Source organism: Liolophura sinensis, chromosome 1 (genome assembly GCF_032854445.1).
Source record: "Liolophura sinensis isolate JHLJ2023 chromosome 1, CUHK_Ljap_v2, whole genome shotgun sequence".
In the NCBI taxonomy this organism is placed as follows: Eukaryota; Metazoa; Mollusca; class Polyplacophora; order Chitonida; family Chitonidae; genus Liolophura; species Liolophura sinensis.
The window spans coordinates 51,399,881-51,544,059 of record NC_088295.1 but is presented as its reverse complement, the minus strand read 5'-3'; the positions used below and the strand labels follow the sequence as shown (position 1 = coordinate 51,544,059).

Below are 144,179 nucleotides of genomic sequence, written 5' to 3'. Positions count from 1 at the left end.
TGGAATGTTGGTCTATATGGATTGAGATTCGAATTGCCTAGTCTAAAATTTATAATTTCATATCAGAAATATCTAGGCTATCTATTTTTTGCATGCTAAACCGGCATTTGACAGAACTTCGCCATGGTTTTCTCACTCTGAAACTTTGTTCTTCACTTCCAATAATACAAGGGCCTCCGTGGCTCAGTCGGTTAGCGCGCTAGCGCGGCGTAATGACCCAGAAGTCTCTCACCAATGCGGTCGCGGTGAGTTCAAGTCCAGCTCATGCTGGCTTCCTCTCCAGCCGTACGTGGGAAGGTCTGCAAACAACCTGCGGATGGTCGTGGGATTCCCCCGGGCTCTGCCCGGTTTCCTCCCACCACAATGCTGGCCGCCGTCGTATAAGTGAAATATTCACTTATATTTCACTTGAGTAAGGCGTAAAACACCAATAAATAAAAAAATCAATCCAATAATACATGTACAACACTGTGCAACGATGAATTGTGATTAAGGCTTTTACTTTTAGCAAACTCAGGTGATCATGACCTCCCAAGCCCCGGTGGTGGAGGCTAGTAGAGACTGGAGTACTGGCACATGCGGCTGTTTCGACGATTGCTCCGGATGTAAGTTGGCAACATTGACAGGCCTCCTTATCTTTTCCCCCTTGAATTATTCTATTTTTCTAAAGTACATTTTGCAGCGTTGAATCAACCGTTATGATAGGTTGCATTACGCAAACAAAAGCTTTCTATTGTTTAACTCTGAAATGCAAAGATTAAAGTCTTAAATTCTAAGACTTCTAGAATAAACCGTACGTTTTACACGCATAGGCCTATTTGATTAGGAGGAATATCTACTAAAAAGAACATGTCGACTGGGATCTCTTGGTCGGAGTCTCTTGAATGAGATAAAGAGGGTAGTTTCCATTCTGGGAACCCTTTTCTTTTATCGAGCCGTTAAAAATGTCCCACTGTATCATGTAACCTGTCAAAATGCTTAGTCACCTTTACTAAAGTATGCCAGGCGTCGCAGAATGTTTAAACAAAAAGATTTAAAGATGAAGGAAATTGAGCGTTTGTGAAAAGTTCCTAAAGAAAAGTGGTGATAATTGTACACAGTGAGACCGGTTAATGATAAATAAATGGAAACAAAAGTTTGTTTTTTTTTACCGCTAGTGAAAAATGGGCTTGACCTCGAAACTCCCCTATTGTAAGCATACAGCTGTAAATGTTTTTTTATTTTTAGAAATAATATTTTGATATAATATCAACATCTTACTTTGTGTCTTTGATTCTCACATTGCTTAAAAATCTATTTCATGATTGGCATGGTTATAGCAAAGCCTTACTTAGACTGATACACTTCAGCGTTTTTTATGTTTTCTATGTTTTAGGTATTGCCGCGATGTTTTGTCCCTTGTTTTATCAGTGCCATCTCTCGTCCCGATCAGCCGAGTCCTGCTTTACCCCCATCATCCCCGGCGGAATGATCGCTCTGCGCACCAAGTTACGAGTCAAAAACAACATCCGGGTAGGACTCCATCGATAAATTGCTCAGATGTAGTTTAATTTAGATCCTCCTTGGAACGTGATGTCTTATTTGTGAAGAGATCTCCGTGGCAGTTGGTTAGCGCGCTAGCGCAGCGTAATAACCCTGGAGCCTCTCGCCAATGCGGTCGCTGCGACTTCAAGTCCAGCTCGAGTTTCCTTTCCGGCCCTAATTGGGAAGGTCTGCGAACGACTTGCGGATGGTCGTGGGTTTCCCCCGGGCTATGCCCGGTTTCTTCCCGCCATAATGCTGGCCGCCGTCGTATAAGTGAAATATTCTTGAGTACGGAGTAAAACACCAATCAAATAAGTGAATAAAGTCTTATTTATGAACTGAAGCTTTCGTTAGCTCAGTCGCCCACAGAGTTGTTTTCTCTACACTGGCATGACTGCCAATTGGCCAGTGATGTCGCAGGCTCCAATACACTGCTCCCACTGGTTCGACTATGGCTTTGTCAGAGGTTTGTCGGATACCTGCCGAAGGTCGGTGGATCACTTCGGCCATACTACGGTTCCCATCATCTATAAACCTGACAACCACTCTACACTCCTGACTGCAACAGTGACAGTTCTGATCAAGCGATGTGCCGCAGTTAAGTTGAAGCGATGTGCCACGGGTTTGACTGAGGGATATGCCCTGGGTCATTTTAAGCGGTGCGCCACAGGTCTGGTTATTGTCATCACAATCTTAGATGCTGAGGGATACTATTTCAGCTTAACATTTTGATCAGGGGACGTTAGGTCAACGCAACAGGTTGAGTGTGTGGTTGAACTAAAAACACATACACAGTCTTAGATAAGAATATTTTAAAATATTTAAAATTGAATATAATCATAAAATATGATAAGGGAAATGCATTGGAACGAAGGATAGCGATAGAACTTATATGGTAGCAAATCTTGGAAAAATATTCTCAAAGAATGTATGGTATATGGGGATCCCAATGGAGACGTTAAGTTATGCTGAACGAATGAGCTGATGCGTACGAGGGGCCTCCATGGCTCGGTTGGTTAGCGCGCTAGCGCAGCGTAATGACCCAGGAGCCTCTCACCAATGCGGTCGCTGTGAGTTCAAGTCCAGCTTATGCTGGCTTCCTCTCCGGCCGTAAGTGTTGAGGTCTGCAAGCAACCTGCGGATGGTCGTGGGTTCCGCCGAGCTCTTCACGGTTTCCTTCCAACATTAATGCTGGCCGCCGTCGTATAAGTGAAATATTCTTGAGTACGGCGTAAAATACCAATCAAATAAATAAAGCTGATGCGTACGTGCGTTTTTCTTCTACAGGGCTCTATTTGCGATGACTGCATAATGCTAACGTTCTGTTCACCCTGTACTTTGTGTCAAATGGGAAGAGAACTGAACAAACTACAGGTCTGAGTCCAATAATCTGTTAAGTATGAGAACCAGGCCACGCCACGCCACGCCATGCCATGCCATGCCGCGTGAGGTGACTGTCACATCGGAGACGGTAGCGGCGCCGTCCTTCTGGATGTCCGGATTGAAGAGGAGGAAGAAGCTGGGAAACAAGAGACTCATGTGATCCATGTGAACGTTTCCAACACTCCCCCGGCAAAAGCAGCTGCCTTGAACAATGTTACCACCCGTGGACTTCCGCGAATGTACCTTATATTCAACCTCGCCTGGTATATAGCCTTGCTTTAATACCGAAGTTCAGGCGTTAATTCAAACGTTAATTCAAACGTGGGTATATTAGTATATCCCTGTTTGGTATTTATGGAAATTTATATAGTTTGTGACGCTGATATTTTAGGACATTCTCACAACAGCGACTTTTACAATACCGTGCAGTTTAATATTCTCCAGAGCCGAGGGTATTGACTTGAGAATGACACTAGATTGCGACATTAACGATATCTTATGCCATCAGAAGGTCTTAGGAATACTTGGTTTGATAAAATTTTGCCTGAAACTTTGATTATAATTATGTGCTTTTAGAAGAATTGTAAAGTAGGTTTATCTTCTTAAAAAGTAATTAAAAAAAAGTTATAAATTACGATTGATGTGCATGCGAAAAAAAAATTTTTACATGAAAATTATGAAAAAAAATAATTATTAGGCCTATATTTCTTTACAGTAGACATGCAGACGCACGTAAATCGTAATTTATCTTATAGGACTGTTTGCTATTGTGTTTATCAACGTCTTAAATATATTGACAGTGCCTTCAAAACGCTGATCGTTTCTGTTTTGTACATGTTTTAATTCCGTTTAAATCCTCCTCGTTGGGCCTTTGGTTGAGTATAACAGAACACCAGGCCTATATAGGAAGGTTTGGTGTAAAGGCGACTACCTAGAGCTCTACATATCTACAGTTCCATGTCATTTAAAAGATAATTTTGTGTGTTTGTGTTGGTGGGGGGGTGGGGTTGCCGTCTGACCGTGGAGTGGGTGCCATCTGACCGCTGATAGTTTCAACTGCTTGACTGCCTTGCTGGAAATGCTGTAGTTAGATATTTAAAGGTATCTTAAACATGTAAAGATGTCGTATAACGACAAAATGTAATGTGTATTTCGAACTTCAACTGATTTTGTTTATTTTAGCTTCTTTTTAAGGGCCTCTAATAGTTAATATTTTTTCTTGTCACAGCCATTTTTTTGGTTCTAGCTTGTTCTCGCCACGCACGACAAGGCCGAAACATGGCCAAAGTGACGTTTAATCCGAATCATTCATTCAGTTCGGACAATGGGGACGTATGAGTATCTAGATCAACATGCTTTTGTGAACAGCTGCAATAAAAGCGCTATACTTTGAGAGGTCTCTATTCGTATTGGGCTTGGATGTCCTGACTAAAACATCAGCCTTTCCTCTTACAAGTTATACCGACATGAATTATAACTAATTGTTTCTTATATATGGTAAATGTTGTTTAAAAAAGAACTGAAAATGAAGTTAAGCTCATCACAAAGCTGAAAACTATACGTGAAATACTTTCATTTAATATTGCGGGTTTTATAAACCATACAGCTGATGTCTTAATCATTTAATGCCGGAATAGCTCTGCCGGAACCACAAGTAAATGATCCTCTGTTTTAATTTTCTTAAACTTTCACCTGTATATGAATATAAAGGAAAAAGGGTAATCAAGGTAACTTGTCACTGACAGTTTGGTTTATACCAAGACTGCTGCAGAGAAAAACCAGAGCAGCGGCGACATAGTTCTGATAGTTGGCAAATGGTCACACGTAACAGGTGAAATGTGGCGTCGTGTCTTTTTACCTCCATCAGGGTCCACTTTACTATTCGAAATTTGGATTGCATTTAATTCAGGGGAAGAATAAGACAGTTTTCGATAGCCCCTCTCATAATATTACTTCATTTTTATACGGTCTTGATTTCCTTTAAGGTAGTTTTGGAAATGGGTCTTGGAATCCTGGACCTGGAATGCCCTTATTTCAAGATTCACGAGCGGACGTGTTGGACGTTGTCGACAGTTTAATCTTTATAAAAATTAGCACATACCTTGCGGAGAGTTTTCTGAAGTTCGACTTGTTCGATTCAAATTAAGTTTAAACGGCTGGGTTACCGGTTAAAGATGCTGACTTTGGCATACCTACCCTTGGCATGACTTAGGCAATCGTTACAAATATAAGGATGGGTCTAAGCTGTTCGTGGTAAAGTGAAATGGTCTGCATGGATGCAGATTGCATCAAAGCTGGGCGATGCTATATAGCAGTGTCCGTGCTAGGCTTGGGCGATTTTTATTCCAGAAACGTAATCTAAGGTAGGGTTTCATGTCAAAATATTTACGACCTTGCTTTCACACCTTCAGGGCAATGGGAAACCTAACATACCCTAAAACAGGCCCGTTCAAGCGTTGTACGCGCTCTTATTTTGGGTTTTCTCTCTCTAATATGGAGCGGTTTCCAACACTGTGTCATTGTAAAGCACAGTAGTAGTACACAAGCACCACAGCATAACGTCAGAGAATATGGTGTTTGTACACCGCGTGGAACCGACTGGTAAACGATTCGTAAGCGGGGAATTCTTTTCCTTTTCCAAGCTATGGTCTTCTCACTGCTCTGGGGTTATTTTGAAATCTACATGGTACAACTGGGCCTGCCCTGGTACGTGTAACAAGATATATAGGCAAACGACTAATCCTACAATTACATCCAAATATTACGGCTTAAAACACCAGTCCGATAAATAAACGCAATGCCATCAGATCGGTTTGCTCGACACACCTTAGCGCATTCATGTATATTAACAGATGATGTATGCAGAATTTGGAGATTGTATGGAAAATCAAATAGCGAGAACGGTGGCTTCGTCTAATCGATTACTGAAATTGATGCACCTTATAAAAAAAAAAAAAAGTTATTTCTTCCATACACTTTTTCCGTTCACGGAATCTTCAACGTTACAGTTAATATTTTCTTTATTTGAATGATTAACGCCATGCTCGAGCATTTTTCCTTTGCACCGTGGCGGGGAGAGTTTTACCTTGGTAGAGAACTCATGCCCGGGGTAATCTTTTTCTTGCATACCTATAACTTGCCTCCCACCATAATGCTGGCCGCCGCCGTATAAGTGAAATATTCTTGAGTACGGCGTAAAACACCAGTCAAATAAATACATATAACTTGTATATAAATATACACACTATATCCCGCGAGCGTGAACCGCCGCTAATTATCAAGGCACCACGCACAGAGAGCGGGGAAATTTACAAATTCCCTGTGCAAGGTTGGGGATAAACGTGTAACTGGTGTGTCCTGTTGATTGGAAAACAAGCGACTTAATCGTTGCAGTTTTGGGATGATTTACGAGAAATGCAGGTTTTTTACCCTTCTACTTCAGATAGAACATCTTGTACACATTTGATGATGGAACTATGTCGGCAATACATCAAATCCCCACGTGACCTAATCTGGATTCAGGGGAACTTCACAAACAAGTCAACTGATTAGCCACAATGTGTCACTAATATCAGAAGATCAAACGTTCCTTACACAAACCTACCTGTAATCAGGACAATGGCAACCCTAAAGTTTTCCACCATGTTCTTTGAACAACCACTTTTTGGCAGATAAATGGATCCATTCCGCCATATATAAGGAAATTAATTCTTTGGATTCTTTGTACTGGATGATAACGTGATCTCTAACATTAGCATGGCGCAATGGCCTCGGGTGATGGATGACCCTAACATCAGCTAGCTATACATCACCGCGGTTACACAGCTCACCGCGACATGACTCACCTTGTCACCTTACAATGAAATCATAGATGCAGGCAAAAACTGCATGGATCCCCGAAATCTCTTCCATTTTTACATCATTGACGTGATTGTTTATTCATTGTCTTGACAACACAGCATCTTAAGTAATTCTAGACTAGTGACATTTCATAAATAAGTGGTAACGTCCCTGCTTTTTTAAACGTAATTCTGTTAAGCCATAGTACTAAGGGGCGTTAGCCAAGAAATCGGCTGTGGATTTTTAATATTGGGTAAGGTCTAGTTCACAGCCGAGAAGCTATCCATAGAAAAATATGTGTATGGGAACATTGCCCAGCGGAACGGAAATACAAGAAATTGTATTACATATAATTAAGACGTACAGCATAGAGAGTAAAACCAGGGCATTTTTGCCAGTTCACCTCAGTTACGTTTTCATTCTAACTGTTCATGTAAATGCATGAATATTAGCAAATTATATGTCCGCTAGCACCATGGATGATGACACTATACGTGTCCTCGGCAAAAGTCAAGTGACTTACATTCACCGACGGCTTCGTGGTCTTCTAGACAATTTTTTATCTTATTCCGTTGCGTATGTGAGTGGTAATTCTATAATATCTCGCTTTCTGAGCCCTACTCACAGAGGTGACCACGTCTTCGTTAAACATGTGCAACTATTTTTGCTCGCAGCGCATCCGCACATGTGGCTGACGTTAAGGTGGTGAAAAAATAAACCTTCGCAGTCACAGCGTGAATTTCTTGAATTTTAAAAATAACTGGCACTTTACACTTCTACTTCACTCAACAATTAGCTTTCAAAACAACATCGTTGTCCACCTTTGCGTGCCGAGCTGTTCTATAGATTGGAATACTGGAATAACATTGTGATATATTTTCACATGATGTCAGATTCTCAATAGACCTCAGCATGATTGACGTACCAATTTAGGTCAGTCAGGTAGACGGCATTACGCGGTGAGCAGCTCAAAGCCGAACTTATTTATGAATTCGACTGAGATTTTCTGAGGAAAGATTGAATAAAGGTCAGTGCCAATTGTTGCAAAAGGTGCATAAATGTCTTAGCTTGCGCACAGGCCATGTACTAATTAGATTTGGATATTACGTATTGCGTATACAGCGAGTTTTGCCAATGGGGTAGTTGAATACAGATACAATGTCATAATCGCGTGCACACGTCGTCCGGGCGAAGGATGGCAGGAGTCTCCGCGTATCAGTAAATCTAAGCCATTCCTAGACCGTAATTTTGAGTTATAAGGGACGTGTAATTTGCTGCTATGTAAGCATTTACATCAGCAGTTAGAACAAAATATTAAACCTGTAAACTGACAAGAGGCGGATGTCGCCGGTTATGTGTGACCATTTGCCAACTATCACACAGTCGTCGCTGCGCTGGCTTTACTCCCTATGCTGTGATATTTTATACTTTGTTGCCCGCAGAATGAACGCCAAACTGAAAAGACCACATGGAGATTTTCACGCGGTATGAGATATGCACGGGTATGCGATTGTGATTTTGTGATCCACTTGAATATAGCGGATAAATTTCAACAGAGCTTTGGTACAGCATATTCTTTAATATCTAAATTAAGATTCTAAATTTACACACATTGTCAATTAGTTAATAAAAGAAAACCAATCGTTTGATGCAAATCGTTAAATGAAGTGTACCCAAAATAATTGTTTCAATACGCTTGACATTTATACTTATAAAACAGTTATTTCAGGAGGAGTAATTTATTTCATTAAGAGTTGCATCATGCAATGCACTGAATGATATGAGTTTATATCCATGTTGTCATATGCTATGTAAGTTATAAAATCGAAAAAGGGTTTTCTAATCATACTGAAGTATTATTTCTGTATTAAACAATGTAGAGAGGGGAAAATTACTGTATCACATAACTGTCCTATAATCCCGCTACATATTACATATAGCGTAAGTCAGTGATGGACGACTACGCGTGCTAGCAAACCTGATGCACGTATGATTTCGGCAGAGCGATTACAAATTACCTATTAGCAGACGCCCTAACAATTATATGCTCTAATTCATGGGAGCATTTACACTTTGGCCCATATCTTCACACCCGCATGAGGAGAAGGGGAGACGGCTGTGGGACCGACTCTCCACCCTGCCACACCAGATCCTTTCAGACTGCTGTCAAACAAGCATTCTACAAGCACTGGTATAGAGGAATTAATTTTTTTACTGACTGCTTAGAACACTTATTAGTCAAGCCAATGGTACAAATGTATACGGTTTGCACATCAGTTTTCTGGGGCATACAAGGTTAGAACATATAATATGACACACAGTAGAATTATCTGAGGTAAGATTACAAAGATGGGTACGTACTCCATTCATTCCTCCTTATTTAAAAACTTACATTGAATGTATAACTACATGTATAACAGATATGTGGTTTGATACCTTTAAATGATGAGCGATGGACATCAACTCAGGGACAAGTCTGGTGATGAGCGATGGACATCATCTCAGTTTACGATTCTGGTGATGAGCAATGTACATTAAATGAGTTTACATTTCTGGTGATGATCGAGTGAGTAAGTGCGTGCTTGGGGTTTAACGTCGTACTTAACAATTTTTCAGTCATATGACGACCACTGGCTATGATCGATGTACATCATCTGAGTGACAAGTCTGGTGATAGCGATGGACATCAACTGAGTGACAAGTCTGGTGATAGCGATGGACATCAACTGAGTGACAAGTCTGGTGATAGCGATGGACATCATCTGGGCGACAAGTCTGGTGATGAGCGATGGACATCAACTGAGTGACAAGTCTGGTGATAGCGATGGACATCAACTGAGTGACAAGTCTGGTGATGAGCGATATACATCAACTGAGTGACAAGTCTGGTGATGAGCGATGGACATCAACTGAGTGACAAGTCTGGTGATAGCGATGGACATCAACTGAGTGACAAGTCTGGTGATGAGCGATGGACATCAACTGAGTGACAAGTCTGGTGATAGCGATGGACATCAACTGAGTGACACGTCTGATGATGAGCGATATACATCATCTGGGCGACAAGTCTGGTGATGAGCGATATACATCAACTGAGTGACAAGTCTGGTGATGAGCGATGAACATCATCTGAGCGACAAGTCTGGTGATGAGCGATGGACATCATCTGGGCGACAAGTCTGGTGATGAGCGATGGACATCATCTGAGTGACAAGTCTGGTGATGAGCGATGGACATCAACTGAGTGACAAGTCTGGTGATGAGCGATGGACATCATCTGGGCGACAAGTCTGGTGATGACCGATATACATCAACTGAGTGACAAGTCTGGTGATGAGCGATGGACATCATCTGGGCGACAAGTCTGGTGATGAGCGATGGACATCATCTGAGTGACAAGTCTGGTGATGAGCGATGGACATCAACTGAGTGACAAGTCTGGTGATGAGCGATGGACATCATCTGGGCGACAAGTCTGGTGATGAGCGATATACATCAACTGAGTGACAAGTCTGGTGATGAACGATAGACATCAACTGAGTGACAAGTCTGGTGATGAGCGATATACATCATCTGGGCGACAAGTCTGGTGATGAGCGATGGACATCAACTGAGTGACAAGTCTGGTGATGAGCGATGAACATCATCTGAGCGACAAGTCTGGTGATGAGCGATATACATCAACTGAGTGACAAGTCTGGTGATGAACGATAGACATCAACTGAGTGACAAGTCTGGTGATGAGCGATATACATCATCTGGGCGACAAGTCTGGTGATGAGCGATGGACATCAACTGAGTGACAAGTCTGGTGATGAGCGATGGGCATCATCTGAGCGACAAGTCTGGTGATGAGCGATGGACATCAACTGAGTGACAAGTCTGGTGATGAGCGATGGACATCAACTGAGTGACGTCTGGTGATGAGCGATATACATCATCTGGGCGACAAGTCTGGTGATGAACGATGGACATCAACTGAGTGACAAGTCTGGTGATGAGCGATATACATCATCTGGGCAACAATTCTGGTGATGAGCGATATACATCAACTGAGTGACAAGTATGGTGATGAGCGATGGGCATCAACTGAGTGACAAGTCTGGTGATGAGCGATATACATCATCTGGGCGACAAGTCTGGTGATGAACGATGGACATCAACTGAGTGACAAGTCTGGTGATGAGCGATGGGCATCATCTAAGCGACAAGTCTGGTGATGAGCGATGGACATCAACTGAGTGACGTCTGGTGATGAGCGATATACATCATCTGGGCGACAAGTCTGGTGATGAGCGATGGACATCAACTGAGTGACAAGTCTGGTGATGAGCGCTATATATCATCTGGGCAACAATTCTGGTGATGAACGATGGACATCAACTGAGTGACAAGTCTGGTGATGAGCGATATACATCATCTGGGCGACAAGTCTGGTGATGAGCGATGGACATCAACTGAGTGACAAGTCTGGTGATGAGCGATATACATCATCTGGGCAACAATTCTGGTGATGAACGATGGACATCAACTGAATAACAGATCTAGTGATGAGCGATGGACATCATCTGGGCGACAAGTCTGGTGATGAGCGATGGACATCAACAGAGTGACAAGTCTGGCGATGAAAGAATTTTTCTTATTTGTTCTAATCATGAAGGAGGCCATCGTGGCTCAGTTGGTTCGCGCAGTGTAATGACCCAGAAGCCTCTCACCAATGCCGTCGGTATGAGTTCAAGTCCAGCTCATGCTGGCTTCCTCTCCGGCCCTACGTGGGAAGGTCTTCCAGCAACCCGTGGGTTTCCCCCGGGCTCTGCCCGGTTTCCTCCCACCATCAGGCTGGCCGCCGTCGTATAAGTGAAATATTCTTGAGTACGGCGTAAAACACAAATCAAATAAATAAGTAAATAAATCTAATAGAGAAAGAATAAAATTGAGCCAAAGAGAGTCACAGGGTCTAATTCGGCACCCGATCCCAAGAAATTTGCGAGAACTGTACGTGTCGGGTGAAATGATAATAGACTGTGACTTGGATAGGACAGGGTAGAGCAGGCAAACAATGAGGTGAGACGCAGTGTCACAAGCCAGATAGAATCCCCACTAAGGTGGAGATAATATGTACCAGACAGTTATACCAGTGTGATGAAAGGCAGAGAGGAGGTGAACTCGGTTCATGGTAGACGCAAATTTCTCAATAACGGTTACTGGCGTTCCAAGTCTGACTCCATAATCGCAAGACTCATTTCCAAAACAAGTTAAATCATAACCAGTTCACGGATGAATATGTAAGAAATAATATATGAATAGCAAATAAACCTGGTAACATGTAAGAAATACACAGATATTATTTATAAGAAATACAATTCAATGTGAATTCAACTTCACCGTGAAACGTCCCATGAAGGTTAATCTTCTTATAATTCTTCTAATGTCATTAGTAAAACTAGTAAAAATTGTTTTTGACGTTAATGTAACCCTAGCTGTTTTAGTGAACTTTGATACAATTAATGATAAAATTAAATCTTTGTGAGGCATCGTTGTATGGAGAGTGGAGAAATCCCAGGCGAATACGTGTTTGTATGATATGCGCTGCTGAGCGTCCAGTTCTTCTGTGAGACATTTTGAGTTGTTAGAATCATCCGTTATAAGGATCCTGTTTTTTTTTAGTAATGGTACAAGACTATTTATTCTGAAATGACTTTCCTTCTTGTAAAGCTCTCGTCAATAGGTTGGTAGGTTGACGTCTTGAATGGGCAATAACCTGAACTTTATATGAGGACTCCCTTCGCATTTCAGGAATCCAGTTGTGTTATATCAGTGTGGTGAGAACATATATAGTTATGTTTCTTACTCTCAGAAAACCTTTGTGTGCGTACAATTTTGAAAGCAGGTATTTTCATCCCTTTATTTGTTGAGGTCATTTTCAACAGCTAACATTGTGTCAAGATATCATTGAGCTCATTTTTCGCCGCTGGTGTGGGGTCAAGTTGTCACTGAGCTCATTTTCGCCGCTGATGTGGGGCCAAGCCGTTACTGAGCTCATTTTTCGCCGCTGGTGTGGGGTCAAGTTGTCACTGAGCTCATTTTTCCCCGTTGATGTGGGGTCAAGTTGTCACTGAGCTCATTTTCGCCGCTGGTATAGTGTCAAGCGATCATTGAGCTCATTTTTCACCGCTGCATAGGATCAAGCTGTCACCTAGGTCATGTTACTGAGAAGGGTTTGTCTGTGCTCAATAGAAGATTAATGACAGACAGTAGATCAACTGGTTATTTCAATATTTCCGTTATTTATTTATTTATTTATAATAATTATTCCATATTGTACTCAAGCTATTTTCACTTTTACCAAAATGTCAGACTTTTTGGGTGGGTGAAGCTTGGATACCACATTAGAAGCAAGCGCACCTAACCAACTCCGATCAAGAGATAGTACAATTTTACCCACGCATGTACTCCAGTATAGCGAAAAGCGTCTTCCCATTTATCTGCATTCAGCGCCTAAGGAAATTAGTTTCCGAGACGTCCTTCATCTATTTATATAATGATAGAAAAATTATTTTTATGTTTAGTTGACGAATACACAACACTGTAAGTAGCATCAACAAACATCACATAAGATTCTCATGTCCACTATGCCTGGCCTCCTTCAAATAACGTGTCCCTTTTGTCCAAATACGTTTTGGCGGACCAAATACGTCGAAGCTTTCCACACATCGGAATGATGGATGTTAGGTATATTTGGCATGTGGGTACAGTTCGGGGAAGAAAAGCCGAAGATGGCGGATACAACTCAGACCGAAACCGGTGCGGTGTCTAACGGTGAATTAAGCATTAGGGTGCACTATCACATGCTGATAAAGCTGAGCGTTCGGCAGTTGTTCAAGACGTCGATCACCTGACCTCTGAGTAAGTCTGGGTCTTTTTCTGTGTCTTTATCTGTATACAATTGGTGCCTATGCGGCTCATATATATATATATATATATATAATATATATATATATATATATATATATATATATATCGTGTTAATCGTGAATATATATATATATATATATATATATATATATATATATATATATATATATATATATATATATATATATATATATATTCACGATTAAGCTCTTCAGATCTTGAAAGCCTAGGAAGCTCTATTGATGTAATATACACGTGTGGTTAATCGTGAATATATATATATATATATATATATATATATATATATATATATATATATATATATATATATATATATATATATATATATATATATATATATTCACGATTAACCACACGTGTATATTACATCAATAGAGCTTCCTAGGCTTTCAAGATCTGAAGATCTGAAAATCTAATGTTCTTGGTGGACGATTAAAAATGTTCTCAGCACCCACAATTTACTGAGTGATTTCCGGAAGTCGTCAAGTCAGCAGCAAAAAAACTACTACAGTGCAATTCATGAAACAGTGACTGAAACATTTCGGCCTACACGTTGTATTAGTGCCCCAATTGATTGGGACCGTTAATAGATGCTAGCTGTTTCCCCCCTTGATCGCTTACTCGTCATATATAAATCCAGTGTTCAAACATTGCTCAATATACCTGCTCGGTCCATGCACAAGGTAAAGAAAAGACGGTCATTTTGAGTCATTCGGATTATCGAACCCACTCGTGCGGCAAGTTACGGTCTGTATACCCGGCTGGGCACAGCAGGTATGTTGACACACGGGATTTATCACGAGGAAAAATCCAGGCCCCGGGATCACGAAGCAATCTTAGACTTTGCTCAAAATTTCAAATCACTTTTAAATTGTTATTTCTTACGTAACAAGGTCAAAATGTAAATTCTGGGGAAGCTGTTGTAAAACAAATTTCAGCTTAAATAACGGAATGGAACATCCCAAGTTTAATGATTGAAATTTTGACTTCAGATTTAGTTTAAAATTGCTTTGTGGTCCGAGGATCTAGGAAGAACCAGCATCAGCAGCGGTTCAAAATAGCAAGTCGTTATATAGAAAGAACAGTAGAAATATGTAGTCAAACCCCTGTTCACATGACACATTTACAAGATGTAAACACTCAATGGTCAGCCCTAATTGTTATCAGTAGTCATTTTGTTTCCTTCACCTTAGGTGTATAAATAATGTTAAATATACAACTTAAGAATTCGGGTTTGGAAGGGGCTAATTTTTCATTCATAGCTGATTCATATACAAATGTGCCTTCTCAGCTTTCTACATCTTTATTCTATCATTTGTCCACACCAGAAAAATCTTACTTTGATACCTATATATATATATATATAATTCAAATCTAGTCTGACAGGCTTCCGCCAGCCATTTAACTACTCGGGACAAGAACACACTGGGTGGATCTTTGAAAACAGAATATTTCATAAACATCATACATTACATTTACATAAGTCAGTTCGTGTTTCTCGGGGGATCAGAGCTAATCAGAAATCACTGTGCTCGTGTAATGATATCCCCGGGCCATTGTCATCGCTACAGCTTTCTTATTTGATGTTACAATTAGAGCACGATTACTGCGAAATGACAAATACATTCGGCAGAATAATTAACGTGCAACTGAATCGTCTTGTTAGGCTATGTTATGATCTATAGTCTCATTGTCGAAAGAATTTGTCTGAAACATCTAGACATCTAGCCAAAAGAAAATATCAGTAAATACAACTATACGGAGTTCAAATCATGTGAAAGAGTATACCGGTGCACATGTCTTTATAATCCCATTTAAGGCGATAGCCTATATGGTCCAAGCTCAGCTTACCGTGAGATAATTACTGAACTGTACGGTCTATACGTCGGCTTTGAATTTCACATACGTAAGTATGTGATTCCGATCGCAGCCCTACGGTGGCCCATATAAGGCATTTTCCTTTTTTCTTTACTTTTGTAACTTTTTCTTAGGTTTCCACTTGGGTGAAAAGGTTTTCTCCTGGGTGGAAACGGTTCTCATCTGGGTGAAACCGTTTTGACCTGGGTGGAAACAGTTTTCACCTGTGAAAACGTTTTCAGCCAGATGGAAACCTTTTCAGCCAGGTGGAAACTTACGTGATGCAAGAAACCTCGTTCTCGTTTCCGTGGGCAGAATGATGATGAACTACAACATGTAAGAACTTCAGCATGACGGAGAAAGGTGTGGATGAGACAAGTCACATGGAATTCCACACGACCTCTCTATAGAGTGTCACGAAATTTTATCTGTTGTCAAAATGATTTCATCTTCCATTTTCCGCCATTTTTGGACCACAACGAGGGATTTTGGCATCACGTGAGTTTCCACCTGGATGAGACGGTTTCACCAAGGTGAAAACGGTTTCCACCTGGGAGAAAACCTTCTCACCTGGGTGAAAAAAAGGAAAATATCGTATATAGGCCACCTCACAGACCTCAGTGATAATTAACTGGGTCCGCTTGCACAGAGTAATTGTAAGACGATTGTCAATTTTAGAAGTTATAATCGCGATCGAAGACCAATTTGACTCGTGCATAAAGGCGGCCTGTGTAAATGGACAATGTACCGGTCATTAACTTTTCTTGCCTTCATTTTCAAAAGAGTTTTACATCATAATGATTCAGCAGGTAACAATAATAACATGTGAAAACATGCTCGGAACATCTTTTTAAAACATTTACATTGCACATCTTTGCATATATAAACAGTGATTTGTCTCCCTGATCTCTTCCCAAGTCTGTACTTGCCGTTTTGACTGGCGTTAGAGATCCTTACTGATGCCTAGCTCATCATTTTGATTAAGGACTAAATATTTCGGATGAGACACTGATGGGAATCCACTTTGACTGATGCATATTTACTCATTTACTTGCACTAATCTGCGAAAATTTCTGATTATTTATTATCCTGATCTTAGTAGATAATACATTGTCTTCGATCGGTTCGCGAAACTGACCTGACGCTTACTCCTCGGTAGGCCTTTTCCTAGACAGACGAAGAAGTCAACCCAATGTGATATCAACCCAATACGCAATGACCAAACATAAAACATACGGAGAAAAGCTAAGCATGTATGTGGACTTTGTTGAACTGAAGAGACTAAATTATGTTCAGGTGTATAGCCTTTTCAATTATAGCCTTACGGCAATTATAAGGTTTTTACATATGAAAACTGATGCATATATCATTATGTTGGCTGAACTCGAGCTGCTTGAGGCTAGCTGACTTCTGTGACTATATGTAACAGCGTATTTAGAACTCATCGATTACACTGCCCCCGGGTGCGTGATGAATGCTTTGATCTAACCAGTTCACATCCCAAATGTATCACCAAACGGCCAATATACAGAGTAGATGAATTCGCCAACCAATGGAGGACGGATGGCGTCATTTCCGGGGATGGCACTGGGTGTGTATATTAGTCCTGTACTCTGGAACAACGGCGGTGGCGAAGACGGCGTGTATGTGTGTGTGTCTGACCCGGATTTATCAAGCTACCTATTGAAAACCGGAAAGTGGTTGAGCATTGACGCTTTTTAAAGGTAAGCGCACGCAATTATAGTTTGTATTTGTAGTTACTTTCAGGGCTGTTATTTTAACATTGTGACACCTGTTCTTTAAAGTCCCCAGATACAATGAGCGGTACTGGCATAAAGAATGGTATTTTGATATGTGGAGTTTATTTTTTGTTTTCATTTGTATCTCACACATCTTGCATGGAAAAGGGTATTAAAGAATCTGTTCCATCGCCTTCCTGACAAAGAATCATTTGTGTTTCACACATCCTGAAATACCTTTCTATAACAAACCAAGACAATAATAATCTGAGATTGGCTTGAGTTTCTTTTCTAGTTGAAATCTTCATTCATGAAATAAGTTAAACTGTTGAAATTACAAACATCATAGGTGATATATCAAAATATATCTATTTGTGTATATTGAACAGAATATGCTGCAATATGGACGTAAATGTTCCTCTGATTATTCGCTATGAAATGGAATAGAGTTCTGAAGGATTATTACATTATAATACAAAATCCCACCCCCCACCCCACCCCCACCCCCCCACCCCCCCCCCCCCCCCCCACCCCACCCATCGGTTTACTTGTGTATACATCGGAAGTAGCATTCAGTTTTATTGGACGAGTAAAGCGAGACTATAACCTTACGGCAAATGTACGGCAATCTACACCATGACATTTGTTATCAGAGTCTCGTTTCCTCATCGAATATTGCAAACTGCTCATAATCTACACCCTTCATTAACAGTGTTAGCACAGTTCACGCTTCAGGGATGATACTGTTAGCGTCGTTGACTTCTCGACAGTCTCTAATATGTGATGGTATAAATATTTGATCATATCAAATGTACACATGAAGTCATGTTGATTGTATGAAGACATGTGCTTTTTTCCTTTGCCATGTTAATTCCTGGTGAATCGAGGAATATGTCTGATTGGTGCACTCTGTACAAATGCTCATTATGTCCGCATGTCATACAAAGAGCGTTTTGCATTGTTATGCACTAATAGAAAAAGACCATATCACGTGAAAATGTCAACTGATCGTATACCTACTTAACACCTGTTCATGCATGCATATATATAAGCAAATGCCAACTTGTAATTACCAGAACGTATCTTACATACAAGCTAACGTTAAGTGGGAAGGACTACGGTTTCCGCCACCGACTTTCATAGCCTGACCGCTGTCTTATAAGGCAAAGATTCTTTGCTGTGATATGATGCCCATAAATAAATAGATAAACACTTCTTGACCACTACGATTAACTTGCATATAATGAAGTAAAAAGTACACACGATAAAATTTCTCTCTATATATACACATTATCTACTTGTAGTTAAGACTTCCACAAAGAAAAGTGCTGTAAATACATTATACAGGCAAATGGATTTTTTACCAGAAAAACAAATACAAGTAGGCTATGTGCAAACGGCATATAGAAGATCTTTTCTCTATGTGCTTGCAATTACGAAATATGTGGATGGCTGTCACTACATGTACTAAATGTCTTTTCGCTCAATATCATGTAAGGTTTTATTATATCTGACCCGTACCTGTAAGTTTTGGCCCAGTCTCTTGTAAGGTTTATACATTTCACTGATACCTTTTAGTTTTGGTTCAATCTTTTGTAAGGTTTTATAGTTTTGAGAGGTACCTGTCATTTTCGCTCAATCTAATTTAAGCTTTTGTATATTTGTGTAGAACGTAAGATTTCGTGCATTTGTTCAGTGCCATGGAAGGTTTTGTACATCTGTGTGGTATATGTCTGTTCTCTCAGTCTCAAGTTTCGGTAATTAGTTGACTCTATATTTGTGTGGTATCTTTCCGTTTTCTCAGTCTTGTCTAAGTCTCTGTATATTTGTTCAGTCCCATGTAGAGAGTTGACTATATTTGTGTGGTATCTGTCCGTTCTGACTGTCTCATCTAAGTTTCTGTATATGTGTTCAGTCCCATGTAGAGAGTTGACTATGTTTGTGTGGTATCTGTCCGTTCTCTCAGTCTCATCTAAGTTTCTGTATATTTGTTTAGTCCCATGTAGAGAGCTGACTATATTTGTGTGGCATCTGTCCGTTTTCTCTGTCTCATCTAAGTTTCTGTATATTTGTTTAGTCCCATGTAGAGTATTGACTATATTTTTGTGATATCTGTCCGTTCTCCCAGTCTCATCTAAGTTTCTGTATATTTGTTCAGTCCCATGTAGAGTGTTAACTATATTTGTGTGGTATCTGTCCGTTCTGACTGTCTCATCTAAGTTTCCGTATATTTATTCAGTCCCATGTATAGTCTTGACTATATTTGTGTGGTATCTGTCCGTTCTCTCAGTCTCATCTAACTCTCTGTATATTTGTTCAGTCCCATGTAGAGTGTTAACTATATTTGTGTGGTATCTGACCGTTCTGACTGTCTCATCTAAGTTTCTGTATATTTATTCAGTCCCATGTAGAGAGTTGACTATATTTGTGTGGTATCTGTCCGTTCTCTCAGTCTCATCTAAGTTTCTGTATATTTGTTTAGTCCCATGTAGAGAGCTGACTATATTTGTGTGGCATCTGTCCGTTTTCTCTGTCTCATCTAAGTTTCCGTATATGTGTTCAGTCTCATGTAGAGAGCTGACTATATTTGTGTGGTATCTGTCCGTTCTGACCGTCTCATCTAAGTTTCTGTATATTTATTCAGTTCCATGTAGAGAGTTGACTATATTTGTGTGGTATCTGTCCGTTCTGACCGTCTCATCTAAGTTTCTGTATATTTATTCAGTCCCATGTAGAGAGTTGACTATATTTGTGTGGTATCTGTCCGTTCTGACCGTCTCATCTAAGTTTCTGTATATTTTATTCAGTCCCATGTAGAGTGTTAACTATATTTGTGTGGTATCTGTCCGTTCTGACTGTCTCATCTAAGTTTCTGTATATTTATTCAGTCCCATGTAGAGAGTTGACTATATTTGTGTGGTATCTGTCCGTTCTGACTGTCTCATCTAAGTTTCCGTATATGTGTTCAGTCTCATGTAGAGAGCTGACTATATTTGTGTGGTATCTGTCCGTTCTGACTGTCTCATCTAAGTTTCTGTATATTTATTCAGTCCCATGTAGAGAGTTGACTATATTTGTGTGGTATCTGTCCGTTCTGACCGTCTCATCTAAGTTTCTGTATATTTATTCAGTCCCATGTAGAGTGTTGACTATATTTGTGTGGTATCTGTCCGTTCTCTCAGTCTCATCTAAGTTTCCGTATATGTGTTCAGTCTCATAATGGCCACATGTGACATAAAACATCGGTCCATTGCAGTTGTGGTGAATCATGCAGCATGCTCTTTTTGAAAATGCGAGTTCATGTGACTACCATTTCGTGTTGCTGAGCACCAAGACATATGGGGGATTTGTTGGTGATTAGAAAAAACTCGCTGACAATAGTTGAGAGATAAGCAATTCTCATGCCACGCCTTACAAATGTTGAACGAGAATGTGCAATTGGCATGCTGCAGGCAGAACAGTCTACTGTGGCTGTCATGAGATACAGTAGACGGACAATTCACGACCTAAGGACATGTTTGCATCAAACGGGTACGACATCTGATCGCCATAGGTAAGGACGGCCACGTGTGATGACACATGCTGAGGACAATCAATTCATTTGCGTAACCGTTTATACGAACGCAGCGTCAACCAGTAACGTCACTGTTTAGTGGTCGAGTAACTATCCACACCATACAAAACCGCTTGCATCTCCGTCCCCAACGTTCTTATGTTGGACCGAGTTTGACACAGGTACACCGTATAATGAATGAATAGAGCAGGGGTTGTTTAGCGACGAATTACGGAAGAGAGCGAGCTTGACATAGGACTAGTGCTCGGAACGTCATACCCAGTGCTGTGTACAGAAAGTTGGTCAATTTCGCCCATGAGCTCGTGCCGTTCATGACTGCCCACGGACCTGGTCTCTTCCAACATAATAATGAACCAAAAACAGCTGTTTTGACACGAAATTTCCTGCAAAATGCGGGTGTTGAGGTCATGGAGTGGCCATCGAGATCACCTGACCTCGATCTCATCGAACATGTAAGATGTGCTATTGAAAGAAGGCTTCGTGCCTTGAGACGCCAACCCCAGAATGTCCAAGAGCTGGGAGACATGTTCTTACAGCAATGGCGCGGGGTGCCTAATGAGACAACGTTGCCTTGCCGTTACGAATGAGAGGTTGGCAAACGCGGTAGTGATTCAGCTTCAGTACAGATTGCTTATCCCTGTGCAACTGTTGACTGTGGAGGGTGCACCAAGCACACCTTAATGCCTAATTCTCTTTTAGTACACGCTCTTTACGTCTATAAACCAGATTTGTCCTGTAGCAATATGTTTGGAACCTAACCTAACACATGGGAAGTTTCTTTTGTTGTTCAGTATACATGATGTTGTATTGCGGTGATGTGTGTGCGATCGTTTCCCAAATACAATAGTGTTTGAAAGCAAATTGCTCACAATACAAATGTACAACCAATCTCCAAATCTCTCGTTCTGTTATTACACGTATTTGACATGGGCCGTGCACACATTCATCTTATATCGTAATCAGTACTCTTAACTAACGGTTAAACACTCTACCTCACGATTTAATCACATGAATAGGGGTGTGTCTAAACTGGTATTTTATGCTGTAATCTTTTTATATTATACAATGTCGTTTTGCGGACATCCCCAGGAATTGCACATGACCCATGCTCAATCGCTCGCATGAATGCGTTTTTACATACTTAAAAGTGAGCGGCTATTGTTTTCAGTCAGATTAAATCAGCTGACAATAAATGGTCATTTTATGAGGAAATCATCATACAGATCTTACAATGTGTATGAGCTAGAATCCCACGCGCCAGTGAACTGGGATGACGTCATTTTGCGATGGACAGGGGGCTGTTTCTCAAAGGGGTCGTAACGTTATGCAGGTGGTAAATACCAAGGCAGCATATGCCGTCAGTATACGACGTCATGGTTAATAGGACGGCGTAACATGACGACCTCTTTGAGAAACATCGCTCTTAATGTTACGCCGTCCTAAGACCATGAAGTCGCATACTGACGGCACATGCTGCCTTTGATATACCACCTGCATAATGTTACGACCCCTTTGAGAAGCAGCCCCCAGACGCTGATATTTTCTTCCCCTCGGCCTAATTTCCTTCAGACGAATCACAGCTGTTATTCTTGAAAACGTACAAACACTATATCGCTAGGGTTAATCAAATAGGTTATCAATGATGTATAGTGCCCCGAGCATCTCGGCTTGGGACCGGACAATATAGGGCTTCTCTATCCTAACTATAGCTCTATATAGTCTCCTCATCAACTATAGCTTTTCCCTCAGGCTATAGGTCAACCAGTTCCATCGTCAAAGGCCTTTTAAATGCTTGGGGCTTATTTCATCTCCTAATAGTAGCTCAAAACGGTAAGAGACGGATATTATAGTAGTACACTGTGCGAGCTGACCAACAAATTTTGACTGGGTTTCCGTTGGTTTTAGATCCTTTTTCATAAACATAAAACCCGCACCCACTTAAATCAGTTTTAATATAAGCGATTAGTTGACTATTTTCTATAATGGAAGTGAAGCACGTGATGCTGTGGGCAGTGCAACGACAAAACACCAATGTCAGCATACGCTGTCTCGTGCGAATAATCGTGACTTAGTCGTAGATTGTTGCCCGTGGTAATGAATTAAGTGATTTTTTGTAGACCCTATTCAACATGGTTGATTTTTAAACTGAAAAAGGAGAACATCAGCCTTGTGTAAACTGTTACATTGTATAGTTGGTAGAGAGTCCTCTTTTGGTGGTGGTGGTGGGGGGGGGAGGATCCAGGATCTATCTAAGACTTCAAAGGAGGCTTCCTTGCTTGGCGTTCAGTTTTAAGAGGATAGCGCATTGACTAGTTGACCCGTATCAGTATGATGACTCGGATGTGCCGGTTTACTTGCCTTCAGTAAGTCCTCTCAGTTAAGCAGTACTGGATAAATCAGCGGTGGAAATCGTCCTGCAACAGGGAGACACATCACATGCACTCTAAGGACTCCTTCGTCTTCATATGACTGAAAAATTATTAAGTACGACGCTAAACCCTAAGCACTCACTCACCAAATAGAAGGACCTCATGTTTTCCACTGAACACGTTTGAATCATCAAGACTGAGTGGCTCTCAGAATCTTCATGGAGTGAATATCTTTCAGAATGGTCCAACTACGACGGTTTCAGTTTCAGACTGTGGGCAATCAGTCTTTCGTGGAGACAAAACAAACTGTGATCCCTCAATCTGACGATCTTCTTAGTATGTTAGACTCATAATGTTTCATAGTTTCACAGCCGACAGTCCAAATCTGTTAGACAAACATGTATACTGGTTGATGTGTGTGCGCATTACTACATGCAACAGGTCCATTCACGTGTAATCACATGGTCCCCCATTGAAATAAAGACATTAACAAATTTACTTTTGTAGACTTAAACAGGAACCCGTTTTATGTTTACCAATACCTGTATTGTGATCAATAATTCAGTTTTTCTATTACTCAATTTTGTATCTGCACGAATTTTGTCTTCAGCTCACTGTGAAGAAGCATGCAGCTAGGATTGGCCCTGCCTGTGCTGGCAGTTTTCCTTCAGCCTCCACTCCGTTTGGGCCTCACAGAGGTTTTGTGGTAAACATTTATCCGACAGCTTAAGTCTAGTATGTGGTGGGCGGGGTTTCTTCTGGCAGGAAGACAAAAGAACAGGTGAGCATCAAGCGTATGATATTAATATCTGAGCGCAAAGTATTAGCATCTGAGCGTATGGTATTAGTATCAGAGCGCATGATATTAGCATCTGCGTGTATGGTATTAGTATCAGAGTGCATTGTATTAGTATCTGAGTGCATGGTATTGGAATCTGAGCGCATGGTATCAGTATCAGAGCGTGCGATATTAGGATCTGAGTGCATGGTATTAGTATCAGAGTGCAGGGTATTAGTATCTGAGTGCATGGTATTGGGATCTGAGCGCATGGTGTCAGTATCAGAGAGTATGATATTAGTAACTGAGTGTATGGTATTAGTATCTGAGTGCATGGTATTAGTATCTGAGTGCATGGTATTGGTATCTGAGCGCATGGTATCAGTATCTAAGTGCATGGTATTAGTATCTGAGCGCATGGTATTAGTATCTGCGTGTATGGTGTTAGTATCTGAGTGCATGGTATTAGTATCTGAACGTATGGTATTAGTAACTGAGTGCATGGTATTAGTATCTGAGTACATGGTATTAGTATCTGAGCGTGTGGTATCAGTATCTAACCGTATGGTATTAGAACAGGTGAACATCAGGCGTATGGTATTAGTATCTGAGCGTATGGTATTAGTATCTGAGTGTGTGGTATTAGTTTCTGAGTGCATGGTATTGGTATCTGAGCGTGTGATATCAGTATCTAACCGTATGATATTAGAACAGGTGAGCATCAGGCGTATGGTATTAGTATCTGAGTGTGTGGTATTAGTTTCTGAGTGCATGGTATTGGTATCTGAGTGTGGTATATATTTATTTATTTATTTATTTATTTATTTATTTATTTGATTGGTGTTTTACACCGTACTCAGAATATTCCACTTGTGCGACGACGGCCAGCATTATGGTAGGAGGAAACTGGGCAGAGCCCGGGGGAACCCAGGAGCATCCGCAGGTTGCTGGAATACCTTCCTACGTACGGCCGGAGAGGAAGCCAGCATGAGCTGGACTTGACAGCGACCGCATTGGTGAGAAACTCCTGGGTCATTACGCTGCGCTGGCGCTCTATCCAAAGGTCACGGAGGCCCCGAGCACATGGTATTATCACCTGGGCGTATGGTGTAAGTGCCTGAGCGTATGGTATTAACATCTGGTCGTGTGGTGTAAGTGTGTGAGCGTATGGTATTAACATCTGGTCGTGTGGTGTAAGTGTGTGAGCGTATGGTATTAACATCTGGTCGTGTGGTGTAAGTGTGTGAGCGTGTGGTATTAACATCTGGTCGTATGGTATTAACATCTGAGCGTATAGTATTAGAACCTGCATCGGTGTGTGGTATTAACATCTGGGCATGTGGTGTACGTACCTGGGCATATGGTATAAGCACCAGACTATATGGTTTTAACAAATGAGCATATTGCAGAATGCTGCTTTCATACCTCGTCGGTATAAATGTCACTGTTCAGGCTGTGGGACTCGCCTGACCTTTCACTCAGAAAAGTAATGATGATCGCAGATGAACATGCCAAAATGTAGCCCAGACATTTGGCCCCAGTGGCATGTTATTAGAACAGGGGTGGTAACAACGGTACTGGTAATGCGAAAAACCGGTCTATTTATTTATTTATTTTGGATCGCCGTACTCAAGAGTGTTTGACTTACACGGCCAGTATTATGGCCGGAGAACACCCTGAACCATGCGCAAGTTGCTCTCAGACCTTGCCACGTACGCCAGGAGAGCACCATGTGCTAGACTTGAACTCACAGCGACCGCATTGGTGAGAGGCTTATGAGTTATTCTGCTAGCCACGGCGCCACGGAGGCACTACCCGAGTGCATGTAATTAATATCCGATCGTATGGTATTTAACACCTTAGCGTATGGCATAAGTACCCGAGCATATGGTATAAGTACTCGAGCGTATGATGTATGTAGCTGAGTGTATGGTATTAACACCTGAGCGCATGGCATAAGTACCTGAGCATATAGTATAAGTACTCGAGCGTATGATGTATGTAGTTGAGTGTATTAACACCTTAGCGTATGGCATAAGTTCCGAGCATATGGTATAAGTACTCACGCGTATGATGTATGTAGTTGAGTGTATTAACACCTTTGCGTATGGCATAAGTACCCGAGCATATGGTATAAGCACTCGCGCGTATGATGTATGTAGCTGAGTGTATGGTATTAACACCTTAACGCATGCCATAAGTACCCTATCGTGTGATGTTAACACCTTAGCGCATGGCATAAGTACCCTATCGTGTGATGTTAACACCTTAGCGTATGGTATATGTACCCTATCGTGTGATGTTAACATCTGAGCGTATGGTATAAGTAGCCTATCATGTGATGTTAACACCTGAGCGTATGGTATAAGTACCCAATCGTGTGATGTTAACACCTGAGCGTAAGCATGGCATAAGAACAAGAGCGTATAATATGAGTTTAAGTACCTGGGCCTACGGTATCAGTTGCGGTGGTAATTTTGTAACTCTGTGCGCCGTGTGGTATTTGAACCTAATGTGAAAGGGAAATAAATCAGTTCGAACAGCATGATGTGAAACATACCTTACTGGTTTAACTTTTTTACTGTAGCATACAACTTTATTTTAAACTTTCAGTTAACTTTATTGTAGGTGTGCCTGTAGTAGCAAAGAGACCTGCAACAGAATTTCTTTCCGGGAACGAGCGCCATTTTCAAAACCGAGGTATTATACAAGAGTGCTGTGAGAACCCATGTACACTGATGGATCTGGAAAACTACTGTGCTACTGACAACAAAGCGGATCTAGCGTCTACGGCCGAAATTGAACGGCTGGTAAGTATCTCCACGTGCAGTAGTCCAGATTTTTTATCGTTTTTTAGCGTTTTGGGATCACTAGACATAAAGTTTAAAAAGCATGCCGGTACCTCTTTATTTTTGTCATTTTGGAAATATCGCATCTCAAAGAAAGCAAAAAGACGCATGTGAAGAAAATCGAAAGCGCCGCCGTATTACATGAGCCTGGTATTTCTTTAACCCGAAAACGCAGCTGTTTAGTGGCGGATATGTAGTCCTACCTAAACATGGACGGCAACACAACCATGGCAACCTCACGAAAAGTAAAAGCTTTTCCTACTTCAGGTAGGGAAGAATTTCGAAAATGAGGGATTTTGCATATCCCCTTGGCAAATCTGAATTCAAGCAATAGACCTGTTTGCGGTGAAAGGAATTAAATGCTACGTTTTTTGTTTTTCTTATTGACAGACTTAATTATGACTAAATGTTAGGTCACGGGTGGTTGAATCTGATAACGACTGTGTTGGTACCCAAGGCCTTGATAAAAAAAAATACTGTAGGACAATACTCCACCAATCACACTCGGCCGTAACACCAAAAATAAACAAGACGATGCCAATGTTTCAGAGAACTCCGCGGCAGCTTCATGTTTTATTAAGATGCGCCCAATATGAAGCTTATCTTACGCCCGTGTGGACACCTGACTGGGTTGTAGATGTTCCCAATGTTCAAACGCCTCTGCGGATGATCTGCGGAATGAACAAACGCCTCTGCGGAAGATCTGGGACTAATATAACAGATAATATAACATCTGTTATATTAGTCCCAGTTAATGCGATGTATCAGCGCGAGCTACCTCGTTTCTCCACAAGTGCAACGTCTTTGTTGACGAATCGTGGCGTCTATATCAGACCAAGTCTAGGCTTTTTGATTCAACACAGAGGCTCTACAAGGCTCTACGCATCTTTCGTGAACCGGTGGATGGTGTTGTCACCGAGTTGTTGCTTCGTCTGTTGCTATTCCTGGTGTACGACAGTGAGATGGGAGAAGGTCTATAGTCTGTTTCCATCCCTCTTCCGAAACTTTGTTAAAGGCGCCTTCACGCGATGTGATTTGTCGTGTTGACTCGTTGAATTCGACAATTGCAATGAAAATACGACAAGTCTATTTCATAAATTTTGTTGAATGCAACAATCGCATGAAATGGCTGTTCTAAGTATCCTATATCCTATTCTAAGCCAGTCAAATATTCATTTGCCGTTTAATATTACTCGTTGTCTTTTCGTTTAATATTTTTGTATATCACAGGAACGAGGAGTGTTATGGGCAGTTGATATTATTAATAGTCCATGGTATTGTTTGGCTGTGAAAGACCGTCAACTATTAATTGTACTATCTACCATGTACCTAGAGTCGTTTTAAATATGAAAATTTTTCCATCTATTATAGCCGATTTCTTTTGTAGCCAGTCGCCTATATTCATCTATCTTGCTACCAAAATTACATTTAGTTGGCGACACGTCTCACACAAGCTCTTACACTCTGCTATGTTGGACGTGCATATTATTGTAAAGAAAATGCAGTTAGAATACTTTTTTCTAATGCATGATGTTAAACTCCATAAGCTTGGTTTCGACTCCAAGAACTCATTGCCTCGGCTAACGTCATGATTATTCGAAAGCAAGTGGCATGCTGGACAAAAGAGCGTGGAGGGTAATTTGTTTTACAATGACTGCACCAACAAGCGGTTAGAACAAACGCCACGCAATAACACACCCTATACTAAGGTCTCCTCGAATAGACTACATTGTTTTTATTACAGAATTTCTTAACATCCAAGTCTAAAACCATACTGCCGTGAGATCATAACTACAAGAAATAAAATAAAATTCATTTAATAAGGTTGTATTATATTAAAACGTGTAAAGAATTCAAATATGGCAGTGTTACAAACAGGGTTTACAGTAAAGTCGATAGCAGTTTAGATAACTCGTGTCGCCCCCCCCCAAAAAAAAAACATGTTGAACTCCCCAATGTCCAGCATGCCGCTGTTTTTTTAATAATTATGTCGCCACCTAAGGCAGTGAGTTCTTGCAGAGGAAGCCAGACTTATGCAGTTTAACATTATTAATTAAAAAAGGTGTACTAATTTCATTTTCTTTCCAAGAGTATGAACTTGTAACATATCCATGTGTAGAGCGCGTTTTGTTGCGTGTCACTAACTAAAGGCAAGTTTTACAGACATTTGACTATAGGCAACTGGCTAAAAGAAACAGACTTTAGTACTACGTATCCTGCAAAGTACCGAGGGCCTCTAATCAAGAATCAAGTCATGATTCACATACTGGCTTGAATAGGGTTCCTGTCTGTGCTAGTCTCACCATATACACAAGTAGTTGTCACAACTTTAATAAACTGTTTAAAGGAGAACCCCAACGTCTTTATTTTCATACTAAATGCTCCCTAGACTCAATATTTTTGCTATGTAAGAATGTAAACTGCATTTAAAAAATATTTTTTGGACTAGTTCCACTTGAAAAAAAAACAACCCATTAAAGTGGGACCGTCTGCCTATCTTGTGGGCCGCGGAGCCATGGTCCTGCGTGTACATCTCTTAATCAGCACCCTGAAAATCATATACATGTAAGTAAAACAGTTTTACAACAAATATTTTGGAAGATACCGGAGTTGTATTAGATCATAGCGTATTTCATAGCATTTACATCATAGCGACTGGGCGATACGATGGCCGATTTTCGCTCGCATACCGTCCGGTTTGTTTGTCACGAATTGGACGTCCATGCAATTATGCTAATGGAGAATTTAGCCTGATTTAACAGTCCGCAGATTATATTGTTATAGTCAAGTGGAGGGATAGTCCTACCGGCTGCGACAAGAGAATCCATGCAGTCGGGCCAACTAATTGTGAGTTGCAGCGACGAGAACAACCTGTTGCTCAACACCCTTTAAATTAACAATCAAGTTAATCTTTTATGTTTTATATAAGTATCACCGGCAAAAATAAATAAAGCTTGAATTAAAATGAATGGAAACAGCGATTGGTAACACATGGAAATGCCAATTAAAATTTTGTCTGAGTTCCGTTATGGGGTTCAAGGTACGGAATGTTGTCGGGGTATCACGCGTGCACCCCGGCCTGCAGGAGAGGTGTGAACTGAGCTGGAGGACCGCCCTGTAGCCACGTGGCCTTTGTAGGACAACGGCTAGCGGCTCCCAACAGTTCGTGTCACAGCTTGTAGTTTCAAGAAGTCGGTAACTAAAAAAACTGCATTCCGGGGGTGACAATCTGGACTTTTTCGGGGGGGGGGGGGGGGGGGAAGGCTGGTCAATCGACCTTTTATTTTAGTAGGCATGGCTGAATTAGCAAGTCTCATACGACTACCATCGAAACCTCCGTAATCAACGATGTTTTTGATGAGGTTTTTGATCACATTTTCTCAGTCTGTGGCATTTTTATGCTATGTATGTAACTTTTCAGTACGCTGCGTTGTTTTACTGCGGTCGCAAAGCCACACTTGAGCATGGAATAAGTCCGGAATTAATTGTTAAAGTACAGCTATTGTCTCCTGTGACCTGTGTCGTACTCCTAGAGAAGCCACACGTGCCTACAGGGAATGTACCGCCGCGACGTCACAAGGTCAACGGATACTCCAGCGTAGATGAGTAGATTTTATGATATTTGACCACCAGATTCTACCGTTTTTATTCCGTTTTCGACGTTTTAAGCGATCGGAATCTATTTAATAAACATAAGTTAGTCTGTCTGCATTTTGGAAGGTCCAGCGCTGGGGTTCTACCTTATATAAAACTAGTAAGGTTTACCGACATAAGAAATGACAACCAAAATTTCTAACGACATTCTCACAAGGAACGACATTGAAAGATACTGAAAAATGATATCCCATTAAAAGCTATTTGAAAATTCAATGCAGCCTATACAATTTCTGTGAGTTTATGTTTCGTTCATGTTTTATTTATATACGTTGCTGTTGTTTCGTTGTAGCTAATGAACAAACCGCTGTCAAGTGGTGAGCCGAATTCTGACACCGCCACACAACCTGTGGCAGGGGATCATGTCACTAGCAATCCGCAGCTTCTTAGCCGTTTGCAGGATCTCAGAGCGAGGCTTCTTGGGAGCGAGGCTAGCCGAAGTAGACTCGTATCTCACCGACCGTTCTTCTTCGTTCGACCAATCAGTCGTCGCCCAACGAGGACAAATCTTCGCGCAAACAACTCCGATAGGCTCAACCGCGAGGATTTCTTTGAAAGCGAGGTCGGACCAGAATAACCCAGTATGGAAGGGCAAATTCAGATCGGTACATCATAACAGCATTGAATAATTAATACTGACACCATCAAAGCAAATAGCATTTCTGGCTGTCCTTTTCATTTTTACCAGCAGCACACCATCTCTACCGGCGTTTGGCTGATTTACTGCTACCTTTAGCCCAGCCACGCAGTCAGCTTTCCGGACATGTGGCAGTTCACATTACACCTAAAGATTGAAATGGTCCTATTTTGTGTGACGGATGTCTATGAATAATGAAAAACCAAATTTCTTTCGGGAACAAGGGTCTCGCCAGTAAGATGATCATCTGAGCGCTCCCCGATTGGTCGGCTCACAGGTCTCACCTATCAATGCTGCGTCCCACCTGGTGCTAATCTTTATTTCTGCGCCCAATGATTCCACTGTTAAAACAAATCCCAAGTCCCTGCAGACGCTACCCGTTCATTTGCTTCATGGATTCTGGTGAAATAAATCAGTTCAACGGAAGCCAGGACGTTATTTTTCCGTCTTGCCATACGTGGATTTATTTTGAAAGTAAAGAGTTTTGATAGCATCGTAAGTTGTTCATTTATCACTTTAACCTCATGCGTTGGATTTTATTTATTTATGTGATTGATGTTTTACGCCGTATTTCACTTATACGACGGTGGCCAGCTTTATGGTAGGAGGAGACCGGGCAGAGCGTGGGGGAAACCCCGACCATCCGCAGGTTGCTGCAGGATCTTCCAACGTATCATGTGTTTGAATATATTGTTTCTGCGTGCAAGAAATTAAAACTAAAAGTACAAGTAGTACATGGGGAATATAAATGAAACTTGAAGTGCCGTATTCGACAAGCCTAGTCTTAACCTACCAAGAACGCCTCCGTGGCTCAGATGGTTAGCGCGCTAGCGCAGTATAATGACCCAGGAGTCTCACCAATGCGGTCGTTGTGAGTTCAAGTCCAGCTCATGCTGGCTTCCTCTCCGGTCGTACGTGGGAAGGTCTCAGCAACCTGCGGATGGTCGTGGGTTTCCCCCTGGTTCTGCCCGGTTTCCACCCACCATAATGCTGACCGCCGTCGTATAAGTGAAATATTCTTGAGTACGGCGTAAAAACACAAATCAATCAAATCCAAGTGCGGTGATGTTTTGCCTTTATTTGTTCACTTTTTTGATTGCTACGTCAGGTATAAGGATTTTTTCACTTGTACAACGGAGATCAGTTTTATGGGTGGGGAAACCAGAGTGCCTGGGGTAAACCACTGACCATTGGCTAATTACTGACGAAATTTCACACGTGACATACAGATATGCACACCATATTGGTGAAAGGTAAATGATTTTCAACGAACGATAAATTGCGTAACAGTCATACGAGCGTAGCAGACCAAGCAGTGAGAGAAGGGAAATCTACAAATTCCTTGTTCAAATCAGGAAACGTGCACCTCGTGTTTCCTAGCGCCTTTAACCATAAGATCACGGCCCGATCCTCTCCTTTTTTTCATCCTTTAAGCTTATTCACTTACGTACATATGCCCAAACAACCCTCTTCATGACTAAGTGTAACTTGGAAATCTCCAAAGAAAACTCCTCAACATTGTTGACTGTCAAATAATAAAAAATTTTAAGGTTTATGTTGATTGTATTCGTCATTTTTTACGATTTTTTTTATAAGCTAGTAACTGTTCTCTAAATGTGGTTTAGACCATATAAATATAGATACACGGGTGCAGCCACTTTCAACTGAAGCAGACAAACTTGTCATGCGGCCGACTCGATTTGTCTTCTTTTGTCCACGCGGTTGGAGGTCTGCTTCCAGAAGCTGTACTCAAATCAAGCTTAAAGAGGTGGACAATTTTTCCGGAACTTTCTTCCAATTTCAGAGGTTGCAGATCGAGTTGGCGTAAGTAGATGGACTCTAAGCTCTCTAGACAGTGCCTACAAGTAATATTGTAGTCCGCTGTCAACGTTTACTGTCACGTCAACTAACACAGCTCACTGTCTAACTAGTCTTCCCACAGACAAAGCAGTGATGTAAAGCCGGAAGTATGTCCTCATTGGCTAACGGACCACGGATTTAATAAAAAGGTTCACAAGACTACAGGAATCAGCGTGAATTTTACGACCGAAAATCCAATACATGACCTCTACAATTTCTGTCTCGCAAGATACATTAAGACATTGGGTTCAGAAGTTATATTGACAAGACAGATAAAGTGGAGAACGCAAAAATTACGTTAGACGAAAGAGTTTGAAAAGGTAGGTATGTATACGATCTTAAATATATTTTTCAATTTTTTTTTGAATGAGAAAAAATATTGAAAAGAATTTTTGTATGGTGGGTGTTTGAGACCACCTCCACCTTCGCTGGATTTAAAGGAAACCACAGACTCTGGTAAATCTAATCTGGATCTATATTTGTGCAAAGACCAAAACGGTTTCCTCTCTCGCAGACTTTACGACAAGAGGGATAGTTTCAATTTTGACACTGTAAATTATCCTTACTTTGTAGAAGCTGGTTAGATCAAGCGTGTTGTGCGACGATTTCAATCAACGACACAAGTTATTACTTCAAAAAATAGAGTGTCAAAGTTATTCCATCAAACGGCTTCACTCTAAGTTTCTTAAGTTTTACAATGAGTACAGTTTTCTTGTAAGTAAATATGGACATAGAGTTCAGACTTCTGGCGCTCTGTTTCATGATTGTTTCTTTGTGTTGACTTGGCGCTTAACCTGTGGTTGTCTGTCCTGTAAGAGCACACGTATGGTTATTTGTCCTGTAACAGCACACGTGTGGTTATCTGCCCTGTAACTGAGCACATGTGCTTATCTCACCTGTCAGTATACGTGTGGTTATCTCAACAGTGACAGTACACAGTGGTTATATGTCCTGTAACAACACAGGTGTGGTTATATGTCCTGTAACAATACACGTGTGGTTATATGTCCTGTAACAGTACACGTGTGGGTATCTGTCCTGTAACAGTAAAGGTGTGGTAATCTGTCCTGTGATTTAACCTGTGACAGTTAACCACCCTGTGATAATACACATGTGGTTAACTATCGTGTGACGGTCCACGTGTGGTTAAATGTCTTGTGGCAATACAAGTGTTGTTAACTATTCCGTGACAGTACTCGAGTAGTTAACTGTACTGTGACAGTACAAGTGTCATTAACTGTACTGTTAAAAGACGCTTGTGGTTAACTGTCTTGGGACAGCACAACTATGGTTAACTGATCAATTACAGTACACGCGAGCTTATCTGTCCTGCAAGATTGCATGCACAGAATTGGTAAAAGCTATCAGCGCGCATTAACGCCTTTAAGCCCTCATTCTGCAGCGCTCTTTAATTTGTGTAACTGAGAATCCTACCATAACGACCCTAAGGACGAAATGCCCAGCATACTCAGATCCTCATCAATTTGTGTAACGGTTTTATTCTCTGTGTATTATTATCGCCGTAAAATGACGATGACGTAGAGCAGTACTGTGAGATAACAACGAGCTGTGACATACTGGCTGTCTATGTGACCCCACAAAATTTTTCATTCCCCCATCGATCAGTAGATATAATTTATTACACCATCTCGTCAACTATTATAGGTGACAACTGTTTCACATCAGGCAATAGTGACAGGAATACTCTTAAGTCGTTCATCACACCAGTCATTTTCAATACAATAGTAAATACAATGCATGACGTAAATCTGTTTTTTTTTTTCAAATAATCTGGCCCATTGTACAGATAATGGTCTGTTTCAAATGGGTTTGTTATGATTTCAGCCAAAATTTAAAAGCTCACTATATATTCACACATGTAGCTTAAGACCCAAGAAGTTTAAACTGTGACAGGTTTGTATTAGTAGAACACTTATTAGGTATTCCCATTTTAACTCAAATTTTTAGCCCAAAAACAAGCATTTAAACCAAATTTCGAAATCTGGCTAAATGAAGTGAAAATTGTATTTGTAGAATTGGTACCAGGTCGAAGTTTCATGAGGTACACATAGCTCAGTAGCCCCTTAACTACCATGATAACGTATGTTATAAGAACAATACGGATATGGGATTAATGAAACCGGGGCCTGTTCAGTCATTATAAATACTTGGGGAGTTGGCGGAGTGTTGGTGTTTCTGTAGCTCCTTCACAAAAAAAGTCTCCTCTTTCCTGAAGAGACATGTCAGTCTTCTATGGTTAAAGATTCGTTGTCATATTTGGATCTGTACATGTATGTGCCGTAGAAACTCCGCGATTTCCCGGCCTTCCCCATAGTGGCAACTTCCATTTCTCCCGTTATACGTGTTCTGGATAAAAGAAATGAGGAGAAGATAATTTCCGAGCACAACAGAACGTATAGAAGGTTTTCATTACAGCTGTACAAAAATGATCGAAGGTTACTCTGGATTGTTCTTAGAATGTATCTGTATGCACAGTAAGCTACCTCAAAGCATAGACATCCATTGCCACTGGCTGAAATCTTCAGAGCCCGCAAGAATTCTGCATGTATGCTCTTCGAGTATCAAGTAAAGAACCAACATTTTCAGAGTGTTTCCTTGACAACCACGTGAGCATTGCTGAAGAGTGTGGGGATGAACATACCTGCCGAAGTTTTTCCCCGTCCTCTATTGTCTCAGGCAGCTTTTTGTTCAGAGTCTCTGGCAGCACGAGCGACAGGAGACCAGCGACGACCGCGGAAACCCCAAAAATCAGCAGAGGTAGAGCCTTCCCGATGTCACCGCCGACAAAGTCACTCTGCAGAACCAAATACTAAGCTTTACTTACTATAATGTCGTGTCTAATACAGGATTGGATGAATGTGTACGTGTCACTAAATACCGCGCTATCTTACCATATATTGTTATATCAACATATCAAGAGAGTATTTATATGTATTTATTATGTACTTGTTTGGTGTTTTTACTGCCCACTTAGGTGTCTTTCTCTTATACGGGGACACTTATGTTTATGTGCAGAGGAAACCAGTAAAAGCCCGCGGAAACCACTGCACTTCAAATGGCGCCTGAGAAACTTCCTGATTTAGAGATCAGCTAAATCTGCGCCATCAATGGTCAAGAACTGTAATGGATTCCCGCAACAACACAGTCGCTTGGGGCTTGGTCTTCAATGTGAAACGCTCATGAATAGCGGGATCTTATGGTTAAGAATATATAATGTAACTGATAGAAAAGTACTTGTGTTTACTACATCCCTGGTGCAGGGTAAGTGAAATATTCTGCTGTGAGCGGATCTAATGGTTTAGAATATATATTTGATAGAAATGATAGTTCTTGTGTTCACCATATCGGAGATGTAGGGCGAGATCATACCGCCGGCCCGGGCAAACATGGAAGCTGCCCCTAGGGCACTATTCCTAACGACGGTGGGGAACAGCTCAGATGAATAGACATAGACAATGGCGAAGGCAGCTGCCGCCCCAAGCTTCCCTACCATTGCCAAGATCACAGTGACCCACTGGAGATCTGCAAAATAAGCATATCCAATTATCCACCATCCATTTATTGATAGTAGGACATTCTTTGAAACAACGTGAATCTGACTCACAGAAGGGGCATACATAGATCTTTGGGAACCAGGGTGAGGTCTAGGAGCTGTACAAACATGGCACGGATGTAAAATCACCGCTGTATTTATATGAACATTTGCAATAAAAGCGTCATACCTTTTTCTGCTCCAAAGCATGATATTTTGTATAATACTTGCACAGATATGGACCTTTCAACGTATTAAACATAAAAGTGTTGTGGACTACATATTGGATTTGAGGCGACAGCTATTACACACGTGTCTTTCCGAGCAGTTGCAACAGTAATGTTGTATCTTGGTGGTGTCTAGGATGCAACATTATTGTACCTTGCTGGTATCTGGTATACAACAGTAATGTACCTTGGTGATATCTTGTACACAACAGTAATGTTGTATCTTGGAGGCGTCTGGAATGCAACATTATTGTACCTTGCTGGTATCTGGTATGCAACAGTAATGTTGTGCCTTTGTGATATCTTGTATACAACAGTAATGTTATATCTTGGTGAGGTCTGGGATGCAACATTATTGTACCTTGCTGGTATCTGGTATACAACAGTAATGTTGTACCTTGGTGATATCTTGTATACAACAGTAATGTTGTAACTTGGTGTTATCAGGGTTGTAACAGTAACATTGTCTTTCGTTCATATCTGGGAAGCAACAGTGATGTTGTTGGTATTTGGGATACAACAGTATCTTATATCTTGGTGGTATCCGGGGTGCAAAAGTAAATTAAAACTGTTGACTACTTCTGCTTCCAGGTAATTATCTTCCATTACAGTTATATATATATAATTTTAACAGATTGTGATGTTCATTTTATGAACGAAACTGGTCTTTGAGATAAAACTTAATCCGATCGGTTATTTATTTATTTATTTATTAGACTGGTGTTTTACGCCGTACCCAAGAATATTTCACTTATACCACGGCGGCCAGCATTATGGCGGGAGGAAACCGGGCAGAGCGCGGGGGAAACCCACGACCATCCGCAGGTGTCAGACCTTTAATCCGATCAGAACAGGTATAGACGGTCAAGAAGTATTAATAGTAGTAGAAATTGTCATAAGATGGATGTCTGGCTTCCTCAAAATGTTGTTTCAGTATGAACATGACAAAGATGGCGGCATTGTGACTATCCCGATTCCAGTAGGCACTGTTTTGAAACATGATAGAAATAATGCTGAAAGCGATTTAAAACAAAATCAGTCTACTTTTTTTTCATTTCCCGGATGGCACCAATTCATACCCTTTCAGATTAACATAAAAACTTATCATACATATTACAAAGAAATCATATACTATAGATGTAACTATATAAATAACATCTCAATAATTATTAACATTTACCAAATTCCAATTGTAAAAATACAAAACGGCAAGCAAAGGCCACTAACCTTGGTTGGCATAGAGGCTGGGGAATATTGTACACACACAGGCAATGCCACCTGACAGCATGGAAGCACAGTAAAGAGATTTTCGACCGATTCTGTCTAATAGTAACAAGCATAGAGTATACGCTGGAAACTCCACCAGGCCGACGAGGAAGAAGTTGAGGTAGATGTCACCGGCTAGATTGCCGCTGTTTAAGGATAGGCCATAGTAGACCATGCTGATTACCAGCCTACAAACACAAAGTTTACCAACAAACCTTTTAATTTGGATGCATACTTACTTAAAAACCTAAGTGTTAGTGTTCTCAATTTAGCCAAACTTAACTACTGAAATCATGAATGCTATGGTGCAGCAAAAGACAAGAGTTTCTTCTGCGATGAACCGAGAACTTAGCTCTATTTATCTTATATACAGCAGTCTCTTCCCGTGTTCAATAAACATTTCGCACAAGGGTTCACTTATGAATAACAGTGCAAAATCAGTGACAAAAATGTTTGTACAGTTTGACGGCTTTTTGACTTTTTGTTCATTTTGACAGACACATGTGCTTATGCTAAACTGAATCCTTGCGATGCATACAAAAACTGTGCCAGTGTATCAAGTTTATTAATCCGTCTATATTTTCTGAAAATGTGTCGTGCCATGTAAAGCCCGCAATTTATTATGTTAATGACGCTAATTAAGTCTTGAGCAGCTATGCACTTACCAGTTGACGAAGAGGATGGCCGACCTTGTGAGAAGTGTTGGCGAATGCAGGATGGCGGAGTAGGTCGCCGTCGACTCACCACCCACCTCTTTCTCTCTCTCATCAAACAGTTTTTCCGGAAGCTTGGCCTTGTTGACATGCGCAGCGTGCCTCAGGATTTCCTCTGCTTCGTCTAGTCTCTTGTTAGCGATCAACCAGCGGGGAGATTCCGGTATTATCCTGGTTCAAATCAAAATCTCATAGAAAAATGTAGCCAGACACAAAATCAAATCTCCACATGAATACATTCATTTCTTTCACAAAATAGGTTATGAAGAAAACGCGCTAAAAAGATAAATTTAAATCCAAGACCTGTGACCAAACTAACTGTTTAGACAGACATTCACACGAACTACCGACAACGATGACATGTTGGACGTAAAGATAATCCCAATGCTAATCTAATTTAATCATTAAACATTAAACAAACAGGCGGTTCCTAGACATAATCCCCAATGATGAAAAGAAGACATTGCTATTGTAAACATGCACCCCAGATCAAACAATCCTGTGTTGTAGTGTCATGATCAAAATAGTTTCTGACTGCACTAGAAGACTTGGAAATTTAGATTGGACAACTGTTAAAGGAGAAGAAAATTTAAACAATGACGCTATAGGCTAAAAAGAGCACATTTTTTTCTATCTGTATAATTTTGCGATCTTTCATCGTCATACACGTAAAGTCTAAAAACGGCAAAACTGGCATAAATCGCTGAGTTCATCGTGTCCTTCATCTTTACTACCCTGTGATTTATGCTGAGATGTGTTGCCTCTCAGCCAATGAGAGTGGTTAAAACTGCCGGCTTGTTCGTGTAAACTCGGAACCTACGTTCAACATTCCGGTTTCCCGATCGTCAAGCGGAAAACGAACTGTACTCTTCGCTACCTTCAGGGAAGAAGAGTTCTACCGGAAATGTACGAACTGCACTTCGGTGGTTTCCGACGGCAATTCTCCTCCTAACACAGAAGACTTCAGGACTTGTTCTTAGGCAAAATGGAGTCGCCCACAGCAGATTTTGGTGCTGACTTTATTTATAACTTATCAACTTGACGTACATATTAGAAATATTGACATATTGTTTTTATGTCATGCACCTGCGAGGAAATGCATACTCTTTTCAGTGGTATTTAATTGATATTTCAATTTTCTTCTCCTTTAAACTGAAATCAATAGATACTATGGTTATTTAACAGTGGTATAATAGCATCATACTGACCAAGTTACTGTGGATGTTATATCGCTACCACCATGTATATCACAAGAATAAAAAAAATATTGCTGACATAGATATAAGCTTTCTGTATTTCATGTAAGCTGTTTATTCTGTGGTAAGGTAAGAGAACAGCGGTCAAATCATCTTCGACCTATAACTTGTATGTCATGAGGAGTGCCTATTGAATTCTATACCCAGCCATATGTTTACAGGAACTCACCACCAATATACGAGGAAGAGCGCTGATGGCAGAGAGACGGCGATCTGCAGGTACCGCCAGTTCCGGATAAGGAAGGCGATGCCTGCCAGAAGCACGATGCCCAATGCGAAGAAATATTCAATGACAATCCCTGCCCAAACCCGCTTAGACGGCCCGACCAGTTCAACACCTACAGATAAGAAATAAATGGTAGTTTTCGCTTTTGCATTGGAACTGATGCAAGGAATCATACGCGTTTTTCTGCGTGATTTTGTTTTAATGTTACACCCAGATGGAAATTCGTGGCATCAATCTATATTCAGCCTTTAAATATAAGGATACAAAAATATAGTTCCAATGTTAAATATAACAATTTGTAGCAACTTAAAACAATAAAATTTTCTATAAACTTATGACTTAAGATAGAACTTGCACTTGCAAACCTACCCTACCATGTTTATTTTAAAAATAAATAAAATGAAATGAAGAAATTCGTTTACAGTAGATATGGATTTTACAAAATACACCTACAATAAATTGGCGGGGGTGGGGGGGGGGGGGGGTGGGGGGTGGGGCGAATGGCCACATGCGTATGTAAGATCCACCTTAGACTGATTTTTTTTTCATTTATAAAATTTTTCATTTAACGTTGCAACACACAGCCATGCATACACCACCCTGGCTATATACTTACCTAAGACAAAGGCATTTGTGAACACCGCTGAGTTTGAGGCACCGTTTAACATCCTCAGCATGATAAACGTGTAGTATTCGGGGGCCCAGGCCGCAGCTAAACCCGTAACTAGCTGCAGCAGGATACCCGTGAAAAATATCTTCTTCCGGCCAAATCTGAGAAGAAGAAATGGCTATAACGGTAACGTCATCGACGGTGTGGTGCGTGAGTGGCTGTCATGGTTATAGGGCCGATATGCCGTCACCTCTCGTCAACATTTATACAAGGAACAGAATTTTGTATATATGGAGTATCACAGTAATACCGTTATGTCCATGCAAGACCTTGTAATAAAATTCACATCCACGAAGGCATTCATTAAATTTTTATTTCACAGCTGGGTTGATTTGTATAGCGATTTTTTACGTAAGCAACGTTTTCCTGTATTTTTATAAAACTTTTCCTATTCGAAAAAAGATAATGCTGACATAGATTTAAGCTTTTTGTAATTCAGATAATATTTACAAAGCATTCTATACTGAGGCGATTTCCAAGGAGTGTGTCGTCTATTTATTGGGCTATCATAATCGTTTCCTTATGACGTTGTCTCCTTGTCCTGGGTGATATATGACACCTGAATCAATACACAATCGATGTCCAGCAATGCAGCATAATCAAACATACGCAAATACCACGATTCTATTAGCCGACGAAAATACATACATATCAGATAATATCCCAAAGAGGAGAGAACCGATGAGCACCCCTGCCATGTAGATCATCTGTGCGTGAGACTTTAGATCCTTCAGCTCACAGACCAGGTCCATCTGAAGTCAACAATAAAAGTTAACCTCTATTTTTTGTCAATACACTATGTAAATCAAACACTGGAGTGTGGCGAATAGGATAGCCGAGATTCATTGTGTGGATCACATCATGTGTATTTTTCTTTTACATTATCTGACAAGCGAGAGAACTATTCACTTGCCACAATGAATAATGGTGGTATAAGAGCTCAGTCGTAAGCGTGGAAGAAATGAGTCATCTTCACGATCGCAGCCGTAAGGTTGGAAGAACTGAGTCATTTTTATAATCGTAGCCGTAAGCTTGGAAGAATGGTGCAAGATAACTAACACTTTTTCGACGACCATTTCGATATTTTGATACAGAAAAGCACGATAAACATAAAATAACTATTTCCACCTTAATGATTTGGTGAAGGGCCTCTCATTTACCTTTTGCCGATTTTTTAAAAATTCATTATACTGAACGGCAATTTTTGTACCATGAAACTACGGATATGTATGCTATACCATTGTTCGTAATATCGATAGAACTTGGAGCAACTGTTAAAAATAACGTCTGCAGTTAAGCATAAAATCAACAGGGTGCCTCCGTGGCTCAGTTGGTTAGGGCGCTTGCGCAGCATAATGGCCCAGGAGCCTCTCACCAATGCGGTCGCTGTGAATTCATATCCAGCTCATGCTGGCTTTCTCTCCAGCCGTACGTGGGAAAGTCTGCCAACAACCTGCGGATGGTCGTGGGTTTCTCCGGGGCTCTGTCCGGTTTCCTCCGACCACAATGCTGGCCGCTGTCGATTAAGTGAAACATTCTTGAGTACGGCGTAATACACTAATCAAATAAATAAATAAATAAAATTAACAGTATATATGTGTTGAAGAAGGTAAGGTAAGTGTATTTTGTCACACCAAGTGTCCACTTACGGTATGCACTGTGTAGAAGGTTTGTCAGTATGCGTGGCATGGCTGCTGTCTTACGGTACACACTGTGTGGAGGGTGTGTCAGATATACATGTCACGGTTGCTGTCTTACGGTATCCAATGTGTGGAGGGTTTGTCAGGTATACCTGCCACGGCTGCTGTCTTACGTTATACAATGTGTGGAGGGTTTGTCAGGCATACCTGTCACGGCTGCTGTCTTACGGTATACAATGTGTGGAGAGTGTGTCAGGTATACTTGCCACGGCTGCTGTCTTACGGTATACAATGTGTGGAGGGTTTGTCAGGTATACCTGCCACGGCTGCTGTCTTACGGTATACAATGTGTGGAGGTTTTGTCAGGCATACCTGCCACGGCTGCTGTGTTACGGTATACAATGTGTGGAGGGTTTGTTAGGTATACCTGCCACGGTGGCTGTCTTACGGTATACAATGTGTGGAGGGTTTGTCAGGTATACCTGCCACGGCTGCTGTCTTACGGTATACAATGTGTGGAGGTTTTGTCAGGCATACCTGCCACGGCTGCTGTGTTACGGTATACAATGTGTGGAGGGTTTGTTAGGTATACCTGCCACGGCTGCTGTCTTACGGTATACACTGTGTGGAGGTTTTGTCAGGTATACCTGCCACGGTGGCTGTGTTACGGTATAAAAACGGCATACATGTTGAGATAATGAGGAAAATAATGAAATAATGTGATAGCAGCGTGTCGATCTTAATGCGGGGCATAAAAGAGTTAATGATGTTAATTTTTCAATAGGATTTCTCCGTCCACCTGATCACTTTTATCTCTTGGAGTTTCAAGACTAGGTAGGTGATACTATTTTGTCTTTTGGTTCTGTTCAGCTATCCTAAAGAACCACTTATACGATGGCGGTCAACATGTAGCTGGTGAAGGAATCCGGAGTGCTGATCTCCGAGCAAACACCATGTAAAACTACATATTATATTAAAATAAATGTGTCAAAATTTTCAAAAACAAAGTCCACTGCATGATCAGGTTTTAAATTGTGCTCTAGCTCTTTGTGTTTTAGTGAGGTTTCAGCTATGCTCGATTTCATGAAAACCTTCAAGTGTTCCATCGATTCACATAAAACATAAAACATAAAATTATGTATGACTTCTGAGGGCTACAATGCCCTAAGTCACCGGCGTGTCATGCTCACTTGGATACAATGCCCTAAGTCCCCGGTGTGCCATGCTCATTTGGCTACAATGTCCTAAGTCCCCGGTGTGCCATGCTCACTTGGATACAATGCCCTAAGTCTCCGGTGTGCCACGCTCACTTGGATACAATGTCCCAAGTCCCCGGTGTGCCATGCTCACTTGGATACAATGCCCTAAGTCCCCGATGTGCCACGCTCACTTGGCTACAATGCCTTAAGTCCCCCGTGTGCCACGCTCACTTGGATACAATGCCCTAAGTCCCGGTGTGCCATGCTCACTTGGATACAATGCCCTAAGTCCCCGATGTGCCACGCTCACTTGGATACAATGCCCCAAGTCCCCGTGTGCCATGCTCACTTGGCTACAATGTCCTAAGTCCCCGATGTGCCATGCTCACTTGGATACAATGTCCTAAGTCCTGATGTGCTATGCTCACTTGGATACAATGCTCTAAGTCCCGGTGTGCCATGCTCACTTGGATACAATGTCCTAAGTCCCCGATGTACCATGGCTCACTTGGATACAATGTCCTAAGTCCCCGATGTGCCATGCTCACTTGGATACAATGCCCCAAGTCCCCGGTGTGCCATGCTCACTTGGATACAATGCCCTAAGTCACCGGTGTGCCATGCTTACTTGGAACTTGCTATCTGCTTACTTCAGTTAGACAACACAAACAAGTCATGTTCTAGAGCCATTACCGTGGAGTGAAAAGTAAGCAAACTGAGATTTTACCGTAACCATGTACAATGTGGTCAAAGGTTACTAGAACTTCAGTATATCTCAGTGCACTCAAACCGATCTGAACGGTGACGATGTGCCAGCCATTCAGAGCGCTGCATCCATGCCTCATGTTTGCGTGCCCATAGCCCATGCTATGGGCACGCATGACCTTCCACCCAGGGAAGTAATGATGATTGCAGGTTAAACAAAGATTGGGAATTATGCTTATAGATATGGTTTTAATCAGTTAAGTGTGCATATATACGTACATCACAAAGTTAAAAGTGGTCGTGTAACTTCATTGTATTTATTTATTTATTTGATTGGTGTTTTACTCCGTACTCAAGAATGTTCACTTATACGACGGCGGTCAGCATTATGGTGGGTGAAAACCGGTCAGAGCCCGGGGGAAACCCACGACCATCCGCAGGTTACTGGCAGACCTTCCCACGTACGGCCAACTTCATTGTAATAAATACTAAGAACTTGAGGATATTACCTTGGTAACGATTGTGGATTCGAATATAGCCTTATCATAAGTCCATTTGTCGCACGTGACCGTTCTGTTGGCGGGGTGGTAATCCGGATCGCTGAACACCTGTGTGACGTTGGCCACATACATGTGACAGGGTTTGTAAACAGCACCCGACCCGGGCTCGGCCGACGGTATCGTGTCGTTGATGAGAAGAGCATGATCAACATTTTGAATGGCGTATGTGTCATTCGGCCAATCAGGTAAAAAGCATCTGAAATAAAGCACCATCAATATGGGAAAGAAAAGTACAAGACTTTGTAGCTATATATTATGTTATGTGTACATAGAAAAGTTAAAACAAGCAATAATATTAAGTGTCTGTATGAAGCCTGACAAGGCTCTGCAATGACCGATTCAGTATCGGCAAGAGGACATGACCGATTCGGTGTGAGTATGAAGCCTGAGAAGGCTAAATCATGGCCGATGGGTGTCAGTATGAAGCCAGGATAGGTTATACTATGACCGATTTGGTGTCAGTTTGAAGCCTAACAAGGGTACACTATGACCCACATCGGTATCGGTATGAAGCCTGGCAAGGCTATACTGCCAGGTCAAGTATCAGCATAAAGCTAGGTACATGTAACTCGACCAATTCAGTACTTGGCCAACACATCTGTGAACTGGACTGGAAAGGCCTTCTTTTCATCGATGTAGATGTCAAATCGCGTGAGCTGCTCTGCGTGGGTTTGGATACTATGAAATGCCCCGGCCTTGTAAGTGGCCTCTCTATTGAACCTGTAAGCCTCGCTGTTCATCGTGGCTAAGATGTTCATCACATTGACTGACATTCTAAATGGGGCACAGCACACGCTGCCTCATGCCCTTAACAACCTCGACGGCCGCCTTAAAACCGCCCTTCGCGAGATAACATTCTACCCGAACTGGGTGAATATCCCCTCCGGAGTGGGCTTCTTGCTTGATAGCAAACATGTTGAAGTGCCGACGAGCTACTACAATGTCTGTATGCTGGACAAGGACATATTCCGCCCGCATGGGGTTTCTCTGAAAATGAATGAAGCAACGGGCCGCCTAGTCCTTACCCTCCCTAGAAATACCACCATGTCGCTCGCGTGGCTTGCCCCAATCTTAGGGTTCCGGGACGGGAAGAAGGATATCTGGGAGACTGTGGAGGGTGACAATCTACCTAACTTGGTCTCACACAAAGAAGTCTTCGTGCATTTGGATGAACTGAGCACCTCAGAAAACGTGAGAATAACCTCAGAGTTCCATTCTACTTCAGGGCATCGCCGTGACTGGTGAAGAGATTAACTGCGGGAAGACGGTTTCATTTCCCAACCCACAGTACAAAACCTTGCGCGCCGACTATATAACGCACTTGACCGTGGCGCTTTTAGACAAAGACGGCAAGTATATAAATGTAGGGTACCTCAGTACTACCCTAGAAATACAATGAGTATGGTGGACGCAGCCGGTCCCAGGTCTGCGTGTCTGTCTTTAAGCGACTTGGCTGATGTGTCGAAGTTCGAACTTCAAGGCCAGGAAGGTAAAATCTACGCCTTCGAGTTTCAAAGTGGTAAGTATATCCGCAAAAAGATTTCGGGGCAAGCAGAACCTGCCACGTTTGCTTCCCTTGAAGATGTCTCATCCTCTGTAGAGCAAGAGCGCAGGTCGCCTTCTGAGGTGATTGAAGAACAAAAACTCTCTTTAATTCGCTTTGAAGACCGCTTTGTTCTTGCCAGAGCTCGCGACCCCGATTGGTTTGTAGATGTGAAGGTGACCCCGATGACGGTCCAGACCACCGGGGCCCGGGTGAAAAAGTTTTCAACTCCGGAACCTCTTTCGTGTCGTTCGTACCAACCAGCGACTGCCATATAGCTTTGGGTGGAGCAGGTTACTTCACACTATCTGCGGCGCCGGGTGTAGAGGCCGTGCGTCTTGGCGCGCAAACCATATCTATGGCCATGCTACGAATAAACCCTGGATCTATACTTATCTTCAACATCATACTTGGCGCGGCCTCTCAGCGCCGTTCCTCCTTGATTACCGGGGTGAAACTAAAGTGGCCTGCAGAGCACGATGGAAAGGAGCTCAGGCTTATGATCAAATTACAGGCCCAGGGCGACTCAGTCATCCGGAGCTCTCTCGAGGATATACGGGTCTTTGCAGGGGGCGATGTCAATCTCAGTGACATCTATTTAGAGTCCGGTATAAGACTTCGCAGCTTTCGTGTTAGTATTCCCGATGACGATTTAGAGTTTACCGACGTTGTTGATTCGTAGGACGGACAATATGGGACGACTGTACCCAGCGATCACGGATGAAGACCCGACAATTACTGATGACCACCCCTTGGCCCCGACCGCGCCGACGATTATGGTTGAAAACCCCCCGGAGGATGTGGTGCACGCCCATTGCCTGCAGTATATCAGCGAAGTACAGAGGCAGCTTGAATCTGAGCGAGATCTCCGCCGGGCCTTGTACAAAAAGTACCGGTGCGGTGTCTTAGCCGCCGAGGCCCTTGATTTGGCTATGCCTACGGCCGGTTTGGGACTAGGGGTTGCAGGTGTGGGACTACTCACAACAATAATTGCAGCCCCTGCTGTCTTGGCCATGGAAGCTGCGGCCCTAGCTTGCGGTGTGTTAAATGCCGCCGGAAAATTCGTTAGCCGCCGGCTTCACGCAAAGGCCAAGAAACATAACGATATACGGCTGTTGGCTGAGGCTAAACTTAACAGCATCCGTGCGCAGGTATCTACGGCTTTATCTGATGGTGTAATTTCAGACGTAGAGTTCAAGCAAATCGTTCAGGAGCTAAAGAACTACTCTGATCTGAAGCAGGAGATACGCGCTAAGTCTCGTAAGGCATTCAACGCCGTAGAGATTGATGAAAGCACGAAAAAACAGCTTATAGATCGCGGCCGAAAACTAGCTCGGCAAGAGCTGAAAAACCTCCTTCCGAATGATGTTCTGGGGAGGGCTCCCTAGGGAGGGTGCGTTAATATGCTTATATCTTTCACGAAATAAGGCTGGGGGCCTCTATTTTTGTTCTGGGGAGGGCACCAAGGGGGGGGGGGGGGTCCAGAACCTATAGTGTGTATACTAGAACTTCTGGACCTCGCCGGAAATGGGGGCTGGGAGCCTCTATTTGCCAAGGGGAGGGTGCGCCAGAACCCCTATTCCCTATACTACTCTATAACATGATCAATTCAGTGTCAGGTCAGGATAGGCCAAACCGTCACTCATTCAATTCAGTTATGCGCATTCCGTTACCAATTCAGTATGAAGCCGGACAAAGCTGTACCGTGACGAGCAGAGTGAAAAGCCGGAATAGGCTATTCCGTGACCTAATCAGGGCCAATGTATACATGCTCTTTGATTATAATGTTTATGTGATATAAGACGTGTATTGACTTAAATCTTGTGGAAATGGTAATAGAAAACCAAAAAAAAAAGCCGGCCAAAACTCTTCAGGGTCAGTATAAGGTACGTCGACACATCTGAAAAACTTTGTCACTCACACACCTATTGTTCTATATTTACGCGGCTAACATCGAACATAACGTGCTGGTTATACTGAGAATGTATCCACGTCTGTGATGCATGATGTACACTGGTTAGCCAGTTACAATGTTCAGTGGGGTGCTGTGCTTGACACAGTCGACCCTTCAAAATGCTGGTCTGTGAATCAACGCAGGAATCAATCGTCATTGTTTGATTGTTGATTGTCGATTGTTGCATGCAGTTAATAAAACGCACACCTCCAGACGAAACCTATTGGTATTAACTATTTTCGGCTAATGAGTTATTGCACGTCAGTCTACTTCGCAGTGGACCTCAATCATACAATCTCTAATGTAATGACAGCAGATGTACAAGAAACAAAACCCAACTATGAGGCACTTCGAGAGGGCAAAAATCCGCCACGGTCAAATGAACAAATTCCCTCCCAAAAACAAAGGGAGAATACTCTGCATTTGTGTTTATTTATTTATTTGTCTGGTGTTTTACGCTGTACTCAAGATTACTTTACTAACACGACGGCGGTCAGCATTATGGGGTGGGGGGGGGGGGGGAGGGAAGCGGACAGAACCCAGGAGAAACCCATGAACATCCACTGGTTGCTAGCAGACCATCCCACGTACAGCTGGAGAGAAAGCTGCATTTGTTTCTTATCTCGTTATGTTGAGGAATCCTTTAAAACACTGTCGAGCTGTGCGCAGAGTTCCATCAGTTCGTTGAATCATTTCTTTACGACATGTGGGCAAGGGTGAGGAATGGTTTAAGGAATTGTTGGACCCAGATCCGGAGCACCACGAGCATAAAGTAAGTTGGTTCTTGTGCCAAGGTCAGCAGGTGCACGTCAAATCAAGTTTCATCAAAATCAACTTTTTTGTGTAATGTTGATGATCTGAATACTGATCTGCTCGAAAATCTAACAGATTTGTGTTTGTGCTAACGCCAAAGCTGTGCACAAAATTACATCAATAACCCGTGCTTAACTTTTCCATTGCTGACATGTTTGCATCGGCCTTCGCGCAAGCCTTATACCGAACACTTTGGCAAAACCTTGCAATCGGGAGCAAATGGCACCAACTGTGCATAAGCAGGCGTAGACCGGGAACAACTGCCACTAACTATGCACAAGCAGGCGTAGGTCGGATGCAACTGCCACCAACTGTGCACAAGCAGGCGTAGACCGGGTGCAACTGCCACCAACTGTGCACACAGGCGTAGACCGGGAGCAACTGCCACTAACTATGCACAAACAGGCGTAGGTCGGATGCAACTGCCACCAACTGTGCACAAGCAGGCGTAGACGGGGAGCAACTGCCACCAACTGTGCATAAGCAGGCGTAGACCGGGAACAACTGCCACTAACTATGCACAAGCAGGCGTAGGTCGTATGCAGCTGCCACTAACCATCTAGGCGTAGACCGGGAGCAACTTCCACCAACTGTGCACAAGCAGGCGTAGATCGACCGCTGAACCGGCAATTGTCAGTGATTGCAAACCCGTGTAGATAGATGCATTACTCTCACTTGCTTCCAGTTGCCAAAAGCTCCAGTTGTTACCAGTCGCAAGGTCGATCTGCTCTCCGTCTCTAAGGTACTGACAGACAATCAGATAGACATGCAGAGAGACAAACGCCAGTAAAACCTTAAATTTTTAAGCCCGAGGTAATAATAATTCGTGATTTTAATGGATCATTCATTATTATTATCAGCTCCAAAAACCGGCTCATCTACAGATAATTCTACCGTGATTTCAATGGATCATGGTAGATTTATCTGTATATGAGCCGGTTATTGGAGCTGATCTACCATGTTTACCTGTGACGAGGAGAGGCAAGTATGAACACACTAGACACCAGATGTACAGCACAGGTGATAGCAGGTAGACACAGCAAGAAGTATATCCTTTTTTGGTAGGTACCGAACTGACCAACAATGACGAGAATATCATCAAACATGGCGAGTTACTGTCAGCTTACTTCTCGTATTTCCTCCGCCCGAATGTAGGTAAACTACATTTCTCTCCACCATAAATAAAGAATCTAATGCACGACCTAAAAAATTCACGTCATATGAGAAAGCAAACAAATCGGCGTGGTGTTTACCCGAGCTAAAGACGGGGAGAAATGATCGTGCTGTACTGACAATCTTCAGCGTAGAGGACAACATCAGAGCGCACACATTCACACGAATCCGTAGCCACACTAGATAAATATGTCCTTAACTGTACAAAGTAAACATTTTCTAGTACAATTTTGTTTCTATCTGGGGAGCATTTATTTTTAATTCAATTTTACTTGGGTGTACCGGTATTTCGATCTTGTACTTCATTTTTTCACCTCTGTTTCAGCGCCGTCTCAAGAAAAAACAGCGAGGACCTCCACCCAACCTCTCATCTTCCATACAGATCAACTGTTACTTGTTACACTTTAATATGCAACCTAATCCAGTAACAAGGTTATCTCAAAAATATACAGCTTACACAGAAGGACTGATCAAGTTGAAATACCAATGGAATAAATAAATGCATAAATTAAGGGGAAAAATCCAATGATTGACTTTCGTATAATGATGGTTTTAAATCGGATCTCAGGAGATCCATTATTAATAAACATCGTATGCTGTTGGTTTTTGCAGTTTCAATGTAGTATATATACAAAATCAAGTCGGAGTCAATGACTTCAGCCCGTCAACGGTGCTAGAGAAGAACGTAAATATATATAGTTGCGGTGAACAAACTGGACGCCGTGTGTAACAGATAACATTAAAGGGAAGTAACTGCACACGAAACGCTACATACAAATGCTGTATAGTTCAGATCTGTATATACACTGTACTCATCTCGTTCTTGTTTATAGCATTAGTTGAGCCCTCTTTGGCTGAGGCGGTTAGCTGGATAGCGGGGCGCAAATGATCGAAAAGCCTCTCACCATTGAGGTCGTTGTGAATTCGTCCAGCTCATGCTGGCTTTTTCTCTCGCCGTACGTGGGGAATTCTAAGAGAAACCTGCGGATGGTCGTCGGTTTCTCCTAGTTTCCTCCCATCTGCAAGTCGTATAAGTGAAATATTCTTGAGTATGGTGTAAAATACCGATCAGATTAACAAATAAAATTATAGCATTAGTTAACCTGGGCCGAAAATGAACAACTTCAGATGAAATTTAAAAAAACTACATGGGCGATACATTAATGGGCAGAGCCCCAAAACCATGGTTGATTTATAAATTCAAATAAGTATACGAATGCTGAGAATGTTTTAACTTAATTGAAGCGTGTATGCCTTCTCTCCCCTTTATTATTGCATAACTATGCTAAAGAAGTACAGCTGGCCCCGGGATCACGAAGTGATTTTAGGAAAAGTCAAAATTTCAGTCATTGCATTTGGTATGTTCCTTTCCGTTATTTTAGATGACATTTGTTTTACAATAACTTACCCGAAATTTACGTTGTCAAGCAAGATTTTGACAATGTTATGTAAGAATTAAAAAATTTAAAGTGATATCAAATTTTGACATCGGTCTAAAATCATTTCGTGATCCCGGGGCAGATAAACTCGTCCAATAACAGTGAGGTGGTGAAATTGTTTTTTTTTTCTTGTGTTCTGCTTTTTTTTTTTTTTTTTTTTTTTTGCTGTACGCTCTTCATGATTCCTGCAAAAAAGTGAAAGTCTGATTCCAGGACTCACCTGTGTAGTGGAGTTGCAAGTAAAAATACCGAGTCTACCATGTGAAAGGCACACAGGATGGAAGGAAGGCATAACAAAACATATATCCGTTTCTGGTAAGTGGAGAAGTCACCAATAAGCTGAAGGATATTCTCAAACTTCATTGTAAATTCCAAAGCACGTAATACAGCCCAAATAATTGTCTAAACCTCCTGTGTAAGCTAGTAATAGCGCCTATACCTAACTTGTCCTGCATAGATATCACACAACAGTGTTTTGTTAGAACATCTCTCTTAGAAATTGATGAAATTTCGCACTCTCCAGTCTTGTCGACGAAGTATGTGTCCCAGCAAATTGAGCTCGTGCTCTATCAGTTGCTAACCCTGATGCCAGTATTCCTATCACCGTCTTGTGATTGTTTTCTGGAGAACTCCGTGTAATTAATCACGGTGGAGAACAGAGAGTTGTATGTGTTCGTATAAATATGCACCACACGGTCATACTCAAAGTACACCTGTTGATAAGAATGTTAGTTATTACAGTGTATGGGTGTCACGAGATTGATATATGTACCTGATCATCTGATAGCCTTATCCTGCATGGTGAAAGCTGATAGCCTGTATGGTTGTTAGGCCCTCGGTGTAAAAGAATAGATACTGATCACACTTCAGTTAGACTTTAAGATATAGGCCTATTATACATATCAGTGTACAGAGATTGGGTTAAACCTGTATATCTTTGGAAGACCGCTCTTTTACAGTTGTTTTGGCATCCGTCTTCATCCTTAATTGTAGTTGGTAGAGCGTCCGCTTCGGAAGCGGTAGATCTAGGATCAATCCTGGGTCGAGTCACACCTAAAGACTTTAAAAGAGGAAACTTCCTCGCTTGGCGTTCAGCATGAAGGCGATGGGGCAACGACTGGTTGACCGGTATTAGTATAATGGCTCGGGCGGGGCGGCTTACTTGCCTTCGGTAAGTCGTCTCAGTGAAGCAGCACTAGATAAAAGAGCAGTGGAAATCCGTCCTGCGACAAGGAGGCACATTACATACACCAGAAAGATTCTTTCTTTGTCGTATTACTGAAAAATTGTTGAGTACGAAGTTAAACCCTAAGCACTCACTCACTCATTCTTAACTGTAATCGATATGCTAATTTTTGTGTCACGTTGTGGTACTACATATAAAGCAGCAAAAGAATGAGCTTATACTTTCTCTTGTTATTACGACAGCACAATCTAAGTTAAGTCGGCAACAAAACACAACAGCACTAGCGCAGGCCTCTTCTGTTTACTCATCTGGCCAATATCCGAAGAACCAAAAATCAGTCGCTTAAAGTCGCGAAATATGCATGGAAATAAGCTGCTGGAATATATCAACACAGTTTGCATCTTCACCTTATTCCATTTAAACTGCGGGGATTAAACGGTGTGCTAAAAGCTACAACTCATTCACTGTGACGAACAATCATTTCACAACTAAGTACTGAGGTAAAAAAAAAAAAATGCACTTGTTCGCGGTTATTGGTGATCTAATGCAACAGTACATCACTCTACCGCTCCTCCTGCCGTTTTGGTTTGGCTTACTTCTGATACGCTAACAGAAATTTCCCAGTTATTTCGTTGGTAACTTATGTCGAGAAGGGTATACTTTGGATAAGAATTGATATTGAGGATATCATTCGTGGCTCGAGTTTCGATGCTGCATAAGAGCAGGGCTGATCGACTATATAATGGATGACAGAGACATCAGTGGAGTTGCAGAATAATTAATGTAGGTTTTCTTCGCCAAGGTTATAATGAATATCGGAATATCGGAATATGACCATCGGAAATTCGAACCGCTCGTGCACTTCTGGGTTGAATTGCACTTGGAATAGAATGGGCTGGATCAATGAGGTTGTATGCGTGAGATGAGTTTGGATGAGCAGATGAGGCTGAAATGCAAGTACTCTTGATGGTAGCAGATAACTGTGGTCAAGTGGTCACTTTGATGAGCCCAGCCTCTGTCTGATACACTCTCTGTATGATGAACCTTGCGTTACAGAAGCGTAACTTGGTGGCATCGAAACCGGAATAGGGTGGGGTGGAGGGGTGCAGAGGCCCTGGGCACCACAGTTTTCAACTTTTGGGGTCCCAGATAAGCTTAGGTAGTCGCTCATACTGTCTGCCTCTCCCGCCAAGGTCAGTCAGCAAGCTTCTGCTTTGTTCGTAAGTTTCCCCTCGGCTCTACCAGGTTTCCTCCTACCATATTTTGAAATATTCTTGAATGAGGCGTAAAACACCATTAAAATAAATAAATACACCTATCGACAAAGGCAGGGATATTGCCATATCCCCGCTGGCCAAGGGCTATATAGCATAGACGACACTGGTCGTCTTCTCCAATGTCTATTTCTTGGTGATAACAAGACGTCCATGACGCATACATGACCATTTACGCCACTGTAAGTGAAAAATTCTTGAATATAGTTATATTAAGAAGCAAATAAATAAATAAATAAATCAGCTCAAACGAATATGCAGCATTACAGCTATGGAAACCTGCAATCGTGCTGGTACCAGGTCGCCACATCCAGAGATAAAAGTTTACAGGATTGCAACTCTACAAATTTTTGCCAAAGTACAAATCTGTCAAATGATTTACCACTCATGTCCAACGTAACATGTTAGAAAACTTTTATTCAATATGAAATGAAAATAATAAAGAAAATCAACAAAATACTATTCTTTGATAAAGTGACGCGTGAAGCAACGTGCTTATGTCGTGTACACCTCACAAAATACATGTAGGCATAGGTTATCTATTGTTGAAGGAATCTGAGAAAGCAAAATTCAACAAGGCAAAAACATTAATAAATAACTGAGAGATTTTTTTTACAAAAGAGTGTACAATATGTTTCTTCTGAGTTGTCACATGGCATTTCTCTATGTTCAAAAGATGTACAAAACTGAAGACAATAAATTGCATCTTATGATATGTTTTGAAAAATGGATACAAAGTAAACAAGACACAAATGCCCCTTTACTATACCTATGAAGTTAAGAGAAATCTGAGGTGACTTTCTAGGCATATCACAGTTCAAAATATTACTTGTTGTACTACACGATAAGCACTCTTATCAAATACTGTCACTGGCTTAGCCCTGGTTTTAGAAGAACGTGTATTTAAGACAAAGAGCCAGGAGGTCAATTCCACACAGCCACTCCTAGCCAAAGCCAAGGTTTTAAACGCTTGTCACAATGCTTTGTAAATTTTGGTGCTGGACGAAATCTGGACAGCATTCATGAGGTGGTCAAAATTTAAATTTCTAAAGCCCAGGAAAGCTTATAAAATCATGTACCAAATTCAGAAGTGGCACTGTGGAATCTAACCCTTGACAGACCTTGATCAAATCCTACACAAATCACATCTAATGGAATTGTGTATACCAAGTTTCAAATTAGTCATTCCAATAGTATCAATTTTGTAAACCAGTGGTTTTGTATGATCATTTAAAAACAGCAAGCAGGTCTGAATATTTCACGTCCAATTGAAATGCCCCTTGCTAACCACTCCTAATGCATGATAGGTTAGACTGAACATGAACCCCACAAGCACTTGATGAATATAATGTACCTTATTTAGTGTTAGAACTTGTGATATGATGACCTTAAATTTTGATCAAAGTGATGATTCTTGTCACAGATATATCAGTGTAAAGCACAACCGTCAAAAAAAGAGAAAAAAAAGAGAGGAATTCCAACAGCAAAATTAATGCTGAAGGTCCTGGAATGTATCATATAGAAATTTCAGTGAAAGGTCACTCTGAACACACTGTTGGTGTCAACTCCCACTTTTGTGAGGGAATGAGAAAACAGTTTCTGCCAGTCATAATAACAAAAATAGCAGGAACTGTTTACTTAAACAATAGAGTACCTTATTGATCAGCAATATAAACACTGATAGGTGGGACTGTCTATAATAACCAAGCAAATTCACAATTGTACTGAGATAACATGGCTCTGCAAAACTACATGGTATTGGGTACATTTTGTAAATTAACAATTATTTTGTATTACTGTGTAAGCATCCGAAATGAAAAGATACATACAACCAATTAACATGATAAATACATTCCAAATAGAAAAGTTTAACCATTCAAATAAATTTGCCAGAGATGGACGGCATACACATACTAAAACACTCCACATATAGAGCTAGAAATTAGTGAAGGCTAGCCAGGGAGGCAGGAATAGGTAAAACTAGATGGATTTCATTTGGATTCAGAGCGAAAACGCTTTTTGATATCATTTATACATAATATATACAATCAGATCTGGCACACATTATAAACACATGTTCTACATGCCAAGCAATACTGAGCAGTGTGTGTATAAGACTTGCACCTCTACACATCATGGATCTCACAGATGACACCACCACATAAGACATTCTCCTGAAATACCAGGCAGTCCACACATGGTACGAGGAACAATACACTCATATATACAGGTAATACATAGGTGTACATCAAGAGTCCTAGTGATTATGTGGCTATCAATACTGATTTGAAGTTGTGAAGACTAATTGCTAGGTTAATGGCAGCTCTATTCAAGCACAGGTTCTGAGCCAGAGGGCCATTTCTCATTGGTCCTCACTGGACAGTGACATCCCCCCTTACTTCATGTGACTACTGAACCACCCCTTGCTTCTCTGCTGCTCACATTAAGTAAGGTATATCAGAGAAAAACACTGCACATATAGATGCTCCCTAGGAACTTAGCTACCAGGTAAACCATGAGGGTTGTGTGGACGGAACATCTGCTGTCCACAGCTCACTCACACACACAAGGACTAACTGCTATGAGCTGGACTATGGCGGGGGCTCTAGGGGCTCAAACTTGGACTGGTGGGAGTCTATCCTATGTAAAAGTTGGGAAGCCACTGGGCAGAAATCTGCCTTCCACATGTCATGCACAATACAGCGCACCTCCTCCTCCATCTCATCATTCACAGACACGTCCATGGCTGCCTCCTCATCTGTAAACAATCAGCAGACATTCTCAAATTACTGCTACAGTGCAATACTCTACAAACTGAATAAAACTCTTTTATTAATGAATGTTTGGTGATTGTGGGCTTTCCCCCAGCTCTGCCTGGTGTCCCACAAACATAATGCTAGCTGCCAAAGTATGACTGAAATGTTCTTTAGTACGGTGTAAACACCAATCAAATAGATACATAAATAAATCAAGTGCGCTTGCTACTGTTTTATGTATCTTTACTCTATGTTGCCATGCACATTATGCCAGGTGCATCATGTCCACCAGCTACAACTTAGTGTATCTTCACTCTGTTGGCATGTATATTATGCCAGGTGCATGAAGTACACTTGCTACGGCTTAGTGTATCTTCACTCTGTTGGAATGTATATTATGCCAGGTGCATCATGTCTGCTTGCTACGGCTTAGTGTATCTTCACTCTGTTGGCATGTATATTATGCCAGGTGCATGAAGTACACTTGTTACGGCTTAGTGTATCTTCACTCTGTTGGCATGTATATTATGCCAGGTGCATGAAGTACACTTGCTACGGCTTAGTGTATCTTCCCACTGTTGGCACATATATTATATCAGGTGCATGAAGTACACTTGCTACGGCTTAGTGTATCTTCACTCTGTTGGCATGTATATTATGCCAGGTGCATGACGTACACTTGCTATGCATGGTTGTGTGTACATTAACTCAATGTTGCCAAGCAGATTATGCCATGTGCATCAAGAGCACTTACTATGACCTTGTGTACATCAGCCTTCACTCTATGTTGCCACGCACATTATCCAGGTGGAAATACCAGGAGCAAAAGGGATAGGGCACACTATACAGGTGAATATACCTACCTAACATTTCCACCAACAGTTCAGACAGCTCCTGAGCTTGAGGGTCACCAAAACAGGCATTGGCACTGTTGATCTTACCACTGTAGTTCCACAGCACCTGACATACCATACTGGCCAGCTGCCAGTCTGTCTTCCCAAAGTCTCGTAGCACCTCCAACAACCTGCCAAAACCGGTTTATGGAAAACGATGACAAACAACTCCATGGAACAAGGCAGCATTTGTATGTGGATTTATTATTTAATTATTTGATTGGTGTTTTATGCTGTACTCAAGAATATTTCACTTATACAACGGCGGCCAGCATTATGGTGGGAGGAAGCCAGGCAGAGCCCGGCGGAAACCCACGACCATCCGCAGGTTGCTGGCTGACCTTCCCACGTACAGCTGGAGAGGAAGCCAGCATGAGCTGGACTTGAACTCAGAGCAACCGCATTCGTGAGAGGCTCCTGGGTCATTACGCTGCGCTAGCGCGCTAACCAACTGAGCCACGAAGGCCCCAGATTTGTAGGTGGAAATTACCCTATGACAACCATGCAACTGAGTCAGGATTAATCATACTACGTGTCATATCATAGTTCGAAATGGTTCAAAAGGGAGTAAATATATGTCTTAGAGGAAAAAACTACATTTCCATGCACCAATATTTGCTAGGGTGCTAATTGCAGCCTGGTTACATTCCACTTGGATTTGTCAAACTGGGCAACAAGCTAACAAGGTTTAACCTAATCACATCTTTGAAGATATGTAGTGTGAAAGAAAAAGTAGTTCCGTCAAACACTTATGCTGACATTTATCAACAAAATGTTTCCTGAACAAAATGAGAATACAGGGCATACAGGAGCCAACTATAAAACCTTAACGATGACAATGACACCGGACTTCCCTCTGTCTTACAATAGCAAAAATTACTTTGTACTGGTAAGCTCAAAAATAATTCCAATTTAAGACACTACCATTCGTGAGATGGTGAAAATGAACACTATTGGTGAAGAAATATGTCGTGAGAAAAAAATATGAGATGATGTGGTTTATTATGAAAGGAAATTAATTATTTTACAAATACAGTGATATAACTCTGTATAACTCTACGTACTTGTTCACACCCCCCTCTCTCTTCAACACAGGCCTCTTCTCTTCGTCAGCCATCATGTTAATAAGAACACCACAGGCCACATAGACCACTTCCCTACTGCCAGAATCCAACAGGGTGATCATCACTTCACAGACTGAAAGCAAAGGCTTAAACTCACACCCAGCCCACAATGATTTAACAACATTCGCCAGAAAGTCACATATAATTATCAAATCTACTGGCCAGAGAAGATAAATGTTTTGTTGTAAAGTTTATTTTCGTTTATATTCTTTAAATCAAATTGGTAAAAATCTGGTAAAACAATACAGATAATTTGATTCTTTCATCACGTAAATCCTGTCAGGTCTACAGGAGTGTTTACATCAGGTAATTTCACCTATAGCTGGGCACATGTATAAACACAGGCACTTTAAGAAACATGCTAAAGGTATTAAAATGGAACCTGTGATGGCAACATTCAAGATTTCCTGGTAAGAAATTAATGAAACTTCACCAAAAACTCTTAACTGACCCTAGAAGATGAATCAGTCCCAATCAAGAAAATTGAAGTCACTTGAAAAATGCTTAACTTAAGGTGAAACACAATACCATGTACATGTCAACTTTATGTTCCACTTACTTTTTTTCTTGTATAGATAATCCCTAACAGTTTTTTGCCTGGTCAGATTACCAAACACTCTAGCACACTCAATCATTGCCTCCATGTTCTGTGTTAACACCAGCTTCATGATGTGGAACAAAGCTGAAACAAAGCATGGACAATCAAAAAGGGATCAATGTGATTTCATGCAGAGAGGTCTTTGCAAAAAAACTGGTAATAAAAACTTCACCATGACAGAATGACCAACAGCGGATAATTATTCACAGTCACATGTCCATTACATTCACCCAAAAGATACATTTCGTTAATCCTATCACTGGGCTATTATTTCCGCACCAGAGTTTACCATGCTCTCATATTTCAATTTGGAAATCCACTAGATCATTACTTTAGTGCATAACTTGGTACAAACAGAACAATGATTGGGTCTCCTTCAGCCCTTCACACCGCTGATAACGAGCTTGTGATCAAGATGCCAGCTCAGTCATATTTGCTTTAAGCACTTTTCACACTCCTACTGGGTTTTCGGAATAGAAGCAAGCATACCTACCATCCTGAAACTGAGCATCAGTAATATTAGAGTGACAGGTTTCCCAGTAGGAGCGTTTCACCTGGATTAAATCCTCAACTTTTAAGAAATGTTCTGGGATGTTTGACCAAAAAAAATGTGGTCTGTGGTAAAGATAGTATGGAGTCTTGGCTATTGATCAGTCAGTTGCAAAAGGTTAGGCAAGATCAGTTGCTGTCATTGCAGGTGTGAGTCAGGCAATTCTGAAAATGTTGTGTTTGAGACTGAACTGACACATGTATGAACTAATGAGGAAGAATGACATAATACAACTCCCACAATTTACAAAAAAGGCACACACAAGTGTAGAAATTTAGTGTATCGAGTTCAAAATAATTCATAATCCCTTCTTACACTTCAAACTAGCAATTTGTTCCATTTTGTAAGGACAAGTATCGGCTCACACATTTCTAACAACTGTTTCTTCTCAAGAGAAAATCTGCATGAACACTCTCTATGATACAATTGTGAGTGACTGTGAACTTACATTCTGCTACTAGGATTGGCTTGGCCATAATGGCACTGGTTTTCACTGGGTAAAATGACAAATTGTTGATGGTGGCCATTATGTTCAGCACCAATTCTTCACTGCTTGACTCATCCTTGTTGTCTAAAATGGACAAATCATTGGCATATTTTGTACAACGATTCAACAACAAACTGTTCACAATCAAGTATCTCATGACCTCACTTGAACAAGGTAACCTTTTCACCAGTTTCACTTTTTTCCAAGGTCAGGAGTATTTAATTTGTACAAAGTTGTGAAAGATGACATGTATACTTTGAAGCACAGATCAGAAGACATTTACCTACATGCACTACATGTATGTAACCACATGTATTTCCAGTTCATGTTTATGTTACATTCAGAGCCGTTTATGTGGAAGTTAAGCTGAGAACCTGGCTGCTGATCTCAGAACTACTTGACAGTATCTCCTTTGGAGACTATTTTCTCCATCTCATTCATCTGTCAAACAAAGCAAGCTTCAAGTCAAACTCACCTAGTACATTGAGGAGTAGATGGAGACAAGGCTGACTGGAGGCGATGAACGGGCCAATGTCCTCACTGATGGATAAATTTGCAATCACTCTCACAACCTTTATTAGCACATCCTCGTACTTGCTCACCTCTCTTATCTCTTTGGCGTCTTCTCCCTCATTACTTTTCTCGGTGGTCTGGGGTATAACCTGCACCAACCATTAAAGTTAGAATATTGTCCCATGTGTATGTGTGTAAACAGGTTGTGTTGTTCTCATTACAACTGGCTTTACATTATTCGTTTCTTAATAACATTGTGTCATGACTGTCTGCGGTATTAACACTTTGAACACAACAACAGAGGCGACGGTTTCAAAGCACAAAAACAGCACCTGGCTAAAACAAATTTCAATCGAAATCAGGATTCTCAAGCTTTCTAAAAAGTATCATACTTATATTTTAAAGAGATTTCACCACATAACATGAAGAACAAAAGGTCAATACTGCACAAATGGCTGGTGTGAATCGAGGCTGGTGTATATCCAATAAAACACTTGGCAATCAGATCCCGTGGCCTAAGCTGTGACGTCGCTTTTACCCATTCACTCCATGAAGTGACATTGAGGGGCCTCCACGGCTCAGTTGGTTAGCGCGCTAGCGCAGCGTAATGACCCAGGAGTCTTTCACCAATGCAGTCGCTGTAAGTTCAAGTCCAGCTCATGCTGGCTTCCTCTCCGGCTGTACGTGGGAAGGTCAGCCTGCAACCTGTGGATGGTCGTGGGTTTCCCCCTGGCTCTGCCCGGTTTCCACCCACCATAATGCTGGCCGCCTTCATATAAGTGAAATATTCTTGAGTACGGCATAAAACACCAATCAAAAAAATAAATAAATAAATAAATGAAGTGACATAAAATAACCCAGAACTACTGCATATTCAATGACTATATCACAAATTCTGTCAGAAAGTAGCATATCATCTCATCCCAAACCACATTCATCTCCCCAGTAGACCCTAGGGCTACTTAGACATGCTGTTCAATTTATACAAATACATTTTTTTGTCGCTGATTTCACCATTTAGTCATCAGTTTCTAAATGACAAATATCAGAGCCAGTGAAAAATTCTTTAGGAATGCCGAAGGTTGACGGCGATGAGAAGACAGCATCTCACCGAACAATGCTTAAACTTATTGAAATCTTATGATATAATTTTTTCTCTCAGGTTACGAGAATTGAAGAATTTAAATGTTGCTCCTTTATGTTTCTTGCGTACGAATGATGATTTTTTTCTTCTGTTTTTTCTTTTATAAAATACAGCAAAATTATTGAAACACCATGTTCAAGATGAGGTGCTTTCGCGCACGTCCGTGATAACTAGGTCAGCACTGCTCTCATGTTAGATGCCACCACCACAAAACTGAAGCCACAAAGTTTAGCGACAGTCGAATGCCTAGATCAGCCTCAGTGGTACTTTTCAGTGGTAGATTTATTTCCATTTGTTTCAGAATTGAGCGTGAACCTGGTTGTCGAACAATCCTATTGAAATTCTGTAAACATTTAATAGGGGTGAAATCACCAGCACAATACCTTCGGGGGCTACGACCTGAAACAGGAATACCCGGCCATGCATCTGCAGGCCACTTAAACTGTTTATGGTATAGCAGGCTTACTGTATCAACAGTTCAGGCTCTGGAAGAAATATCCTTCCAGCACATCCAATTTCTGCGAAAGCTATTTATCACTTGGACCTTTATCGCCAAAGTCCACAACTTTTATCTGCCTTAGGCTACTGCTTAGACTATATAACACAGAAAATAACTTCGACATTAGAGAGCTAGAGTAAACGTGACATCACCTTGCTGTCGATAATAGAGGCGCGCTGAAGCTGTGTTAAGACAAAGTTTCACTAAACTTTTACTGTGTTGGAAAAAAATCTAAATGAATATTTAATGCTGGTTTTTAATACTTTGAATGGTAGTCTTTCAGTGGACATAAACATTAGCCAGGTGCTGTCTTTCACTTTAAAAGTACAAATTACTGCCGGACATACTATAGCATAAGCAGACTGCTTACCAGAATCTGGGATCAAATTCCTTTTAACAGAGGTCATGAAACAAACACTCTCATGCACAAAATCTCGTGTTTTAGGCATTGACACGAAAGCCTGGGTACCACGAAAACATGCAACGGGGAAGTATGTACAGCTGTATTTGTTGTATTTGTTGAATCCAGCTCTGACTTCTTCATCCTATAAGAATTAGTACTGGATATGTCCAAAGTATACATCATGCGTGAAGCTACTTAAGTGTCTTCCTTCTCTTTCGATCCGGCTGATTGTGTTGTTTGAAACTTGTTATTTACAATGTTTCAAGAAATTATCAATATAGCAACCTGAGAGGGAAAGCTGTATTTTTGTGGAATAAGAGTTACATGTTTACACCTTGTGTTGTGTCAGACGAAAGCAAACACAGAGCTGAAGGAGGAAGAACCAGAGCCAGGAATGTGATAATAATCTGTTTACCTTAATCCCCTTCTCCAGATATGTTTTGAATACTGACAGCAAAGTGTCCAGGGACTTCGGCTCCTGGAAAAGTTCACTCCTGGCAAACTCATTTTTCGCTGTTAGATTGCCCAATACAAAACAGACTCGGACAATAAGATCCTGTAGAAAACAAATCAACAAGAATGTAAAATTATACTTATATTACTGAGAAATACACAGCATGGTCAACCGTGTAAAGGGTTCGGGATATCTGGAGGAAATTAATCCATGAAAACTAATGACAAACCTTGGAATTCATTAAATGTGTAAAATGTATGCACAGATCAGGTTGGTTTTCTAATTTGACATCATGTGACACAAAGTTGAACCTGCTCAAAAATTCTGATCAAAATACCCAACATCTGTAACATCAGATTCGAAAAAAAAGAAAAAAAAAATTTAAAATTTAACCGGAATGACGAATACTGTGTGTACATGCACTACATGTATGTCAAATAGATTTAGAGAAATTCTATTCACAAGGTACGCACAGAAATGCACACAGATACACCGTAGGCTTGAATAAAGATGCCCAATTACATTCAAAAGGCAGCATAAAAGATAAAGCCATGTTCTTCACACTGATGAAATCTTGATAACGGTCAATAGTTAGTTATGATTAGTTTAGTGAGCAAATAATAGTATAAACTACTGATGAATTCAATTTACTTTCAAAGATTGCAGAAGATTACACTATACACAACCTGACAAGCAAACACACACCAAGCGACAGTGGTGGGTGTGTCAGCGTGCTTACGTCAGGAGAAATCATGGTGCCCCAAGAGAACCGTATATGCAAGTGGGCATAACATATTACCATGTGATCTACTTGAATACAATTATGTTTAACAACTAGTTAAATAATGAAACAAGAGAATGAATATCGCTTAGGAATAAGAAATAACTACGTACAGAATCCTTAATACCAACCTCTTTGTGTAAATGTTTATTGAGTAAATGTAGGAATGATTTAAAACAGCCACGCTGTTCTGAGAGTGCGTTGCAGCAGTCTGTATGGAGAGTCAGCTTGCTGAAATTACAACAGAAAACATTCTGACCAAACCCAGTACATGTAAACTGCATTTAATCCTTGGGAATAAGAAAACAATCGAAAGACGATTAAGTGGTTTAACCCTCAATCGCATAATAAAGATATATTAAGACTGTTTTCAAGAGCTAATGAACCAGATACATGGACATGAATGAATCCTGACCTAAGAAATCAGGTAAATCGTCATCTTTAATGGTCACAAAATTTTCCAGTACTGCAAACCCACCAGTGAATATGATTTTTCACTAAAATTGTCAAAGCAGTTTCCAGATTTATTTAATTCCCGGTTGGTGCCATGCTTAAGAATACTCCAGTCATCAGGGTGTTCAAAAATGGCAAGAAAGAGGATGCAGAAAGCTGTCTACTGCTGTCCTTTTACATGTAGCTGCCTACTTTGAATACTCTGACCAATTAAATCAATACTAATCATGACATAATTGCTTTCAATTAGGCCGCATAACTTTGAGCTTCTCTCATTCTAAATGAAAACCCAAAATTACATGATGGCTTTCAGATTTAGAAGATGAGTAAACGGGGAAGAGCCCAGGGGTAACCACAGGCAAGCTTACATGCACAGGCTTAAAGACTGTTGTCATACCAACTGGAGCTGGATTTGAACCTGTGACTTAATTAGTCAAGAGAGAGTAGAAGAATTGAGAGCATTGTAGTTTGCAGATACTGCTCTCAACAAAAAATAGGACTTTTCCTATGAGAAAATCTGTGAAATATTAAATCAAAATGCCATAACATTAAAGTGTTCTCGAAGACTGGCCACCTTCTATGGGCTTCCTACTCCAGAGGAAACAAACATAGACACACATACCTGAAACCGTGCTGAAGCCTGTTTTACGCACCAGTTGTGAATATATATATGATAACGACAACAACAACCTTCTACCAAAGTTGGCAGAAGGTCAAAGACTGTACGCTTTCACAAAATGGGGTACAGGACTGCTGCACAATTATGCTGATGTTTGAGAGAGTGAAGAAATGTTACCTGAATGTTCTGGAGCTGTTCAGCATGATATCACTGTCCTGGGCATAGAACTCCATCACCTTACACAGGCCTTCTACAACTCCACCGGACAGAAACTTCTCCCGGCTAGAGCTTACATCAGCAAGGTTTCTTAAGGCTGCAGTCAGCTGTTAGATTCACAAACAAATCCCTTAATTGTGTCCATACCCCAAATACAAATGATTACAACTGGTACATGATTTAAATACGGAAACACCTCATTTGTACAGCTGTCTGCAGTGATATTCTTTGGTTCATGCAAAATTCATGAAATAACTTTTTCACCATGAGAGTAGGGTTTGTAAACTGGTGAATAATTTACAACACTCTCCAAAATAACTAAGACCATAAAAAGTGTAAGGTCAGATATTGCTAAGATTATTTTAGTGCAAATTTGTGAACTAGAAGACAGTGATGCAAAAGAATATCATAGACTAACATACCTGAACTAATATATTTCCAAACTGCTCACTGGCCTTGTTGTTTTCCGTATTCTGCAATATATACATACATATACATATTCTGGGATATACTGAAGAAAGGAGACATTTACCAGAGAACCAATACAAAATATGCAAAGCAAAAACCAACACTTTTATCAAAGCAGATCTAATGGCCGCATGACTGATAACTGATACATTCTACATTTCTTGTTCTACCCCTCAGCCTACATGGATCCTGACATTGTTATCTTTAGGGCCATGGAATAATTCCCAAAACTGACTCTTGTTTAAAGACTATTCTCAATAATGCTAGAAGAGTTATGTCCCTTATTTTAAACTCACGGATCTGTTGCCGGCAGTGAGCAGGCGTGACAAAGCCTCTACTCCTCCTTTCTTTACCAACAGTTTGGCCAAGCTCATGTTACCGCTAAGAAACTTCAATGAGCCAACACAATAGACAAGAGCTTCAGCTGAGGAAGTATGATCCAGACTTTCTATTGTCTCTACTAAATGATCTGAAACGTAAAGCACATTAAGGTTAGGCTAGAACTACAGAGATCCGCTTGATTCTCTGCCTTGTAACAGGGCATGCAATAACCAACATGGTGTGCATATATATCGGGTGGGCATAAAAAAATGGGCCGTACTTTGACAATCATTATCTCTGAAACCCTCTTACGTCAGCTTCTAAAAATTTACACAGCTATTATGTCCTAAGTATACAGACCAAATTTCAATTTCCTCCTTTAAGATTTCTGTTCATTGGACCAAAATCAAAATAGTCAATAACGCATGTTCTGGACCTTTCAAAATGATGTTCTACCTTGTTTTATTTGAAAAGGTGTCTACCGCAGAGAAAACCATATTGATTCAGCAAAATTGTGTCTATCTGGTAGAAGGGTTTCTCTGACACTAGAGCCAGACAATTTTTTCCAGACAACACTTGATTGACGTGTTTCAGACATGTGCAGCGCACACTCTACTCATGACACCTGATAGGTGATGCAATGTGGGTCACCGGAAAGTGCGTTTTTGATTTTCAATGTGAATGTTTTCATTTTAACCCTGTGTACAGACTACTCAAGCTATGACCTTGAAAATTGGTCAGTATATTAGCAAAATCATGCCATTTGAATGTCTTAAGTTGAAAGGGTTTGAACAAAGGATAATAGAGCAATGCAGCATCAAAGTAGGGCCCGTTTTTTTAATGCCCACCCGATATATGAACATCAACTATGGGAAAGTTTGACAGTAACTTGTCAAAGGTCATTGGTTTTTCCCAAGTACTCTGGTATCCCCCATTTATAAAACTGAGTGCCAACATACACGAGAATAATTCTTGGGTATGGTGTTTAGCTACAATCAAATTAATAACTAAATAGATAAAATGTGAGATAACCATAGACATCATTTTAACACAAACTGATCAATTCACTGCACTTACCTAACACATTCCCTTCCATGAACTCCTGATCATTCTTTTCATTTCGACTGACTTTGAACACCAATTTGCACACATTTGTTAAATTATTGCCACTGACTTTCAACTGTAGAAAAGAAACGACAAAAGTGTTACTCACTTAAAATGAAGAAGTACATGTAAGGAAATAAGTAAAAGCTGTGACTGAGACAGGTAAAAGATTTCTCTCTCATTTCTTTCATCCACCCCACTCCTCTAAACCTGTTTTTGATAATCATAGAGCAATATCATACAGGTATTTAGTGATATCATACATCACAAAGTTAGCTGGAAGAATGGAGTATAAAACTTGTGCACAAATTTCCAGAAGGTAGCTTTGGCAGCACCTTGACACCACAGCATAGCTAAAATACTGTCAATGCGGCGTTCAAACAGCTGTACAGTTTCACAACAGCTGCGTCTTAAAAGTAAGGTGAAATGATGAAAACAGAGTCTGAATTCCTTTTCTAAACTGTACAAAAAATTACGGAGTACTAAATTTGCTATTGTACATTTCTTCAGATAATTTGGATACAAAAATTTTCTGTCCTTCCCACTTTTGCCAGATTTGTATTTTGTATTGAGGACTCTTTCAGTTATAGGGGTTACACAGTGTTATTCATCGTTAATTCTTCTAAACCTTGGAAGTAGCCCTCTTCGAAAGGATTGCCTTCCTATCATTTTCATGTTTCTACTCAGTCCAATTTGGACTGGAGTAACTTTATCTCTACTCTTTCATTCCCAACTGTAAACACTCTTTTAATCGGCTGACTGATGACCATGCATTTAGATTATCTAAACCTGTCAGGAAATTCAATAAAAACAGCTTAATCAGCCCCACCATTCTGGAGGTTTTCACTAATGTTAACTGTAGCCGCTGGGTAACCTTTGACACCAATACTGCCAAAAAACAGCTTAATCAGCTTCACCATTCTGGAGGTTTTCACTAATGTTAACTGTAGCCGCTGGGAAACCTTTGACACCAATACTGCCAAAAAACAGCTTAATCAGCTTCACCATTCTGGAGGTTTTCACTAATGTTAACTGTGGCCGCTGGGTAACCTTTGACACCAATACTGCCAAAAAACAGCTTAATCAGCCCCACCATTCTGGAGGTTTTCACTAATGTTAACTGTAGCCGCTGGGTAACCTTTGACACCAATACTGCCAATGGTTGGTTTCTTGAAAGTTTAGTGGAGGAAGTATCATTTGTCCCATTGTGACACGTGGCCAAGAGCGCTGAAAAGTGCATAAAGTAAATTCTACAACTGGGCTTTTTTTCTGATCACAAAGTCAATTCCATGAAAGAGCAAAGAAAACTATAACTATTTTATAACATTAAAATTTAAGCAGGAAACCAAACTCCTGTGACTGGTGTAGAAACCATAGTCTGGTGCTTTGACATGGATGGGGAGATCACATTTGATACTCACAGCTAAGATAATCTTGGCCAGCTGTAATAGAACTTTAGGCTCCTCGGCATCAAGAAGCTTAAACACTGTTTTCAATATGTGTGACCTCTTCTTGCAGTTCCTTCCCAACAAATTCTCACGGTGAAGAATAATATAAAGGCTGTCTGCTAGTTCGCTGATTCTCTCTGTGTCCTTTTCTGGTGAATTAAACAAAATACATGAGAGATGTGATGAAAACAACTGAAACAGTTGAACCCTTTCAGAGAATATCTTTGAATTTGACCCGTGGCCTCCATGGCTGAATTGGTTAGTGCGCTAGCGCAACGTAATGACCCAGGGGTCTCTCACCAATGCGGTCGCTGTGAGTTCAAGTCCAGCTCATGCTGGCTTCCTCTCCGGCCATAGGTGGGAAGGTCTGTCAGCAACCTGTGGATGGTCGTGGGTTTCCCCCGTGCTCTGCCCTGTTTCCACCCACTATAATGCTGGCCGAAATATTCTTGAGTATAGCGTAAAACACCAATCAAATAAATAAATAAATCTTTGAATTTGGATATACATTTTTTTTCATGATAAGAGTTTAGAAGAAAATATTCATAGTGGAATATTCAGGTTTATTTTTCATAAGCTTCCACTAAAGATGAGGTACACCAATTCATCAAATTTGATAAAATGCACAAGGGACACAGAAACACAAAAACTCCAAAGATGTTCGCTTCGCCTTGTGAATTCTCAATTTTAACCAAGCCGTATATGCATGTAACATAGGGTACTGACTTGATATTGTAAATTACCGTTTTCTATACAGCATATACGATAGCCTAATACAAATTTAAGATGAAATGTTTCTGTTTCCACTCCTCTTCCAATATAACCCAAAGTTCTACTACTTGTTGTTGTTTCTTTCAAATTAAAAATGTGCAGCGTAAATGCTTCCTGTTTATGGAATTCCTCAACTTGGCACTCACTTTTACTCAGGCACAGCATTTCCTCTACCAAAGGACCAATGTGTTGTGTGTAAAAGAATTTCTCCTCTGGGGTTTCCGCGGCATCTACAAAATTCAACAAAATCTGTTAGGTCACAAACAGTTGATGGTTGGTTTCTCTAGCACAATATTTATCACAAGAATAAATGATGCAACAAGGCTTTTTTCTGCCAGGTATCTGACAAAACATTGGCCAAAGGTGTACAATTTCACCTAAGTTTACCACACAGACATTGGGTTTACTTACTGAAGGCACATGCAATAGACCAATAAAACACCATACAAGTTTGCCTGTATCATCAGCACTTTCTACACCTTGTGCTAATCAATGTATTTCTTGGATCTTATGTCTTTGAATGAAAAAGCAAAATTGTACAATGTGGATCAAACTTAGTCTGTAATTCTAGTTCTGGCATTAAACTAGGTGTACCACATCGCACAACATCTCGGCAAAGACAATTCCCTCCATTATGCCAACTGCTAACAGCAAACTTGGTGTGTGCATGATTATACTTATAACACTGTATCGTGGCTGTTACCTCTTCTAGCTGCCCTATCAAGGTAGGCTTTGGCAGTCCAAACGGAGAACAGATGCAGCCATTGTAGAGTCAACAATGGTAGTCAACTGTCAATAGTGCATGATTTTGTGACAAAACGACTTCACATCCACTGATGACAGAACTACATGCATTATTGTTGTCCTTTATATTTGGGGTGATAAGTATGGGGGGAGGGGGTCACCTATCGTGACAGTTAAGCAGTGGGTGCCTGAGAAAATGAAAATCAATATTTTGTAGGCTTATCACAAAACTGAACTTGTTTCACTGTTTTCTTTTTATACCTGATTCATGATAAATGCACTTTTAAAACCAGTATGTAATTAAGTACTACTGGCCTAGCTACTGGACATGCTCCTTGACACAGAGTTGTTGTCTGGATTTAAGAAAGAACTAAGTGGTCAGATGTAAGTGGTGTTTCATGAATAGTAAGGATCTTTCATTACACATGTTCTTGATATACAATATGGTATGTAGGAGAACAGGGATCAAACGGTGACTCACAAATACACAAACTGTTTGCCTATACCCAACTAAACACCACGCTGTAATTTCTACTAACCTCCTGGACTTCTCTTGCTTCCTCCACTGCCAGCTCGACTCTCTCCATCTTTACTTGCACTGTGGATAATGCAGAGAAAGTCAGTTTTGAAAACTGACAAGGCAAAACATCTGCCAATCTATTCATTTTTTTCAGGTACACCTCATAGTGCCCAAGTACAATTAGTAAAAATCAGAAAAGATACATTTCTATGCAGTGTCTCTTCTTTTGTGTACGGATCAATAGCTTGAGAACAGTGAACAGCTTAAGAACTTCACTCAACTTAGAACTTTAACAGACAAGGTGAAATACAACTTGTCATTTTACATTCCAAAAGTTTCATAAAGTTGCTTAATAGCATTCCAGTATCATAACAATGTTGTCAGGTTTGTGGGTGGAAAAAACATAAAGCAGACTCTAAGGTACATTTAAGTCACTCCATATAAATATGTAACAAAGTAAAATATAAAGCTGCAGCTATGAAGTCAAGACAAATGCACTGTATGTAACTTTTATGAACAGCTTGTCACAGTTTGCCTCAAGATTAAAATGGATCTATAAACTCAAGAAGAAAAACAAACTTGTAAGATATTTTACCTTGTTGGGGGACTACGGACAGCGGCTGCACTAGCCAGCCTGGGGGGACATTCCTTTCCATCTCCTACACCTCTTTCCTCCACAGACACATTTTCTGTCCTCTCTTTGGGGCCACTGTGCACGCGTCTAGGTCGGTCTGTACTGTTCGTCTCCTTTATCGTACACTCTGTGAGAGAAAAATAAGAAAATATTGCTGCTACATCTTATACAAACAAGGAAATTGGCAAATTACCTGTGACAAAAAAAAGACTCATGACATTAATTTAAATCATGGACACCTGGATTCACATACATAACAGTATTTCTGCTTACGTAACATTTTGCCCCTCCAGGTGCAAATTTACTTGTCCCACCGAAGTTTTGCAAGTTCCTGGTTATTTACTGTTCTGTATATATGTGCAGAACACACCCCGAGAGGTTAATTAACCACTTGATGCACGTTTTTACTATTAAAAAGGCATTCAGAGAACACCGGTAGCTCACCTGATTGGGCAGTTCAAGAAAATTGCAGAAAGTTTTAAATTGTTGCAGTGGTAAAAGACATCACTGTGAGCAGTGGTAAAAGACATCACTGTAAGCAGTGGTCTTTGTATGCAAATCGTCAACTGCATTTGGCAATCAGTGTACAATGGGTGGCTAGTGCAACTCTGTGGCCGGCTGAGTAAATGTTGAGCTATGGCAGTGAAAAACTTCCTTGGGGAGAGTTCGACCACCAACTCGCTGAAGTGATGTTTAATGTGCAAATCGCTACCCACGATTGGCTATCCAGTTTCTGAAGGTGACCACTGCAACCCTATGATTGGCTGAGCAAATGCTCAGCTGACCAACATTCACTGCCTACATGTAGGTAGATGGTTTAAACATTCTGGCGGAGTCTTGGAAGGAACAAGCATCAGTCAGTGTCATCATGGTCTTAAGTACCTGGTACTAATACAGAGGTGAAAAGCTTCTATATGTATACCTGAGAATATGAAGTCCAAACAATAAGTAAACTTTTGACAATCCAAAAATATGGTGGAGTAAGCTTCTCTAGCTAGATGTTTGCATAAGAAACTGTAACTGTACATAAAAGGCTTACAGAAATCTGTGTTAATGGAAGAACAGAGTGAGTCCACAAAACAGAATAATGATAACAAATCTGGTAAAATCACTAGCTAGATGTTTGCATAAGAAACTGTAACTGTACATAAAAGGCTTACAGAAATCTGTGTTAATGGAAGAACAGAGTGAGTCCACAAAACAGAATAATGATAACAAATCTGGTAAAATCACTAGAAGATTGCAAGTAGGCTTTCAAGAGAAGATGTGTTTCCTACAAAAAAAAAATTTTACACACTGAAAGTCTATCACTGAAAGTCTATCATCCAGATGTACACACCATTCATGATCCCTTCAACTGGAGAGAAAAACAAGGTGCAAAAAAAAGGTGCAAAAAAAGAAAAAATGACTTGCTCTCACTGTCTGTTAGAGCTAAAAAAAAAAGGCTTAACCTTCCATGCAATTATGTACACTTACACACCATACAATGTATCTTTGGCTAAGGAACTGAAGACAAAAAGCTTAACCTTCCAGCTAATTATGTAGCTGTAAGGTTAAGCTAAACACCATACCTTAGACTAGGGAACTGAAAACAAAAAGCTTAACCTTCAGTCCATGTATGAACGCCCAACACACAGGAGCTAAAAAACAAAAAACTTGACCTTCCATCCAAGTATGTACATCTACACACCATTCCTTAGACTAGGGAGCTAAAAAAAGCTTAACCTTCAATCCACGTATGACAGCCTATTATACAGGTGTTAACCAAAAAAACTTAACCTTCAATCCATGTATAAGAGACCATTATACAGAAGTTTAACAAAAAGCTTAATTTTCCATCCAAGTATGTACATTTACACACCATTTATTAAACTAGGGAGCTAAAAAAAACAAAGCTTAACGTTCAATCCATGTATGAGAGCCCATTATACAGGGGTAAAAAAAAAAACTTTTTCTCACTTTCCCCCACTCTCACAATACTCTCCATACTTAAAAAAAAACCACTGTTGATTTCTTCAGAAGTTTGTTCTAAGTGTATCATTCTAAAAACATTATCATCACTTCTCCCTTTGCTAACTTTAGGTTTTGACTTTTATGTATCTGATTCATGCCCTAATTAACCCTTATTAATATTCATGAAATAAGGTAAAAACAAAATAAAACATTTTGAGGTTTGAGAAAACTGACCTTCGCCAATGGATCCAGTTCTAGAGCGGCCTGTCACTTCTCCAGCTGTACTAAAACTGTCCACACTATTGGAATGTTGGAGTCTGGAACGGCCATGTCCGGAACCTTTGCGTGATACAGGACGGTTAGGATCTGAGGGGGGCTTGGGGGGCAATACCTGACCCTCAAAATCCCCTACCAATGGTGGCTTGGGAGTCTACAAAACCACACATATATATATGTACAAGTACACCTTTACTATGACATTTATATATTTATTTATTTGATTGGTGTTTTACGCCGTACTCAAGAATATTTCACTTATACCACGGCGGCCAGCATTATGGAGGGAGGAAACCAGGCAGAGCCCGGGGGAAACCCACAACCATCCGCAGGTTGCTGCAAGACCTTCCCACATACGTACTATGACATTTGACAGGAATAAACACGCAAAAGTGTTGGATTCAAACATGTATTAACTATAAGAAAGCCAGTGTTAATGGGTGATAGAAGTACCTAAGGAGATTTTGCACAGTTTGTGTGAACACCCAAGTAACACTGGTCACAGGCAAACTTATGATAACAGAATCAGAAACACCTTCTAGTGCCTAACACCAGGTCTGTTTAACAGAACATACATTTAAATAGTGAAAGACAATTCACACCAAAGGGGAAAAGCTTTATTGGATTTTTTAGTGGATTAAGCATCATTAATTTTAAAAACAAAGAAACTCATTCTGTGTTTCATAAACTTTTCACCTATTACCTACAATATTAAAGGACAAACTAAAGCTGTAAGCCTAAAGCTGTGGCAACAGACCTAATCCAAAGATATCATTCTTTTGTTGAAAATCTCACAAAGCCTATGAACTACTCTTTTAGGCAACAAACCCAGGAAAGCAAGCATTTGAAGCAGTTTGAATAAAGCCTGGAAGTGTTAACTTTAAGCACCTGAAGCGCTTGTAAGTAATGGGAAATACAGGTTGCTATCACACAACTAATGCCTGAATGATGATGACAAAGGAATAACGATACTGACGTCTCCAGATCCTACGGTCTTTGAAAAAACACAGTTTCATTGAAAACAAAACTTGGCCAACTTACATGGATTGATGAGGTTTTGTCTTCAATCAAAGGGCCATGAACTCGAGTCTACAGGCATAAATGTTTAACTTTCGTTGTACACACCAAGTAACACAATGCACTTTTGTGATTTTTTTAATCTCAATAACTTACAAACTTACAATGTCAAATATCTAATAAAGTAACTGATTTAATTTCAAGTAACCATTCACTGACACAAGCCACTGCATTGATTAGATCATGAAAAGAATAACAGTTGTTTACCTTAGGAGGTGGTTTGTCTAGGAGAATTTTCAATGTCTTAATATTATAAAACAGAATCAGCTTTCTGAAGTAAAGTAGTAGTACTTAATACTGTACATCTGTCTGACACTCTAATAATCATGCTTTATCTTGAACAATAACCCTAGTAACATCATGCCGTGAATTTTCGTGGTATGATCGAACACTTTGAGCAAAAAAGCAGAAGAATCCACAACTTAGAACATAAAATTTACATCTGAACATGCTATAGCATTAGCAGACGGCTTATAGGAATCTGTGATAAAATTCATTTCAATAGTGGTGATCAAAAAAATCCAATTCATCTCGTGTGCTCTTGTATTTTTAAGCACTGATGCAAAAGTGTGAGTACCACAAAAACATGTGGCGGGAAGTATTTGAGTAAACTGATCCAGTTGTTTAATAGTGTATTAAGTGACTTAAGCCCAGTATGAACATTAGTTCAGACTAAAGTGTCATTTGCTTTGGTACTGTATATTAGGATGAGTCTGGTATTAAGATTTAAGCCTGGCTAAACTTTAATACACTTTTGAACAACTGGCCTCCATAGCCCAATCTCACTAGTGGACAAACCCAGAGTATAAAATATGAAAAGGAACAGATGGAACACTGGCGAGAAAGTTTTGGGTAAACTAGAATTGATGCACAAAGATCATAGAAATGTTGCAGAAACTGATATAGGTAGGTATGGACAGCATAAAAGGAACCAAGAATAGCTTAAAATCCTTATCTAATAATAACCATGGGTACAGCTATCAAGTAAATTTCATAGTTTTGGTTAATTAGCAGAGATAAGACTTTAAGAATATTAGTTTTGAGCAAGTTAAAAATCTGTGTTTCCAATGAGTAGTACTGTACATTTAAGTATTTATTTGTATACATACAGTTGTGCGCCATATTCAAGTATATTTCACTCAATATAAGACTATTCTTATACATGTTCAACAGACCTGCTGATCTATTTATTGATGTAGATATTAATATCACATGACATCTACTATGGCATAATATTTATTCATCAATTCGTAAACACATTCTTACACAATATCAATTTCATCTATAGGAAGCATATCAAGGTACAATGTATTGAACTCAATATTTAAACTGAAAACTGAAATATGTCATATTGAAGAGCACCTGTATATCTACAGACAGAATACATGCACATAGAAGTCAGAATTTATAATGACATACTTACATGTTCTAAAGGTGTTAATCTGGTACCTGACACTGGTCTAGAGTCTGAGCCATCAAAATGGCGGGCGCCCAAACTGCAAGCAAATTGTAGGTGTTAGCTGACATGCTTGGCTAGTTTATATTGATCATCACAATGATGAAAGAGAGAAAAAAAAAACAAATGTGGGACAAACAAACAGGAAAGAGTACTAAAAGTAATCTTCATTCTTCACTGCTTAAAATTTTTGGACCACATCAAGCTTCAATGTCATCTACAATTTTTTTTGTTTTGTTCTTTTTTTCATCCTAAATACTGTATTGATTGTTGGAATATCTCTCTGTTTTATACATGAGCAGACATTACACTAGCAAATGTTCCACCTCATGCAAATGTGACAACACAAGTACAAAAACTTAGTTTCACTAGAACTGGAACACTATCAATATGGTTCATAAGACCACCAAGAATTCACGCAAATTCATGGCACAAGTAAACAAAAGACCTATAATTGCATTGTAAATAGTAAAATCTTCAAATCTTAAGTGCAGGTGTCTATTTTACAGTTCATGATTATGACACTGAACTAAGTTTTATAAATACAAAATGTGTTTTGTCAAAAGCTTTCTTATTGTTAGTTTACTATAATGACCTAAGGATTCAACTAGTCTTCTAATGTACACAATTTTTCCTATACGGAACATGGGCATCTCAAAACCGAATCATACCCTCTGAAGCTAGCCTAGCTGGTATTGCATAATCATGGGCTTGAGGTAATCTCCTGAACTCGGTGCACGCCAAAACATTTCCACAAGCTAAATTCAACTAATGTAAGTTTCGTCCACTTTACTTTTAAATACAACACATTTAGTATCCCCTGCTCATATGCTCATATCAGAAGAAACTCATGGCCCTTAGGCCCCTCACAATCAGCATGTTTTGTAGGGAGGCTACACTGCATACATACTACATACAATAACCCAAAATAAAGGTTACCCAACAATCTAAACCTTTCACGGCACTATACTTGCTGAATGGTCTCCCATGGTCATTTTGACTATTGCTTGTTTCTGTTCCTTGACCCAAACTGCCCTATATTTCATTTTCAGCTTGGAAAAATACAAATGCTTTTTATGTAGGCATTTCACATTAAAACAGCCCTTATTTATCGCATGAAGACCAACTACGGTGTAATATTGAACCTTTGCTTGAACTAGCCACATGTTGGCAAACAGTTAAGATGAAAGAGCTGACAGCTCAGAACTCTCTCACTTTTCGTGCATGTTTTTCTGAACATAAAGCTTCTGTACTTTTCAGTGCTATCTGAATCTAGATAAAGGTTGAAATACCTGAATGCACTTGGCGGCCGATTTTCTGGAGCACGGCTACTCGAAGGTCCAAACAATGTTCGGTTTTCATCTCTTGGAGTAAACGGCCTTTTTGTCTTCAATGATCGCAGCGAAGTACGAGCTTCATTGATGATTTTGGAGCTGGTGGGTAAGTTTGAAGGAGCCTCATAAAATGGCCGTTCTTTGGTCTTTTTGTTTGGTTCCATATCAATTCTTCAGCATTATATTCCAATGAGAGCTTCTCCAGATTGAAATCTGGAGAGACCTATCATGAAACAAAAACACATGTATACTGGTAAACACATGTAGTATGTTATGTTAATACATGTGGCTAGTTTTGAATAGCAACCAGGTTTGTACCATACAAAAAGCTTTAGAGTTGTCAGACATTTGTCTAGTGTATACAATATGGGCGAGTGGTTTAGGCCATCCTTAAAAAATTCTTTGCTGGGGATAGCCTGACTGAAAAATAAAAAATAAATAAAAATCCTGATGATAACTTTTGGGTTGGATACTGCCTTGTTGGTCATGTTACGCTCCAAAAACACAGTCACGGCGTATGAAATAAAAAAAATTATAAAAAATTACCCATTAATAATATGTTTCACCAGCCTGCTGGGGCCAGTTTCATGAACTTCACTTAGCTAGGATAACGAAACAGACACTCACATGATAGCTGCAAGCCTTGACAGGAACCTTTATAATTAATTTTTCTCGCTCAACTGAAAGGGCAAATTGTTCTTTCTATTCTACATCCATGATGACTGATGAGACTGGTTGCATGGTCTTGTCTTGTTAGGTTGATTTCCGTATCTTTGTCGCGTGGTTGCGAGATATTAGCACACTTAGCTCGCCATGACAGCAAAAAGTTATTTTGGTGCGGAGTTCCAAGATTTAAGTACACCCGACTCAACATGACAGCACAAAGCTATTTTAACATGAGAGAAGGAAATATTTTTGTGGATTTCAACAACAGTTTGACTTGGGAATGGATCTACACTCGCAGGAATGGTAATAAAGGACATATTCTCTTTCATGCGCACCAGAAATTGGCGCACGCAGCCATTTTTGAATGGATTTAATGGCCCACTTTGTTCCGCAAAGTGCCTTTTTGAATGAACCTACCGCATTTTTGAATTCAACGATTAAAAGTTGAGGCAGGTAAATATCTGAAATTGTTAAAAATAAACCTCAACGTTTAATTTAATTGAAACAGATCATGTCAAAATCAATTTAAAACTTATAATGAATAACATTACGTTGACATCTTGGAATTGGAAATGCTAAATTATAAGCTTGCTCATTTTTGTATGTTTTTGTCTATTCACCAGGATCATTTTACCTTTCAATCATGACGTTTTCAGAAGATACTTGACACAAAAATCGTAAGATTGGTATGTATTGAAATCTGAGTACTGCACAGCAGTGCATTTAACCTATGGTGCATTTCTTCTCTCTGCCCATATGCAGTATACAACGTAACCGAAATATCTAGCCTGTTATGATGCAGGGCATGATAACTGTCAGTGACGGTCACCAAGTTGTCAAGTGCGAGCATGCATTTAACGGTTTTAGTGTCAAAACCTTCAGCGAACATGACACTCTCACCTTACCACACTATCGTAACTCACCAATGCAAAACGTTCCTGGATAGTGTGTCGTCTTCGCAAATTCAATGACCCTTCACCGTCTACTCCGATATATGTCAAAATTAACCACAATTTAACTAGGAATGTACGTTTGTTTTCGTCTTGCCGACACCGTCACGCATGCGCATTTCATAACATCTGCTGATCCCGTTTCCTGCGTCAACAAGCGAGAGTCGGGGCTACCGGCCACTGTAAGGGAACAAGGCCCCTGTCACGGGGCCTCTCCAGAAGTGCTGACATCAGCAAAAGCGTTATTCTCAGCCGCAAGTTTAGGGAATCCTTTGGGGCCCAGTCAGTGACTGCTAGTTGTACCTTGTCCGTATGCCGTATCTTTAGATGCCCAGACATTGACTTCATCATTTTGTCCCTATGCACTATCTTACAAAGGGGTCCATTCAGTGACTCTCGCACCTTTTCTGTTTTGAGGCTCTGTCATTGATTGACTGATATACCGTCTGTATACTAGCTCTCCCTAAAGCTGGGACTAATATATATTTATCAAAGGTGTCGTAGTGACTTCAAAATAATATCGGCACAAAGATGCCATCATGCACGACTATCCGTATACAGTATCTTTAGGAAACCTGCCATTGATTGCTTTACCTTGCTCTTAAATGTGCTTTAATTTTCTGACCGGTACCGATAGCTCAGTTGGTAGAGCGTCCTCTTCAGGGGCGGTAGACGGAGGACCAATCGTGGGTCGGGTCACACCTAAGACTTTAAAAGAGAAAGTTGTAGCTTCCTTGCTAGGCGTTCAGCATTAAGGGGAGATGCCATGACTGATGGACCCGTATCTGTATAATGGCTCAGGTGAGGCGGCTTACCTGCCTCAGTAAGTCGTCTCTGAAGCAGCACTGAATAAAAGTGCGGTGTCAATCCTCCCTGCAACAAGGAGGCACATTACATGCTCTCTAAGAACTCTTTCATCGTCATTTGACTGAAAAATTGTTGAGTACGACGTTAAACACCAAGCTCACTCACTCACTCACTCACTCATTAATTTTCATCAGTTGATTCCAGGAGCAGTTATATGCATGTATAATAATAAAAAAAAGACATTACTTACATTAATCGTATATTCTATTTGAGTAAAGTAATTTTGCTGTGTTTGTTATTGTAAGGAAAGCAACTCCATGTAGTCCATAGATTGTAGAAGCTTTTCCGGTAACCATGCCCCAATATATCTCCATACAGTAACTAAATTATGCATGAGCTAATCACTGTTTTGAGTGTGGGTATCTTTACTTTTTTCCCTCTTAAAAATGTTTAAGCATACGGATATGTAATATCCATTTATTTCCTATGGCTCTGTACATGGGTCAGTTACAAATGTGGAGAAGTTACAGAAATCACTCACTGTATTTTCACGTGTGGGTATGTTTTTTTACAGTTAAACAAGAATTTAGGTATAGTTTGTATTTGCTATTTTTATTTCAATATATGATTATATTCCAATAAATGATAATTGCCGCTTAATAATTTGTGTCGAAACAGCGGCTACAACAATGTAGTTGCAGTTCAAGAGGCCCAAACAGTGACAGGGGCTCATATATGGACAGAGGCCCATTGACAGACCTGCATCTGGTAGACCCGTATAGCAAGCAAGACTTATCCATGCCGGCGTGGAGCATATCGCCTGCAGCTCAGGAGCTACTTTCATAAAACTTTTGCAGAAACTTTGTCCTTAATGTGCAACTTTGGCCCTTAGAATGTGGAATTGAAGATTTGTACCGTCAGTAAGTTGAGCACCAGGTAGGTTCTCTTGTGAAGGTTGCAGAGAATTAAGAGGCCAACGACTAACGATTTCTGGACAGTCGGTAACTTCTGTAAGTAGGCCTATCTAGACAGTTACTGGCATTACCCTGTTCAGCTGTGCAGACAGGACTGGATGCTGTCGTTCCTTAGCTCTACATAGGTCTACTTGTGCTAACACTCCGGTAGAGCTATACAGCATTCTATTTAAGGGAGTTGTAAAGACTAGGGTCATATTTACAAATTTCCACTTGCATTTTGAGGTCATTTTTTTGGCCACGGTGACGTGCATTTACTGATTTTTCATTGGTTTTAAATTGAATGGGGCTGAGATTGAGATGTTCAATTTGCATACAATGAAAATCAGCATAAACAAGACGTTCATCATTCTAGTTTCTGTCATGTGTCAGTGTCATGTATGGAATTTCTGTGCTGTGTTATTCGGTCCTCCACTCTAAAAAGAACGCCTTTGTTGAACTAACATATACTCTTATTTTCAGTGTACTCATCTCCTCATCAAAAAATAAAGTCCAGTATGATATGACCTGCCGGCCTTTGTATTGCTCCAACAGTCCCATAATACTATATGTATATTGTGTATATAAAAGAGTGAGTGAGTGAGTGCTTGGGGTTTAACATCGTACTTAACAATTTTTCAGTCATATGACGATGAAGGAGTCCTTAGGGTGCATGCACATGTAATGTGCCTCCTTGATGCAGGATGGATTTCCACCGCTCTTTTATCTAGTGCTGCTTCACTGAAACGACTTGCCAAAGGCAAGTAAGCCGCCCTGTCCCAGCCATTATACTGATACGGGTCAGCTTCCTCTTTTAAAGTCTTAGGTGTGACCTGACCTAGGATTAACCCTGGATCTAACGTTCCTGAAGCAGATGCTCTACCAACCTTGCAATCGGGGCCGGCTATATGTATGCGGCTACAGAGGCCGACTTCATTATGAAGAATTGCCGGGATTTTATATTGAAATTTTTTATTCAGAACTTAATCTATAATTAAAACTAAACTCTAAAAGTCATATAAGTAAAATATTTTGAAAGATGACATTGCTTTATAGATCTTTGAAAAGTGTGTACAGCAATGCGACTTGGCAATACAAATGATCAGTTTTCCTTCAAATACCAGCTACTGTAGGTGATGTAAACGCGCTGTCGTCTGATTTGTCGGACATGAATTGGACATCCATGGAATGATCGTAGTACCAGTGGAGAATTTGGCACGGTTTCACAATCCACAGAAGATAAATTTTTATAGCCAGGTCGAGCAATACCAGCTGTGACACTAGGTTTGTGAGTGCAGGGATGAAAACAGTCGGGTACCCAACAGTGGTGAAAATAGCCATCGAGCTAATGTTTAAAAAAGCACCAGTAAAAGTAATTAAAGCTTGGATTTTATTGAATAGATATTTTGTCTGGGTTGCTGGGTGCCCGTCACCGGCTTCAAGGTTTGGCAAACAGTGGGGTTTCACGCATGCACAGCAAGCTGTAAGCGAGGTGTGAACTGAGCTGGCAGGATGATCGGCAACCCTGTAGCATTGTGGCCATTGTAGGGCAAAGACTAGTGGCTCCCTACAAGCAATTAGGGAGTGTTACAGCCAGTTGTTTCTAACAAGCACGTAACATCTGCTGCAGTCCGGGAGTTAAAATCTGAATATAACTTTTCTTTTTTGTTTGGCCTTATCGTGGGATAAACCTCATCCTTTAGCATTTGCTTGTAGTAAGCCTATACCATAGGACTTTGTACGACGAGTCCTCCATAACCGAATGGTGTTTTCCAGGAGATCTATTCGACATTTCTTCAGCCTGTGGCTTTGTTAGGCCATGTATGTAACTGTAGGTAACAGTATCCTGTGTTGTGTTACTGCAGTCGTGGAATAATTTCTGCATTCATGGAGTATCCTCTAAATTAGTTGTCTGCTGCGTTCTGTGTTGTACACATAGAGAAGCCCCATATGAGTGTAGGATATGTCTGCCATGACGTCTCATTCGTAGTGAAGTAGATTTTCTGATGTTTGATCCCGATCGTGTATGCATAATGACAATCAACAGATATTTGGCAGATTCTGCTATTGCATCTGTTACTCAAAGGTTCCTCTAAATGACCATAAATTTTGTCGGTGACTAACTTGCCCAGTTTTCCTGATTCAAAGTGCTATATTGATTTTAGAAAGGTGTTTCGAGGTTTGCGTGGGATGTGGGTCTTATATTCTACTGGAAAATTGTAAGTTTTAACACCAACAGTAATATTTTTTCGACATTTATTTGCCTCAAAAAATGCACTTTTGTGGGCAAAGTTTAAGGTCAAGTAGGGATTCCTGATTATTGAATTAAATTTAGTTGTTGAAATGTGTAGAAAATGGTGTGCAGCTCTGTGCAAAGACAACCAAGTTAAAACAAAGGAGTCACAACATTATACTCAATATTATAGATATCACTTTTTCTTCAATAAATTTTAGATGTACATAAAAATGGCACATCAGTTAATGTATTGCCAAGGTTACCATGTGCAGTGATGTAATTAAACTATTGATTAAACCATAATTTACATTTTATTTCAGATAAATTTGCGAAAAGTGTGAGAATCATGGCTGTATTAGGAGCTCAGCTCGTCTTCAGTATGATCGTCTTCAGCTTCCTACAGAAGCTATCTGGGTATTATTCTTTTGGGCGCTGGCTATTGTGTGATCGCCTTGTGCGATATCTACACCCTACAGACAAAGAACTTCGTGAACTCCTTGGGCCACCAGCAACAAGTCATGGTGGACGAGGAAAAACAAAAAAAGGTGGAGACAGATATGGGGCAAATGGCAAGTCAGAAAGTTTTAACCTGCCTAGAAACATTCCGATTCAGTTGGAAATGGCTAAAGTAGATGCCATTGATTTGTTACCATTGCAGTTTTATTCAGAGTTCCAGTGGCTGATGGATTACTCTGTGAGTGCTTTCATAGTTTACCTGCTAACAGAGGGCTATTATGGCATAGGTGAGCCAAAGACAGAATTCAATGTTAGCGTTCTGTGGTGCCTGTTAGCTATAGGATTCTCATTAAGACTGCTCATGGCTCAACTGGCCATGTACTTCAGGACTGAAGAAGGAGGAGAAAGAATTCTTTGCCTGACTTTCGGCTTTTTCTACCTGGTTGCAGCTATGGGTATTCTTGTCGTGGACAATGAAATTTTGGAATTTGGACTTGAGGATGGGTACAAAAATTTTTCTGATAGTGCCATGATAATGCTGTCTAAGCAAGGACTGGATTCCCACGGTCCAGTGAGCTATTTAACTTTTAAGATAATTCTTGCTTTCCTTTGTGCCTTTATTGGAGCACTGATGACTTTCCCTGGCTTACGACTAGCCAAGACGCACCTGGATACATTAAAATATGCTAAGGGTAACCCAATGAAGCAGGCATTCATCCACACGGCCTTTGTCTTACCATTAATCTACTTACTAATGTGGGTCAAACCGATAGGAAGAGACCTGATATGCGGCAAACACTGGCAGGCCAAAGAAATCCTGGAGGAACCTGTGTTTGAGATTTTGCGTATGTTGGTTGCCCTGGCCATATGCATCATCCGAATTTCTTTGCTAGCCCCAAATCTGCAGGCTTATCTCAACTTAGCATATGAACGAGTGGAAAAGATGAAGAAAGAAAGTGGCAAAATCACAAACATAGAACTACAGAGGATGGTGGCCAGAGTATTTTACTATTTGTGTGTTGTGGCCATACAATACGTTGCCCCACTGATTTTGTTCTTTTTTGTCACCGTTCTGCTAAAGACTTTAGGTGGGTATCACTGGGTAAGCCTAGTTGGCATAGATGTCAAGACCCACTCTCCAGTTAATGTAGCCCCACTGTCTGGCAGTCAGAATGGCACAGATGAGGAAGGCATTGTGGCAACTGCTGCACACTTCAGCTGGGCACTGGCAAACATAAGAAGTGTCTTCACCCCTGTCTGGTACAGTGGACTGCTCTCTTTTTTCAGCTGGTGGATATGTGCTAGCTGGTTCACTTCCACAGTTTTAGGGGTGCTGTACTATTCTCGAATTGCAGATGCTTAGTGAATGAAGGCTGTGGTTTGCTAGATGTTTATGTGTGTACAATCATTTGAGACTGCTGCGTTGTATTTATTGCATCCAGACTGAAAACTGATTGCGTGCACATGTATGTTTGTGTGTGTGTGAACATTTCAGGAACACTCTGTGTCTAAAAGATCATATTGATGTGAAGATTTTGACATCGATATTTGCATCTTTCAAATGAATTTTCTGTATTAATAGTTTTTAGATTTTCAAGTTCACAGGGAATAGTTTACTATTTTACCAGCTGTTGACATTATTTTAACTTTTGACTTCTTAAGCTGTTAGTCACCCTCAGAGGCTGCACGTCCAAATTATTATGTTAACAGGAATTGCAGTTTGAATGACAACATGGCAGACCTAATTAATGGTGCTAACTAAACCTAAAGCTCTAATGTGTTGGCTTTCATGCAATGACTGTTCTTAATATTGTCCAGTTTTTATACAATTTTCTGTATAAGGTATAATACAATGAGCTTGTTTAATATTATTCTCATAATTATGTTGGATTATAGATTAATTATAGTTTTTTGGCACCTTGTGAAATATATCGTAAAAGAGAAAGATAAGCATAATTATGTGAAAATCAAACAAAAATTTTGAAAAACAAAAAAATGAAGAAAACCACATTTTACATGCCTACAAACTAAAGTAGGCCTGCAGTGTATGTTATGCACTGTACATTTTTCCTGGTAAAAAGTCAAACACTAATATTGTAATGTATTGGTTGGTTAGCGCGCTAGCGCAGCATAATGACCCAGGAGCCTCTCACCAATGCGGTCAGTGTGAGTTCAAGTCCAGCTCATGCTGGCTTCCTCTCCGGTCATATGTGGGAAGGTCTTCTAGCAACCTGCGGATGGTCGTGGGTTTCCCCCGGGCTGAGCCCGGTTTCCTCCCACCATAATGCTGGCTGCCATCTTATAGGTGAAATATTCTTGAGTATGGCATAAAACATGAATCAAATAAATAAATAAATAAATATTGTAATGTTTTGATTACATACAGAACATGTTTTAGAGAGGTTTTGTCTTGTTGACATTTAAGTTCACTGGATAGAATCAGTGAGGATGTGTGCTCAGATTTCCTCCAACTTAGTGGGGGGGGGGGGGAGTCATTTGGTAGCCTGAACAATCAGCCGCATTCAAAAAAAAATTGTTGAATTTAACACCATCACTCACCTGTTGGAAAAATTGGAAGAAACAAGGAGAAATTTTATTGGCCGATTTTTTGTATGCTGACTGAGTTGGCCACAATAGACATATTACCCATATTTTGTGTGGGAGTGGTTAACTGTCCACCGTAGATTTGTCGATTAATCTTCAACTGCATACAGTCAGTTTTGAAAAAAAATTGGACTAGATACCTGTCATCCTTGGTGAAAACATGAAATTTTGTCACGGCCAGGTACATCTGTGCATACAGAACCAACAGGATGAAATCACTTTCTGTTTATTCTGTTGAAGTCTGAAGACTTTGTTTGTATTAGTGTACATGTAGAGGTTATCAGGACACTGGTGCAAGAGTCCTGTCACTGAACTAAAATAGAACTGATTCTCTGAATTTCCACAGTATGCAAGTAGTGTGAACATCATGGAGAAGAGCTGTAAAGGATGTACCCAAAATACAAACGCCCTGAAAGAAGCTGTCTGAAAGCTAAAACTATTTGACGTAGTTCTGCTGACAATGAATGCAAAAACAAAAGATATTCATTTCAGTACCCAAATGTGGCAACTTAGTGGCCAACTTAAACAGTCGAATAAATCAAATAACTTCTAAATGAGTAGAACATGCCCATTAATATTTTGGATGTGCAAAAATTTAGGCCAAATCTTTCATTACAAGGTGTGCCCAAATTAACGTAATCTGATCCACAATGCAGTTGGGGGTTTATTTATTTGATAGGTGTTACACACTGTACACTAGAATATTTCACCAACATATACAGCATTATGGTGGCAAACCCACAACCATCCACATGTTGCTTGAAGACCTACCAACGAATGACCAAAGATTAAGGCAGCATATGAGCTGGACTTGAACTCACAATGACCATATCAGTTAGAGGCTCCAGAGTCATTGTGTTGTGCAAGCACACTAACCACTCAGCCACAGAGACCCCAGTTGTAGTTGTTGTCAAATACAATAATTAAAGTGTTTTGCTCCAGGAAATTTTAAAACTGATTCTTCATGTGGGAATGTGCGAAGGTCTGCCAGCAACCTGTGGATGGTTGTGGGTTTCCCCGGGATTTGCCCGGTTTCCTGCCACCATAATGCTGGTCGCCATCGTGTAAGTGAAATATTCTTGAGGATGGCATAAAACACCAATCAAATAAATAAATAAATTCACTAAACCGGTGACATATAACAAGATAAAATAAAACGCTATGCCATGTGATAAATGAGAAGCTTTTTTTCTGTTGTTGCATGTGTGTCTTATTTGTGTTTAAATTACCAATTTTAGTACGCCATGTATGATGTATGTAAACATGGTGAATAAAAACTACCCATTCTTTGTTTTGTCATATCCATATGTTCAGTACTGATTTACAACCCTGAATCAAGTGACACCTATGTTGCCTGGTAGGGTGGGGTACAGAAAAACCCCTTAACACCATACTGCAGAATCTTTCACCTATATGATGTTGGCAGTTTTATGGGTAGAGCAAATCAAAGTGATAACAACCTTTACACACTGGCTCCATTGCTTGCTGTGAGTCATTAAACCTATGTTTCCACCTGTTGTCAGCGGACCACAGATGTTTAAGTGGCGTACCGGGTGTTCAAATCCTTTGGCTTCTTAAAATTAGTGAAATACAAGCCTGTACATATGCTTTAAGTATCACATATACATTAATCAAGGTGTATTTTAATATTTAAAAAACTTCTTTCAGTTTCAATCTCTAAAATGGTTATTTCATGAAGCAAATGAATTCATAATTGCCAAATAATAAAACCAGTGTGTAAGTCGCTTATATCAATCATTAATTTTTTTTTTGGCAGTAATTGTAACTTATCCGCATGTGAGATAATGGCAACCAAGGCAGCTCGAGTTCCATCCTGGCTTACACAGATACATACATGTAGTTAGAGGAAACCAGGTGAGGCCTGAAACCATTGCACCTCATCCAAAAGCAGCTCAAGTTCCACCTTAGCTTACACAGCTACATGTATGTAGTTAGAGGAAACCAGACAAAGCCTGTAGTATACCACTGCACCTCATCCAAAAGCAGCTTGATTTCCACTTTAGTTTACACAGATACATGTATGTAGTTGGAGGAAACCAGGGGATGCGTGCAATAAAACACTACTTCACCCAAAGGCACCTTGAGTTCCACCTTGGCTTACACAGATACATGTATGTAGTGAGAGGAAACCAGGTGATGCCTGAAGTAAACTAGTTACTACTGCAACTCACCCAAAAGCAGCTTGAGTTCCACCTTATTTTATACAGATACATACATGTAGTTAGAGGAAACCAGGTGATGGCTGAAGTAAACTAGTTACTACTGTAACTCATCCAAAAGCAGTCCCACCTTAGCTCACACAGATACATGTATGTAGTTAGAGGAAGCCAAACAAAGCCTGAACTAAACCACTGCACCTTCCCTAAAGGCAGCTTGAGTTCCACCTTATTTTATACAGATACATATATGTAGTTAGAGGAAACCAGGTGAAGCCTGAAGTAAACCACTGTACTTCATCCAAAGGCAGCTTGAGTTCCACCTTATTTTATACAGATACATATATGTAGTTAGAGGAAACCAGGTGAAGCCTGAAGTAAACCACTGTACTTCATCCAAAGGTAGCTTGAGTTCCACCTTGGCTTACACAGCTACATGTATGTAGTGAGAGGAAACCAGGCGATGCCTGAAGTAAACTAGTTACTACTGCAACTCGCCCAAAGGCAGCTCGAGTTCCGCCTTAGCTCACACAGATACATGTATATAGTTCATTGGTTTTGCTCACTTTTGTGCAGTTTGATTTACAGATGTGCATTGTCAATTTGGCAAAATTTTGTGGCCAAAAATTGGAATAGTGAAGATACCAAAAAACCTCTAGCCATCTATGTTGTTTATGAAGTGAGAAGAAGTAAGCAGTAAATAAAGAAATCTCAAAAAATCTAAATATGTATTTATGAAAATCAAAAAACAACTTCTGAATGGTGTTCCGCGTTTTGTTTCCTCTCCCCACAGCATAAATGGTTTGGATCACAAGGTTCCTTTGATGGGTTAGGAATGACCAATGCTAACCCTGTTGGTAACAGGTACATGTATTTTCAAACTTTTTTCCTGGTTTAAGGAAAAATTTCCAACCACGGAAAAGGTTCATAAAATACAGAGTTTATTAAGAGACATAAAATAACCCTCAATAATGAAAACAAAATTTTGTTTGGCATGGCTGACCATTTTTTCATTTCCCATAAAAACGTAATATTTGTCTCAGAGGTTCTTTTCACGTATCCCTCATTATGGTAACGTGGAATATTTGTGATACTGTGATATAGAAATAGAAATGAACAATATTTGCCATTATAAATCAAATCACACTGATACGGGAAGTGTCCACCATGTGAACCATACGGCCATATATGCTCAAATAGTACCCACATCCAGAGTTTCCCCCACACATGGAGTGGTGCGATGTATCCACACAAGCAATCGCTTATTTCTGAAATATTACACCTGACCAGATAAACTTATATACACAACAATATACACATTAGGAATACATTTTAACTTCTTTCCAAGAACCTGAATTATAAGAATTCAACACGCCTATATGTAACATATATATGAATGTCTCCAATCTTTATAATACAAATAGCTGAATATACAAATCGGATCCTTACCTACAGCAAAAAAACATTACTGCTATGCCATTGTTTGATATAACTCTGGTCAAGATGAGAATGAATCCATGATAAGATCTTGATGCAACATTAGCAGACATCCAGTAAATGCCAGCAATTTCTACAAGATTTGACAATGAGACATGCTCCAGTGAAAATACACCCGGGTTCCTTGTTGTAAGTAGAACATATGCGCATATTATTTGAACCATGTCGGTCAATGAATTTTGGTCTTTACTACAGTTTCTATGACTGCAGCACTGTTGAACGCTAAACAACTTAAAATGTACCTCCACACTGCTCATAGTTAATACTCCAGAAAAGATTTTGAGCCCATCTGTCTTTTGCATAAAGTTATATAGAAATTTTTTTCAATGTAAAAAAATGTGGTCCCAGTGTCACAATGGACAGCACAGTGGCACCTCCCTGCTACTTGTGTATACTGGGCATCTCATGAAAAGTTGCCTTTTGTCAGAATGTTTTAAACAGGCTATTACAGTTTCATTCAAAGTTTCAACATTCTCGTATTCATATAATCAAATCATAACAATTACACTGATTATTCAAAACACAGACTTTGTGCACCAACACCCCCAGACCTTGTCTCATCACCAAAATATTACATGAAAAAAAAAACAAACCACTAATTGCACATAATTTTAAAAAAAAAAGCAGCCAGTAATTTAGTAATTATTCATCACTTGCACTTGATATGTATATATCCATGCTCTAACTTATTTGAAAATAAATTGCTGTTGTCATCCATTTTTAATCCCATCCACAGGAAGACATGTATTATTTTGCTCTTAACAATGTAAAATTAATATCAGATAATACACATAAAGGCCAATTTAACACAACAACAACAACATAAAGAGAAAATTTTACTGTAATGAACTAAACCTGAACTGTCAAACCCTGATGCATACCTGTGAAAGATAGATCTGGTCAGACTTCCAAAGAACCTGTCTGCAGGAGACACATGAATGCTCAATATATAAAGTGCTAACACATTTACTGTAGCATCGATTTAAATACACAAACTTGAAGGTAGTGAATTTTGTAATTTACTGTAATCCATATGCATGCAGATAATCAACGACAGAACATTCCTCTCACAGTATTGTGCTTTAAATGTACGCAAAACATCAGTTCAGTTTGGTAAATGGCCTAAAGTTTCACCCTGGGACTCGGAAAGTGTGTCCCAGGATTCATTGCATTGGTTTATTTATTTATTTATTTATTTGATTGGTGTTTTACGACGGCGGCCAGCATTATGGTGTGTGGAAACCCTGCAGAGCCCTGGGGAAATCCATGACCATCCGTAGGTTGCTGCCAGACCTTCCCACGTACGGCTGGAGAGGAAGCCAGCATGAACTGGACTTGAACTCACAGCGACCACATTGATGAAAGACTCCATTGGTGAAAGTCATTACGCTGCGCTAGCGCGCTAACCAACTGAGCCATGGAGGCCCACCATTGCATTGGTGGTGGTTGTTACTGGCTGAGCGCCGCGGGAGAGCATCAGGGGTGGTCAGAGGATTATACCCGACACTTCAAGAATGTAATAAACAAGCTCACGCTTCACTAAGCAGTTATTCTATGCTCCTACCACCAACAGTTCATGTTTTCCTCAGTTTTAATCATAATAAGTTTAGTACGTGCACTTCGCAACAGGTTGGTTGTTTTATTATCGTTATTTTGTAATAAATGCGAATTTGGGAAAAAACTTTGTGGAGATTAGGCGTGATTACGAAGTACCTTTCCGCATGTGGAGTGTCAAATATCTGTTCTTAAACTGGAGGGCTCTCCGTATACAAAGCTGTAGCAGAATTGAGCGTAGTGCAAATCCATACTTGCAAGCTAGGCCCAATAGCAGACGAGGTGAAGATGTCGAATTGTAATCAAAGCGACACTGACACGCGCGTTTGCACTGCTGCAGCTAAACATTTCTTGTTCATTCTGGTGTAATTTGAAACACTGTCAACTTCCGCACATATTTCGTAAACATGAATACTTAATTTACCTCATATTTAATCAAGTCCCGTCAGATGAAATTTTAGTCATACAGATTGATTTTATCTACATTATCAATGGAATTATCAATTTCCATGTGTCTACCAAATGATCACATGATTTCTGCTGAAGAAAGGCAGAACAATAATCTGATCTGTTGCTGGTGACATGTAAATCACATCTGGGCAAAACTGTAAGCCTATACAGGAAATCATAAAATATTTTGTTTATAAAACCTGTGACGTTCTTGTGTGGACATGTTAATGTGATAACAACTCAAACAGATATTCCAGACTTGCACACATTGCTACCGAAAAGGGGGGAAAGTAAATCTTGTGTGGCATATGTTTTCTGTGTTTAATGGAGGTTCCCGATATGAACACGCGGGAGCAGGAACTCTTCTGCAATACGAGGACAGTTCCGACTGTAAAGAAACAAAATGTGTGTGTAGATTGACATACTAAATTGGAATTACATGGTCACGGCCCTGCACACCTCAGTGTGAGTGACTTGACCCCATGTTGCGAGTATAGGCAGCCAGAGCTTCTAAGTGTCATACAGGGTAATAAAATGGGAGGGGGGGGGGGGCGCTAATCACTCTCTTCTGTCATCTTTACGCCAACTCAGATCGAGCGAAAGTAAACGACAGTAACTCATGTATGAAACTTTAGGTCATTCACCGTATGTGCAGTAGCCTTTGAGGTACCACCATAACATTTATCTTACCATTCCATTACCTGTTAATGGACACTGACATAAATCCTCGTGGTATGACACAAACTACGTCTGTACTTTCTCTCTTTTTTTCTGACTGTAGTCAGGTGGAGATGGGAGGAGAGCTCCTCACCATGTCATGTACTGGAAAAATGTCCTGAAAACAGTCTAAATAACCAAAACACAAGCATGTTACCTTATTCTGCTTAAAATAAAACACAAACTAATTCCTTGTGACTGAGATTTTGTTGTGTGTGCCCCACGTTACCCTGCCGGTTCAGAGAGTTTTGGACACGTCCTAGCATGGCCTAACGTGTCCTCCATTACACGGCTTCGTTCACTATGCACATGGTCCAAGAATGTTTGTATTCTACGTTTTCGTAAATGAACATAGCCCTCTATCCTGTCGTCTAGAGTACTGTTGTGGAAATCCGATACAGGTGGTTTCTCCAGGTTTGTGTTTGACGTCAACTCCTGGGTACTCATCACATCAGAATCATGTACCAATGATTGATCAATATCTTTGTTTCTCTTCTCCACCATCTACCAATCAAGAACAAGTAAAAGGCTGATTAAACAGTGAATGAATACACTCTACTAACATGTGGTCATGCCTATAAATGCAGCTATTTGTAACAAAATTCCTATTTAATTCAATTTGAGAGATCAAATTTGCTGACCCTTCCTTAACAATGATCAAAGGACTTTCCTTTTTTTTTATAAATTAAAAAGTGTTAATGGAAAATGGCTTACAAAATTCATAACGTTGTAAGATATTCATGCTATGTACTGGGTACATAGCCAGAGGCTGAAGATGGATGGCTCTTTAGCGACAAATTCTACAGGCATGCAGATTGGGCATTTCAACACGGCCTCACACTTAATTAGCACTCAAAAGTGCCGACACTATTGACCTGCACATAGACAGATCTATTTATATGTTGAACAAATGGCTGTTGCAGCAAATTAAGGTATATTATTTGCCCTTGTCTTTGATGTAAAATTATGCTGATCCCACGCCCATGATGCATGAAGAATTGAGCGGGATCTGGCCATGGTCGGCCCACTATACGATCAGCGAAGATGGACATACTGTAAGATATTTATTTATTTATTTGATTGTCGTTTTACGCCGTACTCAGGAATATTTCACTTATATGACAAGGGCCAGCATTATGCTGGGAGGAAACCGGGCACAGCCCGAGGGAAACACATGACCATCCACAGGTTGCTGGCAGACATTCCCACTTATGGCCAGAGAGGAAGCCAGCATGAGCTGGACTTGAACTCACGGCGACCGCATTGGTGAGAGGCTCCTAGGTCATTACGCTGTGCTAGTACACTAACCGACTGAGCCATGGAGGCCCCTTACTGTATATCTGATATCTTACTGAGATCAAACTATATCAGGATTCTTCTCAAAAATAGTTTTCAAGACGTGAGCAACTTACCAAAAAACCTCACCCGCAATAGTTATAGATATGACACAAGCTAATTTCAGATATTTTATATTCCACACTAAATGTGCAAAACTTATATACGGATAAAGGTGGTTTTAATAGTTGATTTGGTAGCCTACAAAATGAATCTGCACACAAATTTTACTGAAACAGGACAATGTTATTCCACAGTTATTGTAAGTAACCATCGATCAATCAGAATCCAACAAATCATTAAATATGCAAAACTTATGCAAGGATTAGGCTGGTTTTTGCATTTAGTCTGAAGTTACACAAAATAAAATTGCACACAAAATTTGGACAATATGAACCTTCGAACTATGAGATTACAGGCAGATGCTAAACATACAAAACTTATGCACAAATCCAGCTGGTTTTCAAACGAAATCTGAGTTAAACAAAATGAGCCTGCACACAAAATCAAAACCAGACAATATTTACAGCTGTATATATTGCAAAGAAACCAACAACCAATGGCAATCGCAGAATTCATTATGCTAAACTTACATAAGGATATGGCTAGTTTTATGAAGGTTGAGATGAGGTTTGCATGCTAAATGTGCATTGTAAGTTTCATGACTCTCATCTGGTTAAATGAACCTTAACCATCCTTTACCATACGATGTCCAGTCATTTTATTGTGGGTACCCTGAATATGTAATTTCAAGTTATAAAATGCCAACATTTCTTCTGCTCACCTTTACATCATGATGATTTCGTTGGTAATGTAATATAGCAGCATACAGATGCCATATGCTGAAGTCAGGCCACAACACCTGAACAAAGGACAACACACTGAAGGTTGCCTGGAAAACAAGATTTACCACAAACAATTCAACACAATGCACAATCAAGGGGAATGACTCATCATCACCGACATAGCTCCAAGAACAAAGTCTTATTTCAATTACAGATGTTATAACTGAGTCACCTTGCATTGTTCTGATCCATTGTTCCGTATTTAGTGCTGCCTCACTAATTTTGTGCTGAGGACCACCAGACACCACACACCTCACCGTCATATTTTATATTACTCCATTTTGGTACATATATTTCAAATCTAGTGAATTTAAAATAGCCTATCTGCCCTGTTGGATATAATGCAATGAGTGTACATGAAGCTTAATATTAAGAAGTGGGTGAGTTGACTGAAGTAAAAGTGGACCTTAACAGTAGAAACAGTATGCGGGACATGCCTAATAGGGAGGTAAATATATGTCAAATTTGTTCATTAATTTATTTATTTATTTATTTAATTGGTGTTTTACAATGCACTCAAGAATATTTCACTTATACAATGGCAGCCAGCATTATGGTGGGAGGAAACTAGGCAGAGCCCGGGGGAAACCCACGACTGTCCGCAGGTTGTTGGCAGGCCTAAATTTGTTCAATTTTCAACATTGTTCTCCTTGAATGTTATGTGTTGGGTACATCAATGGGTAGATTTGAGTACAACTGGCCAGTAACAGAAAGTTTCTTGGACGCACAAATGCACGCACATATTGGTCAAACCGGAAAGATGCTATACTTATATTAACGACTTCACCAAATATGTTGGTTGGAGAAAAATAACCTTCAGTACAACAAAATGAATTTACCTGCCACAATAAGAAATCTGACAACCTCACTTCCCCTGAAGTACGAATAAGAAGGTCAGGGCTGGAAGAAGGTGCTGTATACATGCATCTGTCCAGAACATCTTCACTTATATCACTGAGGAATAGAAAATGTGTTCACATACAAACATAAGCCACAGATACATTCTCACCATCCAAAATCTATGGTGATAAATTATCAAAATAAATTAGCTCCATTTAGCATCAATGTGTGTACCTCATTTTTAAGATTTATTTGAATGTTATTCTCCACATGTTCAAATTTTTCATGTATACAATGGCCTTCGCCAAACTTTGTCACTTAGTGGCAAATTTATATGCAATACTGATCGAAGATTTCACTCCATGTACATGTATTAAAGACCCCACAACAGAACAATTTTCACCACCGAAGTCCCCAGCTATCGAAGTTGGAGAATCTTGAAAATTTCCTGTCCAAAATGGCATGAGTTACCTTTCCTTGATAAGTCCAATTCGAACCCCTTCTATGACGTCCCTCATTGCACAGCAAATCTCATTACGGGACGTGTAGGAGAAACATACATTCAATCGTGCCCTGTAAATGAAGTTAATAAAATGATACTTCCGAACGTGTGCACATGAAGCATATTTTGGACATAATGTTTTTCGATACATTATTCAACATATCTTTGGTAAAGGTCACTGCCCATGCAGTTTAATTTTCAAAGTGAAAGTTTTTGGGTAAAATCCTGACAATAAACCAAAGTTTTAGAACAACAGAATCTGGACAACACAGGTGTAGCGGGTAAAAATATCGATGTCAGCTGCATTTATGTACAGTTACAGGGTTCTGGAGAATCAGGCTCAGACTAACACAGACAGAATACGATACACAAGTATGTCTAAACACAGATAGATAGATCCATTTTCTACCCCGGCACTATAATAAATAATTTCCAATCTACGTATTTTTTTTCTTACACAACATATTATTTAAGAAAAACAGTATCAATTTTTCTCTTTACTATTTAAAGGTTCCAAACAGGTTTATATGAATGACCAAATCACAGGATTTTCACTGAAGCTATGTATACATAAGCTTACCTGCTTTACTACAATATATTTCAAAATGTCAATTATAAATTAGGTCAATGTAAAGTAACTCAATACCAAGTTTAATTATGCAGCCATATCACATATCGATTGAAATAAGAACGGCTGTTTTACATCTCTTTTTTTTCTTTTATATTTTGTCTTCTAAATTTTTCATGCAAGGATCCATAACAGACATGGTTAGCATAACGGGAACACCCCCACATGTTATTTATAACCACTCCTTAATTCTTAAAGACTACAACTTGTATCACGGTGCTGTGATCTACGCGAGACTGGAATGCCAGAGTAAGATTTACCACAACTGCTGTTGTACAGTGGGGATGCAGGCAACAGCCAGGTATAAATAGTACAGCTTTAACACATCTACTGTGTCTAAGCACAAGGGCCAAACATAAATCTATCAAAAACAAAACACTCATGGAGAAAAATGTGCACGCTTCTCAGAGCAGGGATACAATTTTTTGGAATGCAATTTAATAACACAGAACTCTTTCTCTTTCCTTCTATTTATTTTTTGCTACATGCATGTGTACCTCTTGAACTAAGGAACATTCTAACGTTCTTTCGAATTTTTAGGAGATCTATGCATTCTTGGTTATTTCCCCCTTACAGGTACACCTCTGATGGTGTACAAACCTCTGTTCAAACTTGCACACAATTTTATCCACAAAGCTTTACTCATGTAAGAAATTGGCCACCCAAAATTATGATAAATAGTATTTAAATGTAACTAACAGACCCCACATTACAGTTTTACTCAAACGAGAGAATAAAAATTAATATATGTATAAAATTGTATGACGTATGTAAAACACACAGCCCACAGGTAAGGCAGGGCTGGTTTTGTTCTAGTATATAAGAGGATGAGGAACTCTTCAACAAACAGAGGTCCGGGGCTATTGGGTGAAGCTAAACTGATTGACTGTGCAAATGTTCTTAATAGAATAGGGCCCAATGGTGAGCTTTGACCTCTTTTTTTTTTTTTTATTTATCCATTATTATTGCTTTAACATGATGCAACTATGGTAATTATTGTCAATAAGTCTTTCACATAAACACAAGTCAACTGTATACTTTAAAGGACAAGACAGCATTTGGTTAACGTTTATTTCCAATGAAAGATTACTATTAAAAGTATCTTAAACCATCAGTAAAACTTTGAGAGGGAGATTTTTTCAGCCCATTAAAAATCTAGAGAACTCTGATCAGGACACAGCTTCGCAATGGTTACACATACATCTGTGGAGACGTGTGTACAGTTTTTCTCCATATAATCAGAAGCTAGCATGGCAGTGTTGAGGACAATGGCGATAAACACTCAACAGACCAACCATTAACAGAAGTTGTCCCGAAAAATTAGACAAGGGTTTGAAGTCGGATATTATTTCTTCCAACATCTTATCTGTTGGTACAGTAGAATGTGCAACCAATTTGACGGATAGCTTGCTGAGTATCTGATTGTATTTTGGTCAGCACAATTTGATCCACAATCAAAGTTTTCTGTTCTTAGCTAAGTACTTATGACTAAGGAGCTTTTTAAGTCCGCCATTCTGTTGGTCTGTTAGTCAGTCAGTCAGTGGATTGGTCAAAGTTCTGACATCCTGTCTTGTTACATGGACCTCAAGCTTTCTAATATAGGCCATTCACTTATGGAGGGTGACATGTTGCTATTGCGAAATTGTGCATGTTTAATTATTTATTTCATTGTTGCTTAACATCACACTGGAGAAGCCTTTATTTACACGTTGCTGGTCAATTTTATGTGTGGAGAGCTCCTGAGCGCCCAGGGCGAATCACCAACTTTCAATATGCCCACCATATTGGTGAAAGACAAGAGGACTTCAATGGACGTCAAGACTGCAAACAGCTGCATAAGCGCAGGCAACTGCCTAACTGTAACGAAGGTATTCTTCTGCTTGTAAATGCGCCAATGCACATTGATTGAGGCATATACTCACAGAAACAGGCCATCTCATGTTTCTATCTCTGCTTGTAAATGCGCCAATGCACATTGATTGAGGCATATACTCACAGAAACAGGCCATCTCATGTTTCTATCTCTGCTTGTAAATGCGCCAATGCACATTGATTGAGGCATATACTCACAGAAACAGGCCATCTCATGTTTCTATCTCTGCTTGTAAATGCGCCAATGCACATTGATTGAGGCATATACTCACAGAAACAGGCCATCTCATGTTTCTATCTCTGCTTGTAAATGCACACTGATTGAGGCATATACTCACAGAAACAGGCCATCTCATGTTTCTATCTCTGCTTGTAAATGCACATTGATTGAGGCATATACTCACAGAAACAGGGCATCTCATGTTTCTATATAACAAAGCTATGCATTGTGGTAAACTCAAAAGGTTTTACACTGTAATGTCTTTAGATACATGCTGAGAAAATGGATGTGCCCACTGTTTACAGACTAATATTATTCTAACACTTCCAAATTTCACCAAAATGTAACTAATTTGTTGCATTTTTGCCTCTACACACATAAGCAAACCCCAACCAGTCTAAATGTAGAAGTGGTCGAAACTAATATAAAGAAAACAGGGGAGGTTAGCTTCATCCTATTTAAACATCTGAATTGTATTTTTTTCATTTTCTTGACATATTATTCAATCATTATGGGATGCATTTTGACAACTGTGAGGGTCCAATCTGGCTAGGCTGTGGCTATCACAGATGCAAGCCTTGCCAAGATGCCAGTTTGCACACACATGCTATATGGTGCCTATCTGTCCTATGCTAGAGAACTGACAGGTTTATTAGAATTTAAGTTTCTATAAGTATCATGTTGTCTTATCTTTAGTAATACTTATATTACTAAATCTATCTTATACTGCAGTGGCATATTTTTCTCTATGTGATTCTTGTATTACTAAAGAGGTGATAAAAACACAGGAACTATTGACTTCAGACAATTCTAGATGGGGAAGAACTGGATATTAAAAATACACAAATAACCCTATTTTACTTCAAAATGAACATATCATATTAAGTTCGGCACCAGAGCATAAGGCCCAATTCAATTCAACTTGACCGTTGCGTACTCCTTTTTTATGGGAGGCCTGTTGGTCCAGTTGTCTACACAACTGACATCTGTTGCTGGCAATGTGGTGCCTGAATCCGTGCTATATCGAAAAAGTGTAATCCGTAATTAATACTGTCAACTGAAATTGTAATGTGTGCGCAGTTCAATCTTAAAGTCATACGGTCATCAGATCCCGGGAAACAGAATCAACTCCATATGACCAGATCAGTCATGTCTCAAGCTTTTACGCATGCCTAGCTTTCATAACCTATTTGAACTTCCTACAGTATGGCTTCTACTATTGTGAACATGTTATGTCTATGGGCAGATGGACAGCACGACGACACAATTCCTTCAGCGTGTTACGCTGATGGGATAAAAATGCTGTAATGGTGTCATCCAAGACGGGAGACTAGTACGATTGCTTTGTTACTAGAGAAATCAGTTTGGGTTATAATGCGAGGCCTCACCTGGTGTTGTTCCTTGTCAAGATGACAGCCTCAGCTATAGTTTCCTGAAGGTCCTGAGGCAGTAAGGACAAATCTCCCAAAACACGAATACATACACCATGCTTCTCTAAGAGGTCCCTGATTAGAAAAACATAACATTCTTAAACATAAAACGAGAGGCAAGTTTTACACATTACAGGAAACAACTGACAGATAAATGCATGCATTTATTACACTGGTATCTGAGAAAGGCTAGAGTATATCACTGAACTCTCTAATGCACTTGGGGGGCCTTCGTGGCCGAGGTGGTTAACATGCCAGCATAGCGCAATGACCCAGGAGCCTCTCAAAAATGCCATTGCTGTGGGTTCAAGTCCAGCTCCTGCTGGCTTCATCTCTGGCCCTTACGTGGGAAGGTCTGCCAGTAAATTATATATGGTTGTGGATTTCCCCCTGGGCTCTGCCCGGTTTCCTTGTACCATACTGCTGGCTGCTGTCGTACAAGTGAAATAAAAAAATGGCAAAAAACACCAACCAAATAAGTAAATAAATCAAACTCTAATAAACTTGTCATGAACCTTATGCCATCACTGACCAATCAGAATTAATACAAACCTCATCATGAATTCATGCAACAATTTCAAAAATCATGAAAATGTGTTCTATAATCAAAATGGCTGTCATAAGTCCAAGACTCAACTTTTCTGCTACTAATAGAGAGTATGAGGGGGATATTTGAACATTTTGGAGATATGAGAGTTTCCAGGAAATAAGAAAAAATGACAGTATACATGTAGTTCTTATGTAAGAACTTATGTTCTTATTAAATAAGTTTTATGGCAGAGGTGCGCTATTACCTCTTTTTGGGAATAAGGTAAAAAGTAAAGGTTACAACAGCTGACTGCACGAATGCATTCACTTCAAAAAGATGTTGATAGACCCAAAGAGAGATAAATAGACAAAGCAGCAACTCACTTTTCTTCCATCAGCTTGGCAAACTTCTTGCGAGACAGTTCCATCAAACATTCAACTTCTTCCTTTGATCTTTTAAAATTTTCTATGCTGAAGGCATAAACTGTGACCTCCATGATGCCTAAATCCAGACACCATTCCAATGTCTGAAAGTATGAAGGAACAGGAGTAAGTTAAATCAAAATGACTGAATGCCACTTTTATGAGGTTTAATATGCCGGACTAAAAATTCTTCAACATTAACAGGGAAGTGTCAAATAAATGGGAATATATATGGGGGGGGGGGGTGGTCAGAGTGGCCAGAAGTAAACCACCAATCTTCACACCTCCAACCAGGGAGAGCTACCTGACAAGACAGTGTTCCTTACTATTCTAATACAGATTTTCAGTTTCAGGCAAAAGTTGTGGTTACACAGAGCGATTAAACATGGGTTTCAATTTCTTTATTGTCGAACTCATGGTGAGATCAATAGCACAGGCAGTTCAGTCTGGGGTTCTGACCTAGCTGGCTATAGTTTGGAATTTTACTCAGAAAACAAGCATAAGCCCAAAACATTCTGAAGTCTCTAAATGTTTCTAAAATATATCAATACAGTGTACATGCATTCAAGCCATGCCACTTATTAATTGATATATGGGATGAATAAATATTTTTTCAGTATCGTAAAATAAGAATAAAAACCTGTAAAATCACATAATTTGTGAAAAATTTGGATTATCCCAGCCATGTTTCCTGTTGAATACATTTACATGATCAGAAAGCCTTGAAAAAGAAAAACTGTACTGATTAGAGGGATTAACTCATTGACAGGGATTAACTCATTGACAGGGATTAACTCATTGATGGGGATTACATGTACCTGGCATGCCTGTGGTAAATGTTTACTGCCTCACAAATCCCATTAAACAATCCCATAAGTCATATGTACATATAAATATTCTGAAAGCTAAAAAAGTGAAGATTTCAAAACTACTTTCAAAATTTATCTTTGTGTAAAAAATCAGCGCTGTTTATCAAAATGCTATCTTTTTGCCAATTTTCACAGTTTTATTGTCCAAATGCATAGTTCAATATTTAAGCTAAAAAACAACCCCAAACATTTTTTTTTTGAGAGAGATCATTTAAAGTTAAAACATTCAAAAGTTCCAAATGCACTGAAAACTTTCACTTTCTTTTATTAATATATTAAGTTTTCAGCCACATGTGTGCAAAATTTCAAAGTATTGTGTTAGGAGCAACCAAGAAAAATCTATCCTGACAGGACTGTCTCAAAAATATCTTGAGGAGCCTCAAGCGCATGTGTCAAAACCTGCACTTATCCATTTGCAAATTAACTTTAATCACCAATTTGCTACATCCAGTCAAAAAGTGAACAGATCAACCTACTTATGTAACATTTTAAATATCATTAATGCTGCATGAAAGCATGATTTGGTTCTGAGCAAAAGCCGCTGGAATATGTTTAGAAACCCCTCCCCTGATTGCACTCTGGCGGGGGGGATCAAGGCTGATGTTTCCGTTAACAAGTGCCCTCACTGACAGACCTCTGTAATAAACATTTAGCAGGCGTTTACATTCACAGCAGGTGAACATGAGTTCATCCCTCTAATCAGTGTTAACTAGTTCACAAGTTACACATTACATGTCCAATATAAGGTACTTTAAATTATGATTTAAATTTAGATTTCTTCTTTATGTGAGAGGAAAGATAAAATAATGAAGACCCAAATGTTAAGTTAAAAGAAAAAACAATGGCCAAATTTCACCCCAGGATTGTAGTACATCTTTCATGGGTCAGGCAGCAGAGGAATGTATCTCTTGTCCTACATATCAACATAACCTTTCTCAGCTGAGCAATGTTCACTTTATGTTTTATGTACATGTACTGGTACTCTCTTTAGGTATGTTAGTCTCTTTTAGTTAGTCTCTCATACTAACTCACGAAATACTGCATCAGGGCTGAAGTTTGGACTACACTGCATGAAGGAAAGACATGAAGGACATGACAGTTTAATCGTACTCACTGAAAATTGATATGTTTAGCGGTAAACAGCAAAAGTTTAGCTAGATATATTACAAATGACAAAAATCCAGTTACCATGTCAACACTTACCAACACATTACACAATGTCTCTTGGTTGTGATATTATTTCCAAAATGAGGCCAAGTTGTCAAAACATTTGGGTAAATAAAAAGTGTTAAATCACATGCTTTCAAGATGACAAAAACAAATTTGAATATTTACAGTTAAACAATTACGTGTTCACTTTTTTTTTTTTTTTTTTTTTGATTGGTGTTTTACGCCGTACTCAAGAATATTTCACTTATACGACGGCGGCCAGCATTATGGTGGGTGGAAACCGGGCAGAGCCCGGGGGAAACCCACGACCATCCGCAGGTTGCTGACAGACCTTCTTACGTACGGCCGGAGAGGAAGCCAGCATGAGCTGGACTTGAACTCACAGCGACCGCACTGGTGAGAGACTCCTGGGTCATTACGCTGCGCTAGCGCTTTAACCGACTGAGCCACGGAGGCCCCCGTGTTCACTTTAAAACACTTGTCACTAATGCCATTCAAGTCAAGTGGTGTACACAGCAGTCATTACAAGTGCGGATTCTGTAGTAGTAAGTAAATCTAAACTCCATGCCAGTCATACGAGTCTACAAGTCACATAATGTTAACATTAATTATGAAAGCAATATATACCTCTGTTAGCTTGTCAAATCCTTTAAGATGTCCCTCAGCTCTGGCCATGCTGTTTTTCACAGCAAATCGCCTATTACCATCCATGATGATTGCTACATGCTTGGGTATAGGACCTGTTTTCAGTACACGTGTGCAGAATTTTCTTAACCAGGAACGTTCACCACGTTCAGGAAACCAAGACATTGCTGAAACCAAAATCAATTTTACTATTTTTACTAATGATCTAATTTACTATTACTACTTCCCCTGGTAATAAAGAATTTGTGAACAGATAACATATGTTACATACTTTAACCTCAGCTCTAATTTATTTGATTTATTTACTTATTTGATTGGTGTTTTATGCCGTACTCAAGAATATTTCACTTATACGAAAGCGGCCAGCATTATGGTGGGAGGAAACCAGGCAACGCCCAGGGGAAACCCACGACCATCCGCAGGTTGCTAGCAGAGCTTCCCACGTAAGGCCGAGGAGGAAGCCAGCATGGGCTGGACTTGAACTCTCAGCGACCGCATTGGCGAGAGGCTCCTGGGTCATTACGCTGCCCTAGCACGCTAATCAACTGAGCCACACAGGCCCCCCAGTTCAAATGAATTACATGATGACACAAATTTTACACAACACTCCCTGTGAATATGACATCTATTACACAAAAGACTTAACGGACAGCGGTCGTGTTGATAGTTAAACAGCATCCTTAACTATTAAAGTGATAGTTAAAGGGCTTTCCAATCTATTTCGTCACAGGTTATTCCACCCCGTGGGCGGGTGGAGGGGGGAGAGCAAAATGGGGTGAAATTAAATTTGCATTTCGGTTTTACCATTCACCTCTCTGGTGACGATGATAATCAAGCAAAATTATCACATTGTAGCACTAAACACCAAATAAATGAAGCCACTGATGTTCAAAATGTGTACCGTATCATAGTAAAGTATACATGTATGACATTGGCAAACTTCATCTCACATGAAATCTTTCTGTGTTATCTATAAAAGCGTATTTAATATCACCTGAAGTAACCATAGCTTTATAGGCTAAATTTAACATGTCTATCACGACACACACTGAGATTTAGGTACCGCACGAAATGACAGTACAACATTAAATGAAAAATGTAGCACACACTAATGCTGCGTGCGCTGAAATCTGCACTCTCAAATTGGAGATGGGAGTTGTCTATCTTTCAAACAGCCAGCGTAACTCTTGCTTGAAGCTCACAAATGAAACATCTCTGCTTGAATTCTCGGTTCGAAAATTTCAGTAGATGAATCATTGTTAGAAGAAGTGTTTACTACTGCAGGTTTGGGCATCTTAATTACCGTACGCAGATGTACACCAATCATTACATAGGCTTGTGTTGTAAAGTGAAGAGAAATATTCCTAATGGACGATATAGAAACACATGCTAAATTCTATGTTGTCAGTGGTGTTTGCTTCAATGGTCTAGACTGAAGGAAACCGAAGTGCCCAGAGCAAACTGCTGGGATTATATGGTTGTTCACCTTTTTCCCAACTTACTCTTAAATTAGATAAGGTTCTGCTGACAGGTTCTTACGACCATTATGTATCAGTTACAAACACAACCAGACATACAATGTTTGGTGTCCCATCGTGACACATGATATAATCTATATGTACAAGTATGCATCAATTTCAAAGACTAGAACAAAATATAAGTGTCCAAAAAACAACCCCAAAAACAAACAGGCTTATATAATCAAAATTCCTGGCAGATTTGCATGCATTGATTAGTCACACGCAATTAATGTCTAATGTAAACTTTAATTATTATAGACAAATCTAAATGTATTAACTTTCAGTTAACCCAGGAGAATTGCATCAGTTTCGATTCAGTATGTTTTCTTGGCATATAACGATACAAGCCCAATTTAAATCTGTCCAAAACTCATCAACTAAGATACTGATCATTAATACCGCCACTTTACCAAAAATCCCCCATAAAAAGAATGAATTTGACAGTGACTTGCACCAACCTTTTCTTCCGCCTTGCGTGTGCACTCAGTTATAAGTCACAACGTGGAGACCCACTGTGACCTACATTCTCGCCATGGGGCCGGCAGCTGTCACGAGGCATGTCAGTGGACTCAGTAGTTCAAATTTCAGCATTTGTGGCGTGAAGTAGCCATGCACAGCCGACGAAGTCTTATGATTGAGAGATTCTAGGAGTAATTTATTTCATAATTCACACAACACATGCATCAAACAGTCCCTCAACATTTTTCATGACGCCTTTTGCGGGTTTCAATGATGACGTCACGCGCACTTGCTCGAAGCGCCTTGTACATATACATCCGCAGTAATAGAGTGCACTAACGAAGTACTCATTCGTTCATCAAATATCAAACTTTTCTTGAGTTCAGTATCCTAAGTTCATTGAAAGAACACAGAAGTGGCATTTAAATTAGCCCACCGGTCGCTTCATGGCTGTAAAACTCTTCCCAAAATTCCCGATACATCCAGCTTGTATTCATCCGCTCCCCACTGCTTGGCCTGCGAAACGCTGTTGAAATAAATGGTCGACTAAACTGGAAAATGGCGACGTTGTTGGATGATTTCTTTTTGATGATTCCGGCTCAAATTGTCTAAAACCCAGGTCTGAAAGTGAAGACACCATGCCTGGAAACGTTGATCAAAGCAAGCCTGTGTCTCATTTGGATTCAGGTACTTTCAAAATGTCACATTTCATCCCTCAATTTACCTCGTATTTTACCGACCTTCCGTGTCCCATTCTATATGTATTGCTATTCTCTTTCAGAATTGTACTTCTTAATTGCCAAATTCCTGTCAGCGGGACCCTGTAAAAGAGCAGCAGAGGTAAGTAATGTTCCATATTTCGGTTAGTTAGACTGTTGGGCGACTTGATCTAACGCGTGTTTCTTTGGTTTTGCAGATTTTAAAGGAAGAACTGGCCGAGAACAAGGTAGGTTTGCTGTAGAATTCTCGTACTCCTGCCGCTAAAACTCAAGCACGTGGACTCTACGAGTTGTAAACATTGGAAACTAACCCCAGCTTTTGAAATTCGTATTCCCATTTGCCGATAACCCTTCATGGTTCATTTGTGTGTCATTTTCACAATTTTGTGAATACATTGAATTTCAGCTCTTACAGAAACGAATCGATTGGGAAGGAAATGAACATGAAAGAACATACGAAAATTTGGTAAGAAATAAAATAAAAGTTTGTTATTGTTGGGAAAAGCTGGACTCATGTAGAGAAACAAAATTCCGAGTAAAAATGACGAATTTTATGTTTGACTGCAATTGATAGAGCTTGTCATGCTGATTGCAGCAATATATACCATCTTATAGGTTAAAAAGTAATTTTCTGTAGAAAATACTAATAAAATAGAAGATTTTCCCCAGAAATTAACATATCAAATGGTCTCTCACTGGCAAATGATGTCAGGTCAGACAGCAGCAGTCTGACCAATCAGAATGAGCCATCATTCAATGACCTTATTATGCTGATTGGACCGTGGGAATTCAAGCTCTTACTACAGACGGCATTTGATTGGCTAGGGATAAACTGATGGGCTTGGTTGACCTACATAATTTCATTCATGAAACAAGGGAGTTAACTCAAGTAGGAAACCCAATAACATCACCTGTTTTGATGTTGTTTTTTAGCATTAAAAGATTAAGACTACATTGTAATTAAAATACTTTCGAGCAAAGAAAAAATAAAATACCCAGAAATAAAATGAATCCAGTGATTTATTTTCCAATGTTAATTTCTCATTGCTATATACATTTATTTCACTGCTGAGGAAACTAATAAAAACTTGTTTTCAGCTTGAAATCCACAGACATGTTTCTGCAGATCATTTAAAACTGATAGTTCAGCGTTTAGGGCCATTACTGGACAAGGAAATCAAGCCTATAGTTGTGGGAGTGCAATCTTTGTTAGGTGCAGGACGTCAGTCACTGTTGAGGACACACGAAGGTGAGTTCATACCTTCAGAACAGACATCATCCCATTAATGAAAGCCGTATTTAAGTATACTGTTTTAATCTGTGATAGCAAAATATGTAATATATTACATAAGTTCTCCTTTTTTACTTCACTTCTCATTTGTAGTATTTTAACACTTTTTTTAAATATGATTAATTATCATCACATATTTATAACACAACTATCGAAATTCTTTAACTTTTTCAACCAGCAATTGCGCCTCAGTATTTTGAAACATTCTGAGAGAACTATTGGGTATAGAGAAAGGATCTGCACATTTCTATGAAGCTTGCATCTTTATTGACACAAACATATCATATTTGGTGTCATAATAATTATATGCATAAATTTCTCCTGAAAAAGTGCTGTAGTGGTTGAAAAGGTTAAACATTTAAGGTAAGCCATTTGGATCTTTTTAATTAGAGGTTAAGTGTCTCTTATCTAGCACCACCTCGTATTTTCACCTTGTTCTCACCACAGTATGGCTGAAATAGTGCCGATGTGGCATTAATTCATAATCATTCATTCATTCATTCATGCTCTTATCTAGCTCTTATGACATTCCACAACTGAGACAGTATTGAATGACTGTGAGATTTGTCACATAATAACAGGTCCCTGTTTCCTCCCACAATAATGCTGGCCTTGGTTGTATAAGTGAAATATTCTTGAGTATGGTGTAAAAAAAACCATCAATCCAATAAATAACAAAATAAATTGGCTTTTGATTGCTGGTAAGAAGAAAGTCTTTTTTTATTTTTATTGTATTGAGAAAAGTAATTATTATGTATTTATGTTTATATAATTAAATTTATTTTAGGTGTAAAACATGTCAAGTGGAAATGCCAGACCTATGCAGCCCGGATACATTCTAAGTCTCTTCTTCCTCCAAATAATTTTGCTCATCCAGCAAACATTGGTATGTCATATTTAAAGAAAGACTTGAAGTGTTGTTTGTGTTGTTGAAAATTTACAGCAAAATAAATTTGTCCAAACTAATGGGCTGATTTTCACCAAATTTGTCTTTCCAATTTCAAAGTTTGTGCCATGGACCTTGAGACTCCGTCAACGTCTGGAGTTTGTCTATCTTCATCTGTGTTTTGTCTGTATGATATCTCAGAACTGCTGATTAAAATTTAATTTTAAATTCAATTTGAAGTATAACGAATAAGAGACCTTATGATCAGGCTATTGTTTGTTTCTTTTTTTTTTTCTGCTTAATCATCAGTTGATCACTATGTTGACACAGCAGCTATAGGAGTTAATAACTTTGTGAGATATCTGAAGGTTGAATGTAATCAAATTTCCTTTGAAGTGTAATGACAAAAGGCCTTCTGATCAACTATTTAGGTTTTTCCACCCTCTTGTTTGACATGTTATCATGATATAGGGATTTCCATGCACTATCCCTGGTGCTAGCTGTATCTTTATCTGCATGCTTTATCCTCAGAACCACTGCACCAAACAAACATGGCTTGTAGCTAAGTTACATGGGCTTTAAATGCTATGCCCAAAGTATGTTTCATATGCTTTCGGTTGTTAGTCACGAAATATATTCACTATCCTTGAGATGAAAATATTTTTTGAGTCTTCAGATGAAATCCATGTGTAATAGCTACACATCTTCTCTTATCGTATGCAATTCTGGCCTCAAAGTGCATGGAACGTGTGGGGCATTTCATGAACATTGGATATTTCACACAAACTCAGTTCTGTGTGCTGCCACTTTCTCTGAAGTAAAAATCATACTCCCAGTAAAAGTTTGTTAAATGAAAACTTGTAACAAACAGCAGCCTCCCCCTGAAGACCTCACAGAGCAAATTTTAAATCTCATTATCACCCAAATCGTTCCATTTTTTTTTTTTGTTTTTTTTTTTTATTGTTTTTTGTCAATTGTCAATTTACAAGCAGCTATTTATGAATCAGTTGCCGGTGTCATGTCTGGAGATAACCTTAACAATTGACCAGCTATTATGGAATTCCCATCTGCTCATTTGTTCACTCTTATTTTGACACCGTAATCGAGTAGAGCAGACAAAAACCTTGCCCATGTGATATATGTTCAGTTACTCGAAAGAATAAATAAAGCGTGAAGTTTTAAAACGCCATGGTCCTGAACAACTGGTTGATTTGTGAAAGCCACATCCAAATAGAATTGATCGTTGTCAAATATGTACTAAATTAAAAACATGAGGACATCTGTACTGTATTGTTTCATTTTTCTCCAGCTGCAGTGTTACGAGGCCAGGAACTGAGTGGACCCAGTAGCCATAATCTGTGTTTGCCTAGTCAGACATATTCCAAAGTCTCGCTGCATGGACGCAAACTGGGACATCTTTCAGCTGTGTACTGTGTGGCCTTTGACAGAACAGGACACTACATTTTCACTGTTAGTACATCTTGTTAAAATCAGTCAGACTGTTTTTTTTTTTTTTTTTAACACTTCCATTAAAAAATTATCTGTTAGGGGTAACCCACCTTATAAGAGAAACAGGGTCAGTCAGTCAGAGGAGAATCAGTCAGAGTGCATGTATCTAAAGAGAAAGCTTTATAAGCCCATTTAAAAACTTCTTACAGTATAAAAATGCATTTGTTTTTTTGTTTTTTTTTTTGTCGAAAAGCGGTCAAAAGAGAAGATTGATTAGTGAGGTCATGTGGTCAAATCCAATTCTCTGACTTGTTGTCTCATACCTTGCCTGACACGGTCTGGTAGTTTTACTAGCTTTGTACCAGCCACAGACCTGACTAGTATTGTTAACTGATGCCATCTTAAGTATAACTGGTACAAATACAACTGCTGAACATGAAAATATGTAAAATATCAATAAAAAGATCTCACAGATATATGGTCTCGGAAAATAAATGCATCATAACTGACATTGTGATTTCTCACTACTGCAGGGTGCCGATGATCATTTAGTAAAAATTTGGAGAGCCGCTGATGGTCGACTGCTGGCAACCTTACGCGGCCATTCAGGGGAGATCACTGACATGGCTGTCAACTATGAGAACACCATCTTGGCAGCAGGAAGCTGTGATAAAGTCATTCGAGTCTGGTGTTTGAAAACCAAGTCCCCTATTTCTGTCCTCAATGGTCACACTGGAATGGTCACATCTCTGCAGGTGTGTTGGTTATTGTAGGATACCGTGAAAATAATATATTTTTTTTTAATTTCCAATTTCTAAGACAACATTAGAAAAATGGAAAGCACGGAGCATCCTGCCTGGTAAAGAAGAATACATGTATCTATCACAATACATTTTTGGTTTTGGAGTATTTTACCGACCGTATCGCATAGTTGAAAGAGCGTCCGCTTCAGGAGCAGTAGATCCAGGATCAATCCTAGGTCAAGTCACACCTAAGACTTTAAAAGAGGAAGTTGTAACTTCCTCACTTGGCGCTCAGCATGAAGGGGATAGTGCAACGACTGGTTGACCCGTATCAGTATAATGGCTCGGGCGGGGCGGCTTATACTTGCCTCTGGTATGTCATCTCAGTGAAGCAGCACTAGATAAAAGAGCGGTGGAAATACGTCCTGTGACAAGGAGGCACATTACATACACCCTAAGGATTACTTCATCGTCATATGACTGAAAAATTGTTAAGTACGAAGTTAAACCCCAAGCACTCGCTCACTCACTCAGATTATTTTACTACCTGTAGATATGATACTCAGCCTTGGTCTTCAAAGTTAACGTGCCTTTGTCCAGTGTACATGTTCTGACATAGTAATAAGAAAGGATCAGCAGCAAGTATTAGGACAATGAATGGGCTTATTTTTAATTTACCAAATATTATATATTGAATGATGCAGATAGCAATGGTATAGGAGTTCACATTATCGGTGCATTCTGTACTGTGGGGCGTTGGGGTTAGGACAAGCTCACCCAAGGTATTTGTAACCTCCACTGCAGAAAATGGACATTGTTTACATCAGATTACTGATTTGTTTTGTTCTACCTGACGAAACAGCGTGGGGATGGTTGATTCATTAACCTTATACATGTATGAAAAAAAGTCCTCAAAGTTATGTAAACAATGACTTAAGCTGTAAATGTGTCATATGATGAAAATGGCCAATGGTGATCTCTGTTAAAATGTCTATAAAATTAAAAGTATTAGTGAGATTAATGGTTTTAATTTAAATAAATCGGGAAATAATCTGAAGAATAGGTCAGCCACTATTTTTGGAAGAATTTTAAAAAGGTTACTTTTATTTCAAAGTTGATATTAAAAGCTCTGTTGCATCTGCGTGTAGCTCATTGAGGCCAAAATTAAAATATTAATATGTTATGTTATGACCGACCCTTCAAGAAGGCACCAACCGAAATTCTTTTTTCGTGTTTTTACAACCGCCAAATTTTTTCCCCTCTTCCGCTGTTGAGGAAACCCAGCCTTATAGCGCTTCGACGGGTATACCGTATCCGATACCTATTTATCAAGATACCTGTAAAGTCTTTTCACCCGTATCCATTTGGATACCAGTTAAATAGTGTTGCCATATTATTGGGGGGGGGGGGAGGGGGGAGTATACTTTACTGAACTGATAACCGTTGTCCTTTTCTTTCCATAGTGAGTCGAGATTTCAAATTAATTACTCATTTTGTGAGATAATCATGTTAAGATTTTCAAGGAAATCTTGCAAGCATCGCAGCTGTCAGCTTCTTACAATGGCAAAATAAAGAACTCTCTGTGATCCAATTCTATTTGCCAAGCTATACCCAAAAAACACACCTAATCTTCTGGAATTGAATTGCTGAGAATTGTGTGGCTCTCATTATAAATGGTGCAAAATGGTTACAATAACTGGCGAAACGTGGACACAGGCCTATACCTCCAAGCACAAGTCACTCAAGTATAGCGGAGGTTGGAAGTGTTGCCCATTTATGTAGACCCCCGAATTTCTTTCTTGTAAATTAAATTAATTCAGTCATAAAACTTGTTAGTTTTATTGTAAAGATCTAAAAATATTTATTCTGAGAATTGCCAAATATTGGGTGACATAATTTATTACTGTGTTCTGATCAGTGTTGAGGAAGTTTAGTTGTGGTCAGTCACTTTATCAGGATTTTATGATTGTTCTTCCCTTCCGTTAAAAAAAAAAAAAATGACCTACCTACCCTCTTTCGTTCTAAAGGTCTTGTAACGTCAAACAAACAAAATTTTAATTTTAGCCTGATATTGATGTAAATTTGTCTTCCAGTTCTGCCCTCTGATAAGGGGAGATAACCAGTTCCTGGTGTCAACTGGTGCAGATGGCTGTGTGTGTTTCTGGCCATTCAACAAATTAACTCATACCTTCAAGTAAGTTGACCTAAAGCAAGCCAGCAGTTTGTATCAACTTTCATATATATCAGCTGATAAACATTATTTACAGCAATGTAATAAACGACCTAAAGTTTTACCCTCACCATTGTACTTTTACAGGAAAAGCATGTCATAAAATATTACTTTTTGGAAAAGAAACGTGTTTAGAAGAAAACACAAAATGCTTTCCCATGATTAGTAAAGCTCTCAGAATCACACAAGCTATGCAACTTAGTCATGGGTGAAATTTGAGATTATTTACTGAATGTGAAACAAGCTTTTAATTTATATCTGTGCCCTTATGCTAAAGTGTTTAGCTTTCCGTCGACTGACGGCTTGATTGGCTGTTTGCATTTTATCCTTTTTTTTTTTTTTGTGATTTTCAGTGTTTATGAATGAACATGTAGACTTTCCAGGCTAGCAATTTTTACATGGCTTTAATAAACTTAGCCTTGTCCAACTTAATAGATGTGTAAACTCTCATTGTTTTTCAGTCCAAAGCCTATCAAGTTCATAGAGAGATCTCGGGCTGGTGCTCAAATGCTGTGTTCCTCCTTCAGCCCTGGTGGTATTTTTCTGGCAACTGGCAGCTCTGATTATGTGATACGGGTCTATTGCTTTACAACAGCTCTACCAGAGAAAGTCAGTGAGCTCGAAGCTCATAATGTGAGTGAAAATTCTTAGTAACCCATTAACATACTGATAAAATTTATTTATTTATTTATTTGATTGGTGTTTTACGCCATACTCAAGAATACTTCACTTATACGACGGCAGCCAACATTATGGTGGGTGGAAACCGGGGTAGAGCCCGGGGGGGAAACCCACGACCACCCGCAGGTTGCTGGCAAACCTTCCCACGTACGGCCGGAGAGGAAGCCAGCATGAGCTGGACTTGAACTCACAACGACCGCATTGGTGAGAGACTCCTGGGTCATTACGCTGCGCTAGCGCGCTGAAATAAGGTTTGGCTGCTGCAGTATGCATGGAATGCTACGGCAGAAAAAAAATTCAGATCTACATAAATGAGTGTTCACTTGAAATTGAACCTGTGCATGCAAAAGAACTGAAGTTGTGGTCCAGATGTGGACGGACAAGACAGATGAAAAGACAAACTCGCGATATCATATCAAGATTACTCTCTAGGTCCGTATAGACCATTTAAAACTATGCATAAATATACTGTCATCTATTTTTAAGATTATTATGAAAAGATTTAAAGGCGCTCATACTTTTGAATTCAAAGATGGCCGTCACAGAAACTTTATCCTTCCCAGATCACTACACTCAATGTTCGAATAACTCTTTTTACCAATGAGTAAAAGATTACTGAAATAATGTTCCCAAAATTTCCTTCCTTCTGGTGGACATCGGGAAAAAAAAGCTGATGTGACGTCAGAGTTTCTAGATACCGTCAGTATGGACCATAAAGCCCACCATAGTATTTAATATTTGAATGCCTTTCAACGCTCTTAAAAAAACAAATGTAAAAAAATAAATGAAAGGTTTGTTACACATAGTTTTCAGTAATCAGTATGTTGAACCTTCATTTTTTAGCTTTCTTTTACTTCAGTGAATAAATAATAGTTGTCCATGGTTTACATAATAGCTTTGGTGTTATCAGTTTAATTAGCTCTAATTTCACTTAGAATTATGAAGGATTTCTTTATTTGTCTAGGACCGTGTGGACAGTGTGGAATACAGTAACCATAGCGACCGTTTCCTCAGTGGAAGTCGTGATGGGACAGCCCGAATCTGGAGGTTTGAGCGACAGGAATGGAGGAACATTGTACTCAACATGGCTTTAGAATTGAATGAGTGAGCCTGCCATTGTTTTTTATTTTCTTCCACTTGATGTGATCGATCCGAGTTCGTCCACAGGTGTAGTTCTTGAATTTGTGTGATGATTATCCCGTCTCATACAATGCAGAAGGAAATCTGTCCGTCTTTCATTGTAATTCCTACAGTTTTCAACAGATTTTCATAAAAAAAATGACAGGTGTGCATGTCTGTGAGCACCATTTGAACATAGTCTGTTTACAGTGAACAGATGTTTTGGAGGCAAGAATTTTTAATGAAACTTTGCTCACGGACTTTATAGGTCATATTTCTTGTAATATTTAGATAATTATTCCATTGAATGAGTAGTATGCAGATTTGCGTCTGTCATCCTATCATTGCACATCTGTTGACTTTACTGGGTACTTTTGGTAAAAGGAACCCGTGTCTCCCAGTGAAAACATTCTTGAATATTGAACTCCTAGAAAGGCACTGGGTTGGGAATAGCCCTGCAGTGTATTATGTTATACATGTAGAATATATGTAAGTATACTGCAGTCACCATCTAGCTTTTAAGCTGTATTCCTTAAATAGTACTGCAGTGATACTGGTATTGCATTTAATTAAGGCATCATAGATGGGTGTGTTATTTTTTAAGGTTAACTAGGCTTACGGTAAATGACCTAAAGTTTCGTGAGTTACTATTGTTTAGTTTTGCACGGTCTGAGTTAGCGGCAAGATGACAGAAGAGAGTGATTAGCCCCCCATCCCCTCGTTTCATTACCCTGCATGGCACATGGCAGCTCTGGTTGCTAATCCTCATCACATGGGGTCAAATCACCGACAGTGAGGTGTGCAGGTCTCCGGACTCATAGGCCTACATGTACATTTCTAAATATACCCATGAATGAAACTCAGGAAAGTATCAAAACAGGCGATATCTGTTACCAACCTTTAAATTCCAAACACTGTCTGAAAGGATGACCTTGCCAAACAAGGAATGTACATGCACAATGTACACTTCAGGCGAACCGATTATTCGGGTCAGGCCTACGTGGAAGTCACCTCACACTGTTATCTGGTGAACGGTTGTCTGCTAAGAGCCCTCATTATGTAATGAATACATGTACAAATGTATTTCAGCTAAAAACGAATTTAACTAAAAAATATCTGGCAAAAGCTTCCCGTGTCCATGTAATTCTAATATAGTCTATATCAGTCTACACGCACATTTGATTTCTTTACACGCGGAACTGGCCTATCGCGTAAGAGCTCCTTTTCCTGTGTTTTTATATCGGGAAACTCCCAGTAAACACAGAAATTGTGTTCCACTCGAGGTGTGCGAGTTCGACATATCGGGAGACAGGATTTATTTGAGCTGTTATCACATTAGGAGGTCGCACAACACCATCACTGGCTTCATATTAAAGTAAAACGCATGTTTTATGACTTCCTGTAAACAGTTTTGCCCAGATCTGATTTACATGTCGCCAGCAATAGGTAAGATTATTGTTTTGCCTTTCTCCAGCAAAAATCACGATCATCGATCGATGTGTAGACTTTTGGAAATTTCGAGTCCTGTGATTGTAAGTGGCTTGTATCTACATGTAGATAAAACCAATCTGTATGCATAAAATTTCATGCGAGGGCACTCAGTTAATTATTAAGTAAATTAAATATTCATGTTCACGAAATAAGGGCGGAAGTTGACAGTCTTTCAAATTATCCGAGGAAGAACAAGAAATGTTAAGCTGCAGCAGCGTAAATGAACGTGTGTGGGTGTCACTTTACTCCCAGTGTGACATTTTCATTGCCCTCTGCTGGTAGGCCTAGTTTGCAAGTATTGATTCGTGATATGCTAAATTCTGCTACAGCTTTGTATACGGAGAGCCCTGCAGTTTAAAAACAGATATTTCACAGGACACTCCACATGGGTAAAGGTACTGGGTAGTCATGCTTAATCTTTATAGAGTTTTTCTAACAAATTTGCATTTATCGCAGAATAACGATAATGTAACTATCAACCTGTTGTGAAGTACATGTACTAAAATCTGTCTGTTTAAAACTGAGGAAAACAGGAACTGTTAGTGATAGGAGCATAGACTAACTGCTCAATGAAGGGATGTTTATTACATCCTTGAACTGTCAGTATAATCCCTTGACCTTCCCTGATGCTCTCCCGTCGTGCTCAGTCAGTAAAGACAACAGTGAACGAAATGAATTCTGGGATACACTTTCCAAGTCCCAGGACGAAACTTTCGGTCATTTACCGTAACTATTTTAGTCCTAAACAGAGATGGATGAATGTGATCATTAAATTAAAACCATGAAATTTATTGGTACGTGGCTGGGGGATACATGATCTTCTCATGGTGTTTGTTACATTTGTAACAAATTCTATTAACCAATTACCTGTTTCTCTATCAATCATGAAGTCAGTCAATAACCAGCTTTGCACACTGAAAGTCAAGATTTGCCTTGCCCAGTCTGTAAATGCACATGTAGATTGTAATGGCAATGCTGTAATCTGGTCCTAATGTAGTACATCCAGTGTGGTGAGAAATGTCGTGTGATATTCCTCCCCTAGGGAAGCTGACAAACCTTCACCGGACAAGAACAAAGACAAACAGACGGTGACAATGGTTTGTTGGAATAAAGATGACACACGAGTTGTCACAGCAGTGAGTGACTTCACCCTCAAAGTCTGGGATTCCCACAGCGGCAAACTGCTTCATGTCCTCAAGGTACGTCGCAAGTTTGCCAACGGAGCTGGAGAAATACTCAGGCATTAACTGTGGATTAGCTCATATTATCAAAAACTTAAAAGACCTACATTGCCATTTTTTAGCCTTACCTTTATCTCGGAATCAGATTGTAATATTTGCTGTTAAACAGATCAGTTGAATATATTCAGCATTGTTGATCGAAATGGTGTTTTGTTTGTTTATTTGACAGGGTCATGAGGATGAGATATTTGTGTTAGAACACAGTCCATCTGACCGGCGCATTGTGCTTAGCGCTGGCCATGACGGTAATGTCATCATCTGGGATATCATTAGGGGCATCAAGATTAAAAGCTTTTACAACATGGTAATTTCTCACTTTTGATATGACAATAATGTTTTTCATTTTTCTTTGTATAGAGAATGCAGTAACTGAATTATCACTGCATAAAAGTGTGTAGAAATAAAATATGGATTTTCTCTGTTTGATTGGGATATGGTTAAATCTGATAAACCAGGTATGACAGATAGTATGAATGTTGTTGTGTCAGTCAGTGTCTGAAACGATCAGTTGAGAAAGCTACATTACAGCTGGAACATGTTGGTTTACATACTGGACAATACTTCACAAGCAATCTGCTTTCAGTTGTACCTGTCAAACCATGTATATTTTAAGGTTTTTCCATGAAAAAAGAGTAAAAATCCTCACAGTCAGGCTGTGCAATGTGTTTCAGATTGAGGGTCAAGGTCACGGAGCTGTGTTTGATTGTAAATTTTCACCCGATGGCCAATCCTTTGCTGCCACTGATTCCCATGGTTACTTGTCTTTGTTCGGCTTTGGATCAAATGAGAAACACAACATGGTAAGTAAAGTTAAGTAAAATTTTTACAGGTATGTACATGTATTGCTTTAGATGTGATTTATGCCAGTCCAGGTAGTTGGTTTGATGTAAAGCCCAAGATTTATCTTAAAAGTTAAATCAACCATAACGCAAGCTTAGAAATCAATCTGCAATGAATCATGGCAGTTTAAATTAAATCTTGAACTGCAAGAATATTTAATTCCATGACCAAGTAGGTATAAATTTGGGATTATCACTTACATGTATTTTGCCAAAGCGGAAAGACGGACAGTCTGGATGCTCAGCTCTTAATGCATTGATTCGTCTCTGGTCGTAAGTGGGAAGGTCTCTCAGCAACCTGCAGATGGTCGTGGGTTTCCCCCAGGCTCTGCCCGGTTTCCTCCCACCATTATGCTGGCCGCCGTTGTATAAGTGAAATATTCTTGAGTACGGCGTAAAACACCAATCAAATAAATAAATAAACTAATGCATTGAATAAATTTGAACAGTGGGAACATGTAATCTGAGACGTTCAAACTCATTGGAGCAGCTTTGTGACAAGGACAGTCACCGGTGAAAGAAAGATTTCCTGCGACAGTTTTTTGATGTTTGTTTGTGACGTTGTACTCAGTGACATCTGTATGACTCTCTATTCAAATCCAGTAAAAATATCTTTGCTCATTCTGTGAAACTCTGTTTCATTTCCACTTAGAATAAGCAAAAAAAAATTTTGCACAGACATTGCTCCCTGTTGGGGCACATTACATTTGTGAGGCATGGTCACAAAGACTAAACTATTCTAATGCAAATATACTTCAGCACAATTATCTAAATACGTCAACAACATCCATCTTCATATGCCGAAGGAAGAGATGAAATGAGGATATAGAATAATCCTAACCAAAACATCTAAGTACATCCAAGATATAGATTATACTGAGCCTTACTAAGATTGTTCTTAATCTTAGTTTATAAGCTCAAAGATCATTGTTTTGATGGTCATGGGCAATAATGTGTCTTTAATATATCTATACTTTGTACATAAATTCCATACTATCGTACATAGATTCCATACTTCCATACATAGATTCCATACTTCCATACATAGATTCTGTACTTCCGTACAAACTCTGTGCTTTGTACATAGGTTCCGTACTTTGTACATAGGTTCTGTACCCTGTACATGGGTTCTTTGATTTATACATAGATTCCAGAAGAAGTGTTCTTCCACACTGACTACCGTCCTCTGATACGGGATGCTAACAACTATGTGTTGGATGAGCAGACCCAACAAGCCCCTCACCTGATGCCTCCACCCTTCCTCGTGGATATTGATGGAAATCCTTACCCCCCAGACCTCCAGAGACTGGTGCCGGGGAGGGAGAACTGCAGCTCCACACAACTCGTACCTCAGCTGGCTGTTAATGAGGATGGTAAGTAACAGGGGCAGGGTGAGGGTAGACAATTTGTTTACCGCTGTACTTGTTGAATATTAATTGAAGTTAATTGAAGTTGTTGGGCGGCACAATAGAGTGGAGATCGCAGCCTGGGAAAATATTTATTTGTTGCAGGTAAACTCAGCATGTAATTGTTGCCCTCTCCAGAACTTATGTTATCTTTAAATCTCACCTGTAAGGTGTTAATTTTGAACGCATACTACTACATAGCGCCTTTCTGATGTGTGTAAACACATCTTGTATTTAGTGTCCAAACGGAACGTACGTGTTCGGAAATAAACATTACTTTACATTACGTAAGTGTTCTATGAGCAAAGTGTGATATACACTAGTTTGTGTTTTCATTATTTCGTGTGTGATACGTAACACGGTAAAGACATGTATTTTGACTAGTAATTCACATAACCTGTAGGCATTTACAAAGGCGGGTGTGGTGATTAAGTGTCACTTCCTGTATGTGATCAGGTGACCAGGAGGTGGTGGGAGATGCCCCTGGTCAGGAGCTGAGAGACGGGATAGAAGAGGACCCCCGACATGAGATTGACATGATGATAGCTTTGATGCAGAGGCAGCAGGATGAGAGACTGGCTGTGGAGAGAGGGGAGCCCATTGCCTCCCCACCACCTATGGGCTCACCCAGGGCACGTTCATGTATGTGGGTTACATCTGTACTACCCAGGGATTTGTACACATCCTCCTTAATCGGAGGCCTTTTTTCAGGCCCTAGATTGAATGAAAAGCTCAACATCATCCTGTTTGTATTAAATATTTGGTTATTTGTTATTCAGTATTTTGGGAAAGAAGTCAGTTTGAGTATCTTAACCAGACGCATGCCAAATTTGACAACACATCCCTCTTTTTTTCCAGACAGGATGTGTAGCAGTCACTGTTTGCCATAGTGAGATAATGATTGGTCAGAATATGCTGAGTGCCATTGCCAGTGCAGCCAGTAACATCTTCCATGCAATTTTTTATTAAAAATATGTAGGGAAGCTAAAATTTGAAAATACACATACTCGCATTTGATATTTGGTAATCTTGAGTGTTGATAAAATACCATAATATTCAATTTAAAAGATTTATTTAATTTTGGATTTAACACTCGTACAAAACTTACTTCATCAACAGCATCTGGTCGTGGTGTGGGAATGAGGCGGAGTGGGGAGATGGAAGGGGTGAGGCAGTCGCTGGAGAATGTGTCTCAGAGGGCCACCAAGAGCCAGCTGGCTGCCATCAAACACCAGGTGATGGTAAAGGAGCTGGAGCCCTCTCTCACCAGGTCAGCATGCAGATCTGTATGCAGCCCCTACAGTGGGGCTTATTGTCATGTGGGTCACCACTAACAAAATTCTTTGTTAGGGGTTACCCACCCTCTGAGCAAAAATGGAGTTAATGTTATTCATTATTCTGTTCATGAATGGGATTATTTAAAAAAATTAACGTTAAGAGGGAGAAGGAAAAACATGAAATGCCATCATACGCCAAATAAAACTTTTTGTCAGTTGGATTACCCCCTTACGAACATATTAGGGGGGGCCTCGGTGGCGGAGGGGATTAGCAGGCCAGCGCTGTGCAATAACCCAAGGAGCCTGTCACCAATGCAGTTGCTGTGAGTTCAAGTCCAGCTCATGCTGACTTCCTCTCCACCCATACGGGAGAAGGTCTGCCAGCATCCTGCAGATGGTCGTGGATTTCCCCTGGGCTCTGCCTGCCTTCCTCCCACCATAGTGCTGCTTGCCGTCATATAAGTGAAATATTATTGAGTACGGCATAAAACACCAATCAAATAAATAAATAAACAAATATTTTTAAAGGAGGAGAAAACCCCCAAGATAAGCTAAAAAGACAACATACAGTGACACTACATACATATTATTATGATTTTTTAACTCTCACAACCTTATTAAAGTGATTCCAGCATAAAAAGATAATGAAGCTATCATCCATCTTTGATGAGGGTGTTAGCCTTCAGCAAATCAGTGATAGCTATGGGCATGTATAACAAGATATCAAAAGCTGACCTGTAGCTTTGTGTTGATTTAGCCAATTTAAAGTTATCCTGAACGGTCTTTCATATCTGAAGTTTGAAACTCTTTGGGTGAGAGACATTGAGGGCTGACATATCAGGCTGCTAACAAGAAGTGCACAAACCACATCATTGATTTAATTCTACAAGGCCCACTGAGTTGTTTAGATACTGAGTTGTTCACATACTGAGTTGTTTACATTCTGAGTTGTTTACATTCTGAGTTGTTTACATACTGAGTTGTTTTCATATACTGAGTTGTTTTCATATACTGAGTTGTTTACATTCTGAGTTGTTTACATTCTGAGTTGTTTACATACTGAGTTGTTTATGTGAAGGCCATCCTGAAAAAAGCTGGCTACTGTTGTTTTATCCTCCCTTTCCTGCTTCCAAATTTGTCACGCTGACAACAGGCCCGATGGTTAACTTCTGTTACAGAAAAAGTGAGACATTCAGGCTGGCCATGGCAGAGCAAGAACTGAAAAAATTCATCACAGAGAGGAGGAAGAAGCCGGCATTTGGACAGCTGGTAAGTGACATGTATGCTTTAACACCGCTGTAGCAGTGGTTGTTGTGTAACCCGGTACCGCTGAACCTTGTTTCGTTCCAAGCCATATCCCGAGAATGTGCAGAATTCTCGTTAAAGCGTTAAAGTCTGTTCCACCCCAAAAATTGAAGAAACAAACAAATTCTTTTATTTGTAGTCATGAACAGCATGAAATGATATTACTTGGGGAGGTAAACACACTGGCCGTTGTGTTGCATGACACACTCAGTGTTGTTTGAAAGGTCATCTCTATTTAATATGTATATTTGCACACGGCCCGCAACTAAAAGCGGGGAAGGATAATCATCTCACCACAAAAATGTTCAAGATACATGTAGAGATCTGAAATTAGTATGCAAGTGCAATGTACGTTAAGCTTATGCTTCTATGTTTTCATATGAATAGTTTGTTTTATTTTTGTTGGGTTTTTTTATGAAGTTGTTAAATTTGAAACCATTTGTTGATGAACCTGTGATTTTACCTGACTTTTGTGGTTGTACCAGCATGGAGAGAGTAGCACGGGTGGAAGCAACCATCATCGCCAAAAGAACGGAAGTGGACCAACAGAAGAAACAGGACGCAACCGCTTGACAACACGGGCCCTCTATGATACGGAGGAAGAGGTTACATGTAGCTCCCTTGATGAGGAGAATTTGTGTCCATACCTGTGTTTGGATATAAACAATTTGGATTCAAATAAATTTATTAGACATGCATCACATCTTTTTACTTGATGTTGATGATATATACCAAGAGGTGGTCCCAAATACCCTCAATACGAAAATATTTGCAAATACTCTCTTCTCCTACGAGAAAAAGTAGAGAAAAAAATTTAAAGAGCATATTTGCAAGTCTTTATGCTTTTTCTTCTGATTCCGTTATCATTTTTATGTCTTCTTCTCCATTATAGACCATTAAGTCACAACATGAGAGATAGATTTGTGCACAAAAACTGTATATGTGACTTTTTTGCTGTTGTTGTTTAAGGAGGATGCAGAAAGTTCTCCGGAAGATGTATGGGATAGTGAGAAGACAGGAGGAAGGTGAGAAAACACTTTAAAGAATGCTATATTCCTAGATCTAATAGCATGTTTTATGATTACTGGCATGCAAATATGCCCCGACATCACTGGCGACAGGTAAGGTTATTTTTTTGGCCTTTGTTGGCAAAAATCACATCATCGACAGGTATAATAGACGCATTCAGATTTCAAGCTCTGCTGATTGTCTTGCTGGTAATCAGCAAGTAAGGATTCACTGGAGGCTAAGTTCTGTTATAGCTTTGTACATGAAGAACTCTGCAAATTAATGGATATTTGACATGCCACCCCACATGTGTACTGGGTGATCAAGTTCAAACTCCTGGGAGTTTTCTCCTGAATTCCCATTCATCACAAAGTGGCGAGCATAAAACAATCAAGGTGTGCCTTTTGTGTGCCAAAGTTAGCCTTTATGTACTAAATTCATTATGATTAAAACTGAAGAAAACATGAACTGTTGGTGGCAGGAGCATAGACTGGCTGCTCAGTGAAGTGTGAGCTTGTAGATTACATTCGAGGACTGTCCGTATAATTACATGGCCACCCCTGATGCTCTCCCACAGCACAAGTCACGCAAGTAACACAAAAATGTGAAAATGGTAATCGCAAAATTTCTCACACCCAAACCCTTTAAACAGATCCAAAAATGCCCTTCATGGGGTGCTTACTGGGACCTAGATTTGACCGCAAGTACACCAGAGAATTCTTCATAATCTTCAATAGAATATTTCATCATCATTATTCATGGTATGATTCATATTATTTGATTAAAACTGTGTTGTTATGTAAATAAATCATATAATACTCACAATGTTTTCTTCGAACTTTCATAATGCTTTTCCATTAGACATGATATGGAAATTTTCCAGTCTATCATATTTATTTGACATTTGACATTGACGTTATTTATGTTGACATTCAACATTGAGAGCGAGTGAGTGCTTGGGGTTTAACGTCGTGCTCAACAATTTTTCAATCATATGACGATGTCCAGATTAAGAAAGCACTTTTTCTTTTGTTTAGGTGACTTAAGTGTACAGCCAGTGTACATCTATTACAAGGTAAAAGGATAAGGGTAAAACGGGTATGGGTGGTAAACTGTCTTTTGTCTTGTTAACAGTGACTCCAGTGAATACTCAGACTGGATGGGTGATCAGGGCTCTAACCTTCAGCCACCACAGAGATCATCTAACCGACAGAAAAAGAAGAAGAAAATGACTTCCTCTGAATCTGAGGAAACTGAGGTGGATGTGGAAGGCAATGAGGACAACACCAAAGAGAAAAAACCAGCCCCAGCCAAACGGCCTCAGAGGAAAAAACAGCAGCAGAAGGTGAATTCTCCATAATCTGGGATAAAGCATGTCAGAAATTACGTGCAGGTATTATGATTGCAAACAAGACTACACGTATGAGTGGGTAAAGGTGATCACATATTTCTGTACATGTTGGTTAGCATAGGTAACACGTGATGCACACTTGTGCATGATGCCATTTACCTATTGGTAAAGTTTTGCTTGGGAATATTGCCGTTGTCAAGTACATCTGTCTGTCACACTTCCTTGTTACCGAGATATCTCAGAAAATGATATAAATAATCTAAGGAAGACAAACTCTGTGTAATTTGTACCTGATAGGTGAAGAATTCTGTCCGTCAGCTTTACTTTAATTGAAGAATTTGGGGTGTTTTTTTTTTCCAGAGAGCTTGTGTAGTAGAGTGACATTGCACTCAAGTACATGTTTACAACAATAACATTTTTGTATACTTGGATTCATGCTCAAGTTTGAAAACATGGAAAATTAATCTAAGGTAGCCGGGGCCTCCGTGGCTCAGTCGGTTGCTAGCGCAGAGTAGTGACCCAGGAGTTTTTTTACCAATGCAGTCGCTGTGAGTTCAAGTCATTCTCATACTGGCTTCCTCTCCGGCCGTACGTGGGAAGGTCTGGCAGCAACCTGTGGATGGTCATGGGTTTCCTCCGGGCTATGCCCGGTTTCCACCCACCATAATGCTGGCCACCATTGTATAAGTGAAATATTTTTGAGTACGGCGTAAAACACCAATCAAATAAATAAATCTAAAGTAGCCCAACTGGAACTTTAATAACATTAGCACTCAACTGTAACTGGTTTGTTGCCTTTCGTGTTCAACAGTGTTGCGAATTAGATAAAGCCTCGTCTCTGGGGTGGATTCTGGGGCAAAATATAGTTACCTGCGATGTTGTGTGTCCCATTAAAATGAGAATTCTGGTAAACCGTCAGTACATGTAGATCCAACAACACCTGGCATCACCAGACGTTCCGGAGGGAGGAGCCACATGTATGTTCAGTATTTTTTTATAGTAACAGAATTCAAATAATCCAGCTGTCATTTTTCAGAAACGCCAAATTATCAACAATGTGAATGGCGTGGAGGAATTACCAGAGGAGTTCCGTCCCCCTGAATGGCTGACTGATACCATCCCTCGTAAAGCTCCCTATGTTGCTCAGATGGGGGATGAGGTCATATACTTCCGTCAAGGTCACGAGCTGTACTTACAAGCTGTAAAGAGACAGAAGACTTACGATGTTTACCTAAATAAGAACCAGCCCTGGAATAAGCATCCAAATTTAAGGGTAATTTTAAGGCAGTTTATGATTATATATATTTTTACTCTTTTAGAAATATGCTGCTTTTGACAAAAAAAAAAATGAACATTGCAAATTTGTAGTGTACTGTTGTAAATCCAGTAGGGGTCCTCCGTGGCTCAGTTGGTTAGCGCGCTAGCGCAGCATAATGACCCAGGAGCCTCTCACCAATGTGGCCACTGTAAGTTCACGTCCAGCTCATGCTGGCTTCCTCTCCGGCCGTACATGGGAAGGTCTGTCAGCAACCTGTGGATAGTTGTGGGTTTCCCCCAGGCTTTGCCCGGTTTCCTCCCACCATAATGCTGGGCGCTGTCGTATAAGTGAAATATTCTTGAGTATGGCGTAAAACACCAATCAAATAAATATAAATCCAGTCACTAATGAGAAACAGCTCTCTATATCCCTAATACATGTATGCACTTGAATCTTTTTCACTAGTATACTTGTGTGTACCATTGAATCTTTTCAAAGTACATGTAGTGTACTTTCTGATGCCTTACAGGAACAGGAGCTGGTAAAAATTGTGGGAATTAAGTATGAGATTAAACCTCCCCGACTGTGCTGTTTGAAGTTAGCTTTTATCGACTCACAAACAGGGAAGGCAGGAGGTGGAACATTCAGTATTAAGTGAGTTCTGCATTCAGTATTAAGTGGGTTCAGTATTAAGTGAGTTCTGCATTCAGCATTAAGTGAGTTCAGTATTAAGTGAGTTCTGCATTCAGTATTAAGTGAGTTCTGCATTCAGTGTTAAGTGAGTTCTGCATTCAGTATTAAGTGAGTTCTGCATTCAATATTAAGTGAGTTCAGTATTAAGTGAGTTCTGCATTCAGTAATAAGTGAGTTCATTATTAAGTGAGTTCTGCATTCAATATTAAGTGAGTTCTGCATTCAGCATTACCTTGAAGTATAAAGCTTAAACATCTAATTGTGTTTGAGTCATGAATGAAAAGTTCATGTCATACATCTGACAGCTCTCTACCAAATGTCTTAATTATTTACTGGTGAATCTTAATGTCCTCAAAGCTCTTGAATATGGAGGTAAAAATATAAGGAAAAGAAAAAAAAAAAATAGAAGGGTATACAAAATTGAATTTTCTGTACTACCATGGGTGAGGGTTTCATGTAGATAGGAATAGATTACAGTTTAAAGATTTGTTTGGTGTGTTTTAATTTCTCTGATAAGGGCATTCATTGTGTGTTAAAAATAAACACAGCTCGTAATGATGACTAAAATGAAGGCTTGAAAAGACATTCCCTACGGCAATTACAACAAATAAATTAATAACAAATAATTATTAATAATGAGTATATGAAGCATGATGGAACAAATTGGGAATTGCCATGTTTTAGGTATCATGACATGCCTGATGTAATAGATTTCTTGGTGCTAAAACAGAACTATGACACAGCTATGCAACCGCAAGTGGAAGGCAGGTAAGTGATAGGACAACTTTTTTGATTTAGAGGACTGTTATGACTACATCAAAGTAATTTAATGTTTCTTCATCTGAGAAAAAAACTCCTCTCCACAGATAGATTACACACCAGATGAAGAATTTAGAACGGAACTTCCCTTCCATCGCCATGGTATGGCTGAAATATTGCCGTTGTGGCGTTAAGCCATAATCATTCATTCATTCATTCCATCTGCTCGTGCACTAGTATGAGGTCTGAGATACCTCCTGCTCACGTGAACCAGAATTTCTTAGGATGGCTTGTGGGATTCTGTGCAATTGCCACTTTCAACACCAGAGAAATTCATATATATATATATATGTCCTTATTTTTAAGCTAACCCTGCACCCCCTCCCCTCCCCCCCCCCCCCCTCCCCCCTCACCCTTCATTTCCAATCTACAGAAAAGCTGTCCTGGTTCAGAAACCATACATATGTTTATTTATCCAGGGGACCGTTTTCGGTCGATGATTGATGACGCCTGGTGGATGGGTGTGATAGAAGCTCAGGCACCATTCCAGGAAGAGTACCCAGACAGTATGTTCCAGTGCTTTGTGGTTCAGTAAGTTCTGTTTTTTGGGAGGGTTATGATGTTATACTGGACCATCTTCCAGAATGCTGTGTATCCTACATAAAATATGATGATTTCTAACCACAAGGTGGGGGTTCTATCCTGGGATGTGCACATGAAGGGGATAGTGCAACGACTGGTTGACCCGTATCAGTATAATGGCTCAGGCGGGGCAGCTTACCTACCTGTGGTAAGTCGTCTCAGTGAAGCCGCACTAGATAAAAGAGCAGTGGGAATCCACCCTGCAACATGGAGGCACATCACATACACCCTAAGGATTCCTTCGTCGTCATATGACTGAAAAATTGTTGAGCATGACGTTAAACCTCAAGCACTCACTCACTCACTGGGATGTGTAAACTTCCCCATTCTTATTGATTGTGAGGACTCGGTTACTATCAATGGCAATGGTTGCTGATGTTTGCAAGACCCTTTGTACTGTAAAAGTTAATTTTGGCTATTGCCTTCCATCTTTGATCAACTTTTCTTTTTCTGTTCCCGTCCCTTTCAGCACCTTACCAGCTTTTTCCTCTGCTCCGTGCAGCTTTCTATGAAAAACTTTAAATTCATTTCTGTAGAAATATATATATGTATATGTATATATGTATAATTTGGTGACAAGGAAAAAAAAAAAAATAAAAAACATGGTGATAAACAGACGTGTGCAAAATTTTCCCAAACCAGATTGGGAAAGTCGGTGAAAATATTTGACAGATTGCTGTGTGGAACGAGGAACGAGCAATCTAAAAGACATACCTACAAACAGAAAATGTTTGCATTGTTCATTTTGTTCTTTTTGGTTATTAGTGGTCAAATTCTGTGACAAATGCGGGTTTAGAAATTTGGTAGGTGAAATCTGGTCTAATACTCTGAACATGTTTATTATTCCATACCAGAGGGTTCATGTTTAGTGGGATAATTTTAACACAGGGATTCTTCTTCCAGCTGGGACAATGGAGAGTTTGAGAAGCTGAGTCCCTGGGATATGGAGCCCATTGATGAAGAACGTAAGAGTTTGTCTCTATATCTGTACCTCACATAGCCTTATTAAACTGACATCTAGAAAGTCTCAGTATCTGAACCTGGCGTTGTTTTGTTAAAAGCGACTACTACAGAGTTCCTGGTTTTTAAAGCCTGCATGCTAAAATTTGGTCTACGTGAAAGACAGTTGTATTAATGAAAGGCGCAAAGAATTCTGGCTGCATTTAAATTCTAACATGTTACACCAACCTGGGGGTGGTTGTGGGTTTCTCCAGGCTCTGTCCAGTTTCCTCCAGTCATGATGCTGGCCGCTGCTGTGTAAATAAAACATTCTTGAGTACGGCTTAAAACAACAACCAAATAAACAAATAAAAATATCAAATAAATCCTAACATTTTGTGAATTTGCTGCTTATAAGAAACTTTGGAAGAGTATAATGGTGCTCTGCTGGTGAAGTGTTTTTGCTAGGACATACTAGGACATAACAGGTTCAATCCCAGCCACAGACAGGGTTTTTCATGGATTCACCTGCTTTCGGTGTTTGGGAAACCTTGGTGATTATACAGGCATGTATGTAGTACAGGCGTAACTTACATCGTACCCTGAATGTCGGCGTTGGTGCCCAATAATAGAGAAAGTAATATTAAACAAAATGTTAAGAGTGGTATCTTAAAAAGGACTGCAGGTATTGAGATCAGGGTTTGCACACGTGTAGAGCACAATAGCACTAGGGGGATATTCCATTGTTGATGGGATGTGTACATATTAAGTGCTGTAAATTACTGAATTCCTGACTAAGTGTATTGTGTGTAAGAATCAATGTTAAACAAAATGTCAGGGATGGTTTCTCAAAAAGGACTGCATGTATTGAGGTCAGGATTTGCACACTTGTAGAGCACAATAGCATGAGGGGGATATTCCATCGCTGATCCGATTTGTACATATTAAGTGCTGTAAATTACTGAATTCCTGATTTAGTGTATTGTGTATTATTTATTTATTTATTTGATTGGTGTTTTACGCCGTACTCAAGAATAGTTCACTTATACGATGGCGGCCAGCATTATGGTGGGTGGAAACTGGGCAGAGCCCGGGGGAAACCCACGACCATCCGCAGGTTGCTGGCAAACCTTCCCACTTACGGCAGGAGGGGAAGCCAGCATGAGCTGGACTTGAACTCACAGCGACCGGATTGGTGAGAGACTTCTGGGTCATTACGCTGCTATTGTGTATTAGAATTACAGTTAAACAAAATGTTAGGGCTGGTATGTTAAAAAGTATTGTATGTATTGACCTGAAGTTTTACATGCATATAAAGCACAATGACGTAAGGGGATTTGTGAGCATGTTAATTGCTGTAAATTACCAGATTCAAGATTTCATTTCTTTATGCATTGAGCTGAAGTTTTGCATTCATGTGTCTCATACAGACGAGCTCTTTGGTAGCCTTGCTACACAATTCTACACAAGTTGAAGACGTCTTTCGGCAATATGCTCTACATAATATCAGAAACATAGATGGTCTGGAGAGCTTAGCCATGTGCTATTTGACTATGTCTGACAGGATTGCCCCCAACAGTGGGCGGAGGTGTACCTGTGACTCAGGAGGAGCTGAAATCTCTGATGTACACACCCAAAGACAGTGAGTGGCCGCCATGTGGAAGGGATGAGGAGTGTGAGCGTATCATCCATGGCATTGAGGCTATCATGGAGCACTCCATGGCTGAGCCCTTTCTGACACCCGTTGACCTGAATGCCTTCCCCCTGTACGGCTTCGTCATTGAGTACCCGATGGACCTGAGCACTATCAAAGCCAGACTGGAGAACCACTTCTACAGGTACTTACATTCATACTTACTGTCAATTACAAATGCCTCATTTGTATGTGTCATATTTTGTTTCTTAATCAATTTTGTGCAGTTGGTCCTGAATATTTTAACATAGATAATCATTCAAAAGAACAGTCTCCAATTGCCACTTGTTACCATGTTAAACAAGGCAAATAATCCTGGCTTTTTTTGAGTGTATAAAAACTGATACTTGGAGTTAAGTTTGACTGGGACTTTTTTTTTTTTCAGACGAGTGAATGCAGTTCAATTTGATGTGCGATACATTGAGAGTAATGCCAAGATGTTCAATGAACCTGGTTCTCTAATTGTCAGAAGTGCCAGGATGTTGACTGAAACCTTACTCAGGTTTATAAGGTGAGAGATTTGAATGTGACAAGCCCCTATTCACTTCCGCCCCAGGATGTTATTAACAACTGAGGGAACAGAATATATGTTATGGAAAGAAACTGAATGTTTACTTCCAAATGCTGAAATGAAGTTCAGAAAACAAGCTGTTTGATGATCATGAATTTATTTGATTGGTGTTTTTCGCTGTATTCAAGAATCTTTCACTTACACAACAGCAGCCATTATGGCGGGAGGAAAGCAGGAATTGCCTGGGGTAAGATGACCATTAAAGCTTACTCCATTCCTTTATATGCAAGGGAGTTTCTAGAAAATGGAAGTTAAATTTGGATATTTTCATAAGAATCACTGAAGTTTCAAAGGGAAACACTGGTAATCCTTTTGAATGGGACACTGTGAGCAAGGCTTCTGCTGAAGTTACTAAAAGACAGTTTGAAACCCTGATGTGATTTTTTCCCATGTGTGACAGCATGAGGGAGTGTTGTGACATCTTACCGCTTCTGACAGAGCTGAGTCAGGGGGAGGAGTTCCGGTGGGACAGGAACAACTCGGACAGCGACACGGACACACAGACGGACAGCAAGGGGAAGAGGGTAGGCATTAGCATTAGAGACAAATAAATGTTATTAATATTACTTTTGATGCTAACATTTTACCAGTAGGATATTCTTCTTTCTTTAAAAGTAGACCTCAAAACACCTTTCAGTAGAACTCTCAGAATCGGGCAAAATGTGAAACTTGGTCATGGACAAAGTTTTAAGTCCTATACCATCGTACTTAGATCTACTTAGCTTATGTTGTACCCTGCTTAGATCTACTTAGCTTATGTTGTACAATACTTAGATCTACTTAGCTTATATCTACTTAGCTTTCATAGCATACATTGAGCCCACACTTGCAGCTCCAGTGAACTATTTCCTTCACTCCTCACTTTTTTAACAATAAGCAGGCAATGATGCTCATGTGGGCATTTGAAAATGTGTATCAGTAACTTGACATGGGTCAGTGATTTATATGGGGCAGGGTTTACTTCACAAATACTATCTGGAGGGCTCCATGGCCATGGTGGTTAGCACACCAGCACAGTGTAATGACCCAGGAGCCTCTCACCAATGCAGTCGCTGTGAGTCCAGCTCATGCTGGTGTCCTCTGCAGCCGTACATGGGAAAGTATGTCAGCAACCTACGAATGGTTGTAGGATTCCCCCTGGGGTGTGCTCAGTTTCCTACCACCATAATGTTGGCCTCCTTCATATAACTGAAAATATTCTTTGTCTGCGTTTTATCTAAGCTCATTCATGTTTCTTTGCCATATTCATACATGTACGTCGTGAGTATGGCGTAAAGCACCGATCAAATAAATAACAAATGGCATTATATAGATCTCGCGCTTTTTTTTTTTTAGTACAGTTGACATTAAAGGAAAACACTAAGAGGAAGTATACATCAGATGAAAACCAGTAATCATTGTCCAAGAAAGCAACTTTAAAACTGTAGTTTTTACGGAGGTCTTTAGTTACTCATAAGGTATCAGTGACGCCACAATCATATTTTTTGCGTTTAGAATGATGAAATGTTTACCTGATGTGACATCACTGGCCCCAGTATGGTCAGAAAAGTCCACTGCAAAATCCAAAGTTTCCAATACATTGTATGATATTGAAAAAATTACCAAAAAATACGTCATTCTATTTTTCGTGGAAAAATGTGATCTTTCATCTGACAATGGACATTGCCACCATTTGAATTTTACCCGTAATATTAAGATTGTAAAACACAGCTGCATGTATTTGTGCTCATGTTTTGAGTTGTCTTATTATGGTCATCGTCATATGACTGAAAAATTGTTAAGTACGACATTAAACCCCAAGCACTCACTCTTATTGTGGTTTGCAGGTGGGTGGAAGTGGATCCAGGAAGCAGGGTAAGATCCAGTCTGATCCCCAGGCATGGAAGGAGGAGTGTAGAGAGCTACTGCAGACAATGATCCAGTGTCAGGACTCCGAACCTTTCAGGAGAGCTGTCGACCCACTTGAATACCCGGTTAGTACTTCAGCATACACACCTGACTTCTCTACAATACTTAGGTCTTCCACCATAATGCTGGCTGCCGTAGTATAAGTGAAATATTTTTGAGTACGACATAAAACCTACGTGATAGGATTACCTGTAACATATGTTGCCATGGTAGTTAAAATCTCAATCTTTGATAATCTTGGCCTACTTAGCCTATTTCATATTCAAATTCCGTATACATGTACGTGCAGTTGCAGAGGGGGTTTATGTTTTGGTCAGCTAGATTTCCAGTTTTCACTGCATCTTCATGAAACTTCATGGTCTTGATGTATACATGTATGTTTTGAAGAAGTAGATATCCCAATTTGGAGACTTTGTTTCATTTTCTTTGGTCGTTATTTGTATAGGACGTGAAAGTCCTTGAACAGACTGAGATATATAATAAATAGGTCTCATCCAAAATAGATATTCAATACAATACAACAATCCCACTTTTTAATATACAAACCACTTCGCAAGAACCTACATGTAATAGTATTATCTAAAAATTGCAACAGTACAGGCGAAATAGTTGAGTTGTATTGTACATAACCCGTTGTGTTACTGTAAACCTCATGTTTCGCCAGTCTGTGACAAAGTTAGTATCTGTATTTACTGCGGTTAATTTTCAGGACTATAGAGACCTCATTGACCACCCGATGGACCTGGGTTTAGTGCGTGAGAACCTGGAGACAGATCACTATTCAGACCCGCTGCTGTACAGTAAAGACATTCGATTGGTCTTCCAGAATTCCAGAACGTACAATACAAACAAGAGGTCCAGGGTAAGCATTGTATTACAGACGGTAAGCATTGTATTACAGGGTTCATGGGACTATTTAAAGGGAGGTAGTTAGATCAAGGTTTGAAACTTGAAACTCTACAGTATGATAGAGTCCCTTGAGTACAGTGTATGTGCAGAATTACAGCTTTCAGTTGTGTTCCGTATTCGTGTAGTAAGGAGCCAAACTTTTCGGGCCGAATTGCCCAGGTGACAGTGTGATTGTTTACAAACGGCCAGTCCCCGACCACTACGAATGATAAATTTGGGTCCGCTTCGGAACTATAGTGTTGTGATCATGTGATACTATAGCTGTCAATCAAAGTGCTGGTAGACGAGAAAAGCTACAGGAGAGGAAATATTTAATTTCAGTGGAAGGAGTTGAGAACAACTCTTGAATTTTTTACCATAGTTGGCTACTAGATGTACCTAGATGTGGAAAAAAATTCAAAGAGGTGTTCAACTGTCAACATGGGGATCAGTTAAGACAAAAATGAGGTAAAATGTCTGCTTTTTTGTCCTGGAGCAAAGTTCAGACACCAAATACATGAATAATAATACCTCGAAGTGGTTAGATTTTCTCCTGCAAATTGTCATGTACATGAATAATATTAATCAGGCAACAAATATCTCCTAAATGTCTCTCATGACCTATGGCAGCTCACTGAAAATACAAAATATAGCATATGCGTTGAACAAAACGCGATATTTAGGGGCATATATCTCAAAAAGTATTGAAGATATTTATTTTTTGATTCCATATTCTGAAAGCCAGGGTAGAAAATACCCTGTAGGTAGATTTTCAGACTTCTAGGCCCATAGAATTGGAAGTTATGGTCATCCAAAAATGCCACCAGAACAGATATCCTTTTCGCGACTGTTGAAAATGAAATTTAGAGGGAGTTTTTAGATGGTCATGTCTCAAAAACCACTTGGAATTTGGGGCTATAACTTGGGAAACCTTCCTCATATATGTCATCCTCATATATGAATTTTTTCAGCAAAATCCAAATTTTTTGGCTGATTTGGCTTGGAATGACTCGAAAGAAAAATAAAAAATGGATGATAGAGAGAGGTTGAGATTGAGTGAAGAAAGTATTGAAAAGAGAGAAGTCAAAATAAGATGCGCTTAAAACTGAAATTGTTGAACAAGCCCTAAAGTTTGAGGACGTATCTGCTATTGTCTGCGTTACATTGTCACTATGACTTGTCAACTAATTATCTTAAACTGCAATTTGGAACACACTTTTGTTACACAACTTTGATAAACCTAATTAAGTTTTGATAAACATTGTTTGAATTCTTCCATTTTATCGATTATTTGACTTTTTTCTTTATTATTTTTCTTGGGTTTGAGTGTTACACTGTGGGAAGGCCTAAAACGTCCAGTATATGTGGTTGTGTTTCTTGATACTGCCCATAACTACTGAGGGGGGTGGGGAGGTGATATGTGTGTCATAAACACCTAGTGTGGCATCTAGTTCCATCTTTTCCCCCCTGTTGTAGATCTACACCATGACCTTGCGACTCTCTGCCATGTTTGAAGACCATATGAAGGATATTCTCAGCAAGTGGAGAGCAGCAGTAAAACACAGCAAGAGAGGCAAATCCTCGGCGTCCTCCAGATCAAGGTTAGTGCTGCAGATGTGGCCAGTAATAGACTAAGGTCACACATGGGGCATTCTTATCTTGATACATGAACATGTGTAAGCTGGCAGCATACCCAAGCTGGATGAATGCCTATGTCTTTAGGGATGAAGAACAGAGATTGGACAGGGTTGGATTGCTTTTAAAGGGAAAGCTTACGTATTGTCTGAAGTTCATGATGAGAAGTGTTTTTGTTTCTGGTAATCATGATGGGAAGCATTCCTATTGTCGGAACTCATGATGAGAAGCATTCCTGTTGTCCGAACTCATGATGGATAGTGTTCCTGTGGTCCGAACTCATGATGGATAGCATTCCTGTTGTCCGAACTCATGATGGATAGTGTTCCTGTGGTCCGAACTCATGATGGATAGCATTCCTGTTGTCCGAACTCATGATGGATAGTGTTCCTGTTGTCCGAACTCATGATGGATAGTGTTCCTGTTGTCCGAACTCATGATGGATAGTGTTCCTGTGGTCCGAACTCATGATGGATAGCATTCCTGTTGTCCGAACTCATGATGGATAGTGTTCCTGTGGTCCGAACTCATGATGGATAGCATTCCTGTTGAGTGAACTCATTATGGGATTATTGGATTACTTTTAAAAGGGAAAGCTTACGTATTGTCTGAAGCTCATGATGAGAAGTGTCCTTATTTCTGGTAATCACGATGGGACACATGCCTATTGTCCGAACTCATGATGGATAGTGTTCCTGTGGTCCGAACTCATAATGGATAGCATCTGTCTTGTCTGAATATATGATGGGTAGCATCCCTATTGTCCAAACTCATGATGGGAAGCATCCCTATTGTCTGAAGGTCATGATGGGAAGTTTCCTCATGTCTGAAATCTTGATGGCAAGCATCCCTGTTTCTGAAAATCATGATGGCAAGCATCCCTATTTCTGAAAATCATGCTTTAGGCGAGCAGGGCACATATCCTCTTTCTAGCTGCTCAGCTGTTTTGTTCCTGAAGTATTTTTTGTGAAGCACACCCTTCACAAAAAATTAAATAGATTTGTATTCCATGAGCTTTGGAACATGGGCTGTTTCATCACAGACTGGCAAGGTTCGGTTTCAAAACGCGGTTTGGACAGGGGAATTTTTAAATTTGCTTTCTCTTACTGCTTGTATGACCATTTTTTCTGTCTAATGTCTGTTGAAGACCCCTTGTCTTCCATCAATATCATATGCATTAGTTAAGTTACCAAGGATTGGTGCTGTTCTCTGGGCACTCCAATTTACTCCTCCACAAAACTGATTGCCATCCTCTAAGTGAAGACTTTGAGTATGGCTTTAAAACTCTATCTTCTCCGGCCGTAAGTGGGAAGGTCTGCCAGCAACCTGCGGATGGCCGTGGGTTTCCCCCGGGCTGTGCCCCGGTTTCCACCCACCATAATGCTGGCCATCGTCGTATAAGTGAAATATTTTTGAGTACGGCGTAAAACACCAATCAAATAAATAAATAAATAAATAAAACTCTATCTAATTGGTAAATGAATAAAATAAGAGTGTTTTGTATTTATGTAGGGTACCTCGTCCACCGTCCAGAGCTATGTCTGTGATGTCAGGGAGAAGTCGTGCAAGTCACGTAACCATTCATCAGGATCCTGCGGAGGGAGCAGGTGGATCCAGTAGTCATAGTAACGGTCACTCCTCCTCCTCACGAACTATTCCTGTAAATAATGCCAGCTCAGGAGAAGAAAGCAGTGGTAGCACAACAGAAATCGAAGCCGAACAGTGTGTTAGGAAAACTAGTAATCCAACCTTACGGAAAAGCAGTGCTGGTTTGCAATCCTCAGGCAGGGGGGGCAGAAACAGCCCTCTGACAAATGGACACTCAGGTCCATACACAACACGGTCCTCAACGGGGACGCGGAAAAGGAAAAAATTGACGTCTTCATCGGAATCTTCATCCAGCTCATCATCTAGTAGTTCGTCATCAAATTCTGATACTGAAATAGAGGATGTGAAATCCAGACCAAAGCGAAGACAGCCATCTAAGAAGAAGCAGTCTGTGATCAGAAAGAGCTTGTCTGATTCAGGCCCTGAATCCGCCTCTGCCTCCGATGATAAATCTGACACATCAGACTCCGAGTCAGCGGAAGAGAACTCTGCTAGTGAGAAAGAACAACAGGTTCGCAGATCAAGACGAAATGCCACCCAGAAAAGCAGCCTACCCCTTAGTAGACAAGGTGGTAATAGCCGAGCTAGTTTTAGATCTAAAAGACGGCGATTGATCAGTGATGATGATTATGATGAAGAAAGTGGTGATGAAGGTGATGGTCAGGATCCAGAGGTGGTTGATGATAATGATGATGATGAAGACTATGTTGTGGCTGAGCCGAAAAGAAAAGCTTCTTTGCGGCAAAGAAAAACTCCTAAACAAAGATCAGCAGCTTGTCAGCAGGACAGTCAATATGAAAGTGCTCAGCGAAGTCAGAGGACTAGAAACAGGGGTCAGAGAACGATTCGTTATCAGGAGGACTCAGACGATGATAGCGGTCAGTCAGATGACCCTGACCGAAATCATGTAACTATGAGCAGTCGTGGCAGACTTCGCAGGTTAACACCTCGAGCTCGAGCAAGCTTACTAGGGGAATGAATGTGCATTTAGGCTCCAAGTGCCAAATGAGCGTTTAGGCTTCAAGTGCGGAATGTGCATTTAGGCCCCAAGTGCCAAATGAGCGTTTAGGCTCCAAGTGCCGAATGAGCGTTTAAGCTGCAAGTGCAGAATGTGCACTTAGGCTACAAGTGTCGAATGAGCATTTAGGCTGCAAGTGCCGAATGAGCATTTTGGCTGCAAGTGCCGAATGAGCATTTAGGCTGCAAGTGCCGAATGAGCATTTAGGCTCCAAGTGCCGAATGAGCATTTAGGCTCCAAGTGCCGAATGAGCGTTTAGGCTTCAAGTGCCTAATGTGTGTTTGGGCTTGAGTGCCCAATATGCATTTAGGCTCTGTGTGCCGAATGTGTGTTTAAGCCTCAAATTCCGAATGTGATTGCCCAACTCTTGTGTGACATTAGAAGGCTTGGGGGAGGTAACTCCCCATAAGCTTCTGTTGGCAGAAATGATCATTTTATGTTACTAACACAAGTGTTAACCACCCAGAGTCATTATGAGCAGTCAAATGAGTCTTGGAGGTAAAAATCTGGTTTTCAGTGGTTTCCTTAAAGTGTACTGGACGGAGGGTTGTAATCATACATGCCTGCTTTACACCACTAACGCCACCTGCAAATTTGGAACTGATATTTTGAATATTGCCAACGTGCTTGGGGTCATGGCCATGAAACAGGAAAAAACAAAAAACTTTTGCTTCTGTTAATATTACAAACATATGCATTCTCTTTATCTAAAGTACATATATGTACAAGATGATTCCAGTGGACATCTAAGAGCAGTTTTATTGGTCAATGCTGACATCATTAGTGAGGCCAAGCCAAAAAAAAGGTTAAACTAGTGGTAGAAATGATGTAAAGCACGTGTATAGAACACCACACGTGCAGAGTTTGGGTTGTAACCTTTTATGGTTACAGCTTGTATTGGGGACATACATGTAGCATGACAGAGATGAAAAGAACCGTAATTGTTCAGGAAAATACAACATTCAGGCTTCAAAATTACCTTTGACTTCTCAGACATGTCCGGCAACAAAATGGTCTTGTTCATCAAAACTTATGGGCAGCACAGACAAATGCCCGGTTGACTACTTGGCAATTAAAATTTGCACATACATGAAATTTTGCTACTTTGATCAGTTTCCCAAACTGCTGTTTGAGTGGATTTGAAAAATTGCGTTTCCATAAAATGTACGAGACTTCCTGTAAGAGACTTCTGTTGATGCGAAAATAGATTACCCTGTTCCAGTGGCTTTTCATTGAGCAAAAAGATGCAAGGCATATATTGTGATGTAAAATTCATGGGGACAGGAGAGCGACTCTAGAAATATGGTGGTCGTTGGCAGCTAAACGAAAAATATTGATCGCTCAAAATGACCAACCTACTTACATTTGGGTTTACCAAGCAATTGACTAATGGATCAGTTACCGACCCAAGCAGTGAAGTTAATCCAACATTAACGTCAGCTACGCGAGAATATTTTAAGGACGACCAGAGGCAATGTATTGCACCATATGTGAAAATTATGATGACCGCAGATAACCCCCCTGGTCAATTATTAAAACAGATACCATTAAAGACTAAATAATCATACATCGGCCAACAGTTGCAACTGTGGGTTGAAAAAATGTCAGGTATTTTTTAGGGATCAACAGGAATAGTTGTCCTGCTGGCTTTACTTCTAATTTCTATCCCTGACATTGTTACAACCCAGTCAGGATGAGGGTGGCTGTTGTAATTTGCTCACAAAATCGTGCACAAATTATTAATCAGGGCTAATCTGTGTCGTATGTTAAGTCAACAATTTTCCAATTTTCAACTTAATAAGTTGATGTTTGCTAAATTATTCCAGTACCGACAATAAATATAGGACACATTTCCTGAGTATTGATTGGAATTAATGGAATTTATGAGAAAGAGAGACATGCCAGGTTTGGACGACTTATTTTTTCACAGAACAGTCCAGTGTTGTGGAGAGTCTGAGTTTGAACATGATTGTAGACTGCTAATAAAACTAACACACGATGGTGTTTATTATGCTTACGTCACCAAGGCATTTTCTGCACAAAGATGGGTTACCCTCCTTCCATGTACTCCGTGAGTGATTTCATTACAGCTCCAGATTAGTTTGTATGAATAGTGGAGAAGTGGCAAAAAAACGATTGCGTTTAAACATATTTAATGAGGTCCACTTTATGGTGTTTTTTCTTTTAACTTAAAAGCAAAATATAACCTTTTGCAATACCTTCTCCTTTGCAAACAAAATCTTACAATGTCACAATTAATACTGTGATTAATTTAGTAAGTTGTAGTCTATTTGGATATTTTCTACAAAGGAAAGGCTTGGGACACAAATTTTGCAATGTTGCATTCTTGGATAGACCTGTTGCTAATATTAGCCATGTGCCTGCCGAACATCCACCTGTATTGTTTTTGCTAATGATACATTTTATTTAAGACAAAAACACTAAAAATTGGACCCCACTAAGATGGAATCGGCCATCAAGACTCAATACACGTGAGCAAAAATAACACCTTTTCACCTTCATTTAGGGATATGTTAATCATTTTGAGCAGCAGAAATCTGTTTTATCTCAAATGATAGGAAGTCACTGCCAGCATCATCAGGGAATGCAATAATGTATATATGTATTGGATTATTGATACTGAAACCACTATCTCATGACTGGTGAAAATACTGGCTCAAGTGAATAAACACCTATCACCACTATCACCACTGCTTTACCAACATAATAACTGCATGTACCAAGCCAGACCTGAACGCTGAATTGTTGGAGTCAACTAACGTGTACACGAGCTGAGTAGTGACACCATACAATACGGTGTATCATGTGATTGCACTGTGACTGACCAGTCCGTGTTTCCCAACCAACTGCCATCATGAACCCAGAACACATCAATATACATGTATAATGTTTTTTCAGTGTTGGAAATCCATATATATATATATATATATATATATATATATATATATATATATATACTGATGGTCAAAATCCCTCTGCAAGATATTTATGTGATATTACAAAAGGACCAAACGAACTCAGAATTGATCTGTAAATCTACAGAAAATTATAGAGTAGTTTATAATTTGTGTTGCCTTTTCTTGTCATTAGTAGAGGCTTACCTGATTGCTTAGTTTTATGACATGTTCTTTTGGTGAGCAGTGCTTGTCAGAGGTCTGCTTCTGTGAACTGTTCACTGATAAACTCATGTGGATGGGTATTCCACGGTAAAATTTGCCCAAAGAAATGATCATCTTTATATATTTGTTCTTTCCCCATTCACCCCTACCCCTTTCCCCCTGCCAAACTGTGTTATGCAGTACTTTTCTGCATATTCTACCTGAATTACATGTATTTTTCTCACAACATTCTTGAAATAATCACAGTGTAGATTTATCTCCCTTGTCAGTCTTACTGTGCTGAGGGAGAGTTGCTGTGAGATTAAAATGTATCATGAAAGTGCTAGAATGTGTTGGGTCCGGTGACTACTGTCAAAGAAATAGCACATCATGAAATATGTCCTTATGTAAATAATGGTACCTCAGTCACAGGAAGGTGTTTAGAAGATAATGTCTTGCATATTAACTGAGATGACTGTAACAGGGGGATAAGGAATGAAAGCTGCCGATTTCACTTCCATTCGTGCTTTTTTCTGCAATGATACATGATCACGTCAGTATGCACCAGAGGTCATGGACTAACAGTTCTACTTGAGTATGTAGCAGTAAGGCTAACTGAACTTTTTTGGTCTTGTCAAATCTTTCTTCATGCGCTCACTACAACATAAGGGGTCGTTTGTTCAAATTTAAGGTATATCATCTTTCCCCATCTTTTTGCATTTCATTTATTTATGTATGCTAAGACATTTCCACCATTTTAATGTTAATATGTTGGTCGAAACAGGAAAGCAGACTCAGTTTTGTGTCTCTCAGTTCTTTCAAAGCACTCAGCAGTAAACATCTTTGATCATCAGAAAGAAGTTCAAAAGAAGGTAAAGTTTGCTTATTATTGGTAGTCATTTCTGTCTCATCATTCACCAAATCAGTGGGAAATAGATGTACATGCTTTTGAAGAATTGTTAACATATTGAATACGGAAAAAGCTTCGGTGATTTACGCTGCAGACATATGTCAGGTACTCCTCTATTCCACTGTTACGATCGTCTCAGATATTACGGAATACGCACGATATGAATAATGTTTGACCTATGCGTACCTCAATGTAATAAAACAGGTTTTTATTTTATTACTGTTTAAAACAGCATAATATAACAAATGGACTACATGTATTTGCAAATTTGCAGAAATTCTGTTCAGTGATTATTTTGAACCCAAATGGAAGGATGCATTTTTCAGATGTTTTATTTGCTATATTTTTCTCCCATCTTTTGTTTAATATTTATTGTAATATAAAAACTGACATTGTCATAGGTTTTATACATGTGTACAAGTGGATATCAGTGAAATTATCTCACTGGGTATAATGCCCTTCTCGAATCAGTGTGTGACCATTGCATTTTTTGGTTGTTTTTTTTTTTTTTGCACTGGATTAGATTTCCATTTGAATACTATAGCATTTCTATCATAAAATGTTTGCTGACAGCAGTGCCTAGTTTTCCTATCTACAGGTAAACTTCTGTGAAAAGCTGCTTGCATTATTTATCTGTGGTTTTCTATGTGCTTTATTTGACAGAGAGTACATGTAGCACTGACTTTGTCCCTAACCACAATGCGTGTCTATCAGAAGAAACACATACATGTAGTCTCCGTTGATCCACTATTGCGCCAGACTAGTGGAATTCTTACCTGTTCCACAAAGCATAGCTAGTGCTTAGTATGGCCAGGTAAGCCGTTCATCAGTGAAGTACATCTGTGCTTAATATGAGATATTTCTAAAACGCTTGCCAACAGCTCCGTACTGGTATGTGCAGTGAATCCGCACAGTGACACTGGCCTTCCTGAATCTGTCCAGTATGTTATCAAAGCACTGCAGACATTTGCATGGAACCATTGCTTTAGCTTTCTCAATCTAAGCTTGGAACATTCATACCTGTGCCGTATTTGTCATGAGTGGATGCACTGCATCATCATGCAGAATGACTTTGCTTCCATTATGCAGAGCAGTGCAAATGATGTAATAAAATAAACTTTAAAACTTGATTTGCAATAATAGCTTTATTTAAGCA

The 144,179-nt window shown here is 39.9% G+C and overlaps 6 protein-coding genes across 6 annotated transcripts in view; 3 read left to right on the top strand and 3 right to left on the bottom strand.

Moving 5' to 3' along the window:
* Nucleotides 1-31,616, top strand: part of LOC135461954 (uncharacterized) — a 32,999-nt gene extending 1,383 nt beyond the window's left edge. Inside the window, exons 3-7 of the mRNA XM_064739262.1 lie at nucleotides 509-605; nucleotides 1,376-1,512; nucleotides 23,883-24,003; nucleotides 26,629-26,810; nucleotides 30,796-31,616. Coding sequence (XP_064595332.1) covers nucleotides 509-605; nucleotides 1,376-1,512; nucleotides 23,883-24,003; nucleotides 26,629-26,810; nucleotides 30,796-31,080 — 822 coding nt within the window. The 3' untranslated portion in view covers nucleotides 31,081-31,616. The remainder of the gene's footprint in view (nucleotides 1-508; nucleotides 606-1,375; nucleotides 1,513-23,882; nucleotides 24,004-26,628; nucleotides 26,811-30,795) is intronic.
* A 2,326-nt stretch (nucleotides 31,617-33,942) lies between these two features.
* On the bottom strand, nucleotides 33,943-50,459 carry LOC135461949 (organic cation transporter protein-like). The gene is made up of 10 exons (XM_064739249.1): nucleotides 50,292-50,459; nucleotides 44,965-45,211; nucleotides 41,560-41,663; nucleotides 40,858-41,012; nucleotides 40,185-40,353; nucleotides 38,712-38,930; nucleotides 38,008-38,234; nucleotides 36,362-36,543; nucleotides 35,663-35,815; nucleotides 33,943-33,951 (listed from the first exon to the last, which is right to left on the bottom strand). The coding sequence occupies exons 1-10, from the start codon at nucleotides 50,429-50,431 to the stop codon at nucleotides 33,943-33,945; spliced, it is 1,605 nt and encodes a 534-aa protein (XP_064595319.1). The 5' UTR covers nucleotides 50,432-50,459.
* Nucleotides 50,460-55,862: 5,403 nt separating this feature from the next.
* On the bottom strand, nucleotides 55,863-79,717 carry LOC135479623 (armadillo repeat-containing protein 2-like). The gene is made up of 21 exons (XM_064759516.1): nucleotides 79,583-79,717; nucleotides 77,952-78,216; nucleotides 76,627-76,699; nucleotides 75,168-75,215; nucleotides 74,085-74,280; nucleotides 71,859-72,024; nucleotides 71,283-71,341; nucleotides 70,146-70,229; nucleotides 69,202-69,377; nucleotides 67,754-67,856; nucleotides 66,652-66,824; nucleotides 66,310-66,360; nucleotides 65,849-65,994; nucleotides 64,731-64,830; nucleotides 63,780-63,920; nucleotides 61,281-61,455; nucleotides 60,767-60,889; nucleotides 59,730-59,852; nucleotides 59,111-59,243; nucleotides 58,017-58,177; nucleotides 55,863-57,155 (listed from the first exon to the last, which is right to left on the bottom strand). Exons 2-21 carry the CDS (start codon nucleotides 78,155-78,157, stop codon nucleotides 56,989-56,991), a joined length of 2,604 nt encoding a protein of 867 aa, XP_064615586.1. The 5' UTR covers nucleotides 78,158-78,216; nucleotides 79,583-79,717; the 3' UTR covers nucleotides 55,863-56,988.
* Nucleotides 79,718-81,226: 1,509 nt separating this feature from the next.
* On the top strand, nucleotides 81,227-85,888 carry LOC135480672 (transmembrane protein 161B-like). The gene is made up of 2 exons (XM_064760573.1): nucleotides 81,227-81,352; nucleotides 83,926-85,888. The coding sequence occupies exon 2, from the start codon at nucleotides 83,952-83,954 to the stop codon at nucleotides 85,422-85,424; it is 1,473 nt and encodes a 490-aa protein (XP_064616643.1). The 5' UTR covers nucleotides 81,227-81,352; nucleotides 83,926-83,951; the 3' UTR covers nucleotides 85,425-85,888.
* A 3,724-nt stretch (nucleotides 85,889-89,612) lies between these two features.
* LOC135470990 (dehydrodolichyl diphosphate synthase complex subunit DHDDS-like) lies at nucleotides 89,613-106,586 on the bottom strand. Its single transcript, XM_064750043.1, has 8 exons — nucleotides 106,346-106,586; nucleotides 104,350-104,534; nucleotides 101,645-101,787; nucleotides 100,691-100,807; nucleotides 96,552-96,653; nucleotides 96,080-96,194; nucleotides 95,180-95,287; nucleotides 89,613-93,564 (listed from the first exon to the last, which is right to left on the bottom strand). Exons 2-8 carry the CDS (start codon nucleotides 104,530-104,532, stop codon nucleotides 93,286-93,288), a joined length of 1,047 nt encoding a protein of 348 aa, XP_064606113.1. The 5' UTR covers nucleotides 104,533-104,534; nucleotides 106,346-106,586; the 3' UTR covers nucleotides 89,613-93,285.
* Nucleotides 106,587-106,874: 288 nt separating this feature from the next.
* Nucleotides 106,875-139,137, top strand: LOC135461941 (PH-interacting protein-like). The gene is given in 34 exon segments (XM_064739236.1): nucleotides 106,875-107,033; nucleotides 107,128-107,186; nucleotides 107,263-107,292; nucleotides 107,472-107,531; nucleotides 108,164-108,314; nucleotides 109,144-109,242; nucleotides 110,552-110,712; nucleotides 111,225-111,446; nucleotides 113,528-113,628; nucleotides 114,126-114,297; nucleotides 115,310-115,449; nucleotides 117,998-118,154; nucleotides 118,366-118,500; nucleotides 118,868-118,996; nucleotides 120,183-120,408; nucleotides 120,898-121,083; nucleotides 121,561-121,711; nucleotides 122,897-122,987; nucleotides 123,509-123,628; nucleotides 123,939-124,048; nucleotides 125,166-125,376; nucleotides 126,419-126,655; nucleotides 127,170-127,294; nucleotides 128,018-128,081; nucleotides 128,083-128,101; nucleotides 128,572-128,683; nucleotides 129,638-129,699; nucleotides 131,238-131,511; nucleotides 131,752-131,877; nucleotides 132,338-132,461; nucleotides 133,764-133,910; nucleotides 134,555-134,707; nucleotides 136,210-136,334; nucleotides 137,881-139,137. Coding segments are annotated over 34 exon segments (5,403 nt in total). The 5' UTR covers nucleotides 106,875-106,984; the 3' UTR covers nucleotides 138,956-139,137.
* The last annotated feature ends 5,042 nt before the right edge of the window (nucleotides 139,138-144,179 follow it).

Bases quoted from the DNA above. Each gene is read 5' to 3' on its own strand.
- LOC135461949 (XM_064739249.1), bottom strand. From the start codon at position 50,431: ATGTTTGATGATATTCTCGTCATTGTTGGTCAGTTCGGTACCTACCAA. The intron at 40,354-40,857 runs GTAAGTATATAG...TCTTATCTGTAG, and splicing joins CACAAATGCCTTTGTCTTAG to GTGTTGAACTGGTCGGGCCG. The intron at 36,544-38,007 runs GTTAGTGGCCTT...CTTATTTTGCAG, and splicing joins CAGCCTCTATGCCAACCAAG to ATCTCCAGTGGGTCACTGTG.
- LOC135479623 (XM_064759516.1), bottom strand. From the start codon at position 78,157: ATGGAACCAAACAAAAAGACCAAAGAACGGCCATTTTATGAGGCTCCT. The intron at 64,831-65,848 runs GTAACATTTCTT...TTGTAATTTCAG, and splicing joins AACAGCTCCAGAACATTCAG to CAAGCTGACTCTCCATACAG. The intron at 61,456-63,779 runs GTAAACAGATTA...GTTATACCCCAG, and splicing joins ATCTGGAGAAGGGGATTAAG to ACCACCGAGAAAAGTAATGA.
- LOC135470990 (XM_064750043.1), bottom strand. From the start codon at position 104,532: ATGTCTTGGTTTCCTGAACGTGGTGAACGTTCCTGGTTAAGAAAATTC. The intron at 100,808-101,644 runs GTGAGTTGCTGC...TTTTCTAATCAG, and splicing joins GCCAAGCTGATGGAAGAAAA to GGACCTCTTAGAGAAGCATG. The intron at 96,195-96,551 runs GTAACTCATGCC...TCTATTCCTCAG, and splicing joins ATTGGACTTATCAAGGAAAG to TGATATAAGTGAAGATGTTC.
- LOC135480672 (XM_064760573.1), top strand. From the start codon at position 83,952: ATGGCTGTATTAGGAGCTCAGCTCGTCTTCAGTATGATCGTCTTCAGC.